Here is a 143,711-nt window from a genome sequence, read left to right as displayed (position 1 = left end):
GTGAGGGCGTCGGCAAACCAGTGATGACTGGGACGGTGACTTGAGAACAAGCTGATGGGTGATGGTGTCTTTTTGTATAGATGGTGAGTGAATCTATTTAGTTTAAATATGGATTATTTCATTAAGATGGATTCAGTGCTTAATAGCCCAGGGCAAAATGGCGGTATGCTCTGCGTACCGCAGATTTTGCTACAACAGGGTCATGGATTAGGTGTTGGTTGATGGTTGGCAGGAAGGTTGAGAATCAGGGTCATGGATTAGGTGTTGGTTGATGGTTGGCGGTAAGGTTGAGGGTTAGGGTCATGGATAAGGCGTTGGTTTGATGGTTGGCGGAAAGGTTGAGGGTCATGGATTAGGTGATGGTTGATGGTTGGCGGTAAAAATTAGGGTTAGAACTCTGGGTTAGCATTCGGCATTTGTTGATGTTGATGCTGGGTGATGGTTAGCGGTTAGAGTTATGGTTTTGGGTTAGGGTTATGGGTTAGGTGCTGGGTGATGGTTAGGGGTTAGAGTTATGATTTTGGGTTAGGTGCTGGGTGATGGTTAGGGGTTAGAGTTATGGTTCCGGGTTAGGTGCTGGGTGATGGTTAGGGGTTAGAGTTATGGTTTTGGGTTAGGTGCTGGGTGATGGTTAGGGGTTAGAGTTATGGTTCCGGGTTAGGTGCTGGGTGATGGTTAGGGGTTAGAGTTATGGTTTTGGGTTAGGTGCTGGGTGATGGTTAGGGGTTAAAGTTATGGTTTTGGGTTAGGCGCTGGGTGATGGTTAGAGTTATGGTTTTGGGTTAGGTGCTAGGTGATGGTTATGGGTTAGAGTTATGGTTTTGGGTTAGGCGCTGGGTGATGGTTAGGGGTTAGGGTTTGGGTTAGGTGCTGGTTAGGGGGGTTAGAGTTATGGTTTTGGGTTAGGGTTATGGGTTAGGTGCTGGGTGATGGTTAGGGGTTAGAGTTATGGTTTTGGGTTAGGCGCTGGGTGATGGTTAGGGGTTAGAGTTATGGTTTTGGGTTAGGTGATGGGTGATGGTTAGGGGTTAGAGTTATTGTTTTGGGTTAGGTGCTGGGTGATGGTTAGGGGTTAGAGTTATGGTTTTGGGTTAGGTGCTGGGTGATGGTTAGCGGTTAGAGTTATGGTTTTGGGTTAGGTGCTGGGTGATGGTTAGGGGTTAGAGTTATGGTTTTGGGTTAGGCGCTGGGTGATGGTTAGGGGTTAGAGTTATGGTTTTGGGTTAGGCGCTGGGTGATGGTTAGGGGTTAGAGTTATGGTTTTGGGTTAGGTGCTGGGTGATGGTTAGGGGTTAGAGTTATGGTTTTGGGTTAGGGTGATGGTTAGGGGTTAGAGTTATGGTTTTGGGTTAGGGTTATGGGTTAGGTGCTGGGTGATGGTTAGGGGTTAGAGTTATGGTTTTGGGTTAGGCGCTGGGTGATGGTTAGGGGTTAGAGTTATGGTTTTGGGTTAGGCGCTGGGTGATGGTTAGGGGTTAGAGTTATGGTTTTGGGTTAGGCGCTGGGTGATGGTTAGGGGTTAGAGTTATGGTTTTGGGTTAGGCGCTGGGTGATGGTTAGGGGTTAGAGTTATGGTTTTGGGTTAGGTGCTGGGTGATGGTTAGGGGTTAGAGTTATGGTTTTGGGTTAGGTGATGGGTGATGGTTAGGGGTTAGAGTTATTGTTTTGGGTTAGGTGCTGGGTGATGGTTAGGGGTTAGAGTTATGGTTTTGGGTTAGGTGCTGGGTGATGGTTAGCGGTTAGAGTTATGGTTTTGGGTTAGGTGCTGGGTGATGGTTAGGGGTTAGAGTTATGGTTTTGGGTTAGGCGCTGGGTGATGGTTAGGGGTTAGAGTTATGGTTTTGGGTTAGGCGCTGGGTGATGGTTAGGGGTTAGAGTTATGGTTTTGGGTTAGGTGCTGGGTGATGGTTAGGGGTTAGAGTTATGGTTTTGGGTTAGGGTGATGGTTAGGGGTTAGAGTTATGGTTTTGGGTTAGGGTTATGGGTTAGGTGCTGGGTGATGGTTAGGGGTTAGAGTTATGGTTTTGGGTTAGGCGCTGGGTGATGGTTAGGGGTTAGAGTTATGGTTTTGGGTTAGGCGCTGGGTGATGGTTAGGGGTTAGAGTTATGGTTTTGGGTTAGGCGCTGGGTGATGGTTAGGGGTTAGAGTTATGGTTTTGGGTTAGGCGCTGGGTGATGGTTAGGGGTTAGAGTTATGGTTTTGGGTTAGGCGCTGGGTGATGGTTAGGGGTTAGAGTTATGGTTTTGGGTTAGGCGCTGGGTGATGGTTAGGGGTTAGAGTTATGGTTCCGGGTTAGGTGCTGGGTGATGGTTAGGGGTTAGAGTTATGGTTTTGGGTTAGGCGCTGGGTGATGGTTAGGGGTTAGAGTTATGGTTCCGGGTTAGGTGCTGGGTAATGGTTAGGGGTTAGAGTTATGGTTTTGGGTTAGGCGCTGGGTGATGGTTAGGGGTTAGAGTTATGCTTTTGGGTTAGGCGCTGGGTGATGGTTAGGGGTTAGAGTTATGGTTTTGGGTTAGGTGCTGGGTGATGGTTAGGGGTTAGAGTTATGGTTCCGGGTTAGGTGCTGGGTGACGGTTAGGGGTTAGAGTTATGGTTTTGGGTTAGGTGCTGGGTGATGGTTAGGGGTTAAAGTTATGGTTTTGGGTTAGGCGCTGGGTGATGGTTAGAGTTATGGTTTTGGGTTAGGTGCTAGGTGATGGTTAGGGGTTAGAGTTATGGTTTTGGGTTAGGCGCTGGGTGATGGTTAGGGGTTAGGGTTTGGGATTTGGGTTAGGTGCTGGGTGATGGTTAGGGTTTAGAGTTATGGGCTAGGTGCTGGGTGATGGTTAGGGGTTAGAGTTATGGTTTTGGGTTAGGCGCTGGGTGATGGTTAGGGGTTAGGGTTTGGGTTAGGTGCTGGGTGATGGTTAGGGATTAGGGTTTGGGTTAGGTGCTGGTTAGGGGGTTAGAGTTATGGTTTTGGATTAGGTGCTGGGTGATGGTTAGGGGTTAGAGTTATGGTTTTGGGTTAGGGTTATGGGTTAGGTGCTGGGTGATGGTTAGGGGTTAGAGTTATGGTTTTGGGTTAGGTGATGGGTGATGGTTAGGGGTTAGAGTTATTGTTTAGGGTTAGGTGCTGGGTGATGGTTAGGGGTTAGAGTTATGGTTTTGGGTTAGGTGCTGGGTGATGGTTAGGGGTTAGAGTTATGGTTTTGGGTTAGGCGCTGGGTGATGGTTAGGGGTTAGAGTTATGGTTTTGGGTTAGGCGCTGGGTGATGGTTAGGGGTTAGAGTTATGGTTTTGGGTTAGGTGCTGGGTGATGGTTAAGGGTTAGAGTTATGGTTTTGGGTGATGGTTAGGGGTTAGAGTTATGGTTTTGGGTTAGGGTTATGGGTTGGGTGCTGGGTGATGGTTAGGGGTTAGAGTTATGGTTTTGGGTTAGGCGCTGGGTGATGGTTAGGGGTTAGAGTTATGGTTTTGGGTTAGGCGCTGGGTGATGGTTAGGGGTTAGAGTTATGGTTTTGGGTTAGGCGCTGGGTGATGGTTAGGGGTTAGAGTTATGGTTTTGGGTTAGGCACTGGGTGATGGTTAGGGGTTAGAGTTATGGTTTTGGGTTAGGCGCTGGGTGATGGTTAGGGGTTAGAGTTATGGTTTTGGGTTAGGCGCTGGGTGATGGTTAGGGCTTAGGCCCCATACTCACGACCAAACATGTCTGCTGAAACTGGCCCGCAGGCCAGTTTCAGCAGACATGTTTGGTCGTGTGTGGGCGCGAGCGGGCCGAATTCCAGCAAACATTTGCCCGCCGGGCCTTTTCCCAGCGGGCAAATATTCCTGGACTTGTTTTAAAACAGCCCGCTGGAATTCAGCCCGCTCGGACATGTACGGTCGTCAGTACAGACCTACCGTACATGTCCAGGCGCCCGCCGTCCCTCGCATGCGTCGAATGACTTCGACGCATGCGTGGAAGCATTTTAAAGGCGGGCCGCCCACGTCGCCGCGTCATTGTCGCGGCGACACCGCGGACACGCCCCGCGTATTCTTTACGCGCGGACTTCTGTACGATGGTGTGTACAACCATCGTACAGAAGCCCTCTGGCAGACATGTATGGTGAAAACGGTCCGACGGACCGCTTTCACCATACATGTTTGTCCGTGTGTACCCGGCCTTAGAGTTATGGTTTTGGGTTAGGCGCTGGGTGATGGTTAGGGGTTAGAGTTATGGTTTTGGGTTAGGCGCTGGGTGAGGGTTAGGGGTTAGAGTTATGGTTTTGGGTTAGGTGCTGGGTGATGGTTAGGGGTTAGAGTTATGCATTTGGGTTAGGGTTATGGGTTAGGTGCTGGGTGATGGTTAGGGGTTAGAGTTATGGTTTTGGGTTAGGCGCTGGGTGATGGTTAGGGGTTAGAGTTATGGTTTTGGGTTAGGCGCTGGGTGATGGTTAGGGGTTAGAGTTATGGTTTTGGGTTAGGCGCTGGGTGATGGTTAGGGCTTAGAGTTATGGTTTTGGGTTAGGCGCTGGGTGATGGTTAGGGGTTAGAGTTATGGTTTTGGGTTAGGCGCTGGGTGAGGGTTAGGGGTTAGAGTTATGGTTTTGGGTTAGGTGCTGGGTGATGGTTAGGGGTTAGAGTTATGCATTTGGGTTAGGGTTATGGGTTAGGTGCTGGGTGATGGTTAGGGGTTAGAGTTATGGTTTTGGGTTAGGCGCTGGGTGATGGTTAGGGGTTAGAGTTATGGTTTTGGGTTAGGCGCTGGGTGATGGTTAGGGGTTAGAGTTATGGTTTTGGGTTAGGCGCTGTGTGATGGTTAGGGGTCAGAGTTATGGTTTTGGGTTAGGCGCTGGGTGATGGTTAGGGGTTAGAGTTATGGTTTTGGGTTAGGTGCTGGGTGATGGTTAGGGGTTAGAGTTATGGTTTTGGGTTAGGTGCTGGGTGATGGTTAGGTGCTGGGTGATGGTTAGGGGTTAGGTGCTGGGTGATGGTTAGGGATTAGGGTTTGGCTTAGGCGCTGGGTGATGGTTAGGTGCTGGGTGATGGTTAGGTGCTGGGTGATGGTTAGGGATTAGGGTTTGGGTTAGGTGCTGGGTGATGGTTAGGGTGGGTTAGAGTTATGGTTTTGGGTTAAATGCTGGGTGATGGTTAGGGGTTATTCTGCTGTCCTTCACTTCCTGTCCAGGTGACGAGTGTCAGGCAAACCAGGAAGGGATGAAACATTTCCTCTTTGGCCACGTGTCCCGGATTGCCCCCCAAAAAAGGCCGCCACATCACAGCTTTACTCACTGACAGTACTTGTCCTGGCAGACAAGTACTGGAGGAGCACAGTCACTGCCCCCTGCTTGTGATTGGAGAAATCATACATCCAACCTCTTGTGTCCAATCACTGTGCTGTGATTCGTTACAGCACAAGCTGGTTTTTGGGAAGGGGAGTGTCCCTGAAAGGTAGGTTGGAAATGTGATCACCCTAGACTCCAAACTGCAGCCTGGGGGCCAGATGTGGTCTTTTGCTTGCCTTTATCTGGTCCTTGGGGGAAACTATTCCACCAACTGACAGCAATGGTGGGGCACCATTCCCCCTGCTGACACCATCAATGGGGCACTATTCTTCTAATTGATGCCAACAATGGGGAACTATTCCTCCCAATAAAACCAATGATGTGGCACTGATTCTGGGGCATTTTCTACTCCCACAGTCCACAAACCCCCCCAAATCCCTTTGCTTAGAAAGTTTGGGGACCCCTGCTCTATGGGAAAACAACGAAGCTCCAATCCTTCTTCAGTCTAACTAAACCTTGTGGTTGGAGTTGGGCCTTAAAGGGTTACTAAAGGTTAGAATAATAAAAAATAAGAAATAAAATAAATAACAAACTTATACCCTGGAGTCCGGTATTCGGCGTCCATAAGCCCCCAACTACAGGACTCGCCCCCCCCCTCTCGTCATTGGAGTTGATTGACAGCACCGTGAGCCAATGAATTGCAGAGAAGCCCGGGCTAAGAAGCCAGCACGTTTTCGACGCAGGACTTTCGAGGGCTCAGGTAAGTAAACGGGGGAGGAGGGGCTGTAAGCATTGGATGTTTTTTCACCTTAAGCTTTACAACCCCTTTAAGAACCCTGTACAGTACATTGCATTATTTGTCTTGCTTCCCAAGCCTTCCACATTTTCCCCAGTGATTGGATTTCTCGTATTTTTGGTGGTCTGTGACACCCCCCAAGTATGGCGGCCAATGTCCAGGGCACTGCTCTATGACACCCCCCAAGTATGGCGGCGAATGTCCAGGGCGCTGGTCTATGACACCCCCCAAGTATGGCGGCGAATGTCAAGGGCGCTGGTCTATGACACCCCCAAGTATGGCGGCCAATGTCCAGGGCAGTGCTCTATGACACCCCCCAAGTATGGCGGCGAATGTCCAGGGCGCTGGTCTATGACACCCCCAAGTATGGCGGCGAATGTCCAGGGCGCTGGTCTATGATACCCCCAAGTATGGCGGCGAATGTCCAGGGCGCTGGTCTGTGACACTCCCCAAGTATGGCGGTGAATGTCCAGGGCGCTGGTCTATGACACCCCCAAAGTATGGCGGCGAATGTCCAGGACGATGGTCTGTGACACTCCCCAAGTATGGCGGCGAATGTCCAGGGCGCTGGTCTATGACACCCCCCAAGTATGGCGGCGAATGTTCAGGGCGCTGATCTATGACACCCCTTAAGTATGGCGGCGAATGTCCAGGGCGCTGATCTATGACACCCCTTAAGTATGGCGGCGAATATCCAGGGCGCTGGTCTATGACACCCCCCAAGTATGGCAGTGAATGTCCAGTGCGCTGGTCTATGACACCCCCCAAGTATGGCGGCGAATGTCCAGGGCGCTGGTCTATGACACCCCAAGTATGGCGGCGAATGTTCAGGGCGCTGGTCTATGACACCCCCAAGTATGGCAACGAATGTCCGGGGTGCTGGTCTATGACACCCCCAAGTATGGCGGCGAATATCCAGGGCGCTGGTCTATGACACCCCAAGTATGGCGGCGAATGTTCAGGGCGCTGATCTATGACACCCCCCAAGTATGGGGGGCGAATATCCACGGCGCTGATCTATGACACCCCCCAAGTATGGCGGCGAATGTCCAGGGCACTGATCTATGACACCCCCCAAGTATGGCGGTGAATGTCCAGGGCGCTGGTCTATGACACCCCCCAAGTATGGCGGCGAATGTCCAGGGCGCTGGTCTATGACACCCCCAAGTATGGCCGCGAATGTCCAGGGCGCTGGTCTATGACACCCCCCAAGTATGGCGGCGAATGTCCAGGGTGCTGGTTTATGACACCCCCCAAGTATGGCGGCGAATGTCCAGGGCGCTGGTCTGTGATACCCCCCAAGTATGGCGGCGAATGTCCAGGGCGCTGATCTATGACACCCCCTAAGTATGGCGGCGAATGTCCAGGGCGCTGGTCTATGACACCCCCCAAGTATGGCAACGAATGTTTCCGGGGTGCTGGTCTATGACACCCCCCAAGTATGGCGGCGAATGTCCAGGGCGCTGGTCTATGACACCCCCCAAGTATGGCGGCGAATGTCTAGGGCGCTGGTCTATGACACCCCCCAAGTATGGCGGTGAATGTCCGGGGCGCCGGGACCTAAAAGTTTCTACTTTCCACTGAATGTCACCCGCCAAAAGAATTACCTTAATGGGGTCGGCGGTCCAGGAGAACTTCGGCAGTCGGAGTGTCTCTTCTCATCGCTCTGCGCTGTAATATGCGGAACTATCTTCTGCACTCCGGATTTATTGCTTTATAAAAAACAGTTACTGATTAAGTGTCGCTGTGAGCCATTATCTGCCCCATAACCCTTATTACCCTCCCGATGGCACCCATACAAGTGGAGTTTGGATTATCACATATCGTATCAGTAAAATACTGACAGACTCCACCGCCTAATCACCTTCCCTAATCACCAGGGATCAGCGTCTAAGTTAAACATTTCTTGGGAGGGGGCCTAGAGTGTCGGGAAATCAGCGATCTTATCAGTTCTGTAATGTCACGGCTAGAGTAGCCGGATTACACCTGATGGAGGCGCAAAAAATTGGCACACGCCATCATACTCCTCAGGTCATAGGTGAGCAGGGTAGGGTGACCACGTGTCCCCGGATTGCCCGGGACAGTCCCGCATTTTGCAGGTCTGTCCCAGGTACATTCATTCCAGGACAATACAGTGTCCCGGAATGAAACTGACACAGCCACCCCCCCCCCGGCCAATCTAATGCCCCCCAAAAAAGGCCGCCACATCCCCACTTTACTCACTGACAGTACTTGTCCTGGCCGGGAATGCCTGGAGGAGCACAATCCCCGCCCCCTGCTTGTGATTGGGGAAATCATAAATCCCGCCTCTTGTGTCCAATCACTGTGCTGTGATTCGTTACAGCACAAGCTGATTTTTGGGAAGGGAGAGTGTCCCTGAATGGTAATTTGGAAATGTGGTCACCCTAGAGCAGGGCCGCCATCAGGAAGTATGGGGCCCCTTACACAGCTTCAGGCATGGGGGTGCTGCTGCCTCAAATTGAGAAGCGGGGGGAGCCACTGCTTATTGAGAAGCGGGGGGGTGGTTGCCCTGGGGGCCTTTGGGACCCTTACAATAAAAAAAAAAGAAGTAATAAAAAAATATATAAATGAAAAACATTATAAAAAAGGGGGGTTGCCATCCCGGGGGCCCTGGGGACCTCTGGGCCCTTTAATAAAAAGAAGAAAGAAATGAAAAAAATATATAAAGAAAATAAAATTAAAAAAAATGTTTTATAAAAAAAAAAAGGAGGGGGTTGCCCCTTAGGCCCCGTACACACGACCGAACATGTCTGCTGAAACTGGTCCGCGGACAGGTTTCCAGCGGACATTTGTCCAGCCGACCGTTTTCCAGTGGACAAATGTTTTCATAGCATGCTAAGAAACATGTCCGCTGGAAGCCTGTCCGTCGGACATGTTCGGTCATCTGTACAGACTCACCGTACATGTCCGAGCGGCTGCCATCCCTCTCGCATGCGTCAAAGTGATTTGACGCATGCGTGGAAGTATTTACCTTCCAGGGCCGCGCACGGCGCGGCACGTCACCGCGTATCGTGTCTGGCCGGATTTCTGTATGATGGTGTGTACAGCCATCATACAGAAATCTCCGAGCGGACATGTCCGTTTTCAGCGGACTGTTCGGTTGTCTGTACGCCGCCTTACATGTGTACTGCCTGTACCCCCCTGATGGCGGCCCTGTCTGTGAGTACTTTTAGGCATGACCAACAATCTTTTAGTAACCCAAGTTTTCTATGGTGGTCGATACAATAGACTATAATGGCCGTCTATCTTTTCCTTTTTTTTAGAATGTGGATGCATGGCTCCTGACGAGTGGTTACAGTCCACGAAACGCGCCGAGCCCTCCACGTTGCATCCATTCTATATCGATATTTGTACGGTTTTATCAATTTTTATGTATCCATCAGACTACATTTTGCCTAATATCCAGTATGCATATCTCTCATTGTCATGTGTCATGTGACCAACAATTATTTCGATGTAATTTGACAACCGTACTATGCATGTCATGTTGTAGTATACATATACATGTTTTCACTTCCATGATATGCTTGGTGTAACGGTCACCACCGTTTACGATCTTCCATTCCACCAAGCCACGACAGCTTATCCGACAATCCAGCCGACAGGACCCATTTCATTACCCAGAATAACGAGACTTCGCACACAGCTCTGTTTCTGGTTCCAAAATGAATGACTTCTTTAATGGTACACTCAGCTTGTTATATACAGTTTTAGAAACCAAGTGAACAATCAATCAACTCCACCCACAAGGGACTTCAATACACACTCTCTTAGACAATGGCATTCAGTTGAGTTAAATATTAGTCACCCCCCAGACGTCCCGACTCCGCAATAATCTATTCACTGCTACATAATGCACATTCCTTTGTAGACGTAATTGACAAGCTAATCCATTACACCTGAAAAGAGACGTCTGACCTTTAGACTGCTAACTCACAACACCTCTATCATCAATAGACTTTTCACACAAAACAGTGTAATTAGCATCCACAATGAAAGGTCTTTCAGAAGCCAGACCCAATTAACACCTCAAAGTTAGACATCTGACCTTTACAGACTGAGGGGTAGATTCAGGTAGAGTTAGGCCCACTTATCAGTAGATAAGCCGGCCTAACTCAGAATCTACGCCGCCGTATGTTTAAGCGTAGGCTCAAACAGAGATACGCTTAAACATATCTGAGATAGGACGGCTTGCGCGGTCCTATCTTAGATTGCAATTTTTCTGATGCCCGCTAGGTGGCGCTTCCATTGCGGCTGGCGTAGATTATGTAAATGAGGGGATACGCCGATTCACGAACGTACGCCCGGCCGACGCAGTACTTTTACGCCGTTTACGTAAAAGATAGTGTAACAGACCTATGGAACTATGTATTCTGTGTGGACATCGATGATAATCCTACAGTGAGGCCTACAAAGGGTTAATTGTAGAATGACTCTTTAACTGCTAAAATTCTAATGTCCCTTCTTAGTTTATTGACTCTTTTGTGTATTGTTCAAGATAGCAGTCTTCTGTCAGGTGTATGTTGATGGGATGATCTGTGAGTGTTTAATTGTTTTAAAGGTTAATTTAATTCTATTGTCTGATCAAGTCATGTTAAATAAGATTGGAGCCAAATGGTCTAGAGACTGATCGATTCAAGGGAATGTCATTATTTCAAAGTATGTGTGTGAAGGGGGGGGCGGAGAGTGTCATTGTTCATGTAAGCTTGTAACCATATAAAAAGTGAGGTGAAATGTGCAATAAAAGTCAGTCTTGTTTGACCCTTCAACGTAGCCTTGTCTCGTTCGTGAAGGGGAATTCTCTTGATCTATTGGACGGGGATACCGGCGGTACTTGCATATCGCAGCTTGCCAGGGAAAAGGACTTCTCCAACGGCTGAGACCCTCTCCCTAGCTGGGTGGCCGTTACATTGGTTGGCAGCACTGGGATGGTCCTTTTATCCAAAGAGCAAGTTCTGAATGGAGTCGCAGCTTGCCAGGGAAAAGGACGTCTCAAACGGCTGAGACCCTCACACCAGTGGGTAGCTGTTACATTGGTGGCAGCGGTGGGATGATCCTTTTATCCAAAGAGCAAGTGCTGAATGGAGTCGCAGTACGCCAGGCTGAAAAGATCCACACTAAAAGATCTATTGGAGAGTCGTGGTAGGAGCGCCAGTAACAGACCACGGAGGGAGCTGATAGCTGACCTGCTGGAGCTGGACGAAATGGATGGATCCATGGAAGGAACGGAGCCCCTTGCACCGGTCAGCGAAGAAGATGTAATTACTGGGATTGTACAGCGGAGATTATCCTTGTATCCAGAAACGTCTGTGGAACTAATCAACCAGCTGTTCCGGGAAGCAAGGGAAGAGATACAAACGAAGAGCGGACAAGAACTGGAACTGGTAAGAGCGAGACAGCCCATTACACATGCAGTTCCTACCCCCCCACCCGCGGCTACAGGAAAGAAAATACCGTTCACTGCATTTAAAGCTTTTGTAGAAAGTGAGGAGGAAATCGATGGATATTTGGCGGACTTTGAGAGGCAGTGCTCACTACACCAGGTACCACCAGACCAATGGGTCACTATTTTGTCGGGGAAATTGTCGGGCAAAGCCAATGAAGCCTTTCGGGCTCTCGCTCCAGAGGATATTTTACAATACCAGCAAGTTAAGAAGGCGCTGCTAACCCTATATGCCGTAATGCCAGAAGCCTACCGCCGGCGCTTCCGGGAGTCCAAGAAGAAGGCTGTGGACTCCCACATGGAATGGGCCAACCAGTTACAAAGGGTGGCATCCCTTTGGGTCCAAGGGTGCAAGGCCAACACCGGGGAGGAAGTATTGCAGCTGTTCCTAATGGAACATTTCTTCCAAGACCTGGCCGCAGACATACAAGACTGGGTACGAGATCGCCGTCCCGCTAACTTAAACGAGGCGGCTCGGCTAGCAGATGAGTACGCGGAGACGAGGAAAGTAAGCTAGGGTGCTACGCGGCTGGCGCAGAATGGAGAACCGCGTACTCCAACCGTCACCCCACGCCCAGAGTTTCGGGCTCCAGTCCCACCACGTCCTCAGGGGCCTAGCAACTACCCCCGGGATTCGCCTAGGGTGACGTGCCATCACTGCACCAACACGGGACATATTGCTCGTTATTGCCCTTTGAGAGCTACAAATAACAACTGGAGACGCACAACACCCAACACAGAGGTCACTCCATCACGTCCCTCTGCGGCCCACTGCCTGGAGACCGAGGGGGGCCCTGAGGAATGTCTGGGAATTTGGTATGAGGCAGACCCAATACAAGCGGCCTCTCCGGATAACCGTCAGCATCACCGTCAGGAGGTACGGGTGAATGGACAAGTAGCACAAGGCCTAAGAGATTCCGGGACTACTATCACTTTGATTCAAAAACATCTGGTAAAGCCAGAGAACATGTCCACTCGCACAGTTGCCGTCCGGGTCGCAGGGGGTGCTGTATTTCGCGTACCCGCCGCCCGGGTGCACTTAGACTGGGGAGCCGGGTCAGGAAAGACCACAGTTGGTATCATGGACAACCTACCTGCCGAGGTTGTGCTGGGCAACGACATTGGCCCTCTGACTTCGGCTTATTTACCTACACCTGCTGCTGCTTGTCCCGTGACCACCCGCGTTGCTGGAATCAACCCGCTTGCTGCTGAGAACCGGGTAAGACCACCTTCCCCGACATGTACTGTAGATCCGGCACAATATCACAGTCTAAAATGGGAATGTGACAAGTTGGCCAGTGAGAAATCAGAGATGCAACGACACTACGTCATGTATTATGAGATGTCCCGTGGCTTGAACATTGAAATGCACAAACAGGCGGAAATTGTCAAAAGATTAAATGGGATTTGCATCCAGGTGGTGCCGTATCTCTCCCAAGAGCATCAGCAACAGGTTTTGGGAGCCATTGAGAGAGCAAAGCAAGTGACTGTTCTAGAATTGAATTCTATTATTCACCGTCACCATCAGCTACCGACCTGGTAAGCCAATAGGAAGGCCGACGGACTGTCCAGGCAAACGGAACTTTTACCCTAACAGCAGACCGGACATCCCCAAGTTGATCCGGAAAGGATCAATCCGGGTCTGCCGGAGTGTTCCACAAAAGGGGAGTAGTGTAACAGACCTATGGAACTATGTATTCTGTGTGGACATCGATGATAATCCTACAGTGAGGCCTACAAAGGGTTAATTGTAGAATGACTCTTTAACTGCTAAAATTCTAATGTCCCTTCTTAGTTAATTGACTCTTTTGTGTATTGTTCAAGATAGGAGTCTTCTGTCAGGTGTATGTTGATGGGATGATCTGTGAGTGTTTAATTGTTTTAAAGGTTAATTGAATTCTATTGTCTGATCAAGTCATGTTAAATAAGATTGGAGCCAAATGGTCTAGAGACTGATTGATTCAAGGGAATGTCATTATTTCAAAGTATGTGTGTGAGGGGGGGGGGACGGGGGGCGGAGAGTGTCATTGTTCATGTAAGCTTGTAACCATATAAAAAGTGAGGTGAAATGTGCAATAAAAGTCAGTCTTGTTTGACCCTTCAACGTAGCCTTGTCTCGTTCGGGAAGGGGAATTCTCTCTCTCTCTCTGGATCTATTGGACGGGGATACCGGCGGTACTTGCATATCGCAGCTTGCCAGGGAAAAGGATTTCTCCAACGGCTGAGACCCTCTTCCTAGCTGGGTAGCCGTTACAGATAGGCCGCGTAAAGTTAGAGCTAGGCCCTAGTTGGAATAGTAATGTCAAGTATGGCCGCCGTTCCCGCCACGAAATTCGAATTTTTTATTACGTCGTTTGCGTTAGTCGACCGTGAATCGGCATTTACGTCGTTTACGTCCACGTCGAAATCAATAGGCCCGTGCGGCGTACTTAGCCGCAATGCACACTGGGAGATGTAGGCGCCCGGCGCATGCGCAGTTAAAGGAAAACGTAAAAAACGTGAGGTCAACATAAAACACGCCCCCCTCAAACACATTTGAATTAGGCGCCCTTACGCCCGCCGCATTTACACTACGCCGCCCTAAGTAAGGAGGTAAGTGCTTTGAGAATACAGTACTTGCCTCTCTTACTTAAGGCGGCGTAGTGTAAACACGCTAGGCTACGCCGCCTTATAGTTGCGCGCCCCTACCTGAATTTACCTACAAGTGAACAATGAATCAACTCCACCCACAAGGCACTTCAATGCACACTCTCTTAGACAATGACATTCAGTTGAGTTAATTATTATTATTTTTTTGTCCAAAAAAACAAGTTTATTGATCAAAAATTTGACACATGCAGTCCAAAGTACCACAATCTTATCCAATATAGCAGACACAGACATGGCCATAAACAGAACAGTAGTATATGTAAACAAAAATCAACATACTGAAAGGTCATATAGACCGCAACCAACCACCACACCACCCCCCCGTCCTGCTAGCCCAAGAGTCTGTCCATGACTAGGTCATTCGGGGCTAGCCCCGGCGTTCCCAGCCACAAGTCCCATAACAAGTCCTTCTCCATCCTCAACGCATTACCAAGTGCAGTGATCTACTCCCTGACTGTGGGGGGGCACCTCAGATTTCCAATGCTGTACGATCAATTTTCTGGCCATAAAAAGGGCCCTAGTAAGGGCCTCCCTAATATGGGGTTCCCATTCCAGCTCGTCTAAAAGATTCAGGAGACACTGCTTAGGATCTAACGGGATCGAAACCTGGAATACTGCGTTTAGTGTGTCACCCCCTTCCAATAGGCGTGCAACTTGGGGCAGCGCCAAAGCATGTGTATCGAATTCCCATGGTCCCTTTTACATCTCGCACAAGTCGGTGTGGGCCGCAATCCCATAGCATGCAATCTGTGGGGCGTATAGTATACTCTTAGCCCCCATTCACACCTAGGCGTTTTGTCACCTGTAGTGTGACGCCGCAGCAGCCCCGAGGCACCAGAGGGATGAAAACACATTGCCCTCTATGGAGATGGTTCACATCTCCACGCCGAACGCCTGCTGCCTGAAAAAAAGTCCCGGACCTTTTTTTCAGGCGGCTTTCGGCGTTCGGCATAGGAGATGTGAACCATCTCCATAGAGGGGGTAAGGCTGCATTCACAATCGCTGTGTTTTGTCGCCGCAAATCGCGGTATATATTATATATACAATATATTCGATACGCTACGCCAGCATAACTATGCACCGCTCTACGAGAATCCGGGCCTATTAGCATTGAAGGAGACACTCTTATTGACCTGTTGGGGTCAGAATGAAATCACCTGTAATATGTCCAGATCTACTGCAATACATGAATTATCTGTAGCGCTACCCCCGGAGGAGCCGCTGGTTGAATTTGGGATCGGCGTGTTTAAGTTACCCCTGTGATGTGTCTAGGGATGATGACAGGAATGAGAGCAGTGACGGAATGTCCAGACTGTTGGTTGACGTTTTCAATGCTTTATTTTCTGGTCAACACGACCAACATGTCAACTTGAGGTAGACAGCATAGATTGGTGAAAGAAGAATGAACTTCGCAGAATCAGGCTATGGATAAGTAAAGGCAGTCCTGCTTTCAATAGTAAGTCTTTCCTCGTCGCCACTTCAGCCGAAGTGCCCCTGGACAGGTCCCCCTCACGAACCTGGCAGCCGGAGCGCCACTTAGAACTTCTGGGAAGGAACAAGTCTCTGCCACCGACTTGGCTCTGATTAAATTTGGGTTTAAAGATGAGGGGCCAGATCCACGAAGCGCGGCGCTTCTTTACGGCCGGCGTAGTGTATCTCCGATACACTACGCCGCCGTAACTTACATCTTATTTCCCGTATTCTCAAAGAATTTGCGCCGTAAGTTACGGCGGCGTAGTGTATCTGTGTCGACGTAAGGGCGCGCAATTCAAATGGGTGAGATGGGGGCGTGTTTTATGTTAATACGCTGGTCTCTGGACCGGTTCAGCCACGGGGGTCTCTGGATTGGCTCAGCCACAGGGGTCTCTGGACCGGTTCAGCCACAGGGATCTCTGGACCGGCTCAGCAGCCACAGGGATCTCTGGACCGGTTCAGCCAAGGGGGGCCTCTGGACCGGGGCTCAGCCACAGGGGTCTCTGGACCGGAGCTCAGCCACAGGGGTCTCTGGACCGGCTCAGCCACAGGGATCTCTGGACCGGCTCAGCAGCCACAGGGATCTCTGGACCGGCTCAGCAGCCACAGGGATCTCTGGACCGGCTCAGCAGCCACAGGGATCTCTGGACCGGATTAGCCACAGGGATCTCTGGACCGGCTCAGCCACAGGGATCTCTGGACCGGATTAGCCACAGGGGTCTCTGGTCTGGCTCAGTCACGGCTGTCTCTGGACCGGCTTAGGCACAGGGATCTCTGAACCGGCTCAGCAGCCACAGGGATCTCTGTACCGGCTCAGCAGCCACAGGGATCTCTGGACCGGCTCAGCAGCCACAGGGATCTCTGTACCGGCTCAGCAGCCACAGGGATCTCTGTACCGGCTCAGCAGCCACAGGGATCTCTGGACCGGCTCAGCCACAGGGATCTCTGGACCGGCTCAGCCACAGGGATCTCTGGACCGGATTAGCCACAGGGATCTCTGGACCGGTTCAGCCAAGGGGGGTCTCTGGACCGGCTCAGTCACAGGGATCTCTGGACCGGCTCAGCAGCCACAGGGGTCTCTGTACCGGCTCAGCAGCCACAGGGGTCTCTGTACCGGCTCAGCAGCCACAGGGATCTCTGGACCGGCTCAGCCACAGGGATCTCTGGACCGGCTCAGCAGCCACAGGGATCTCTGGACCGGATTAGCCACAGGGGTCTCTGGTCCGGCTCAGTCACGGCTGTCTCTGGACTGGCTTAGCCACAGGGGTCTCTGAACCGGCTCAGAAGCCACGGGGGAACTCTGGACTGTTCAATTTTTTTAAGGGTAAAAGTTTGACGCCATTCCACGAGCGGGCACAATTTTGAAGCGTGACATGTTGGGTATCAATTTACTCGGCGTAACATTATCTTTCACAATATATATATATATAAAAAAATAAATTAGCTAACTTCACTGCTGTCTTATTTTTTAAACTCAAAAAAGTGTATTTTTTTTTTCCAAAAAAAGTGCACTTTTAAGACCGCTGTGCAAATACGGTGTGACAGAAAATATTGCAACGGCCGCCATTTTATTCTTTAGGGTGTTAGAAAAAAAAAGTATAATGTTGGGGGGTTCTAAGTAATTTTCTAGCAAAAAATAATGTTTTTAACATTTAAACAACAAATCTCAGAAAGAGGCTCGGTCCTTGAGTGGAAGGGAAGAGGTTGATCTAGACCAGTGATGGAGAACCTTCGGCACCCCGGATGTTTTGGAACTACATTTCCCATGATGCTCAACTACACTGCAGAGTGCCTGAGCATCATGGGAAATGTAGTTCCAAAACATCCGGGGTGCCGAGGTTCTCCATCACTGACCCCTGGGATAAGGTGACCACATTTCCAAACTGCCATTCAGGGACCCCCCCCCCCACCTCACGAACGCCCTCGCGCCAGCCCCATTTTTTTATTTGCCCCCCACTTTTCAGTCTCATTTTTTTATTGCCCCCCCCTCACTTTTCAGTCTCATTTTTTTATTGCCCCCCCCCCTCACTTTTCAGCCTCATTTTTTACTGTCCCCAGCGCCCCGACTTGTCACCTGACCTGCTCCAATCAGGTTCCATTTGCTCACCTTCTAATCTGGCCTTGTGGTGTGGTGAGCAGTTGAGCTCCGGTCTTTGTTCCCTTGTCCAGGGTAAGGGGGCCGGGTGGGGGGGTCCAGGGTAAGGGGACCGGGTGGGGGGGCCCCCCTCAGGCAGTCGAGCGGCTCGGGCCGAGGGGCGGGAGGTGGAGAGAAGTCGGGCAATGCGCTGAGGGACTCGGGACGGGCAGCCGAGCCGTGGATCTAAGCCAGCCAGCACTGCAGAAATCTCGCCGCCCGCCTGGAGGTCACTGAAGCTCTGGTTGCTCTCTCTGGGTGCTGAGAGAGAGAGAGGAGGTTTGTTGGACTCGGAGCGCAGGGCAGCACTGGGTAAAGGCCTTGCTCCTCTCGGCCTCACTCTGACACTCTGAGAATGTGACGTCACTGGTTGCTAGACGCCAGGCGGGGCGGCCCTAGCAACCAGTTTGGCAATCGTCTATTAGGGTGGCTGTGTGTCCTCATTTCATTCCGGGACACTGTATCGTCCCGGAATGAAGTTGCCCGGGACACAGGACACAAAGGCAAATTGCGGGACAATCCCGGGCAATCTAGGACACGTGGGCACCACCCTACTCGGGCCACAGGCGGGAGGTGGAGAAGTCGAGCAATGCGCTGAGGGAGTCGGGACGTGCCGCCGAGCCGGGAGGTCACTGAAGACTGGAGGAGTCAGGAGGAGACACAGTGAAGACGCTCTGGCTGCACTCTCTGGGTGCTGCTGCCGCAGCCAGAGAAGGAGAGGAGGTGGGTGGATTCGAAGTGCAGGGCAGCACTGGGTAAAGGCCTCGCTCCTCTCAGCCTCACTCTGACACTCTGCGAATGTGACGTCACTGGTTGCTAGATGACAGGTGGGGCGATCCAGTTTGGTAATCGTGTATTAGGGTGGCTGTGTGTCCTCATTTCATTCCGGGACACTGTATCGTCCCTGAAAGAAGGTGCCCGGGACACGGGACACAAATGTGAATTAAGGGACAATCTGGGACACGTGGGCACCCTACCCTGAGATTGTGTGGCCCCCCTTTGAAACGCATTGGATGTCTTTTGCCCTGGTTGTAACCAGTTCAACAATGGGCTCCTAAGGTTTTTTTTATTTTATTTGGCGCTGTCTTTGGCCTATTACACCTGTACATGTATTTTGCTATGGGGCCCCTTACAGGTGTACTGCCTGTACCCCCCCCGATGGCAGCCCTGCCTGTATTTTGCTATGGAGCCCCTCGGTCCGTAGTTATCTTCCTGGTGAAGACAGTTCATTCTTGTTTTCTGTATCACATCTAGATAAGACTATACTGCACATCGGTGACACATTACACGGGTCACATATTAACCACCAGAATGTAAACACGGCTCGGGCCCCGCAGAGAGACACACACACGGCTCGGGCCCCGCAGAGACACACACACGGCTCGGGCCCCGCAGAGACACACACACGGCTCGGGCCCCGCAGAGAGACACACACACGGCTTGGGCCCCGCAGAGACACACACACGGCTCGGGCCCCGCAGAGACACACACACGGCTCGGGCCCCGCAGAGAGACACACACGGCTCGGGCCCCGCAGAGACACACACACGGCTCGGGCCCCGCAGAGACACACACACGGCTCGGGCCCCGCAGAGAGACACACACACGGCTCGGGCCCCGCAGAGAGACACACACGGCTCGGGCCCCGCAGAGACACACACACGGCTCGGGCCCCGCAGAGACACACACACGGCTCGGGCCCCGCAGAGACACACACACGGCTCGGGCCCCGCAGAGAGACACACACACGGCTTGGGCCCCGCAGAGACACACACACGGCTCGGGCCCCGCAGAGACACACACACACGGCTCGGGCCCCGCAGAGAGACACACACACGGCTCGGGCCCCGCAGAGAGACACACACACACGGCTCGGGCCCCGCAGAGAGACACACACACGGCTCGGGCCCCGCAGAGACACACACACGGCTCGGGCCCCGCAGAGAGACACACACACACGGCTCGGGCCCCGCAGAGAGACACACACACGGCTCGGGCCCCGCAGAGAGACACACACACACGGCTCGGGCCCCGCAGAGAGACACACACACACGGCTCGGGCCCCGCAGAGAGACACACACACACGGCTCGGGCCCCGCAGAGACACACACACGGCTCGGGCCCCGCAGAGACACACACACACGGCTCGGGCCCCGCAGAGAGACACACACACGGCTCGGGCCCCGCAGAGAGACACACACACACGGCTCGGGCCCCGCAGAGACACACACACGGCTCGGGCCCCGCAGAGACACACACACACGGCTCGGGCCCCGCAGAGAGACACACACACGGCTCGGGCCCCGCAGAGAGACACACACACGGCTCGGGCCCCGCAGAGACACACACACACGGCTCGGGCCCCGCAGAGAGACACACACACGCTGGCAGGGTTCCAGATTACGGGTCAGACATGGAGACTCATGGAGATAAGCAAATCCGCTGCATATTGACCCAGATAGGGGCTCAGCGTTAACCATTTGCCGCCCAGAGGCCGTCATATGGCGTCCTGGGCTTTGTGGGGGGGGGTGGGATATCTAAATGATGGGTGGAGCTTCACCATAAAAATGATCATAGGGGCTGTTCTGCTGCTTGATCGTTCTTACGGGCAGCGAAAGTGGACGTCTCACCCGCCGCCCTCCGGTGCTTCTCCCCCGACTCACCGATGCGATCGGTGAGTCGGAGAACGGATCCGCCAGCCCCCGGGATGCTGACCATAGAGATTTCCGGTGGACCAGATGGTCGCCGGAGTCTCTATGATCGTCGGAGGCCGGGCGTGATGGTATGACGTCACGCCCAGCCTCTGCGTTCTAAAAAAACGACGCCTCCTCGGCTGGGAAGCGGTGATCGATTTTCTTTTTATTTATTTTTTTATTTCAGGCTTTTCATGTCTAGAGGTGAGATGTGGGGTCTTATCAGGGGCGGACTGACCATTCGGGCACTGCCTGAGGGCCCCATGCCACTAGGGGGCCCCATCAGGGTTGCCAGCCTCAGTAAGACCAGGGACAGTATGTAACAATCTGTGTTTTAAAAAAAAAATCCCAAGATTATAGCTGCCCCGCCTCTCCGGTACCCTTTCAGTGTTTTTATTCTGTGTTGCCCTATAATCTATTGCCTGGGGCCCCATAATCTCCTATTGCCCGGGGCCCCATAATCTCTGTCATAGAAATATTAATAACGCACGTACATAATTGAAAATCACCGATTCATAGAAATATTAATATATCAATAATTAAAATAAGCTATAAAAACCTTTTTGTCTATATAAAAATTAAAAACAAAGAATAGCGCTGCGAAAAAGAGAAAAATGATTACATTTATTGATACAGAGAAGACACTTATATTAATCCCATATTTACAACCATAACATCACCGATACCACCTTCAAAACCAAGATGATATCCCAGGCACACAATTATGCAAACAGTAAGATGGCTAAAATGGATACATCAGTATCTCAAGACAATTCATAGGAAAGGAAAAGTTACAGAGATTAAGTTTAGGAAGATAGAGAGAGAGAGAGAGAGAGAGAGAGAGAGAGGGGGAGAGGATGAAGGAGAGAGAGAGAGAGAGAGAGAGAGAGAGAGAGAGAGAGAGAGAGAGAGAGAGAGAGAGAGAGGGAGAGAGAGAGAGGGGGAGAGGATGAAGGAGAGAGAGAGAGAGAGAGAGAGAGAGAGAGGGGGAGAGGATGAAGGAGAGAGAGAGAGAGAGGGGGAGAGGATGAAGGAGAGAGAGAGAGAGAGAGAGAGAGAGGGGGAGAGGATGAAGGAGAGAGAGAGAGAGAGAGAGGGGGAGAGGATGAAGGAGAGAGAGAGAGAGAGAGAGAGAGAGAGAGAGAGAGAGAGAGAGAGAGGGGGGGAGAGGATGAAGGAGAGAGAGAGAGAGAGAGAGAGAGAGAGGGGGAGAGGATGAAGGAGAGAGAGAGAGAGAGAGAGAGGGGGAGAGAGAGAGAGGATGAAGGAGAGAGAGAGAGAGAGAGAGAGAGAGAGGGGGAGAGAGAGAGAGAGAGAGAGGGGGAGAGGATGAAGGAGAGAGAGAGAGAGAGAGAGAGAGGGGGAGAGAGAGAGAGGATGAAGGAGAGAGAGAGAGAGAGAGAGAGAGAGGGGGAGAGAGAGAGAGAGAGAGAGGGGGAGAGGATGAAGGAGAGAGAGAGAGAGAGAGAGGGGGAGAGGGGGAGAGGATGAAGGAGAGAGAGAGAGAGAGAGAGGGAGAGGGGGAGAGGATGAAGGAGAGAGGATACGTCACCATTCTGTTAGGTCCACATGTTCAGGGCAAGAGAGCTCTGAGAGCTTCCTCTCTGACCTTTAAGGTCCCCTGGCCTGTTTTACCCCCCCCCCCTCCTCCAGGCTTCAAAATCCTTAGGATGCTATTGGTGTAAAATTGCCTTACAACCAGATTGGTTGAATCTCAAGCCTAGATATTCATTGGTCTGGAGTACCAATCAGTATCTGATTGGTCACATTTTCAAGCCTTAACCACTTGGGATCCGCCTGCCGTCAATTGACGGCTACAGCGCGGATCCCAAAAGCCAACACGACGTCAATTGACGTCCGCCCCTTTGGGCGGTCCCCGCGCGCGCTCCAGAGCGCGCAGCGGGGAAAATCTGTGTTGGCCGTGTCCCTCGGACACAGCCAATTACAGATCGCCGCGAACGGCCAATCAGAGTGGCCGTTCGCGAGGCGATCTGTGCGGCCAATGAGAGAGGATCTCATATGTAAACATATGAGATCATCTCTCATTGCCGTTTTACACAGAGACAGCGGTGCTGTCTCTGGAGAGGAGACCGATCTGTGTCCCTTGTACATAGAGACACAGATCGGTCACCCCCCCCAGTCACCCCCCCTCCCCCACACAGTTAGAACACTATATAGGAAACATATTTAACCCCTTCCTCACCCCCTAGTGTTAACCCCTTCAATGCCAGTCACATTTATACTGTAATTAGTGCATATTTATAGCACTGATCGCAGTATAAATGTGAATGGCGCCAAAAATGTGTCCGATGTGTCCGCCATAACGTCGCAGTCCATTAAAAATCGCAGATCGCCGCCATTTCTAGTAAAAAAATAAATAATAAAAAATAATAATTCTGTCCCCTATTTTGTAAGCGCTATAACTTTTGCGCAAACCAGTCGCTTATTGCGATTTTTTTTTTTTTTTTACCAAAAATATGTTGAAGAATACGTATCGCCCTAAACTGAGAAAAAAAATGTGTTTTTTTTTTTTAAATTGGGATATTTATTATAGCAAGAAGTAAAAAATATTGTATTTTTTCCAAAATTGTCGCACTTTTTTGTTTATAGCGCAAAAAAATAAAAACCGCACAGGCGATCAAATACCACCAAATGAAAGCTCTACTTGTGGGGAAAAAAGGACGTCAATTTTGTTTGGGAGCCACGTCGCACGACCGCGCAATTGTTAGTTAAAGCGACGCAGTGCCGAAAGTTGAAATTTCACCTGGGCAGGAGGGGGGTATATGTGCCCAGTAAGCAATCTCCTATTGCCCAGGGCCCCAATAATCTCCTATTGCCCAGGGCCCCATAATCTCCTACTGTCCAGGGCCCCATAATCTCCTATTGTCCAGGGCCCCATAATCTCCTACTGTCCAGGGCCCCAATAATCTCCTATTGCCCAGGGCCCAATAATCTCCTACTGTCCAGGGCCCCAATAATCTCCTATTGCCCAGGGCCCAATAATCTCCTACTGTCCAGGGCCCCAATAATCTCCTATTGCCCAGGGCCCAATAATCTCCTACTGTCCAGGGCCCCATAATCTCCTATTGCCCGGGGCCCCATAATCTCCTACTGTCCAGGGCCCAATAATCTCCTACTGTCCAGGGCCCCATAATCTCCTACTGTCCAGGGCCCCATAATCTCCTACTGTCCAGGGGCCCAATAATCTCCTACTGTCCAGGGGCCCAATAATCTCCTATTGTCCAGGGCCCCATAATCTCCTACTGTCCAGGGCCCCATAATCTCCTATTGCCCAGGGCCCCATAATCTCCTACTGTCCAGGGCCCAATAATCTCCTACTGTCCAGGGGCCCCATAATCTCCTATTGTCCAGGGCCCAATAATCTCCTACTGTCCAGGGCCCAATAATCTCCTACTGTCCAGGGCCCCATAATCTCCTACTGTCCAGGGCCCAATAATCTCCTACTGTCCAGGGCCCCATAATCTCCTACTGTCCAGGGCCCCATAATCTCCTACTGTCCAGGGCCCCATAATCTCCTACTGTCCAGGGCCCAATAATCTCCTACTGTCCAGGGCCCCATAATCTCCTATTGCCCGGGGCCCAATAATCTCCTACTGTCCAGGGCCCAATAATCTCCTATTGCCCAGGGCCCCATAATCTCCTACTGTCCAGGGCCCAATAATCTCCTACTGTCCAGGGCCCAATAATCTCCTACTGTCCAGGGCCCCAATAATCTCCTATTGCCCAGGGCCCAATAATCTCCTATTGTCCAGGGCCCAATAATCTCCTACTGTCCAGGGCCCAATAATCTCCTATTGCCCAGGGCCCCATAATCTCCTATTGTCCAGGGCCCAATAATCTCCTACTGTCCAGGGCCCCAATAATCTCCTATTGCCCAGGGCCCAATAATCTCCTATTGTCCAGGGCCCAATAATCTCCTACTGTCCAGGGCCCAATAATCTCCTATTGCCCAGGGCCCAATAATCTCCTACTGTCCAGGGCCCAATAATCTCCTACTGTCCAGGGCCCCAATAATCTCCTATTGCCCAGGGCCCAATAATCTCCTATTGTCCAGGGCCCAATAATCTCCTACTGTCCAGGGCCCAATAATCTCCTATTGCCCAGGGCCCCATAATCTCCTACTGTCCAGGGCCCAATAATCTCCTATTGTCCAGGGCCCAATAATCTCCTATTGCCCGGGGCCCCATAATCTCCTCTTGTCCAGGGGCCCAATAATCTCCTATTGCCCAGAGGCCCAATAATCTCCTATTGCCCGGGGCCCCATAATCTCCTATTGCCCAGGGGCCTAATAATCTCCTATTGCCTGGGGGCCCCATGAGTTGTCAGTCCGCCCCCGGGTCTTATTGACCCCCCCCCCATATCTCACTGTAAAGAGGACCTGTCATGTTATATTCCTATTACAAGGGATGTTTACATTGTAATAGGAATAAAAGTCATCACATTTTTATTTTTAAAGTGTAAAAAAAAACAAAAAAAAAAAAAGTAAAATTAACAATAACATTTTTTTTTTAAAAGCGCCCCTGTCGCCGTGAGCTCGAACGCAGAAGCGAACGCATACGTAAGTCCCGCCCACATATGAAAACGGTGTTCAAACCACACATGTGAGGTGTCGCCGCGTGCGTTAGAGCGAGAGCGATAATTCTAGCCCCAGACCTCCTCTGTAACTCAAAACATGCAACCAGTAAAAAAAATGTAAAGGGGATTTTAAAGTACCACTTAAGGACCGCCTAACGCCGATATACGTCGGCAGAATTGCACGGCTGGGCACAGGTACGACCCGGTCCGAAGCTCCGTGACCGCGCCCCCGCGGGACCCGATCGCCGCCGATGTCCCGCAATCGGTCACAGGAGCTGAAGAACGGGGAGAGGTGAGTGTAAGCACACCTTCCCCGTTCTTCATTGTGGTGCTGTCACTGATCGTCTGTTCCCTGATATAGGGAACGACAATCACTGACGTCACACGTCCAGCCCCGCCCCCCCTACAGTTAGAAACACATATGAGGTCACACTTAACCCCTACAGCGCCCCCTAGTGGTTAACTCCTAAACTGCAACTGTAATTTTCACAGTAATCAGTGCATTTTTATAGCACTTTTTGCTGTAAGTATTCACAAAGCAAAGTTGCGGCGGCGTAGCGTAAATAGGCCGGCGTAAGCCCACCTAATTCAAATGTGGAAGATGTGGGCGTGTGTTATGTACATTTATTGTGACCCCACGTAAATGACACTTTTTACGAACGGCGCATGCGCCGTCCGTGAAAGTATTACAGTGCGCATGCTCCAAATTAACCCACAAAAAGCCAATGCTTTCGACGTGAACGTAAATGACGCCCAGCCCTATTCGCGAACGACTTACGCAAACAACGTAAAACGTGAAAAATTCGACGCTGTTCCGACGTCCATACCTAACATTGGCTGCGCCTCATATAGCAGGGGTAACTTTACGCCGGGAAAAGCCTAACGTAAACGGCGTATCTGTACTGCGACTACCGGGCGTACGTTTGTGAATTGGCGTATCTAGCTGATTTACATATTTCTAGGCGTAAATCAGCGTACACGCCCCTAGCGGCCAGCGTGAATATGCAGTTAAGATACGACGGCGTAGGAGACTTACGCCGGTCGTATCTTAGAGAAATTCTGGCGTATCTGATTCTTTGAATCAGGCGCCAAGATACGACGGCGTATCTCCTACATGAATCTGGGCCTATAAATTTTGCGCAAACCAATCGATAAACGCTTATTGCGAAAAAAAATTTACCAAAAATAGGTAGAAGATTACGTATCGGCCTAAACTGAGGAAAAAAAAGTTTTTTGTATATATTTTTGGGGGATATTTATTGTAGCAAAAAGTAAAAAATATATATTTTTTTTTCAAAATTGTCGCTGTATTTTTGTTTATAGCGCAAAAAATAATAACCGCAGAGGCGATCAAATACCACCGAAAGAAATCTCTATTTGTGGGGGGAAAAAAGGACGCCAATTTTGTTCGGGATCCACGTCGCACGACCGCGCAATTGTCAGTTAAAGCGGCGCAGCGCCGAATCGCAAAAACTGGCCGGGTCCTTTACCTGCATAATGTCTTAAGCAAGTTAAAGCATGAAACAGATTTTTTTTCCCCCCGAAAAATTGCTGCGCAAATACCGTGCGATATAAAAAGTTGCAATGACCGCCATTGAATTCTCTGGGGTCTCTGCTAAAAAAAAAACATCTATAATATTTGGGGGTTCTGTGTAATTTTCTAGCAAAAAAATGATTATTTTTTTTACATGTAGGAGGGAAGTGTCAGAATTGGGCTCTGGGCGCCAAGTGGTTAATTGAAGGGAGGCTCAACAAGCAGAAGTTCACAAAGTACCATCCCTGTAATTACTAACAGGCACTAAACTTTGCTCCACAAGCAACCAACGGGCAATAAACTTTTATTTCATGTTTTGAAAATGAAAAATTATTTGCTGACTGAACACAAAGGCCTGGATTCAAGAAGCAATTGCGCCTGTGTAACCATAGGTTACACAGCGCAATTGCTTACTTGCCCCGGCGTTGCGAATGCTCCTGATTCAGGAACATCGTAACGCCGACTGCAGCCTAAAATCTGCGTGGAATAAGGCTCTTATGCCCGCATATCTTAGGCTGCATTCTTGCGGTGGCCGCTAGGGGGCGCTCCCATTGTGCTCAGTGTATAGTATGCAAATTGCATACTAACACCGATTCACAATGTTACGCGAGCCCTGCGTACGCAATTTACGTTGTTTCCGTACGGCGTGTTTAGCATAAGGCTGCCCCTTCTAATAGCAGGGGCAGCCAATGCTAAAGTATACCCGTCGTTCCCGCGTCGCGACGTTCGAATTTTACGTAATTTGCGTGAGTGATTCGTGAATGGCGCTGGACTTTGAAGCAAATGACGTCCTTGCGACGTCATTTGCCGCAATGCACGTCGGGAAAGTTTCCCAACGGAGCATGCGCTCTACGCTCGGCGCGGGAGCGCGCCTAATTTAAATGATTCCCGCCCCCTACGGGATCATTTAAATTGCGCGCGCTTACGCAGGGCAAGTTTACACAGCGCACACGAAATTTACGGAGCTACTGCTCCGCGAATCGCGGATAGCGCAGGAAATTTGCGGGGGCGCAGGGCAAAAATGCTGCCCTGCGCCTCCGTAACTAAGGGGCAAATCTACCTGAATCCGGGCCAAAGATAGTATTGTACCAAGCCTCCTCTGTATAAAAGCCTCCTCCGTATAAAAGCCTCCTCTGTATAAAAGCCTCCTCCGTATAAAAGCCTCCTCTGTATAAAAGCCTCCTCTTCTGTTACATTGGAGGTCCTCCTACATACAAACCCATAACCTAGAAACAGGGCCGCTGATAAGCCAGTACAACTGGCCCTGTTGTACCGGGCCCGGCCAGCAGGGGGGGGGGGGCACGGACAATCTAGGATGAAAGAATACAGAAAAAGAATACTAATAAAAAAAATTCACCAACAAGCAATCGCAACTGTAACGGAATGGCCCGTGATACCCAGAGACTTTTGAAGGATGGGGGGTACTCCTGTGCCAGCTTCACCAATGACTCTTGGGTCTAGGGTCATCCTATGTCCAATAGGGGCATAGGATGACTGAGAACTGATATCTCGGATTTCATGAGATGGGACAGTAATGATAATTCATGTATTGCAGGAGATCTTGGAATATTACAGGTGGTTAATTCTGACCCCAACAGGTCAATAGGGGTGATTCGTTCATGTGGGGACACAGGCTGTTGAGGTGTTAATTGAGTCTGGCTCCTAAGATATTTCATTGGCCCGGATTCACAGACATCGGCGCATATTTATGCCGCCGTAGCCTATCTAATATACGCTATGGCGAAGCAGCGCACAGAGGCAAGCACTGGATTCACAAAGCACTCGCCTCCAAATCTACGCTGGGTTTCTTAGTCGTAACTCGTCGTAAGTGGAAGTGGGCGTGAGCCATGCAAATGAGGCGTGACCCCATGTAAATGATGGATTGAGCGTCATAAAGATACGAATAACGTACGGCGCATGCGCTGTCCCGTGGACGCATCCCAATGCGCATGCTCAGAATCACGTCGAAACAACTGCCTAAGATACGTCGAATCACTGCCTACGACGTGAGCGTAACCTACGTAAACAACGTAAAATACGACGGCTGTGTTCCCTGGTCCATAACTTTGCATGAGTTGCGCCTCCTATATGGGGAATAACTTTACGCCGGACGTACGACTTACGCAAACCGCGTATATTATGCGCCGGGCGCAACTATGTTTGTGAATCGGCGTATCTCCCTCATTTGCATATGTGCATAGAAAATCTATGGGAGCGGCAAATGCGCCCAGCTTAACTATGCGCCCACGATACGACGGCGTAGGCAAGTTACGTCGGTCGTAGGAAGCCTATTTTCAGGCATATCTAGTTTTGTGGGCACGGCGCACAGATACGACGGCGCATAGTTACACATACGCGGCGTATCTCGAGATACGTCGGCGTAGGTGCTTTGTGAATCCAGGCCATTGTGTGAAAGTCTATTGATGATAGATGTGTTGGGGGTTGACAGTGTGAAAGGTCAGATGGCTGACTTTTCAGCTGTAGTGGATTAGCATGTCAATTACGTCTACAAAGCAATGTGTATTGTGTATTGTGTATCAGGTGAGAATACAGACAGGTGAGAATAGCTTATCGCAGAGTCAGAACGTCTGGGTAAATGACGAGTAATTAGTTCATGTAGATTATCTGAATGTCATTATCTAAAGGAATGTGTATTGTGTATCAGGTGAGAATAGCTTATCGCAGAGTCAGAACGTCTGGGTAAATGACTAGTAATTAGTTCATGTAGATTATCTGAATGTCATTATCTAAAGGAATGTGTATTGTGTATCAGGTGAGAATAGCTTATCGCAGAGTCAGAACGTCTGGGTAAATGACTAGTAATTAGTTCATGTAGATTATCTGAATGTCATTATCTAAAGGAATGTGTATTGTGTATCAGGTGAGAATAGCTTATCGTGGAGTCAGAACGTCTGGGTAAATGACGAGTAATTAGTTCAGGTAGATTATCTGAATGTCATTATCTAAAGGAATGTGTATTGAGCACCCATTGTGTCATGTTGTGGGTGGAGTTGAGTCATTGTCCATATTTGGTTGCTAACTGTATAAGAAGAGCTGAGTTTACCATTAAAGGATCCTGTCTGTTTGGAACCAGAGAACAGAGCTGTGTGTCTCGTTATTCTGGGGGGGGGGGGGAATCTGATGGGTCCTGTCTGCTGGATTGTGGAGTGTCAATAAGCTCTCTTGGGTTGGTGGAATGGAATATCGTAACGGCGTTAACCCCTGACCGTTACAGCAACATTTCGCATTGCCAATTCAATAACGCATGCGCTGCCTGCAGTGACAAAAGTGCCACCCATGCTGCCAACGCCATAATGGAATTGGCAGCTTGGGTGGCACTGTCTCTGTAGGCAGCGCATGCGTTATGGCATTGGCAGCATGGGTGGCACTTTTGTCACATGCGTTATGGCATTGGCAGCATGGGTGGCACTTTTGTCACTGTAGGCAGCACATGCGCTATGGAATCGGAACTGTCTGCATCACATAATGGCGTTGGCATGTCCCACTGTCAAGTCGTTGATCGCCACCATTACCTGCACTTTGTTTCAAGCTGGGGTCTGGGGGGGAGGGGCAGGGGTGTTGCTGAAGGGGGAGCCAGGGGTGTGGCCGAAGGGGGAGCCAGGGGTGGGGCTGAAGGGGGCCCCAGGATTTCTATCAGCGGCCCTGCCTATAAATAGTGCAAACTAGGGGGGGGGATCAAGTAAAGGATGACCGTATTGGGAGAGGAGGCTGTTCCCTCATGAATATTCCGCAAAAATGTTGGGACACAATATAACGGCTTGTAGGCAGTTAGAGTTTTATGCTGCCCCAGTCGGGAGGGTTAGTGGCAGGGCTTTCTTTTCAGGGGGAACGTGGCGGAGTGCAGTTCCGGCATCTCCAGCACTGAATATATGTAATGGAAAGGGCTGCTGGAGGATCTATGATGCTGGATGCTGGTAGGGTATAATGTTGTGTGAGGGATCTATTGTTGTTGGGGGCTTGTGTTGTAACGAATCACAGCACAACCGGCCAGGTGAGCGCTCTACCCAGAAGCACTGATCACGCCCCCAAAAAATGCAGCCACATCGCCATTTTACTCACTGACGGTACGGCCGAGACCCGTTTTGTTCCAACGCTGGCTCTACGCTGCCCTTCAGTGATTGGACACAAGTAGGTAGATTCAGGTAGGGTTAGGCCGGCGTATCAGTAGATAAGTCGACCTAACTCAGAATCTACGCCGACTTATGTTTAAGCGTATGCTCAAACAGAGATACGCTTAAACATATCTAAGATACAACGGCTTTTGCCATCCTATCTTAGATTGCAATATTTCGGACGGCCGCTAGGTGGCGCTTCCATTGCGGTCGGCGTAGAATATGTAAATGAGGAGATATGCCGATTCACGAACGTACGCCCGGCTGCCGCAGTACATTTACGCCGTTTACGTAAGAGATAGGCCGCCTAAAGTTATTCCATCAAATAGATGGAATAGTAATGTTAAGTATGGGCGCCGTTCCCGCTTCGAGATTCAAAATTTTTACATTGTTTGCGTAAGTCGTCCGCGAATAGCGATTTACGTCCACGTCGAAATCAATAGGCCGTGCGGCGGACTTAGCCGCAAAGCACACTGGGAAATGTAGGCGCCCAGCGCATGCGCAGTTACAAAGAAACGTGAAAAACATAAGGTCAAGCACAATTAGCATACAACACGCCCCCCTAACACACATTTGAATTAGGCGCCCTTACGCCCGCCGATTTAGGCTACGCCGCCGTAACTTAGCAGGCAAGTACATTGTGAATCATGTACTTGCCTCGCAAACTTACGGCGGCGTAGCTTAAATTCCTTAAGCTACGCCGACACAAATCTACCTGAATCTACTTAAAGGGATTTATGATTTATTCCAATCAAAAGCAGGGGGTGGGGATTGTGCCTCTCCAGACATTCACAGCCAGGGCATGTACTGTAAGTAAAGCAGCAATGTGGCGCCCTTTTTTGGGGGCATCAGATCACCCGGGGGGGGGGTGTCAGTTTAATTCCAGGACACTGTATTGTCCTGGAATGAAGGTGCCCGGGACTCGGGACAGACCTTCAAAATGCGGGACTGTCCCGAGCAATTCGGGACATGTGGTCACCCTAGGGGGGGGATCTAATATTGCTGGGGGGATATATTGTTGCTGGGGTGGGGTCTATTATTGCTGGGTGGATCTGTTACTGCTGAGGGGTCTAGTTTGTCTGGGATGGGGTTCTATTATTGCTAGGGGGATCTATTGCAGCTGAGATGGGGGTTGGGGTCTATTATTGTTGGCTGCAGGGGATCTATTTTCATGTTTTTTTTGTTATCATTAACAAATGCATGTTATGCATACAAATTACTTAACACCAGAAAATAATACTTGGTTCTGCATTCTGTAAAAGGGGTGTTACTGGTAGGTGGATAGTGGGTGGAACCAAGAGACAGTAATACTCAGAGGTGGGTAAGGGGCGGAGACAGGGGGTGGCTTACAAGAGGGGGGTTCCTGCATCTATGCGCTTAAAAAAATAGCCCTGGTTAGTGGTAATTATGTTCCCGGAACTTTCTTTGTGAGCTTTTCTGGGTCTTACGCACTGGTCCTGTGTATTATAAAAAGGACAGGGGTCTGGACATGAGGCGGGGCTCGAGAACAAGAGAAAAGCGGTCTCTGCTGTTACCATTGCCGGAGTCCATCTGGCTGGCCTGCTGAATATGCAGAGATTGTAGTGAACATCTGGCTTTAGGATCCTTCTACAGCCATGGGGCAGTGGGGGAACTACCAGGGTCACAGCCTTAGCGTTCCACCACTGTCGGGGGAGCCCCAGCAGGGTTTCTGGTGGCAGGGCTCTGAGCTCAGCACGTCTCTCTCATACAGCCCAGACCCTGCACTGACAGTTCCCTCCTCCCTTGCACGGATGGGAGAGTAGAGATTTGATCTGCCTCTTCTCCTCCTGATCTACTGTTGGTGGACCAATGATGGGGCTGACAGATTCATAAATGATAACAAAGAGGAATTTATTATAGAAACAAAGTTGCTGACAAATTTATCTTATAAAAAAAAAGGTCTTCTCAGGGTACAGAAAATGTCCTCATCATCGTACAGAGTAGAAGATTGTCTCCATTGTAGAAGATTGTCTCCATTGGATTGTCTCCGTTGTAGAAGATTGTCTCCATTGGATTGTCTCCGTTGTAGAAGATTGTCTCCGTTGTAGAAGATTGTCCCCGTTGTAGAAGATTGTCCCCGTTGTAGAAGATTGTCTCCGTTGTGGAAGATTGTCTCCGTTGTAGGAGGTCCATATGATGGATTTGTAGCCAATTACAGTAAATGACAAATTTGCCGTTTCTCATGTGACAGCTGAAGATCAGATGAATGTCAGGCGAGTCTATGGTTGTCATTGTGGTTCCAGACGGACCTGACAAGGAGGAAGTGGTTTGACTGCAATCTTCTCATCTTCTGTTCCTGCTGAGATATCAGTTCTGAAGGTCCAACAAAACCATCACAGCTGCTCAGTTTAAGCGTTGTCAAGCCCCACCCATCATACCTAATCATCACTAATAAAAGCCAGATTATGGCTGCCGCGATTGAAGCTTGGGACTGAAGTTCTGGAAACACTTCCAAAGGTCCTCATTTGGATATCTGATGGTTCAGAGTTTTGGTTCTATCAAAGAGAAGGGAAAAGATTATCGGCTTTATACCGTTGCAGTCCATACATGAGTCTATAATAGTGTTGAGCAGAATATGCCATATTCGATTTCGCGATATATCTCGAATATATATTCGAATATTCGAGATATATTCGCTAAATTCGAATATTCGTGATATTTTATCGAAAGTAAATGATTGCGATTTTTCGCTATTGCGAATGCGAAAATAATTGCGATTTTTTGATAACTGCGGTAGGAGCACTCTGGCTCAGAATATTCGTGATATTTTATCGAAATATCGCAACATGCGAATGCGATATTTATTGCGCAATTTCGAGAAATGCTGGAGGAGCGCTCTGATTGGCTCAGAATATTCGTGATATTTTATCGAAATATCGCAACATGCGAATGCAATATTTATTGCGCAATTTCGAGAAATGCTGTAGGAGCACTCTGATTGGCTCAGAATATTCGTGATATTTTACAATACAAAATAATTGCGAATATTCGGCAAATGCAGAAGGAGCACTCTGATTGGCTCAGAATATTCTTGATATTTTACAATACAAAATAATTGCGAATATTCGGCAAATGCAGAAGGAGCACTCTGATTGGCTCAGAATATTCTTGATATTTTACAATACAAAATAATTGCAAATATTCGGCAAATGCGTAAGGAGCACTCTGATTGGCTCAGAATATTCTTGATATTTTACAATACAAAATAATTGCGAATATTCGGCAAATGCAGAAGGAGCACTCTGATTGGCTCAGAATATTCGTGATATTTTACAATAGAAAATAAAAAGTGTTTTGCATTGGTGGTGATTCTTTACTCTATCCATCTGTCACAGCCGTTTGTCAATCAAACACCTTAAAGATTGAACACGTTCATGCTGCATGCTTTGGACTTTTTTTCACTTCACATATCAAAGACATTTTTATGAAAGATTATTTTTCTATTATTGGGACTATATTTCTTTATATATTTGTTTCACTGTGTATTTCACAAGTTATTTGCGCTTGCTTATTTTATAATTTGCCCACATGTCTTGTCACTAGACATATTTTTTATTCTTGTAGAGCGACTCCATTTTCTGTCTTGTATTAATTTATGTTGTATAACATTTTTGAGTTGCTGCTGTATTCTCCCCTTTTTTAAGGTATGCGCAATTTTTTCCTTCTTACAAAAAAAAATAATATCAAACATACAAATATTCATAACAGAAACATACACAAAGCCCCCCCCCCTTTTGCATCAGAGACAATCAGAGTTCTCCTACCACAGTTATCGAAAATTCGCAATCATTTTCGCATTCGCAATAGCGAAAAATCGCAATTTTTTTTTTTTCAATTTGGCAACATAAAAGGATCGCCTCAGCTTAGCTACTCGGCCCAGGGTCTCTAATCATACCAGCAATGCTTTTAGACGTCGATAGGATGTGATCTGTTTTAAAAATCAAATTGAAAAAATGCGAATATTCGGAATTGCGAATATTCACCGCGAAATTCGAAATATAGCGCGATTTCTCGAATATGCCATATTCGAGCCGAATATTCGCAATACGAATATTCGTGAGCAACACTAGTCTATAAGTCTGCAGTCCATACATGAGCCTCTAAGTCTTCAGTCCATACCTGAATCTATAGGTCTGCAGTAGGGTTGTCCAGATACCGATACTAGTATCGGTATCGGGACCGATACTGAGTATTTGCGGGAGTACTCGTACTCGCGCAAATGCTCCCGATACCTAAATAGAATACTTTTTTTGTATTTATCAACATGTTCTATGAAAATTCTTTGAGTTTTTTACTACTGCGTGACAAGCAAATAAAACATTTTTATTCATTTTTACTCATTTTTATTCTTTTATAATGTCTTGAGTTAGAGTTCTTCATAATTCTAAAGAAAATATCCTTAGTCTGTATTGTGGTTGGAAAACTGTCACATGACATTTAAAATAAGTATCGGTATTCGGTATCGGCGACTACATGAAAAAAAGTATCGGTACTTGTACTCGGTCCTAAAAAAGTGGTATCGGGACAACCCTAGTCTGCAGTCCATACATGGGGTGGCCAATGCAAGAGAAAGACAATGGCAGGAAGGATAGGTACAGGACAATAGCAAGAGGAAAACAATGGCAGTAGGGGTATGTGTAGGACAATAGCAGAAGGAGGACAATGGCAGTAGGGGTAGGTATAGGACATTAGCAAGAGGAGGAAAATGGCAGTAGGGGTAGGTATAGGACAATAGCAAAAGGAGGACTATGGGAGTAGGGGTAGGTATAGGACATTAGCAAGAGGAGGAAAATGGCAGTAGGGGTAGGTATATGGCAATAGCAAGAGGAGGACTATGGGAGTAGGGGTAGGTATATGGCAATAGCAAGAGGAGGACTATGGGAGTAGGGGTATGTATAGGACAATAGCAATAGGAGGACAATGGCAGTTGGGATAGGTACAGGATAATAGCAAGAGGAAAACAATGGCAGGAGGGGTAGGTATAGGACAATAGCAAAAAAAGAACAATGGCAGGAGGATTAGGTATAGGACAATAGCAATAGACGGCCAATAGCAGTGGGGGTAGATGAGTAGGTATAAGGACAATGAAAAGAGGAGGACACTAGCAGGAGGGGTAGGTATAGGACAATGGAAAGAGGAGGACAATGGCAGTGGGAGTAGATGGGTAGGTATAGGGACAATGGAAAGAGGAGAACAATGGCAGTGGGAGTAGGTATAGGACAATGAAAAGAGGAGGACGCTAGCAGGAGGGGTAGGACAATGAAAAGAGGAGGACACTGGCAGGAGGGGTAGGTATAGGACAATGGAAAGAGGAGGTGGTAAAGGAACGTGACTGGAGCGGTAAGTAAAGGGCAGACACAAGAGGGGTAGATAATGGGCAATGACAGGAGGGGTAGATAAAGGACAATAACAGATGGGTATGTAAAATAAATGAGATTTCGGAGACCCCCTTAGAGAAGACATGTGACCCCTGGTGAACAGGCCCATACACGGTCAGAATTAGGATGGCACAGCATAGTAATAAAGGAAATGTTTGCACTCAAGGAAGACTTTGTATTTTCAGACGTGTTCTTGAGTTGTTAGATATTCAATGACGTAACATTTTAAAATAAAGAGTATTACCCAAGAACTGATCAATATCCCAGTGATGACCCCCCTCTACCCACTGGCCCTGAAGAAGGAGTCGTACCGGCACCGTCCCCTCCCGGTGGAGATCCTCCAGGATTTTCCCGGGTTGGTCAGTCCATTCCCACTCTCTTCTCCAGGAGAACTGGGCTCTTGGCAGTCTCAGCACCGGTTGGTCGGTGGCGGCCCCCAGGACAAGGCTGTCCATGAAGGTGGGTTTTGGTTTTTTCTTTCTCCTGGAAATGAACCAATAAAGAATAAAAGGAAACATATATTAGACATTAGCATAATGTAATGATAATTCCTGATTTGATCCTAAACCAAGCCTGGTCAACCAATGACTATGTCTGCATCCTTAGACAACATGGTGGTGGACTATCTCGATGGTCTTCATGCTGTCTGTGGGGTATGAAAATCTTTCTGAACTGAGAAATTCAACAGATACTTTGGGATTTCAGCACTTTGACAGCTGGAATGAAGGGTTCCATCATCTCCGAGCTTGGCCTTCCTCCTTGTAGGAGACCAGTTATGATCAGAAGTGAAGGAACCAATGTGTCTAGATGGGGTCTCCTATTCTTCTGATGGCTGACGCGTCTCGCTCATAAACACCAGAACACATCATCGGGGCCGGTCTGAGGTAATATGGGCCCCCAAACTAATATTAGAATACCCCACATAAGCAAGATCGTCCTTCTCATCCTTCTCACTCTCTCTGTGAACAATGAAGCCACTGAAGACGGCACTGAGACCACTGGACTGACGTCCTTCCTGACCTCCCCTGATACAACTTCTCACCCGTAACCATGTGGCCATAGGCAGTGGATTCAGATTGGTACCAGATTGGAGTCCAAGGAATCCTTCATTGTAATAAATGGTTAAAGGAGGTGATGTCACCCCGTGACGTCCCCTCACTTGGGGCAGTTCCTGATCACACAGGTGACACCCAAGGCCAGCTGGTCATTCGTTGTGTGTTCCACACAGGATGTCACAAGATTGTAGTCCTGTGTGTGCGACCTTATCTGGTGTCCTCACGGCCCATGTACCAAGATATGTAACCCGCCGCGATAACCTCCTGCGTCCATTTTCTGTCACCCCGCTGGGGAGCCTGATGGGCAAACACAAAAGGGTTCATTCATCCCAAACCGACACCTCCCGCCGGGCCCTTCACACCCTCAGAACACAGCTAGAGCTGCCAGAAATTGTGCAAGAGACGGGTCACACCGCCAGAACCTGCCAAATCATTTAACCGGACAAAGTGCAGAGATAACGGCGGCACAAACACCGCCTGTCCAAAACAGATAGAGGTAGAGGAGAGCAAAACAGAATAAATCACTAATAAATAAATACGTACTGGCTACTACCTTACCAGAGGAGCTTATGTTCTAATGTTCCCCTGCAAGTCACCCACTATTATTATACATTTATATAGGTCTGACATCAGTCTCTGTACAGAGGAGCTTACACTCTAATGTCCCCTCCCCCCCACAGTCACATCAGTCTCTGTACAGAGGAGCTTACACTCTAATGTCCCCTCCCCCACAGTCACATCAGTCTCTGTACAGAGGAGCTTACACTCTAATGTCCCCTCCCCCCCACATCACATCAGTCTCTGTACAGAGGAGCTTACACTCTAATGTCCCCTCCCCCCACAGTCACATCAGTCTCTGTACAGAGGAGCTTACACTCTAATGTCCCCTCCCCCCACAGTCACATCAGTCTCTGTACAGAGGAGCTTACACTCTAATGTCCCCCCCACAGTCACTCGCGGTGGGGTCAAATTGGTGAGAGGCTGACCCCAGCACTAAAGGACTACGATGCCAACCAGTGATCCACCACACTGCCCTTCCTGAGTTATTAATTAATTACAAAACAAAAACAAAAAAACAATCTAAACTTCCCCTCCTGGTAGCTCTGGGGGGTAACACAAGACAGCAATTGCCCCATTTCTCCAGGATACAGAGGTAAGGCACTTACCGGAAGTAATAGAAGAGAACAGTGACCAGCGACACCAGAAGGACGCCGACAACGCAGGACTCCGCAATCACCACCAGCAGGAAGGCTGCGGGAGACAGAATGTTATATATCTCTATAACACCCCAATACACATCATTCTGACCCATCACTTCCCATACTGAGCAATTACACCCCAAAACACCCCGTCCTGAGCCATCACACCCCAATACACCCCGTCCTGAGCCGTCACACCCCAATACACCCCGTCCTGAGCCGTCACACCCCAATACACTCCGTCCTGAGCCGTCACACCCCAATACACTCCGTCCTGAGCCGTCACACCCCAATACACAACATTCTGACCCATCACTTCCCATTATCACCCATACTGAGCAATTACACCCCAATACACCCTGTCCTGAGCCATCCTACCCCTATACACCCCGTCCTGAGCCGTCATACCCCTATACACCCCGTCCTGAGCCGTCCTACCCCTATACACCCCGTCCTGAGCCGTCACACCCCAATACACAACATTCTGACCCATCACTTCCCATTATCACCCATACTGAGCAATTACACCCCAATACACCCTGTCCTGAGCCATCCTACCCCTATACACCCCGTCCTGAGCCATCATACCCCTATACACCCCGCCCTGAGCCGTCCTACCCCTATACACCCCGTCCTGAGCCGTCACACCTCAATACACCCCGTCCTGAGCCATCATACCCCTATACACCCCGTCCTGAGCCGTCATACCCCTATACACCCCGTCCTGTGCCGTCATACCCCTATACACCCCGTCCTGAGCCGTCACACCCCAATGCACCCCGATGTGAGCCGTCATACCCCTATACACCCCGTCCTGAGCCGTCACACCCCTATACACCCCGTCCTGAGCCGTCACACCCCAATACACCCCGTCCTGAGCCGTCACACCCCAATGCACCCCGATGTGAGCCGTCACACCCCAAAACACCACGTCCTGAGCTGTCACACCCCAAAACACCCCGTCCTGAGCCGTCATACCCCTATACACCCCATCCCGAGCCGTCATACCCCTATACACCCCGTCCTGAGCCATCACACCCCAATACACAACATTCTGACCCATCACTTCCCATACTGATCAATCACACCCCAATACACCCCGTCCTGAGCCGTCACACCCCAATACACCCCGTCCTAAGCCGTCACACCCCAATACACAACATTCTGACCCATCACTTCCCATACTGAGCAATCACACCCCAATACACCCCGTCCTGAGCCGTCATACCCCTATACACCCTGTCCTGAGCCGTCATACCCCTATACACCCCGTCCTGAGCCATCACAATCCATTAAAACCTATCCTGAGCCACCAGACCCCAATACATCCTACGGTGAGTGAACAAATCCCCATTATAACCCATCCTGAGCCATAAAACCCAATATACGCTCGCCTAAGCCATCACATTCTATTACAAGCCACTCTGAGCAATCACACCCCAATACAGATACCACATCCTAAACCATCACAGCCAAATACATTCAATCCTAAGTCATCACATCCCTATACACCCTATTCTAAGTCATCACACCCCATTATAACCCATCCAGAGCCAAAAAAAACCTTATTAAACCCCATCATGGGCCGTCACATACAATTAATATCCACCGGAATCATCACATCCCAATACACTCTATGCAGAGCCACCATACCCCATTAAAACCCATCCTGGGCCATAAAACCCCAAAATACTCCAGGTTTACCCATCGCATTTCATTAAAAGTGATCCTGGGCATTCACACCCCAATACAACCCGATTCTGGGCCATCACACCCCATTAAAACTCATCCAGAGCCACTACACCCCAATACATCACATCTCCAACCATTATGCCACAATACACCCCACCCCATCCTGAGCCATCACACCCCGATATACACCATCCTGAGCCATTGCACCCCCCCTACACCCCCTCCTGCGCCATCACATCCAAATACACCCCATCCTGAGCCATAACAGTCCAATACACCCCATCCTGAGCCATAACAGTCCAATGCACCCCATTCTGAGCCATCGCACCCCATTCTGAGCCATCACACCCCTGTTGTCTGGCCACCATGGGAGAAACCTGTCAAAGTGGGCCAGTCTGGATGAAGTCCAGGGCCAAATTTTTGTCCCAGTCCAGGCCTGGATACACCCCATCCTGAGCCATTGCACCCCCTACTCTCATCCTGCGCCATCACACCCCCCTACACCCCATCCTGCGCCATCACATCCAAATACACCCCATCCTTAGCCATCACACCATTACTATAACCTATCCTAAGCCATTGCACTCCAATACACCCCATCTTGAGCATCACACACCATTATAACCTATCTTGAGGCATTACACCCCAAAACACCCCACCCTGCACTACCACATCCCAATACACCACACAATATTATATATATATATATATACCCAATACATGAGAATGGGAACCTCTCTGCGCACCCATACACCTAACTTCCTTTTCTGTAGGTATGGTGGGGTGGGGGGGGGGGGGGGTATCAGTGTACCAATCGGTACCCTTTAGATGGGCAGTTGGATGGCACTCACCCTCTTGGCAGTTGAAGCCGCCATATCCCAGGGGGCATCTGGAAAACAATAGAGGGAGATACAGGAGATGGTCAGTTGATGGTGGGGGAGGTCCAGTTTGCCCGAATGTATGATGAGATCAGTTCATTCATAATGATGTCATAGAACGTCCAGCCCTCCACACATTGCATGCAGCATTCTCATCGCCGGGGTTGGCGGTGCTCCTCACAGTGACTGGATCAGGAAATAGTCACACTGATGTGCAAGACGCCAATATAAACATTTCTTGGAGTCCATCAAGAGGCACAGGAATTCAGATACAGTTGGGTTATATGGCCACCTATAGGTGGATTGGACACTGAAAAACAAAAAACTGTAACCCCCCCCGTATAAACCCCTCCTCTACCCAGCATGCCTCAGTTTTGTGGTAAAACAGTAACAAGGGCATGAATGGAATCCCGGAAGAATCAACGTCTTGTTCTCCTTCATTAAAGGATACAGTCTGGAGATCCAAAAATGAATCCAACTGAGAGGTTGGTGACAGCAAAAACCCTGAGGGCCGCCCTAGAAGGACTGGGGACCACATACAGCAGTGGTGCCCAACCTTTTGAAGGCCGAGGGCCACTTAAGCGACTTGGTAGCCAGTCTCGGGCCACAATGAGTGGAGTGAACAGATGACAGGTCTGTGTCCAGTCTGCATATGCAAAGTAGACAATCTACTCTATGGGCCCTCCGATCCAATCAGATAGAAGGGGGCAGATCCACTTGTTTTTTTTCAGCAGATCGGATTGGAGGTAGGCGGGTGTAAACGGACAAAAGTCTATTTAGATCTGCAGCTCCATAGAGGTGAATGGAGAATCCGATTGGGTCAGATTGATCATGTGAAAGGGGCCTAAGGCTGCTTTTACACTGATGGTCTGTGGTCTATTGTGGCGCAGTGTGTGGTTTTCCCGCCGGTTAACTGCACTTTGCCATAGACGTCTATTATATTCTGCAGGCGTGGTGCACTTCCTGAAAATCTGCTTTCTTCCTCTACTGCCGGCTTCATTTACAACACTGATGCTCTTGGATGGCAGGTCGGCAATCGCGGCTTGCAAACCAGCCATCCCAGGGCAAGAGGTCGCGGGCCACATCAGAGGGCTCCGCGGGCCACGTGTGGCCCCCGGGCCACTGGTTGGGCACCCCTGACTTACAGCATAGGAACCGTCTGGAGGACTAACAGTCAAATCTGAATGGATGAGGTGGGACCCCCTACCAGATACGGTAGGTAAACCTGTCAACACGACTAAAAGGGAGAGCACTGAGGGTCAACAGGACCAGGATGGAGGAGGACACTAGCAAAAAATGGGTAGAGGTGGGGTTATCCCGGGGCTGGCTTACAATTTGCCTGTTTTCCGGTGTCCAATCCCCCCGTAGGCTGCAGTATAACCCGACTGACTGTATCTAAATTCCAGTGTCTGTCAAAAAAGTGGAGAATTATGCTCACAGCAGCACTCACCTCTGGCACTGACCCTCCGTCCACCTGAATCCGCTCTCACATGCTGCAAGATGAAATCGGCACAATAAGAAAGGGTCAGATTTCTATGAACCCCCCCCTTCCCCCCCTCCCTGGTCAGTTCTGTTGGCCCTCTCCGCATACGAATCTGCCATTCTATGTGTAATGAAGAGTCGGAGAATCTCTTTATCCTGAGACTTAGGAGGACGTGAGCCAATCCAGCAAGCCAGTTGACCTCAATAATCTTACTGCCATAGGCCTCCACCAAGTAATAAAGACATTGGATGGACGGCTGCACTTCTTGATGGTTGTCTTTATTGTAAAACAAATAAAAAGTAGCACTACAAAACACAGCAAAAGATGGGGATAGCAACCTACGCGTTTCACACTATCAATTAGTGCTTAATCATGGCCTCCACCAGTGTCACCCCCAGATGAGCCTCCACTCTATTCATATACAGTACAACTCTCCTCCGTGTGCCTCTCTGGATTCATTTCACTTGGCGACTGGGGCCTGACCCACCCTGATTTCATAGTTAAGTTCAGCCTCCTCCCCAATGGGAAGGCCTTATTGGCCGAAAAGGTCACCCTCATTAGAAAAAGATGTGCCAGTGGGCAGGGCTGAGCCAGAAAGTCAGAGAAAGTCATCAGGATCAAGTAACAACGTGAAACTAAATCAGAGAGGCACAAGGAGGAGGCATTGTGGGTAATAGCAGTGAGAGATACTATAATTTGGAGTCGAGGTTTACTCCTCAGCTGTGGCTCCTAAATGGGTCCCTATAGTGTAAATGCTGCCTGCTAGTGTCCCTGTAGTGAAGACATGTAGGTAGGTACTGTGCCTAAGTGGCCCTGAAATGATAACAAGTAGGTATGTACTGCCTTTAAATGTCCCTGTAGTGGTAATATGTAGGTAGGTGTTGCCTGTTAGTGTCTCTGCAGTGATGATATGTAGGTAGGTACTCATGTTAGTGTCCCTGTAGCTATGGCTTGTAGGTGGGTAGGTACTGCCTGTAAGTGTCCATCACTCACCTCTACACGAGCGGTCACTGGGGTCGAATTTATAATATCCATTCTGGCACTTGCAGGTCACGAGCCCCGCGTGGCTCTGACAGTCGCTGGAGGAGGAGTCACATAATGCAAAATCACACAGACTGAGACCTGCGGGAGAGGGACAGAGAGATGAGACAGAGGAGGGTGACACCTGATTTGGGGGGGCAGGGGGACAACCATGAAGGTTGGGAGATACATGGCTGTGTCTGAGGGACCTAACATGAGAGAGGGGAGATCCTAAACTGTGTCTGAGGGGCCAACCATGAGAGAGAGGAGATACTGGGCTGTGTCTGAGTGGCCAACCATGAGAGAGAGGAGATACTGGGCTGTGTCTGAGGGGCCAACCATGAGATAGAGGAGATCCTGAACTGTGTCTGAGGGACTAACCATGAGAGAGAGGAGATCCTGAACTGTGTCTGAGGGACCTAACATGAGAGAGGGGAGATCCTGAACTGTGTCTGAGGGACCAACCATGAGATAGAGGAGATCCTGAACTGTGTCTGAGGGGCCAACCATGAGATAGAGGAGATCCTGAACTGTGTCTGAGGGGCCAACCATGAGAGAGGGGAGATCCTGAACTGTGTCTGAGGGACCTAACATGAGATAGAGGAGATCCTGAACTGTGTCTGAGGGACTAACCATGAGATAGAGGAGATCCTGAACTGTGTCTGAGGGGCCAACCATGAGATAGAGGAGATCCTGAACTGTGTCTGAGGGGCCAACCATGAGAGAGGGGAGATCCTGAACTGTGTCTGAGGGACCTAACATGAGAGAGGGGAGATCCTGAACTGTGTCTGAGGGACCAACCATGAGATAGATGAGATCCTGAACTGTGTCTGAGGGGCCAACCATGAGATAGAGGAGATCCTGAACTGTGTCTGAGGGGCCAACCATGAGAGAGGGGAGATCCTGAACTGTGTCTGAGGGACCTAACATGAGATAGAGGAGATCCTGAACTGTGTCTGAGGGACCTAACATGAGATAGAGGAGATCCTGAACTGTGTCTGAGGGACTAACCATGAGATAGAGGAGATCCTGAACTGTGTCTGAGGGGCCAACCATGAGAGAGGGGAGATCCTGAACTGTGTCTGAGGGACCTAACATGAGATAGAGGAGATCCTGAACTGTGTCTGAGGGACTAACCATGAGATAGAGGAGATCCTGAACTGTGTCTGAGGGGCCAACCATGAGATAGAGGAGATCCTGAACTGTGTCTGAGGGGCCAACCATGAGAGAGGGGAGATCCTGAACTGTGTCTGAGGGACCTAACATGAGAGAGGGGAGATCCTGAACTGTGTCTGAGGGACTAACCATGAGATAGAGGAGATCCTGAACTGTGTCTGAGGGGCCAACCATGAGAGAGGGAAGATCCTGAACTGTGTCTGAGGGACCAACCATGAGAGAGGGGAGATCCTGAACTGTGTCTGAGGGACCAACCATGAGATACAGGAGACCCTGAACTGTGTCTGAGGGACCAGCCATGAGATATGGGAGATACTGAACTGTGTCTGAGGGGCCAACCATGAGATAGAGGAGATCCTGAACTGTGTCTGAGGGACTAACCATGAGATAGTGGAGATCCTGAACTGTGTCTGAGGGGCCAACCATGAGATAGTGGAGATCCTGAACTGTGTCTGAGGGACCAACCATGAGATAGAGGAGATCCTGAACTGTGTCTGAAGGACCTAACATGAGAGAGGGGAGATCCTGAACTGTGTCTGAGGGACCAACCATGAGATAGAGGAGATCCTTAACTGTGTCTGAGGGGCCAACCATGAGATAGAGGAGACCCTGAACTGTGTCTAAAGGACCTAACATGAGAGAGGGGAGATCCTGAACTGTGTCTGAGGGGCCAACCACGAGATATGGGAGATACTGAACTGTGTCTAAGGGGCCAACCATGAGATATGGGAGATACGGAACTGTGTCTGAGGGGCCAACCATGAGATAGAGGAGATCCTGAACTGTGTCTGAGGGACCAACCATGAGAGAGGGGAGATACTAGGCTGTGTCTGAGGGGCCAACCATGAGGGTTAGGAATACTAGGCTGTGTTTGAGGGGCCATTCATGAGAGGGGGAGATACTGGGCTGGGACTGAAGGGCCTACTGTAAGAAAGGGGAGATACTGGGCTGTGTTTGAGGGGCCAACCATGAGAGAGGGAAAATTCTAGGCTGTGTTTGAGGGGCCAACCATGAGAGAGGGGAGATATTGGGTTGTGTCTGAAGGGCCAACTATGAAGGATGGGAGATACTGGGCTGTGTCTAAGGGGCCAACCATGAGATAGCGGAAATACTGGGCTGTGCATGAAAGACCAACAATGAAAGGGGAGGGGGAGATACTAGGCTGTGTCTAGAGGACCAACCATGAGATTGGGGATTATACTGGGCTATGTCTGAAGGACCTACCATAAGGGATGGGAGACACTGGGCTGTATATGAAGGACCAACCATAAGATAGGGGAGATACTGGGCCATGTCTGAGGGACCTACCAGGAAAGAGAGGAGATACTGGGCCGTGTCTGAAGGACCTACCATAAGACAGGGGAGATACTGGGCTGTGTCTGAAGAACCTACCATGAGAGAGGGAAGATACTGGGGCTGTCAGAATGGCAACTGGGCCGTGTCTAAGGAGTCAGTCATTTCAGAGAGATACTGGACTGTACCTGAGGGGCCAACCATAAGATCTACCATGAGAGATGGAAGATACTGGGCTGTGTCTGCTGAGGGTAGAAACAAGTTCTCTATAACCGCACTACAACTTTAAATCCATTTCGACTTTCTACTGCCATGGGGTAGACCCCGTCCTTCAGCTTTAATCCCCCAGAGTCTGGAAATCTCAGCCATTTCTTCTTTAGTTTGTACATTTTATTTGCATATCTCTTGGAAATACATTTAGAATGGATCTGTGATGAGATCCATAAGAGTTGAAGATTTGCAAAGGCTCCGATAGAAGCTTTTCACTCTACTGGACTTTACCTACATTGGGTGCCTGCGATTGTTCATTAGGCTCCATCTCTTAGTATCAAGTAAAATGAATCTCCAGCTAAAACTTGGTTTTCAGTGTTAGATGGAGTGTAGAAGGATCGGTCCTTCTCTCCGAATATTCAAAAGTATATTTGTGGGGTCTTCGAAACGCGTCAACCGACTGAGTTCATGGGAGGTCTACCTAGGCATCACTACCTGCCTTGATCTCTGACTCCACCACATCCCATTCCTCACTGACCCCCCCACAATAGGCACCACCTATACCGGAGTGGCCGGAGAGCCCCAACATGTTCCACAGACCCCCCACAATAGGCACCACCTATACTGGAGTGGCCGGAGAGCCCCAACATGTTACACAGACCCCTCCACAATGGGCACCACCTATACCGGAGTGGCCGGAGAGCCCCAACATGTTACACAGACCCCCTCCCCACAATAGGCACCACCTATACAGGAGTGGCCAGAGAGCCCCAACATGTTACACAGACCCTCCCACAATAGGCACCACCTATACAGGAGTGGCCGGAGAGCCCCAATATGTTACACAGACCCCCCCACAATAGGCACCACCTATACCAGAGTGGCCGAAGAGCCCCAACATGTTACACAGACCCCCCCACAATAGGCACCACCTATACCGGAGTGGCCGGAGAGCCCCAACATGTTACACAGACCCCCCCACAATAGGCACCACCTATACCGGAGTGGCCGGAGAGCCCCAACATGTTACACAGACCCCCCACAATAGGCACCACCTATACTGGAGTGGCCGGAGAGCCCCAACATGTTACACAGACCCCTCCACAATGGGCACCACCTATACCGGAGTGGCCGGAGAGCCCCAACATGTTACACAGACCCCCCCACATCTTACTCTGGTAGACGTCTGCTGCAAGAAGGGAGATACAGGAGCCATTTCCCTCCTGACACCGAAGGGCCGAGACGGTCAGTTCTTCCCGCAGAACCTCCTCGGTGATCTCATGTAGCATGGAGAAGGAGTGGACGACGGTCACGTGTCCTTCGCTGGGTCTAGCAGAAGAACAAAGCGGAATATCAGGTGACATAGAAGAAGGGAAAGGACAGGTCCACACATGATTACAGGAAATGTACATCCCATGACTTGAAGACAGGCAAATATGACACATGATGGGTGTCAGGACACGTATGGAATCCACACGCAACATATAGATGCACCACTAATCACATACTGACACATACTGACACATACCGACACATACCGACACATACAGACACATACAGACACATACTGACACATACTGACACATATTGACACATACCGACACATACCGACACATACCGACACATACCGACACATACAGACACATACTGACACATACCGACACATACCGACACATACCGACACATACTAACACATACTGACACATACTGACACATACTGACACATATTGACACATACCGACACATACCGACACATACCGACACATACCGACACATACAGACACATACCGACACATACCGACACATACCGACACATACCGACACATACAGACACATACTGACACATACTGACACATACTGACACATACCGACACATACCGACACATACCGACACATACCGACACATACAGACACATACTGACACATACTGACGACACATACCGACACATACTGACACATACCGACACATACCGACACATACCGACACATACCGACACATACCGACACATACCGACACATACTGACACATACCGACACATACCGACACATACCGACACATACCGACACATACCGACACATACTGACACATACCGACACATACCGACACATACCGACACATACCGACACATACCGACACATACCGACACATACCGACACATACCGACACATACTGACACATACCAACACATACCGACACATACTGACACATACCGACACATACTGACACATACCGACACATACCGACACATACTATAATGGGACTTCTGTGGTATCCATCACACCAACAACGTACTGTTAACCACTTTAAGACTAAGGCCTCGTACACACGACCAAGTTTCTCGGCAAAAACCAGCAAGAAACTTGCTGTTTTTTTTTTTGCCGAGTAAACCGGTCGTGTGTACACTTTTCGACGAGCAAACTGTCGAGGATCTCGTAGAGCCAAAAAGAGAGCATGTCTTCTTTTTCCTCAACGGCAATGGGGAAATTTGGCTCGCCGAGATCCTCAACAGCCTAACAAGGAACTCGACGAGCAAAACGATGTGTTTCGCCCGTCGAGTTTCTCGGTCGTGTGCACGAGGCCTGAGGCTGTGTACACACGATCGGTCATAACCGATGAAAACTGACTGCAGGACCGTTTCATCGGTTAACCGATGAAGCTGACTGATGGTCTGATGTGCCTACACACCATCGGTTAAAACGCGTCAGAACGCGGTGAGGTAAAACACATGAAAAAAACGAAGTTCAATGCTTCCAAGCATGCGTCAACTTGATTTTGAGCATGTGCGGCCTTTTGACCGAAGCCTATTTTTCAGACTCTGGCCCGGATTCAGAAAGGAGTTACGTCGGCGTATCTCCAGACTCCGAGTGTGAGGCGTCGTATCTCTGCGACTGATTCATAGAATCAGATACACCTCACTGTTGCCTAGATACAAGCGGCGTAAGTCTCCTACGCCATATATAGATTTACGCGGATAATATGCAAATGAGCTGGATACGCCGATTCAGAAACGTATGTGCGTCCAGGGCATTGATTTACGACGTTTACGTTAGGCTTTTTCCGGCGTAAAGTTACCCCTGCTATATGAGGCGTAGCCAATGTTAAGTATGGCCGTCGGGACAGCCTAGAATTTTGCGTCGTTTACGTTGTTTGCGTAAGTCGTTCGCGAATAGGACTGTGCGTAAGTTACGTTCACGTCTAAAGCATTGACTATTTACGGCGTAATTTGGAGCATGCGCACTGGGATACTTTCACGGACGGCGCATGCGCCGTTCGTTAGGAGCGTCAATTACGTGGGGTCACGATTAATTAGCATACAACACGCCCCCTACCAGCCTATTTTGAATTAGGTGGGCTTACGCCGGCCCATATAAGCTACGCCGCCGTAACTTCGGGCGCAAGTTTTTTCTGAATACGGGACTTGTCTCTCAAAGTTACGGCGGCGTAGTGTATATGAGATACACTACGCCTGCCTAAAGATAGGCATTTCTTTCTGAATCCCGGCCTCGGGGTTTACAAGTTAAAAACAATTTTTTTTGCTAGAAAATTACTTAGAACCCCCAAACATCATACATTTTTTTTTCTAACACCCTAGAGAATAAAATGACGGTCATTGCAATACTTTTTGTCACGCCGTATTTGCGCAGCGGTCTTACAAGCACACTTTTTTTTGGAAAAGATTCACTTTTTGAATTAAAAAATAAGACAACAGTAAAGTAACCCCAATTTTTTTTATATTGTGAAAGATGAAGTTACGTCGAGTAAATTGATACCCAACACGTCACGCTTCAAAATTGCGCCCGCTCGTGGAATGGCGTCAAACTTTTACCCTTAAAAATTTCCATAGGCGACATTTAACTATTTTTTACAGGTTGCATGTTTTGAGTTACAGAGGAGGTCTAGGGCTAGAATTATTGCTCTCGCTCTAATGATCGCGGTGACACCTCACATGTGCGGTTTGAACACTGTTTTCATATGCGGGCGCCGCTCACGTATGCGTTCGCTTCTGCGCGTGACCTCGGCGGGATGGGGCGCTTTAAAAATATATATATATATATATATATATATATCATATTTGTTTTACTTTATTTTTTTGATTTAAAAATAATAAAATAAAAATTGGGTCACTTTTATTCCTATTACAAGGAATGTATTGGAATAAATCATGACAGGTCCTCTTCTATATGAGATCCGGGGGTCAAAAAGACGTCACAAAAAAAATTGTCATTTGAAAAAAATGACAACCAAAAAAATGTCCTTTTAAGACGTATGGGCGGAGGTGACCTTTTGACGTTGCTTCCGCCCGGACACAGGTGGGGGGCCATCTTCCCCCTCACTCGTTTCCATACACAGCAGGGGACGGGTCCGGATCGCCTCCGCCGATACCGACGGCTCCGGTAAGTGGGCGGAGTGCACTGGAGAGAGGCGGGAGGGGACGGATCTTGCAGCCGATCCTGACGAAGCTTAATGGCGAAACGCGTTGATACGCTTGGGCTCACATCATATACTGCGTATTTCTATGTATATGTTTTTTTAAACCTTTCTTTGTGTCCCTTTGCACACCATGTATGTGTCCATGTTTTAATAAAGACTATTTTCCTATATCCTTGTTGTTTACTGCGCCGTCAAAGTCCGACCCGGGGTTACCCGTTGGGTCCCAGCTTTTTGTATTTCCATAAATATTTCCGGGTGAGGCGATGTGAGTGCTTTCCTTCTTATTCTCATATCCAGGGCAGCCATCAGGAATTTTGGGGCCCTTTACACAGCTTCAGGCATGGGCCCCCTGGAGCAGAGAACCGGGGGGGGGGGGGGGGTGCTGAAATTAAGAAAGCGGAGGGGCTGCCGCAAATTGAGAAGCGGGGGGGGGGGGCCTTTACAAAAAAAAGAAGAAAAAAAATTAAATATATATATAAAAAAGGGGGTTGCCACATGGGGCCCTGGGAACCTCTGGGCCCTTTAATAAAAAAAAATAAACATTTATAAAAAAAATACATAAAAAAAGGGAGGTTACCATCCGGGGCCCTGGGGACCTCTGGGCCTTTTAATAATAAAAAAATAAATATAAAAAAAATAAAAATAAACATTTATAAAAGAAAAAAAAGGGGGGGTTGTCACATGGGGCCCTGGGGACCTCTGAGCCCTTTAATTAAAAATATATATATATAAAAAAAAGATATATATAAAAAGAAAAAATGATTTTTTTTTATAAAAAATAAAAAAAAGGGGGGTTGCCATCCGGGGGCCCTGGGGATCTCTGGGCCCTTTAATAATAATAATAAATATATATATATATAAAAATAAAGAATATATAATTTTTTTTTTTTTTATAAAAAATAAATAAAAAAAGGGGGGGGGGTTGCCATCCGGGCCCCTGGGGACCTCCGGACCCCTTACAGGTGTACTGCCTGTACCCCCCTGATGGCGGCGCTGCTCATATCCCATACAGTTATTGGGTTGGAAAGGTCACCCGCGTCAACAACTATCTATATAAAACATCAAAAGAGAAACAATGGCGATCTATTAGTGGTGGGAGGAGCGCTATTTCTTGACGCGTTTCGTAGCCCACACGTCCTCTTCCTCAGGGGATGAATGGTCTTGGTACGACGTACGAAGCTCAGTCCAAACCGGTTAGAAATTGAATTGATATCACACTGCGGAGACGCCAATCCAGTTCCTAAAGCTGAGGGCCACATGAGGCATAACGCATGCCGATCTCCATTCCTACAATCAATTCCGCACAGAGCCGGGCAGATCAGATTGATAAATATTAGGATAACTTCCAGGCTGTTGGCCAACAAGAGGAACATCTTTGTGTGGAGATACTGGGCCACCTACCATGAGAGAGGGGAGATACTGGACCACCTACCACGAGAGAGGGTAGATACTGGGCCACCTACCATGAGAGAGAGGCGACACTGGGCCACCTACCATGAGAGAGGGGAGATACTGGGCCACCTACCATGAGAGAGGGGAGATACTGGGCCACCTACCATGAGAGAGGGGAGATACTGGGCCACATACCATGAGAGACGGGAGATACTGGGCCACCTACCATGAGAGAGGGGAGATACTGGGCCACCTACCATGAGAGAGAGGCGACACTGGGCCACCTACCATGAGAGAGGAGAGATACTGGGCCACCTACCATGAGAGAGGGGAGATACTGGGCCACCTACCATGAGAGAGGGCAGATACTGGGCCACCTACCATGAGAGAGGGGAGATACTGGGCCACCTACCATGAGAGAGGGGAGATACTGGGCCACCTACCATGAGAGAGGGGAGATACTGGGCCACCTACCATGAGAGAGGGGAGATACTGGGCCACCTACCATGAGAAAGGGGAGATACTGGGCCACCTACCATGAGAGAGGGGAGATACTGGGCCACCTACCATGAGAGAGGGGAGATACTGGGCCACCTACCATGAGAGAGGTGAGATACTGGGCCACCTACCATGAGAGAGGGGAGATACTGGGCCACCTACCATGAGAGAGGGGAGATACTGGGCCACCTACCATGAGAGAGGGGAGATACTGGGCCACCTACCATGAGAGAGGGGAGATACTGGGCCACCTACCATGAGAGAGGGTAGATACTGGGCCACCTACCATGAGAGAGAGGCGACACTGGGCCACCTACCATGAGAGAGGGGAGATACTGGGCCACCTACCATGAGAGAGGGGAGATACTGGGCCACCTACCATGAGAGAGGGGAGATACTGGGCCACCTACCATGAGAGAGGGGAGATACTGGGCCACCTACCATGAGAGAGGAGAGATACTGGGCCACCTACCATGAGAGAGGGGAGATACTGGGCCACCTACCATGAGAGAGGAGAGATACTGGGCCACCTACCATGAGAGAGGGGAGATACTGGGCCACCTACCATGAGAGAGGGCAGATACTGGGCCACCTACCATGAGAGAGGGGAGATACTGGGCCACCTACCATGAGAGAGGGGAGATACTGGGTCACCTACCATGAGAGAGGGGAGATACTGGGCCACCTACCATGAGAAAGGGGAGATACTGGGCCACCTACCATGAGAGAGGGGAGATACTGGGCCACCTACCATGAGAGAGGTGAGATACTGGGCCACCTACCATGAGAGAGGGGAGATACTGGGCCACCTACCATGAGAGAGGGGAGATACTGGGCCACCTACCATGAGAGAGGGGAGATACTGGGCCACCTACCATGAGAGAGGGGAGATACTGGGCCACCTACCATGAGAGAGGGGAGATACTGGGCCACCTACCATGAGAGAGGGCAGATACTGGGCCACCTACCATGAGAGAGGGGAGATACTGGGCCACCTACCATGAGAGAGGGGAGATACTGGGCCACCTACCATGAGAGAGGGGAGATACTGGGCCACCTACCATGAGAAAGGGGAGATACTGGGCCACCTACCATGAGAGAGGGGAGATACTGGGCCACCTACCATGAGAGAGGGGAGATACTGGGCCACCTACCATGAGAGAGGTGAGATACTGGGCCACCTACCATGAGAGAGGGGAGATACTGGGCCACCTACCATGAGAGAGGGGAGATACTGGGCCACCTACCATGAGAGAGGGGAGATACCGGGCCACCTACCATGAGAGAGGGGAGATACTGGGCCACCTACCATGAGAGAGGGGAGATACTGGGCCACCTACCATGAGAGAGGGGAGATACTGGGCCACCTACCATGAGAGAGGGGAGATACTGGGCCACCTACCATGAGAGAGGGGAGATACTGGGCCACCTACCATGAGAGAGGGGAGATACTGGGCCACCTACCATGAGAGAGGGGAGATACTGGACCACCTACCATTTTTAAGATGATCGCTTGGCGTTTTATATACAACCCATGTGATGTCCCTTGTGGTCCTCCCCTTCTTCTAGAACTGGATTGTTTTTCTCTGCGGAACGATAGGATTGATATTTTACCCGGTTTGGACTGAGCTTTGTACAATATACTAAGACCTCCAATCATGTCCTGAGGAAGTGACACTCGGCCTACGAAACGTGTTTTATACTCATCAGCAGTAGGTGATAGAAGTTTGGTGGGGCGAGGAAAGAAGGATGAATATATAGTACGGTATTGTTGTGAGACTGTGTCCTGTCCCTCGTGTCCTGTCCCTCGTGTCCCTCATGTCCTGTCCCTCATGTCCTGTCCCTCATGTCCTGTCCCTCATGTCCTGTCCCTCGTGTCCTGTCCCTCGTGTCCTGTCCCTCGTGTCCTGTCCCTCATGTCCTGTCCCTCATGTCCTATCCCTCATGTCCTGTCCCTCATGTCCTGTCCCTCGTGTCCTGTCCCTCGTGTCCTGTCCCTCGTGTCCCTCATGTCCTGTCCCTCATGTCCTGTCCCTCATGCCCTGTCCCTCATATCCTGTCCCTCATGTCCTGTCCCTCATATCCTGTCCCTCATGTCCTGTCCCTCATGTCCTGTCCCTCATGTCCTGTCCCTCATGTCCTGTCCCTCATGTCCTATCCCTCATGTCCTGTCCCTCATGTCCTGTCCCTCATATCCTGTCCCTCATGTCCTGTCCCTCATGTCCTGTCCCTCATATCCTGTCACCTTGTCCCCCATATTCTGTCCTGTCCCTCCGGATCCTGACCCTCATGTCCATTCCCCCCGCCCCTCATGTACTTGTCCCCCGTATCTTGTCCCTTATGTCTAGTCCCTTAGCATTCTGTCCCTCATGACTAGTCTCCTGTCCCCCCCGTATCCTTATCCTCATGTCCATTCCCCCGTCTATCATCCTGTATCACATGTCCGGTCCCCCCCAGTCCCTCATGTCCCACTTACTGGAATTCCTTATGGGTGAAACGCGTTGGGCGAGTGTTGCGGGGACACGGAATGTGGACATTATTCCCTTTGTATTTCATGGAATAAAACAATATGAAGAAGATGAGATGGAGGGAAACTCGCACCTTCTTTTTTTTTACAATTTATTTTTGTATTTTAAAAAAGTAAATTAAAAAATAAACAAATAAAAAAGTTACAAATTCCGAATCACAGAACTTCCAGACCCAATCACAGGCTGAGCTCCCATCCCCCGCACACACCATACTCACCGCAGGGCGCTCACCGACGTGGACAGATATCCCCGAACATTGCCGAAAACTCCACCGAACTGCGAGAGAAATACACCGTTACATTGTATACACCGGACCCCCCCCCCCCCCCGGGGTCACACCCCCTCAGGGTCACCTCCCCCCCGGGGTCACACCCCCTCAGGGTCACCTCCCCCCGGGGTCACCCCCCCCGGGGTCACCATCCCAGGGTCACCCCCCCGGGGTCACCATCCCAGGGTCACCTCCCCCCCCCGGGGTTACTCCCCCCCAGGGTCACACCCCCCCGGGTCACACCCCCTTGGGGTCACCTCCCCCCCCCCCCCGGGTCACCCCCCCAGGTCACCCCCCCCCCCGGGGTCACGTCACCCCCCCCCCCGGGGTCACCTCCATATAATATATACAGTGGCCCAGATTCTCGTAGAATGGCGTAAAACTGGGCGAGCGTAACGTATCTGATTTACGTTACGCCGTCGCAAGTTTTACAGGCAAGTGCTTTATTCATAAAGAACTTGCCTGTAAAGTTGCGGCGGCGTAACGTAAATCACCCGGCGCAAGCCCGCCTAATTCAAATTAGGCGGGTAGGGGGCGTGGATCATTTAAATTAGGCGCGTTCCCGCACCGAACGTACTGCGCATGCGCCGTCCGAAGAATATCCCAGGGTGCATTGCTCCAAATGACGTCGCAAGGACGTCATTGGTTTCGACGTGAACGTAAACGGCGTCCAGCCCCATTCACGGACGACTTACGCAAACGACGTAAATTTTCAAATTTCGACGCGGGAACGACGGCCATACTTAACATTGGTTGCCCCTCATATAGCAGGGGCAACTTTACGCCGGGACAAGCCTAACGTAAACGTCGTAACTTTACTGCGTCGGCCGCGCATACGTTCGGGAACTCGCGTATCTAGCTATTTTGCATACACGACGGGGAAAACGACGGAGGCGACACCTAGCGGGCAAAAAAAAAATAAATGCATTTAAGATCCGACGGCGTAAGAGCCTTACGCCTGTCGGATCTAATGGATATCAATGCGTAACTGATTGTAAGAATCCGGCGCATAGATACGACGGCGCGACTCAGAGATACGACGGCGTATCTCTTTTCAGAATCTGGGCCAGTGATGGGAGAGGAGCAGCGTGACAACCCTGCAGTCATCACTCTCCTCCTACAGCGCCGGAGTCCAGGGTTCAAATCCCTTCCTGTGTGTGAACTACCCGAGCGTGTGCGCTGCTACGGTATATGTCAGAGCTATATACATGCAATGAGCGTCCAATGATATCTTCTCCCTGTAGCTCCTCCTCCTGACATCCACATATCTGTACAAAAATCCTCAACAGACACAGAAAAAAGGGTTCGATCCCATCCACCCCGCCGATCACCGCTTCTATTACCGGGCCGACACTGCCATCTAGTGGTGGAGGGAAGGTAGTGCAGCCCAAACTTAACTGGGTGGCTCAGTGATCTCTGTACAGCACTGCGGTATATGTCAGAGCTATATACATGTCTAATAATAATAATAGTGTGTAGGGATGAGCCGGACACCCCACCCCCCCCCCCCCCCCCGGCAAAAAATCTGTTGGAACATACGGACACGAAAATGAAAAATCTAAAGAGCTAATTTTAAAGGCTAATATGCAAGTTATTGTCATAAAAAAGTGTTTGGGGACCCGGGTCCTGCCTCAGGGGACATGTATCAATGCAAAAAATTTAGTGAAACATGTGCTACTTTACTGACATACTATAGACAACCCCCAGGCACGAAATTTAAAGGAATATTTCACTTTATTGTTTCACTTTAAGCATTATTAAATTCACTAAATTTTTTGCATTGATACATGTCCCCTGGGGCAGGACCCGGGTCCCCAAACACTCCCCTGAGGCAGGACCCGGGTCCCCAAACACTCCCCTGAGGCAGGACCCGGGTCCCCAAACACTCCCCTGGGGCAGGACCCGGGTCCCCAAACACTCCCCCGGGGAAGGACCCGGGTCCCCAAACACTCCCCTGAGGCAGGACCCGAATCCCCAAACACTCCCCTGGGGCAGGACCCGGGTCCCCAAACACTCCCCTGGGGCAGGACCCGGGTCCCCAAACACTCCCCTGAGGCAGGACCCGGGTCCCCAAACACTCCCCTGGGGCAGGACCCGGGTCCCCAAACACTCCCCCGGGGAAGGACCCGGGTCCCCAAACACTCCCCTGAGGCAGGACCCGAATCCCCAAACACTCCCCTGGGGCAGGACCCGGGTCCCCAAACACTCCCCTGGGGCAGGACCCGGGTCCCCAAACACTCCCCTGGGGCAGGACCCGGGTCCCCAAACACTCCCCTGGGGGAGGACCCGGGTCCCCAAACACTCCCCTGGGGCAGGACCCGGGTCACCAAACACTCCCCTGGGGCAGGACCCGGGTCCCCAAACACTCCCCTGGGGAAGGACCCGGGTCACCAAACACTCCCCTGGGGCAGGACCCGGGTCCCCAAACACTCCCCTGGGGCAGGACCCGGGTCCCCAAACACTCCCCTGAGGCAGGACCCGAATCCCCAAACACTCCCCTGGGGCAGGACCCGGGTCCCCAAACACTCCCCTGGGGCAGGACCCGGGTCCCCAAACACTCCCCTGGGGCAGGACCCGGGTCCCCAAACACTCCCCTGGGGGAGGACCCGGGTCCCCAAACACTCCCCTGGGGCAGGACCCGGGTCACCAAACACTCCCCTGGGGCAGGACCCGGGTCCCCAAACACTCCCCTGGGGCAGGACCCGGGTCACCAAACACTCCTCTGGGGCAGGACCCGGGTCCCCAAACACTCCTCTGGGGCAGGACCCGGGTCCCCAAACACTCCCCTGGGGCAGGACCCGGGTCCCCAAACACTCCCCTGGGGCAGGACCCGGGTCCCCAAACACTCCCCTGGGGCAGGACCCGGGTCCCCAAACACTCCCCTGGGGATTTCGAATTTGCCGCGAACACCCCAAATTGTACGCTATTCGGCGAATGTTCCACCCAAACATAAACCTCATCCCTAATAGTGTGCGACTGTGGGGGGGAGGGGACATTAGAGTGTAAGCTGTGACACCCACCAGCTCGGTCACCTCTCGGGACATCGGGGTCTCCTCCGGTTGGCCGTCTCCTCGGATTCTCCCGTCTGTGGAGCGGAGGGCGGAGATGGCGAGTCGGGCCGGGAATGTTCTGGCTTTCAGGAAACACAGAAAGGTCACATTTTATGGGTGGAACGCGCTGAAAGAACTGAAATCCAATGAATGAAAAGGGGCGGGGACAGTCAGGCTGGGGGAGGAAAGAGCTAGGAAATGGGGCGGGGCTCTACCTGACTTGCACATGGTGAGAAGCTTACAGAGTGCAGTGATATCAGGGGGAGGAGCCGTTTCAGTCCAGGGGGAGGAGCCGGTAACATCTGAGGTCGGATTTAAAGGGACATTTCACCCAAAACTGGTAATTAAGTTGTGACGACACTTCGGGGTCTATTTATAGAACCTTCGTTGGACGAATGTCACGCCCACCTTCCTACCGGCTCGATGAACGTTCCCCATATTCTCCGCAATAGATCCTCGGCTCCATCTAGTGGCCAGAATATGGTATAGCTTTCTGAGACGCACCAATCAGAGAGTCTCCTGCATTCTGGCCACTAGATGGAGCCGAGGATCTAATATGGAGAATACGGGGAACGTTCATCCAAGAAAGATGACTCCGCCCCACAATGAACAGCTTTGTCAGTCCGTCCCTCAGAGGAGGCGCCCAACGGACAACGGACAAAACTCGGGGGCGGGCTTAGGGTCTGAATATAGTATACATTGCTCAGTCTGTGCTCCTCAGTCTTGTATATACATCATCGGGCCCCATGGATCATTATGTGCACCGGAGGAAAGCTCTGCAGAGCTCCCTACAAACCCCTCTGCCTGATGATAGATGGACATGGCTGAGAGGCACTGAATCTGGTTTGATACATTACTGATTGACAAATAATAAACAATCAATGATCAATCATCTCATGGGGTTACCTGTGACACAGCCGAGGTGCGGGTGGAAGTAGAGGCCGAGGTGACAGTGACAGGTGCGGGGCCCGGGGCCCGATGTACAGGAGCTGAGCGGGGGGCAGTCTGTGTCCAGGAGACAGGAGATCAGATCTGCAATCAGAGAGATAATTCTTACTATATACTGTATACAGCAATGTGTCCCCCCTCCCCCTCACTATATACAGCAATGTATCCCCCTCCCCCTTTACTATATACTGTATACAGCAATGTATCCCCCCTCCCCCTTTACTATATACTGTATACAGCAATGTATCCCCCCTCCCCCTTTACTATATACTGTATACAGCAATGTATCCCCCCTCCCGCTTTACTATATACTGTATACAGAAATGTGTCCCCCCTCCCCCTTTACTATATACTGTATACAGCAATGTATCCCCACTCCCCCCTTTACTATATACAGAAATGTGTCCCCCCTCCCCGTTTACTATATACTGTATACAGAAATGTGTCCCCCCTCCCCCCCACTATATACTGTATACAGCAATGTGCACCCCGTGGCCAAACATGATGAGAGCAGAACACATAGTGCTCTCCTTAGCCACATGTGATGAGAGCAGCACACACAGTGCTCTCCTTAGTCAAACATAATGAGAGCAGCACACATAGTGCTCCCCTTAGCCACACGTGATGAGAGCAGCACACATAGTGCTCCCCTTAGCCACACGTGATGAGAGCAGCACACATAGTGCTCCCCATAGCCACACAGAATGAGAGCAGCACACATAGTGCTCTCCTTAGTCAAACATGATGAGAGCAGCACACATAGTGCTCTCCTTAGTCAAACATGATGAGAGCAGCACACATAGTGCTCCCCTCAGCCACACAGAATGAGAGCAGCACACATAGTGCTCTCCTTAGTCAAACATGATGAGAGCAGCACACAAAGTGCTCCCCATAGCCACACAGAATGAGAGCAGCACACATAGTGCTCTCCATAGCCACACATGATGAGAGCAGCACACATAGTGCTCCCCATAGCCACACATGATGAGAGCAGCACACATAGTGCTCTCCTTAGCCACACATGATGAGAGAAGCACACATAGTGCTCTCCATAGCCAAACATGATGAGAGCAGCACACATAGTGCTCCCCATAGCCAAACATGATGAGAGCAGCACACATAGTGCTCTCCATAGCCAAACATGATGAGAGCAGCACACATAGTGCTCCCCAGTCGAACATGATGAGAGCAGCACACATAGTGCTCCCCAGTCGAACATGATGAGAGCAGCACACATAGTGCTCCGCATAGCCAAATATGATGAGAGCAGCACACATAGTGCTCTCCATAGCCAAACATGATGAGAGCAGCACACATAGTGCTCCCCAGTCGAACATGATGAGAGCAGCACACATAGTGCTCCCCAGTCGAACATGATGAGAGCAGCACACATAGTGCTCCGCATAGCCAAATATGATGAGAGCAGCACACATAGTGCTCTCCATAGCCAAACATGATGAGAGCAGCACACATAGTGCTCCCCAGTCGAACATGATGAGAGCAGCACACATAGTGCTCCCCAGTCGAACATGATGAGAGCAGCACACATAGTGCTCCGCATAGCCACACATGATGAGAGCAGCACACATAGTGCTCTCCATAGCCAAACATGATGAGAGCAGCACACATAGTGCTCTCCATAGCCAAACATGATGAGAGCAGCACACATAGTGCTCTCCTTAGCCACACATGATGAGAGCAGCACACATAGTGCTCTCCTTAGCCAAACATGATGAGAGCAGCACACATAGTGCTCTCCTTAGCCACACATGATGGGAGCAGCACACATAGTGCTCTCCATAGCCACACATGATGAGAGCAGCACACATAGTGCTCCCCATAGCCACACATGATGAGAGCAGCACACATAGTGCTCTCCTTAGCCACACATGATGAGAGAAGCACACATAGTGCTCTCCATAGCCAAACATGATGAGAGCAGCACACATAGTGCTCCCCATAGCCAAACATGATGAGAGCAGCACACATAGTGCTCTCCATAGCCAAACATGATGAGAGCAGCACACATAGTGCTCCCCAGTCGAACATGATGAGAGCAGCACACATAGTGCTCCCCAGTCGAACATGATGAGAGCAGCACACATAGTGCTCCCCAGTCGAACATGATGAGAGCAGCACACATAGTGCTCCGCATAGCCAAATATGATGAGAGCAGCACACATAGTGCTCTCCATAGCCAAACATGATGAGAGCAGCACACATAGTGCTCCCCAGTCGAACATGATGAGAGCAGCACACATAGTGCTCCCCAGTCGAACATGATGAGAGCAGCACACATAGTGCTCCGCATAGCCAAATATGATGAGAGCAGCACACATAGTGCTCTCCATAGCCAAACATGATGAGAGCAGCACACATAGTGCTCCCCAGTCGAACATGATGAGAGCAGCACACATAGTGCTCCCCAGTCGAACATGATGAGAGCAGCACACATAGTGCTCCGCATAGCCACACATGATGAGAGCAGCACACATAGTGCTCCGCATAGCCAAACATGATGAGAGCAGCACACATAGTGCTCTCCATAGCCAAACATGATGAGAGCAGCACACATAGTGCTCTCCATAGCCACACTTGATGAGAGCAGCACACATAGTGCTCCCCATAGCCACACATGATGAGAGCAGCACACATAGTGCTCTCCTTAGCCACACATGATGAGAGCAGCACACATAGTGCTCTCCTTAGCCACACATGATGAGAGCAGCACACATAGTGCTCTCCTTAGCCATACATGATGAGAGCAGCACACATAGTGATCTCCTTAGCTACACATGATGAGAGCAGCACACATAGTGCTCCCCATAGCCAAAAATTAAAAGAGAGAAGCACACATAGTGCTCCCCATAGCCAAACATGGGGATAACAAAGGAATGTTTCTCCCACTGACACCAATGATGGGGGGAATGAAACCGACGCCAGGACATTTTCTACTCCTACTGGCCACAGTCGGGCCCCTCTAATGTCTGAAGGATAATAAACTGGCCCTTTGTTTAGAAAGTTTGGAGACCCCTGGTCTAGGAGGATGGAGGACACATTGGACCAGAACTTTTCTCAGCGCCGTCCTGTCTGTATATAGTATCAGAAGCATATGAGCTTCTCCCAGCTTCCTCCAGACAGATGTCTACCATGTACAGATATCAGATGCCACACCTGGGTGAGGGGCTCCTCCTGTCACTTCCATAGTGCTCCCCTTAGCCACACATGATGAGAGCAGCACACATAGTGCTCCCCTTAGACACACATGATGAGAGCAGCACACATAGTGCTCTCCTTAGCCACACATGATGAGAGCAGCACACATAGTGCTCCCCTTAGCCACACATGATGAGAGCAGCACACATAGTGCTCTCCTTAGCCATACATGATGAGAGCAGCACACATAGTGCTCTCCTTAGCCAAAAATGATGAGAGCAGCACACATAGTGCTCTCCTTAGCCATACATGATGAGAGCAGCACACATAGTGCTCTCCTTAGCCACACATGATGAGAGCAGCACACATAGTGCTCTCCTTAGCCACACATGATGAGAGCAGCACACATAGTGCTCTCCATAGCCAAACATGATGAGAGCAGCACACATAGTGCTCTCCTTAGCCACACATGATGAGAGCAGCACACATAGTGCTCTCCTTAGCCACACTTGATGAGAGCAGCACACATAGTGGTCCCCGTAGCCACACATGATGAGAGCAGAACACATAGTGCTCACCATAGCCACACTTATGAGAGCAGCACACATAGTGCTCCCCATAGCCACACATGATGAGAGCAGCACACATAGTGCTCCCCATAGACACATGTGATGAGAGCAGCACACATAGGCCCAGATTCTCGTAGAATCGCGCAAAACTGTGCGGGCGTAACGTATCTCATTTACGTTACGCCGCCGCAAGTTTTACAGGCAAGTGCTTTATTCACAAAGAACTTGCCTGTAAAGTTGCGGCGGCGTAGTGTAAATCCCCCAGCGCAAGCCCGCCTAATTCAAATTCGGCGGGTAGGTGGCGTGTATATTTAAATTAAGCGCGTTCCCGCGCCGAACGTACTGCGCATGCGCCGTCCGTAAAATATCCCAGGGTGCATTGCTCCAAATAACGTCACAAGGACGTCATTGGTTTCGACGTGAACGTAAATGGCGTCCAGCCCCATTCACGGACGACTTACGCAAACAACGTAAATTTTAAAATTTCGACGCGGGAACAACGGCCATACTTAACATTGGTTGCCCCTCATATAGCAGGGGCAACTTTACCCCGGGCAAACCTAACGTAAACGTCGTAACTTCACTGCGTCGACCGCGCGTACGTTCGGGAATTCGCGTATCTAGCTAATTTGCATACTCGACGGGGAAAACGACGGAGGCGACACCTAGCGGCTGAAAAAAAAAAATGCATTCAAGATCCGACAGCGTAAGAGACTTACACCTGTCGGATCGAATGGATATCTATGTGTAACTGATTCTAAGAACCAGGCGCATAGATACGCCGGCTCGAATTAGGACTTAAGACGGCGTACATGGCGCTGCGCCGTCGTAAGCCCTTTGAGAATCTGGGCCATAGTGCTCCTGATAGCCAAACATGGGGATAACAAACACGTATGATTTTTTACAACCCGAAAAACGAAATTTTTTAAAACGACGTTAAAAAATGCAGTATGCTTTAACCACTTAAGGACCGCCTCCTGCACATTTACGTCGGCAGAATGGCACAGCTGGGCACATGTACGTATAGGTATGTCTTGTGCTAGTACCCAGCCGTGGGTCCCGGGCACGCACTGCCGGTCCGAAGCTCCGTGACCAGGACCGCCGGACCCGATCGCCGCTGGAGTCCCGCGATCGGTCCCCGGAGCTGAAGAACGGGGAGAGCTGTGTGTAAACACCGCTTCCCCGTTCTTCACTGTGTCGGCGTCATCGATCGTGTGTTCCCTTTTATAGGGAAACACGATCAATGACGTCACACCTACAGCCACACCCCCCTACAGTTAGAAACACATATGAGGTCACACATAACCCCTTCAGCGCCCCCTTGTGGTTAACTCCCAAACTGCAATTGTCATTTTCACAGTAATCAGTGCAATTTAAATGCATTTTTTGCTGTGAGAATGACAATGGTCCCAAAAATGTGTCAAAATTGTCCGATGTGTCCGTCATAATGTCGCAGTAACGAAAAAAAAACGCTGATCGCGTTAGTAGTAAAAAAATGTTTTTTTATAAAAATGCAATAAAACTATCCCCTATTTTGTAAACGCTATAAATTTGGCGCAAGCCAACCGATAAACGCTTATTGCGATTTTTTTACCAAAAATAGGTAGAAGAATACGTATCGGCCTAAACTGAGGAAAAAAATCGTTTTTTATATATTTTGGGGGATATTTATTATAGAAAAAAGTAAAAAATATTGGATTTTTTTTCTAAATTGTCGCTCTATTTTTGTTTATAGCGCAAAAAATAAAAACCGCAGAGGTGATCCAATACCACCAAAAGAAAGCTCTATTTGTGGGGGAAAAAGGACGCCAATTTTGTTTGGAAGTCACGTCGCACGACCGCGCAATTGTCTGTTAAAGCGACGCAGTGCCGAATGGCAAAACCTGGCCGGGTCCTTTAGCTGCCTAAAGGTCCGGGTCTTAAGTGGTTAAAAACTTTGTTTTTTTTCATGCCGAAAAATGATCGTGTGTACGCGGCATTAGTCGTAGCTCTCCATCTAGAGACTCTCCAAAAGAATCTTTGGGCCCAAAAAGCTCCATAGACCAAAAAAGTCTTAAGCCTCGTACACACGATCAGTCCATCCGATGGGAACGGTCTGAAGGACAGTTTTCCTAGGTTAACCGATGAAGCTGACTGATGGTCCGTCGTGCGTACACACCATCAGTTAAAAAAACGATCGTGTCAGAACGCGGTGACGTAAAACACAACGACGTGCTGAAAAAAATGAAGTTCAATGCTTCCAAGCATGCGTCGACTTGATTCTGAGCATGCGTGGGTTTTTAACTACTTGGTAACCGCCCTATAGCCGAAATACGGCTACAAGGCGGTTACCTAACTCTAGGAGGGCGTCAATATACGTCCTCCCAGAGAGTCACAATTGCGCGCCCGAGCGGGCGCGCACACGCGATCACCGGCGCTCGGCGGGTCCACGGGACCCGCAGCAACACGGATCGCGGTAAGGAGCCAATGGAAGCGGCTCCTTACCACGTGATCGCGCCGTCCAATGACGGCGCGATCACTTGTAAACAAACCGGCGTCATGTAATGACGCCGGTTCCTCCCTCTCCTCTCTGTACCGTTCGGTACAGTGTGAGAGGAGAGGGAGGGGGGGGGGATCGGGCGGCAGCAGCAGCCGCCGCACTGTGGGCTGGATCTGTGACAATTGCAGTCACAGATCCAGCCATCCCTGCGCAATACTCTGCAAAATAAAAATAATGATGAGTGCAATACTCTGCAATACCCCACCCCATACTCTGCAATACCCCACCCCATACTCTGCAATACCCACCCTGGGGGGGTGGGTATTGCAGAGTATGGGGTGGGGTATTGCAGAGTATGGGGTGGGGTATTGCAGAGTATTGCACTCATCATTTTTTTTATTTTACTCTGCAATACCCACCCCCCCATACTCTGCAATACCCACCCATACTCTGCAATACCCCCCCCCCATACTCTGCAATACCCCCCCCATACTCTGCAATACCCCCCCCCATACTCTGCAATACCCCCCCCCCCATACTCTGCAATACCACCAATACTCTGCAATACCCCCCCCCATACTCTGCAATACCCCCCCCATACTCTGCAATACCCCCCCCATACTCTGCAATACCCCCCCCCATACTCTGCAATACCCCCCCCCATACTCTGCAATCCCCCCCCATACTCTGCAATACCCCCCCCATACTCTGCAATACCCCCCATACTCTGCAATACCCACCCACCCATACTCTGCAATACCCACCCCCCCATACTCTGCAATACCCACCCATACTCTGCAATACCCCCCCCCATACTCTGCAATACCCCCCCCATACTCTGCAATACCCCCCCCCATACTCTGCAATACCCCCCCCCATACTCTGCAATACCCACCCATACTCTGCAATACCCCCCCCATACTCTGCAATACCCACCCATACTCTGCAATACCCCCCCCCCATACTCTGCAATACCCCCCCCATACTCTGCAATACCCCCCCCATACTCTGCAATACCCCCCCCCATACTCTGCAATACCCACCCATACTCTGCAATACCCCCCCCCATACTCTGCAATACCCCCCCCATACTCTGCAATACCCCCCCCCATACTCTGCAATACCCCCCCCATACTCTGCAATCCCCCCCCATACTCTGCAATACCCCCCCCATACTCTGCAATCCCCCCCCATACTCTGCAATACCCCCCCCCATACTCTGCAATACCCCCCCCATACTCTGCAATACCCCCCCCCATACTCTGCAATACCCCCCCCATACTCTGCAATACCCCCCCCATACTCTGCAATACCCCCCCCATACTCTGCAATCCCCCCCCATACTCTGCAATACCCCCCCCCATACTCTGCAATACCCCCCCCATACTCTGCAATACCCCCCCCCATACTCTGCAATACCCCCCCCATACTCTGCAATACCCCCCCCCATACTCTGCAATACCCCCCCCCATACTCTGCAATCCCCCCCCATACTCTGCAATCCCCCCCCATACTCTGCAATACCCCCCCCCATACTCTGCAATACCCCCCCCCCATACTCTGCAATACCCCCCCCCCATACTCTGCAATACCCCCCCCCATACTCTGCAATACCCCCCCCCCATACTCTGCAATACCCCCCCATACTCTGCAATACCCCCCCAATACTCCGCAATACCCTCAATACTCCAATACCTTGCAATACGTCGCCTATGGGGATTTTTAAGTAGCAACGTTTGGCGCAATTTCACGAGCGTGTGCAATTTTGAAGGGTGACATGTTGGGTATCTATTTACTCGGCGTAACTTCATCTTTCATATTATGCAAAAACATTGGGCTAACTTTACTGTTTTTTTTTTTTTTTAAGCACAAAACTGTTTTTTTTTTAAAAACACGCGTTCAAAAAATTGCTGCGAAAATACCGTGCAAGATAAAAAGTTGCAACAACCGCCATTGTATTCTCTAGGGTCTTTGAAAAAAAAGCATATATAATGTTTTGGGTTTCTATGTAATTTTTTTAGCAAATAAATGATGATTTTTACATGTAGGAGAGAAATGTCAGAATTGGCCTGGGTGCTCCAGAACGCCTGATGGTGCTCCCTGCATGTTGGGCCTCTCTATGTGGCCACGCTGTGTAAAAGTCGCACACATGTGGTATCGCTATACTCGGGAGGAATAGCAGAATGTGTTTTGGGGTGTAATTTGTAGTATGCATATGCTGTGTGTGAGAAATAACCTGCTAATATGACAGAAACTAGATTTTTTTTTTTTTTTTACAGAATTTTCAGTCTTTTTTCTTTTATAGCGCAAAAAATAAAAACCGCAGAGGTGATCAAATACCACCAAAAGAAAGCTCTATTTGTGGGAAAAAAAGGACAAAAATTTCAGATGGGTACAATGTTGTATGACTGAGTAATTGTCATTCAAATTGTGAGAGCACCGAAAGCTGAAAATTGGTCTGGTGATTAAGGGGGTTTTCGTGCCCAGTGGTCAAGTGGTTAACCGATGGTCGTGCCTACAAACGATCGGTTTTGACCTAACGGTTAACAAGCCATCGGTTAAATTTTAAAGCAAGTTGCCATTTTTTTATCCGAAGGTTAAATAATCTATGGGGCCCACACATGATCGGTTTTGACCGATGGAAATGGTCCTTCAGACCGTTGTCCTCTGGTTAACCGATCGTGTGTAGGAGGCCTAAGAGACTTCACCCGCCAACTCTCGGGTTTAGGAGAATTGAGGCCCTCAGTGATAACTCTGATCGACGGTCCACTCGGTTCATATGACCATAATATCCATGTTCTCCACATAGAAATCCCCCCCCCCCCACGGGACACGGTGCGGATACCAGATGCCATACCCGGGTGGGAGACTCCTCCTGTCTCGGTTGTAGGGTTGGTGGTCATTGGGTTCTTCTCTTCAGTGGGGAAGGAAAGGTCTGGGCCTGCACTGGCATTGCTCATCGATGGATCTGTAATAGAAATACTGGAATTATTTCTGTCTTCTCTGCAGGTTCTCCACACAGAAGTTTCCACCATGGAGCCACTATAGAGACTTGGGATGCCATACCTGGGTGGGGGCCCTCAACTGTCTCTGCTGTAAGGTTGGTGGTGACGGGGATCACCTCTTTGGTGGGGAGGGCCAAGTCTGGGTCTGTACTGACATTGTACATCGATGGATCTGCAATATAAGTTCTGCAATTATTAGTGTCTTCTCAGCCTAAGTCACAGCCAGGGCCGGTGCTAGACTATTTTGCGCCCTAGGCGAGACCAGCTACTTGCGCCCCCCCCAAAAAAAAATATTAAAATGAATTAAATTTTAGCACCAGAACTGGTCCAGGTGGAGAAGGGGTTCAGCCAGGTGAAGGGATAGAGCCAGGTGGACAGGAGGGGGGGGGTGCAGGTAGGTGGAGGGATAGAGCCAGGTGGAGAGGAGAGGTGCAGCCAGGTGGAGAGGAGAGGTGCAGCCAGGTGGAGAGGAGAGGTGCAGCCAGGTGGAGTGGAGAGGAGAGGTGCAGCCAGGTGGAGTGGAGAGGAGAGGTGCAGCCAGGTGGAGTGGAGAGGAGAGGTGCAGCCAGGTGGAGTGGAGAGGAGAGGTGCAGCCAGGTGGAGAGGAGAGGTGCAGCCACGTGGAGTGGAGAGGAGAGGTGCAGCCAGGTGGGGTGGAGTGGAGAGGTGCAGCCAGGTGGAGTGGAGAGGAGAGGTGCAGCCAGGTGGGGTGGAGTGGAGAGGAGAGGTGCAGCCAGGTGGAGTGGAGAGGAGAGGTGCAGCCAGGTGGGGTGGAGTGGAGAGGAGAGGTGCAGCCAGGTGGAGTGGAGAGGAGAGGTGCAGCCAGGTGGGGTGGAGTGGAGAGGAGAGGTGCAGCCAGGTGGACAGGAGAGGTGCAGCCATGTGGAGAGGAGAGGTGCAGCCAAGTGGAGAGGAGAGGTGCAGCCAGGTGGAGAGGAGAGGTGCAGCCAGGTGGAGAGGAGAGAAGAGGTGCAGCCAGGTGGAGAGGAGAGAAGAGGTGCAGCCAGGTGGAGAGAGGTGCAGCCAGGTGAAGAGGAGGAGGGGGGTTCAGTCAGGTGGACAGCAGAGGGGGGGTGCAGCCAGGTGGACAGCAGAGGGGGGGTGCAGCCAGGTGGACAGCAGAGGGGGGGGTGCAGCCAGGTGGACAGCAGAGGGGGGGTGCAGCCAGGTGGACAGGAGAGGGGGGTGCAGCCAGGTGGACAGCAGAGGGAAAGTGCAGCCAGGTGGACAGCAGAGGGGAAGTGCAGCCAGGTGGACAGCAGAGAAGGGGTGCAGCCAGGTGGACAGCAGAGGGGAAGCGTAGCCAGGTGGACAGCAGAGGAGGGGGTGCAGCCAGGTGGACAGAAGAGGGGAAGGGCAGCCAGGTGGACAGCAGAGGGGAAGGGCAGCCAGGTGGACAGCAGAGGGGAAGTGCAGCCAGGTGGACAGCAGAGGAGGGGGTGCAGCCAGGTGGACAGCAGAGGAGGGGGTGCAGCCAGGTGGACAGCAGAGGAGGGGGTGAAGCCAGGTGGACAGCAGAGGGGAAGTGCAGCCAGGTGGAGAGCAGAGGGGGGGGTGCAGCCAGGTGGAGAGCAGAGGGAGGGGGGGGGTGGAGAGCAGGGGGGGGGGGCAGCGTGGTGGAGAGCAGAGGGAGGGGGGGTGCAGCGTGGTGGAGAGCAGAGGGAGGGGGGGTGCAGCGTGGTGGAGAGCAGAGGGGGGGGTGCAGCCAGGTGGAGAGCAGAGGGAGGGGGGGGTGGAGAGCAGGGGGGGGGGGGTGCAGCGTGGTGGAGAGCAGAGGGAGGGGGGGTGCAGCGTGGTGTAGAGCAGAGGGAGGGGGGGGTGCAGCTTGGTGGAGAGCAGAGGGAGGGGGGGGGTGCAGCGTGGTGGAGAGCAGAGGGAGGGGGGGGGGTGCAGCGTGGTGGAGAGCAGAGGGAGGGGGGGGTGCAGCGTGGTGGAGAGCAGAGGGAGGGGGGGTGCAGCGTGGTGGAGAGCAGAGGGGGGGGGTGCAGCCAGGTGGAGAGCAGAGGGAGGGGGGGGGGTGGAGAGCAGGGGGGGGGTGCAGCGTGGTGGAGAGCAGAGGGAGGGGGGGTGCAGCGTGGTGGAGAGCAGAGGGAGGGGGGGGTGCAGCGTGGTGGAGAGCAGAGGGAGGGGGGGGGGGCAGCGTGGTGGAGAGCAGAGGGAGGGGGGGGTGCAGCGTGGTGGAGAGCAGAGGGAGGGGGGGGGTGCAGCGTGGTGGAGAGCAGAGGGAGGGGGGGGTGCAGCGTGGTGGAGAGCAGAGGGAGGGGGGGTGCAGCGTGGTGGAGAGCAGAGGGGGGGGTGCAGCGTGGTGGAGAGCAGAGGGAGGGGGGGTGCAGCGTGGTGGAGAGCAGAGGGGGGGGGTGCAGCGTGGTGGAGAGCAGAGGGAGGGGGGGGTGCAGCGTGGTGGAGAGCAGAGGGGGGGGGTGCAGCGTGGTGGAGAGCAGAGGGAGGGGGGGGTGCAGCGTGGTGGAGAGCAGAGGGAGGGGGGGTGCAGCGTGGTGGAGAGCAGAGGGGGGGGGGGTGCAGCGTGGTGGAGAGCAGAGGGAGGGGGGGGGTGCAGCGTGGTGGAGAGCAGAGGGGGGGGTGCAGCGTGGTGGAGAGCAGAGGGAGGGGGGGGTGCAGCGTGGTGGAGAGCAGAGGGAGGGGGGGTGCAGCGTGGTGGAGGGAGAATATAGCAAAGTGGACAGCTAGGTGGATGGGTGCAGCCAAGTGGAGGGGGGGTCACACACCAGTGATAAGATCATCCCCAGCGCTTCCCCCACCACCTGACAAGTTCCTACCTTGGAGCACTTCTTTCCATCTCCCTCCACATGTCACAGGCTGGGTAAGCTGCAGGATCAGCTTTGGGCTCCACACTCCTCCAGGACAAGTGGCTTCGGCCCAGCGTGTGGCCAGTCTAGGCCTGGGTGGATCCATTCTGGGTGTCTATGCCCTGCTCCTCCAATGGTTGCACATCACCCAGAGAGGGAGGCGGGGCGGGCAGAGAGCTGACACCCACGGCTGCTGCTGCCTGCTGGACATCAGCATGGTCACCTCTGGCTTAGTGCAGCGAAGGGGACGATCTGTCTGCTTCTTCTCCCTGCCTAGTCACTCTGCAGCCAGCCATATAGAGCCCTTCCGCTACACTCCGCATCAGTCACCATCGGCTGAGGAGGAACCGATCTTCTGTAGAAGACCCAGCAGCTGTGGCAGCGCTCCCTGGCGGCAGTGCGCTCTAGGCGGCTGCCTAGTTCGCCTAGTGGGAGCGCCGGCCCTGGTCACAGCTGTCCAACTAGAGGCTTGTAGGTAAGTGGCCTTCTGTATGTGTGTAGATAGCTCCTGGCTGTCCGGCTCAGGGGGAAAGGCTTAATGTTTTGCTGCCTTTTCCCCGGGGTGTGCGCAGGCTTTATCTGGGGTCCAGTCTCCCTCTTATGTTCTATAAAAGGGAAGTGGTCCGGATCCTAGGGGAGTCCAGGGAACGCTGGGGAAATGCATGGAGGATTTACAATAAAGGCTTGCTGGGACCTATGGTCCACTATGGAATGCAAATTTGCTGGAAGAAACCTGGAACATGGACTTCCCTCTGTTGGAGCAGCGCCAAGCTTGGACTTTCCTCTGAAGCCTCGTACACGCAATCAGTCCATCCGATGAGAACGGTCTGATGGACCGTTGTCATAGGTTAACCGATGAAGCTGACTGATGGTCCGTCACGCCTACACACCATCGGTTAAATAACCGATCGTGTCAGAGCGCGGTGACGTAAAACACAACGACGTGCTGAAAAAAAAACGAAGTTCAATGCTTCCAAGCATGCGTCGACTTGATTCTGAGCATGCGTAGATTTTTAACCGATGGTCGTGCCTACTAACGATCGGTTTTGACCTATCGGTTGGGAATCCATCGGTTAAATTTAAAGCAAGTTGGCTTTTTTTTAACCGATGGTTAAATAACCTATGGGGCCCACACACGATCGGTTTTGACCGATGAAAACGGTCCATCAGACCGTTGTCCTCTGGTTAACCGATCGTGTGTAGGAGGCCTTAGAGACTTCACCTGTGCAGCGAATTTGCATTTCACAGCGGACCATAGATTCCAGCAAGCCTTTATTGTAGGTTCTGTCGTGGAAATTTTATGAAGATGTATTTAATATGTATTGTCATGTCAGTGTTGGTTCTCCCGCAACCTGCTCTAAAGAGCTGACTGACGCTGGTTGAGTCCCGTCTGGTAGTGGAAAACGTCTTTTGGTTGGGGAGAGATGTTTGAAGAGTGGGGATATGTCCACCGACGAAGGGCCCCTGTGCATTAGCACAGACGATCGTCAAGGGGGATATGTTCGCTCTGCAAGGACATTATTGGTTATAGGTGGATGTGCGCTCTTGTCTCTGCTGCGTCTGATCAGCACAGGTCGAGATTCGTAGCGTACACCTGCAGATAGCCTCACATCCCCAAGGAACGGTAGTATAATCCGGGTATGCGTTGTTCTCTCGAACAAAGCAGAATAAGGATTCCTATCAGCGGTAGAATGGGAGCTTTGGGTTGTCTGTTTACTTGGATGGGTGGGCCTACATACAGCCTAATTCCAGCGTTCCCTGGGGAAAGGGGAACTGGGCCCAGCTAAAGCCTGAGCACCCACCGAGGAAAAGGCAGCAAAACATTAATCCTTTCCCCCTGACCTGGGCTGAGCAGCCTTCAACAACATTATAGATTGATGGATCCCCAATATAAAACCTGCAATCGTTATTCTCTTGTTGGCTTAAATCATAGCTCCGTCCAACGAATGGCTCTCCACAAAATGTTATTGTCCTGAAAACTCCTTGGACACTACTAATCCCCAAAAAGATTTAAAACAATTTCACCCATTAGTTCTTAGTTACTTATAAGGCCTTCAAAGATAACTCTTCTGATTCTAATTAGTAAGTATCAGGTTCATATTAGCATATCCAGGCTCTCCTTATAGAAATTCCCCCCCACGGGGCCACTACTGGGTGGTTATCAGATGCCATACCTGGGTAGGAGGCTCCTTCGGTGTCTGCAGTAGTATTGGTGATGACCTGGTTCTCCTCTGCGGTAGTGTTGGTGATGACCGGGTTCTCCTCTCCGGTGTCTGCGGTAGTGTTGGTGGTGACAGGGTTCTCACCTCCGGTGTCTGCGTTAGTGTTGGTGGTGACCGGGTTCTCCCCTCCGGTGTCTGCAGTAGTGTTGGTGGTGACCGGGTTCTCCTCTCCGGTGTCTGCGTTAGTGTTGGTGATGACCTGGTTCTCCTCTGCGGTAGTGTTGGTGGTGACTGGGTTCTCCCCTCCGGTGTCTGCGTTAGTGTTGGTGGTGACTGGATTCTCCTCTCCGCTGTCTGCGTTAGTGTTGGTGGTGACCGGGTTCTCCTCTCCGCTGTCTGCGTTAGTGTTGGTGGTGACCGGGTTCTCCCCTCCGGTGTCTGCGTTAGTGTTGGTGATGACCAGGTTCTCCTCTCCGCTGTCTGCGTTAGTGTTGGTGGTGACTGGGTTCTCACCTCCGGTGTCTGCGTTAGTGTTGGTGGTGACTGGATTCTCCTCTCCGCTGTCTGCGTTAGTGTTGGTGGTGACCGGGTTCTCACCTCCGGTGTCTGCGTTAGTGTTGGTGGTGACCGAGTTCTCCCCTCCGGTGTCTGCGTTAGTGTTGGTGGTGACCGGGTTCTCCCCTCCGGTGTCTGCGGTAGTGTTGGTGGTGACCGGGTTCTCACCTCCGGTGTCTGCGTTAGTGTTGGTGGTGACCGGGTTCTCCTCTCCGCTGTCTGCGTTAGTGTTGGTGGTGACCGGGTTCTCACCTCCGGTGTCTGCGTTAGTGTTGGTGGTGACCGGGTTCTCCTCTCCGCTGTCTGCGTTAGTGTTGGTGGTGACCGGGTTCTCCCCTCCGGTGTCTGCGTTAGTGTTGGTGGTGACCGGGTTCTCCCCTCCCGTGTCTGCGGTAGTGTTGGTGGTGACCGGGTTCTCACCTCCGGTGTCTGCGTTAGTGTTGGTGGTGACCGGGTTCTCCTCTCCGCTGTCTGCGTTAGTGTTGGTGGTGACCGGGTTCTCACCTCCGGTGTCTGCGTTAGTGTTGGTGGTGACCGGGTTCTCCTCTCCGCTGTCTGCGTTAGTGTTGGTGGTGACCGGGTTCTCCCCTCCGGTGTCTGCGTTAGTGTTGGTGGTGACCGGGTTCTCCTCTCCGGTGTCTGCGTTAGTGTTGGTGGTGACCGGGTTCTCACCTCCGGTGTCTGCGTTAGTGTTGGTGGTGACCGGGTTCTCCTCTCCGGTGTCTGCGTTAGTGTTGGTGGTGACCGGGTTCTCACCTCCGGTGTCTGCGTTAGTGTTGGTGGTGACCGGGTTCTCACCTCCGGTGTCTGCGGTAGTGTTGGTGGTGACCGGGTTCTCACCTCCGGTGTCTGCGTTAGTGTTGGTGATGACCAGGTTCTCCTCTCCGCTGTCTGCGTTAGTGTTGGTGGTGACTGGGTTCTCACCTCCGGTGTCTGCGTTAGTGTTGGTGGTGACCGGGTTCTCATCTCTGGTGTCTGCGTTAGTGTTGGTGGTGACCGGGTTCTCCCCTCCGGTGTCTGCGTTAGTGTTGGTGGTGACCGGGTTCTCACCTCCGGTGTCTGCGTTAGTGTTGGTGGTGACCGGGTTCTCCTCTCCGGTGTCTGCGTTAGTGTTGGTGGTGACCGGGTTCTCACCTCCGGTGTCTGCGTTAGTGTTGGTGGTGACCGGGTTCTCACCTCCGGTGTCTGCGGTAGTGTTGGTGGTGACCGGGTTCTCACCTCCGGTGTCTGCGTTAGTGTTGGTGATGACCAGGTTCTCCTCTCCGCTGTCTGCGTTAGTGTTGGTGGTGACTGGGTTCTCACCTCCGGTGTCTGCGTTAGTGTTGGTGGTGACCGGGTTCTCACCTCCGGTGTCTGCGGTAGTGTTGGTGGTGACCGGGTTCTCACCTCCGGTGTCTGCGTTAGTGTTGGTGGTGACCAGGTTCTCCTCTCCGCTGTCTGCGTTAGTGTTGGTGGTGACTGGGTTCTCACCTCCGGTGTCTGCGTTAGTGTTGGTGGTGACCGGGTTCTCATCTCTGGTGTCTGCGTTAGTGTTGGTGGTGACCGGGTTCTCCCCTCCGGTGTCTGCGTTAGTGTTGTTGGTGACCGGGTTCTCCCCTCCGGTGTCTGCGTTAGTGTTGGTGGTGACCGGGTTCTCCTCTCCGGTGTCTGCGTTAGTGTTGGTGGTGACCTGGTTCTCCTCTCCGGTGTCTGCGTTAGTGTTGGTGGTGACCGGGTTCTCCTCTCCAGGGGAAAAGGTCAAGTCTGGGTCGGCACTGGCATTGTACACCGATGGCTCTGCAATATAAATACTCATTATTGTCTTCTCATCCACCTCTCCAAAACTTTTTGTGTCCCGAAAACTCCATGAACTAAAACTCAGCAGATCTTAGTTATAAGTAGGGTTGCCACCTCATCCCTTTAAACCCGAACACATATTAATTACACAGGTTCTGTGGCTGATTAAGGTGGTAATTAAACTAACTTGTTGCCTTTCCTGCATTAAATTAGCCCCATATGTGTTCGGGTTTAAAGGGATGAGGTGGCAACCCTAGTTATAAGAGGAATGAAGCCCTCAATCATAACTCTGATCGACATCTTCATAAGTAGTATCAGGTTCATATAAGGTTCTGAACATGGGGCCACGGGGGGACATCAGATGCCGTACCTGGGTAGGGGGCTCCTCCTGTCAATGCCGTGGTGTTGATGGTGAAAGGTGTCACCTCTGTGGTGCCGTGGAATGAGACTTCTTCAGTATTGTTGATATTTGTAGATGTCCCTGAAAGATATAATATTCGGATCGGTGAGGGGGATCTAGATCTAGATAAGAAAAGCTTAGGTTGGCTCTTTCACTATAAAGTTGTGGCAACCGTGGCCAAGTCCTGGCATCTGCATCTGTCTTAGCCTTGAAGGTCGGGTCCTTCAGAATTCTTGGAGTTGCTCCAGGAGACCCGCCCAAGATGGCAGCTCAGTTCCCTCCCCCACATTATGGTGATTGGCTTTATTCATAACCCTAATGCCTCGTACACACGACCAGTTTTCAAATCGGGAAAACTGCGGTGACAGCTTTTGGGTGGGAAAACTGGCCGTGTGTATGCTCCATCACAGTTTTCCCGACAGGAATACCGACGGGAATCCCGGTGGGAAAAATGAGAACATGTTCTTTTTCCTGCCGCATTTCCCGGCGTTCTTTTTCCCGGGAGCTTTCCTATGGGGAAACTCTGCGGTGGAGCATACACACAGCCAGGATTCCCGGCGTTCTTTTTTTCCGGGAGCTTTCGTATGGGGAAACTCTGCGGTGGAGCATACATACGGCCGGGATTCCCAGCCAAAGCTCTCATGGCAGTTTTCCTGCCGGGAAAACCAGCCCTGTGTAGGGGGAAAAAGCTGCAGGGTAAAAACCGCCGGGAAACCCGTACGTGTGTACTGGTGTTAGATTTTGAATTTATTATTATTTTATGTGATAAAAGTTTCTGAGAATCAGTAGTTTTGAGGTTTGTTTAGGACAAACGAAGGTCAGTTGCTGTGTAGGTTCCATGTATTTTTGGAGATCTACGTCAAGACAGTGGGTGGAGATGTGTTACTTAAATATACTCAAGTGGGTGTTACGTTTGTGACAGGAGCTCACCAACCTTTCTTGGAGCTATTCTAAAAGTAAATATGCTTAGCTTGGCTTTAAAAACAGTATAAGAATCCATGTGGTGTGAGTAGCTAGTAAGGACCTCAGGGTCACCCGACCCTACAGGGAGATGGGGATAGGAAGCCCACCCTGCTGGAAGGGACCCTATCCAGCAGAGAGATGTATCATCTAATTCCTTCTTCTGAATTACCATCTTGCCATGTGTTATCAGCTGTCATTATGTAAGCATTGACTGTTTGCTTGTCCTGTCTTGAAGAATAAACCTTTGTACTTTTGAAGGAGACCTGAGTCTTGAATATTGGGAACGAAGCGCCTGGGAAGGAGACACTACTTGACATAACATATGACACGTGTCAAAAATGTCCCCCCTCTCCCACATTCAACAACTGGGCACTAGCCAACCAAATCCCAGTACTAGTCCCAACACCAACTGTAACCAAAAAGTCAGGTCTCTGCACAGAGGAGCTTACACTCAATGGGGTGGATTCAGGTAGGGGCGCTCACTACTACGGAGGCGCAGCGTACCGTTTTTACGCTACGTCTCCGTAAATTACTTGAGCTACGCTTCATTCACGAAGCATTTGCGTAAAAGTGGCCAGCGCCGTACGCAAACGACGTAAAACTCGAATGCCGGGCGCGCGTACGTTTGTGAATCAGAGTGAGTATGCAATTTGCATACTCTACGCTGACCACTACGGGAACGCCACCTAGCGGCCACCGTCAGAATGCAGCCTACGATACGACGGCATAAGAGCCTTATGCCAGTCATATCTTAGGCTGCAGTCGGTGTATCGAGCTTTCTGAATACAGAAAGTCGATACGCCGGTGCTACTTAGCAATTACGCTGTGTATCTATGGATACGCAGGCGTAATTGCTACCTGAATCTACCCCAATGTTATTTTTATTATTACACATTTACAGTGGGGATGGAAAGTTTGGGCACCCCAGGTAAAAATTTGTATTAATGTGCATAACGAAGCCAAGGAAAGATAGAAAAATCTCCAAAAGGCAACAAATTACAGATTAGGCCCTTTTCACACTACAAAATAAATCCGTTTTAATAATCCGTTTTAAAATCCGTCAGATAATGTTAAAAAACTGAAGTTATACGTCCTTTATAAAATATCATTAAAGTCTATGGGATTTTTTTATGTTCCGTAAAGATCCGTAATAGTCCGTTATAACATACGGACGTTAGTTATAACGGAATATGTGACGGGTCTTGCACTATTTTTTGTAAATTTTTTGTCCGTTGCAAGTAACGGATATATTAACGTCCGAAGGTCTTTCCTCTTCTTGGTCTTCCCCAGTGATGTAGCAGAGGGTACCTCAGAGGGGGCGGGGTCACGTGACGGGTGGCCCTGCCTCCTCTATATAAGAAATGTCACTGCTTCAGCCGCTCATTCGCTGGGCTGTGCCCAGCGGTGAGAGGAGGTCCGGGATGCTGCTGCGCCGGATGGATGGATCTTCACATCGCCGGAGCGGAGATCACCCGACGCTGGATCTTCTCATTGCGGGAGATCACCCGCACCCGTCGCTGGATCAGGACAACGCAGGAAGCCGGGAACGAGTGGATTTTTCAGCGCTGGAGTTTTTTTTTTTTTTTTTTTAATAAAGGACTTTATTCTTTTGTGTCAGTGTGTTTTTTTACAATACTTTTTACTTCCTTCGTGAAATGGTAGAGGTACAGTGTACCCCATTACCATTTCACACAGGGGGGGGGTCAGGATCTGGGGGTCCCCTTTGTTAAAGGGGTCTTCCAGATTCTGATAAACCTCCCGCCCGCATACCCCCACAACCACCGGGCAAGGGTTGTGGGGATGAGACCCTTGTCCCCATCAACATGGGGACATCCTCCCCATGTTGAGGGCATGTGGCCTGGTGCGGTTCAGGAGAGAGGGGGGGGCCGCACTCTGTCCCCCCCTCTTTTCTGCGGCCGGCCAGGTCAACGTGCTCGGATAAGGGGTCTGGTTATGGATATTTAGGGGGAACCGCACGTCATTTTTGTTTTAAATTGACGGCGGGGTTCCCCTGAATATCCATACGACTTCTGGAGCTGGACTTCAAGAAAGGGTGAAATGTTTTTTATTAACGGACGTTAGAAAGGAATGATATAACGGATGTATACGGATATATACGGATAAACATTATCCGTTTTCAATAAAGGAAGAATGGTAAAATATTTATCCGTATGTATCCGTTATTAAATCCGTTAATAAACGTCCGTTAATAGGTGTAAAACGGATATTATAAAACGGACATACAATCCATAGTGTGAAAGAAGCCTTAGACATTCTTATAATATGTCAAAAAAGTTAGATTTTATTTCCATCATTTACACTTTCAAAATTACAGAAAACAAAAAAATGGCGTGTGAAAAAGTTTGAGCACCCTGCAGAGTTAATATCTTGTACTGCCCCCTTTGGCGAGTATCACGGCTTGTAAACGCTTTTTGTAGCCGGCCAAGAGTCTTTCCGTTCTTGTTTGAGGGATCTTTCCCATTCTTCCTTACACAAGTCTTCCAGTTCTCTGAGATTTCTGGGCTGTCTGTCACGCACGGCTCTGTAAGGTCTATCCATAGATTTTCAATGATGTTGAGGTCAGGAGATTGTGAAGGCCATGGCACAACCTTCAGTTTACACCTCTTGATGTAATCCCTCCCCCGTGGATTTTGAGGTGTGTTTAGGATCGTTATCCATTTGTAGAAGCCATCCTCTCTTTAACTTCAGCTTTTTCATCAAGTTACCACCCAAAATTTGCTGAAATTTTATTGAATCCATTTTTCCTTCTACTCGTGAAATGTTCCCTGTGCCACTGGCTGCAATACAACCCCGAAGCATGATTGATCCACCCCCATGCTTCACAGTTGGGACAGAGGTTCTTTTCATTAAATTCTGTGCCCTTTCTTCTCCAAACGTACCTTTGCTCATTCCGGCCAAAAAGTTCTATTTTACCCTCATCGGTCCACAGAACTTGTTTCCAAAATGCGTCAGGCTTGTCTATATGTTCATTTGCAAAGTTAGAACGCTGATTTTTGTGGTGAGGACGTGGAAGAGGTTTTCTTCTGATGACTCTTCCATGAAGACAATGGGCCAGATTCACAAAGAGATACGACGGTGTATTATCTACAGATACGCCATTGTATCTCTGACTTACACTGGTCCTATCTATGCGCCTGGTTCATAGAATCACATACACATAGATAGGGCTAAGATCTGACAGTGTTACACTGTGTTAAACTGTCAGGTCTTTTTTTCAATTAAAAAATGGCGCCGGGGGCGTTCCCGCTGATTTACGATAAATAATATGTAAATCAGCGAGATACGCAAATTCACGAACGTACGCGGACCCGTCGCAGTGTTCTTACGTCGTTTCCGTAGCGGTTTTCCGTCGTATACTTACCCCTTCTTTTATCAGGCGCAGCCAATGTTAAGTATAGCCGGCGTTCCCGCGTCGAATTTGAATTTTCCTACGTCGTTTGCGTACGCCGATTCACGAACACGCGCGTCGCAAGTCCCGCTCACGTCGCAACCACTGACGTCACTAGGACGTCAGTGGGAGCAATGCACGCCGGGAAATTCCCCGGACGACGCATGCGCATTTAAATCGGCGCGGGAACGCGCCTGATTTAAATATGACACTCCCCCTAGCCGCGGAATTTGAATTCCGCCGGGGGATATAGGATCCGCCGTCGCAAGTTTGGAGGTAAGTGGTTTGTGAATTAGCCACTTGCCTCCTAAACTTGTGGGAGCGGATCTTAATTCACGTAGATCGAGCGGATCTATAGATCCGCTGCGCTACGTGAATCTGGCCCCATATTTGTACAAGTATCTCTTTATAGTGGAATAGTGTACCACAACTCCAGTGTCTGCCAGATCTTTCTGGAGGGATCGCGCCGTCACACGTGGGTTTTGCTTTTCTCACAATCCTGCGAGCCGTTCTGTCTGATATTTTTCTTGGTCTTCCAGATCTCGCTTTACCTTCCCCTGTTCCTGATGACTGCCATTTCTTAATTACATTCCGAGGAACAGAGGATATTGACATCTGAAAACGCTTTGCTATCTTCTTATAGCTTCTCCAGCTTTGTGAGCGACAACTATTTTCACTTTCACTTTTCTAGACAACTGCTTAGAAGAAGCCATGGTGCTGATTGTTGGGGGAGGGTCAGATGAGTGACATCACCGGGTCTTCCCAGACGATGATTGAGAACAATCCATGACACTGGCAGCTCTCAGCTTTGCAAAGGGGGCGGGGCATGCTAGAAATTCTGCAGGGTGCCCAAACTTTTGCAGACGCCATTTTTTTGTTTTCTGTCATTTTGAAAGTGTAAATGATGGAAATAAAATGTAACTTTTTCTGACATATTATAAGAATGTCTAATCTGTAATTTGATGCCTTTTGGAGATTTTTCCATCTTTCCTTGGCTTGGTTATGCACATTAATACAAATTTTTACCTGGGGCGCCCAAACTTTCCATCCCCACTGTATATGGCTTTGAAGGCCCGGAAGCCGTCGGAGAGGTAAGTACCAATTTAAAATAATTTTGATCGATCAAAAAAAATTAAAGAATAATCGAGGAATTAATAGTGAATTTCCACAGCCCTATTTTTAACCTTTTAAAATCTGCAGCTTTCATTAAAATATTCCCATGATCCTGCCATGGGGGTCCTTGTTCAGGAACTTCCTGCTATAGGGTGACAACACTCTGATCCTATCCGGCATTGTACCTGTCCCCCTTGTTTCTGATTCGAGTCCTGCCCCCCCCCCCTTTTCTTGTATCTCCAGTCTCCAGCACTGTCCATAAAGACATGGAGGAGTGAGTTTAGGGTATAGGAACTTGACCGGCCTGCACAGAGTCCTGACCTCAACCCGATAGAAGAACACCTTTGGGATGAATTAGAGCGGAGACTACACACCAGACCTTCTTGGCCAACATCAGTGCCTGACCTCACAAATGCTCTTCTGGAAGAATGGTCAAACATTCCCATAGACACCCTCCTAAACCTTGTGGACGGCCTTCCCATAGACACACCCCCTAAACCTTGTGGACGGCCTCCCCAGAAGAGGTGAAGCTGTTATAGCTGCAAAGGGCGGAGCCAACTCAATATTGAACCCTACGGACTAAGACTGGGAGGCCATTAAAGTTCATGTGTGTGCTGTGCCGGCCCAAGACATTGTGCTGCCTGGGACCAAGAATGAAATGCTGCCCCCCCCCCAAAAAAAATAATAACGCCAACCAAAATGCCCCCACATTCATTATTTTATATCATGATAACCAGGGGTGTATTTAGGTTTTGTGCTGCCCTAGGCCTGGTGAAACTCGCGCACCCCCTACTTTATATATGACGCACCCTTTCCTTTTTAAGACTCGTCCTGTCATTTTCATGGGATGAGGACAGAGGGACAGGGTGAGATGAGGACAGGGTGGCATGAGCACAGGGGGACAGGGTGGCATGAGTACAGGGGCACAGGGTGGCATGAGCACAGGGTGGCAGGGGGACATGATGGCATGAGCACAGGGTGGCAGGGGGACAGGGTGGCATGAGGACAGGGTGGCATGAGCACAGGGGGACAGGGTGGGATGAGCACAGGGTGGGATGGGATGAGCACAGGGTGGGATGAGCACAGGGTGGGATGGGATGAGCACAGGATGGGATGAGCACAGGGTGGGATGGGATGAGCACAGGGTGGCATGAGCACAGGGGGACAGGGTGGCATGAGCACAGGGGACAGGGTGGGATGAGCACAGGGTGGGATGAGCACAGGGTGGGATGGGATGAGCACAGGATGGGATGAGCACAGGGTGGGATGGGATGAGCACAGGGTGGCATGAGCACAGGGGGACAGGGTGGCATGAGCACAGGGGGACAGGGTGGCATGAGCACAGGGGGACAGGGTGGGATGAGCACAGGGTGGGATGGGATGAGCACAGGGTGGGATGAGCACAGGGTGGGATGGGATGAGCACAGGGTGGGATGGGATGAGCACAGGGTGGCATGAGCACAGGGGGACAGGGTGGCATGAGCACAGGGGACAGGGTGGGATGAGCACAGGGTGGGATGAGCACAGGGTGGGATGGGATGAGCACAGGATGGGATGAGCACAGGGTGGGATGGGATGAGCACAGGGTGGCATGAGCACAGGGGGACAGGGTGGCATGAGCACAGGGGGACAGGGTGGCATGAGCACAGGGGGACAGGGTGGGATGAGCACAGGGTGGGATGGGATGAGCACAGGGTGGGATGAGCACAGGGTGGGATGGGATGAGCACAGGATGGGATGAGCACAGGGTGGGATGGGATGAGCACAGGGTGGCATGAGCACAGGGGGACAGGGTGGCATGAGCACAGGGGGACAGGGTGGCATGAGCACAGGGGGACAGGGTGGGATGAGCACAGGGTGAGATAAGATGAGCACAGGGTGGGATGAGCACAGGGTGGGATGGGATGAGCACAGGGTGGGATGAGCACAGGGTGGGATGAGATGAGCACAGGGTGGGATGAGATGAGCACAGGGTGGGATGAGATGAGCACAGGGTGGGATGGGATGAGCACAGGGTGGGATGAGCACAGGGGGACAGGGTGGCATGAGCACAGGGGGACAGGGTGGGATGAGCACAGGGTGGGATGGGATGAGCACAGGGTGGGATGAGCACAGGGTGGGATGGGATGAGCACAGGATGGGATGAGCACAGGGTGGGATGGGATGAGCACAGGGTGGCATGAGCACAGGGGGACAGGGTGGCATGAGCACAGGGGGACAGGGTGGCATGAGCACAGGGGGACAGGGTGGGATGAGCACAGGGTGAGATAAGATGAGCACAGGGTGGGATGAGCACAGGGTGGGATGGGATGAGCACAGGGTGGGATGAGCACAGGGTGGGATGAGCACAGGGTGGGATGAGATGAGCACAGGGTGGGATGAGCACAGGGGGACAGGGTGGCATGAGCACAAGGGGACAGGGTGGCATGAGCACAGGGGGACAGGGTGGCATGAGCACAGGGGGACAGGGTGGCATGAGCACAGGGTGAGATGAGATGAGCACAGGGTGGGATGAGATGAGCACAGGGTGGGAAGAGCACAGGGTGGGAAGAGCACAGGGTGGGATGAGCACAGGGTGGGAAGAGCACAGGGTGGGAAGAGCACAGGGTGGGAAGAGCACAGGGTGGGATGAGATGAGCACAGGGTGGGATGGGATGAGCACAGGGTGGGATGAGCACAGGGGGACAGGGTGGCATGAGCACAAGGGGACAGGGTGGCATGAGCACAGGGGGACAGGGTGGGAAGAGCACAGGGTGGGAAGAGCACAGGGTGGGAAGAGCACAGGGTGGGATGGGATGAGCACAGGGGAACAGGGTGGCATGAGCACAGGGGGACAGGATGGCATGAGCACAGGGTGGCAGGGGGACAGGGTGGCATGAGGACAGGGTGGGATGGGATGAGCACAGGGTGGGATGAGCACAGGGGGACAGGGTGGCATGAGCACAAGGGGACAGGGTGGCATGAGCACAGGGGGACAGGGTGGGAAGAGCACAGGGTGGGATGAGATGAGCACAGGGTGGGAAGAGCACAGGGTGGGATGAGCACAGGGGGACAGGGTGGCATGAGCACAAGGGGACAGGGTGGCATGAGCACAGGGGGACAGGGTGGGAAGAGCACAGGGTGGGATGAGATGAGCACAGGGTGGGAAGAGCACAGGGTGGGATGAGCACAAGGGGACAGGGTGGCATGAGCACAAGGGGACAGGGTGGCATGAGCACAGGGGGACAGGGTGGCATGAGCACAGGGGGACAGGGTGGGAAGAGCACAGGGTGGGAAGAGCACAGGGTGGGAAGAGCACAGGGTGGGAAGAGCACAGGGTGGGAAGAGCACAGGGGGACAGAGCATCTTTTAATTTGGGGGGGAGAGGGTGGTATGGGGATATGTGCTGGGGAGTGATTTGAGAGGGAAGATGATATGTGCTAGTGGGGAGGGGGGGAAACGGACCCCCCATATCATCTTTCCTCTCAAATCACTCCCCAGCACATATCCCCATACCACCCTCTGCTCTCCCATCACTTCATTCGTTCACCTCGTATCTGCCCCCCCCCCCCCCCCCTTGCCTCCTGGTTACTGTGCAACACGGCTCTCTCAGGCCCCGTACACACGACCGAGTTTCTCGGCAGAATTCAGCCAGAAACTCGATGGGAGACATATTGTGCCGAGGAAACCGGCCGCGTGTACACTTTCGGCCGAGGAAACTGACGAGTAACTCGTCGGGCCAAATAGAGAACTTGGCCCAGATTCAAGACGCTATTGCGCCCGCGCAACCATAGGTTGCGCGGCGCAATAGCTGTTTTGCTCCCGCGTAGCGAATGCCCCTGATTCAGGAACATCGCTAAGCGGACTGCAGCCTAGGATATGACAGACATAAGCCTCCTTATGCCTTCATATCTCAGGCTGCATTCTTGCGTTGTCCGCTAGGGGGCGCGGCCATTGTGATCGGCGTATAGTATGCAAATTGCATACTACCACCGATTCACAAAAGTTGCGCGGGCCCTGTGCACGCAAGGTACGGAGTTTCCGTACGGCGACTTTAGCGCAAGGTTGCTCCTGCTATAGCAGGGGCAGCCAATGCTAAAGTATAGCCGCCCTTCCCGCTCGTGAAATTTAAATTTCACGTCGTTTACGTAAGCTGTTCGCTCGGCATGGGAGCGCGCCTAATTTAAATGATTCCCGCCCCCGGCGGGATCATTTACATTAGGCGCCCTTACGCCGGGCTATTTAGCATAGCGCCCGCGCAATTTACGGAGCTACTGCTCCGTGAATCGCGGGCAAAGCGCAATATTTGCGTGGGCGCAGAGCAAAAATCGTTGCCCTTTGCCCACGCAAATATTGCGCGGATCTACCTGAATCTGGGCCCATGTTCTCTATTTCCTCGTTAGTCAATGGGGAAACTTGTCTCGCCGAGACCCTCGGCGGCTTCACAAGGAAACGATGTGTTTTGCTCGTCGAGTTTCTCGGCCGTGTGTACGGGGCCTAAGTCGTGTCTCTCCTCGGCTCCTCCTCCTGGCTGTGTACACATTGAGCCAAAAGGGGGGGAGGAGCCGAAGTGTGACTGTGTATTGCAGTCAGTGGAGAGAGAGGGACGGCTGCACCGTAGCCGAATGACGCTGCGGGATCCCGGGCGCCAGATGTCCCGGGTGACCGCGCCACTTTGCGGGGAGCGGCGGAAAAATGCCCCCCCGCGAACCCCCCTCCTCCTGCACGGAGAGCCGCACAGCTGAATCCTGGAGTTCAGTGCAACTGCACGCTTCGGCACTGAACTCCAGGATTCAGCTGTGCGGCTCTCCGTGCGGGAGGACGGGGGCTCGCCTTTTTGCCGCCCCCCGCAAAGTGCCGCCCTAGGCCTGGGCCTTGTCGGCCTAGGCCATAATACATCTCTGATGATAACTAAAGAGGACCTGTCATGGCTCTATACATGTATATAGAAGTATAAAGAGGACCTGTCATGGCTCTATACATGTATATAGGAGTATAAAGAGGACCTGTCATGGCTCTATACATGTATATAGAAGTATAAAGAGGACCTGTCATGGCTCTATACATGTATATATTAGTATAAAGAGGACCTGTCATGGCTCTATACATGTATATATTAGTATAAAGAGGACCTGTCATGGCTCTATACATGTATAGGAGTATAAAGAGGACCTGTCATGGCTCTATACATGTATATAGGAGTATAAAGAGGACCTGTCATGGCTCTATACATGTATATAGGAGTATAAAGAGGACCTGTCATAGCTCTATACATGTATATAGGAGTATAAAGAGGACCTGTCATGGCTCTATACATGTATATAGGAGTATAAAGAGGACCTGTCATGGCTCTATACATGTATATAGGAGTATAAAGAGGACCTGTCATGGCTCTATACATGTATATAGGAGTATAAAGAGGACCTGTCATGGCTCTATACATGTATATAGAAGTATAAAGAGGACCTGTCATGGCTCTATACATGTATATATTAGTATAAAGAGGACCTGTCATGGCTCTATACATGTATATATTAGTATAAAGAGGACCTGTCATGGCTCTATACATGTATAGGAGTATAAAGAGGACCTGTCATGGCTCTATACATGTATATAGGAATATAAAGAGGACCTGTCATGGCTCTATACATGTATAAAGGAGTATAAAGAGGACCTGTCATGGCTCTATACATGTATATAGGAGTATAAAGAGGACCTGTCATGGCTCTATACATGTATATAGGAGTATAAAGGGGACCTGTCATGGCTCTATACATGTATGTAGGAGTATAAAGAGGACCTGCCATGTCTCTATACATGTATATAGGAGTATAAAGAGGACCTATCATGGCTCTATACATGTATATAGGAGTATAAAGAGGACCTGTCATGTCTCTATACATGTATATAGGAGTATAAAGAGGACCTGTCATGTCTCTATACATGTATATAGGAGTATAAAGAGGGCCTGTCATGGCTCTATACATGTATATAGGAGTATAAAGAGGACCTGTCATGTCTCTATACATGTATATAGGAGTATAAAGAGGGCCTGTCATGGCTCTATACATGTATATAGGAGTATAAAGAGGACCTGTCATGGCTCTATACATGTATATAGGAGTATAAAGAGGACCTGTCATGGCTCTATACATGTATAGGAGTATAAAGAGGACCTGTCATGGCTCTATACATGTATAGGAGTATAAAGAGGACCTGTCATGGCTCTATACATGTATAGGAGTATAAAGAGGACCTGTCATGGCTCTATACATGTATATAGGAGTATAAAGAGGACCTGTCATGGCTCTATACATGTATATAGGAGTATAAAGAGGACCTGTCATGGCTCTATACATGTATATAGGAGTATAAAGGGGACCTGTCATGGCTCTATACATGTATATAGGAGTATAAAGAGGACCTGTCATGTCTCTATACATGTATATAGGAGTATAAAGAGGACCTGTCATGGCTCTATACATGTATATAGGAGTATATAGAGGACCTGTCATGGCTCTATACATGTATATAGGAGTATAAAGAGGACCTGTCATGGCTCTATACATGTATATAGGAGTATAAAGAGGACCTGTCATGGCTCTATACATGTATATAGGAGTATAAAGAGGACCTGTCATGGCTCTATACATGTATAGGAGTATAAAGAGGACCTGTCATGGCTCTATACATGTATGTAGGAGTATAAAGAGGACCCGTCATGGCTCTATACATGTATATAGGAGTATAAAGAGAACCTGTCATGGCTCTATAGATGTATATAGGAGTATAAAGAGGACCTGTCATGGCTCTATACATGTATATAGGAGTATAAAGAGGACCTGTCATGGCTCTATACATGTATATAGGAGTATAAAGAGGACCTGTCATGGCTCTATACATGTATCCAGGAGTATAAAGAGGACCTGTCATGGCTCTATACATGTATATAGGAGTATAAAGAGGACCTGTCATGGCTCTATACATGTATGTAGGAGTATAAAGAGGACCCGTCATGGCTCTATACATGTATATAGGAGTATAAAGAGAACCTGTCATGGCTCTATAGATGTATATAGGAGTATATAGAGGACCTGTCATGGCTCTATACATGTATATAGGAGTATAAAGAGGACCTGTCATGACTCTATACATGTATATAGGAGTATAAAGAGGACCTGTCATGGCTCTATACATGTATAGGAGTATAAAGAGGACCTGTCATGGCTCTATACATGTATATAGGAGTATAAAGAGGACCTGTCATGGCTCTATACATGTATATAGGAGTATAAAGAGGACCTGTCATGGCTCTATACATGTATATAGGAGTATAAAGAGGACCTGTCATGGCTCTATACATGTATATAGGAGTATAAAGAGGACCTGTCATGGCTCTATACATGTATATAGGAGTATAAAGAGGACCTGTCATGGCTCTATACATGTATATAGGAGTATAAAGAGGACCTGTCATGTCTCTATACATGTATATAGGAGTATAAAGAGGACCTGTCATGGCTCTATACATGTATATAGGAGTATATAGAGGACCTGTCATGGCTCTATACATGTATATAGGAGTATAAAGAGGACCTGTCATGGCTCTATACATGTATATAGGAGTATAAAGAGGACCTGTCATGGCTCTATACATGTATATAGGAGTATAAAGAGGACCTATCATGGCTCTATACATGTATATAGGAGTATAAAGAGGGCCTGTCATGGCTCTATACATGTATATAGGAGTATAAAGAGGACCTGTCATGGCTCTATACATGTATAGGAGTATAAAGAGGACCTGTCATGGCTCTATACATGTATGTAGGAGTATAAAGAGGACCCGTCATGGCTCTATACATGTATATAGGAGTATAAAGAGAACCTGTCATGGCTCTATAGATGTATATAGGAGTATAAAGAGGACCTGTCATGGCTCTATACATGTATATAGGAGTATAAAGAGGACCTGTCATGGCTCTATACATGTATATAGGAGTATAAAGAGGACCTGTCATGGCTCTATACATGTATCCAGGAGTATAAAGAGGACCTGTCATGGCTCTATACATGTATATAGGAGTATAAAGAGGACCTGTCATGGCTCTATACATGTATATAGGAGTATAAAGAGGACCTGTCATGGCTCTATACATGTATGTAGGAGTATAAAGAGGACCCGTCATGGCTCTATACATGTATATAGGAGTATAAAGAGAACCTGTCATGGCTCTATAGATGTATATAGGAGTATATAGAGGACCTGTCATGGCTCTATACATGTATATAGGAGTATAAAGAGGACCTGTCATGTCTCTATACATGTATATAGGAGTATAAAGAGGACCTGTCATGGCTCTATACATGTATAGGAGTATAAAGAGGACCTGTCATGGCTCTATACATGTATATAGGAGTATAAAGAGGACCTGTCATGGCTCTATACATGTATATAGGAGTATAAAGAGGACCTGTCATGGCTCTATACATGTATATAGGAGTATAAAGAGGACCTGTCATGGCTCTATACATGTATATAGGAGTATAAAGAGGACCTGTCATGGCTCTATACATGTATATAGGAGTATAAAGAGGACCTGTCATGGCTCTATACATGTATATAGGAGTATAAAGAGGACCTGTCATGGCTCTATACATGTATATAGGAGTATAAAGAGGACCTGTCATGGCTCTATACATGTATATAGGAGTATAAAGGGGACCTGTCATGGCTCTATACATGTATATAGGAGTATAAAGAGGACCTATCATGGCTCTATACATGTATATAGGAGTATAAAGAGGACCTGTCATGGCTCTATACATGTATAGGAGTATAAAGAGGACCTGTCATGGCTCTATACATGTATATAGGAGTATAAAGAGGACCTGTCATGGCTCTATACATGTATGTAGAAGTATAAAGAGGACCTGTCATGGCTCTATACATGTATAGGAGTATAAAGAGGACCTGTCATGGCTCTATACATGTATATAGGAGTATAAAGAGGACCTGTCATGGCTCTATACATGTATATATTAGTATAAAGAGGACCTGTCATGGCTCTATACATGTATATAGGAGTATAAAGAGGACCTGTCATGGCTCTATACATGTATATAGGAGTATAAAGAGGACCTGTCATGGCTCTATACATGTATCCAGGAGTATAAAGAGGACCTGTCATGGCTCTATACATGTATATAGGAGTATAAAGAGGACCTGTCATGGCTCTATACATGTATGTAGGAGTATAAAGAGGACCCGTCATGGCTCTATACATGTATATAGGAGTATAAAGAGAACCTGTCATGGCTCTATAGATGTATATAGGAGTATATAGAGGACCTGTCATGGCTCTATACATGTATATAGGAGTATAAAGAGGACCTGTCATGACTCTATACATGTATATAGGAGTATAAAGAGGACCTGTCATGGCTCTATACATGTATAGGAGTATAAAGAGGACCTGTCATGGCTCTATACATGTATATAGGAGTATAAAGAGGACCTGTCATGGCTCTATACATGTATGTAGAAGTATACAGAGGACCTGTCATGGCTCTATACATGTATATAGGAGTATATAGAGGACCTGTCATGGCTCTATACATGTATATAGGAGTATAAAGAGGACCTGTCATGGCTCTATACATGTATGTAGAAGTATAAAGTGGACCTGTCATGGCTCTATACATGTATATAGGAGTATAAAGAGGACCTGTCATGGCTCTATACATGTATATAGGAGTATAAAGAGGACCTGTCATGGCTCTATACATGTATATAGGAGTATAAAGAGGACCTGTCATGGCTCTATACATGTATATAGGAGTATAAAGAGGACCTGTCATGGCTCTATACATGTATATAGGAGTATATAGAGGACCTGTCCACACATCTGTTCCTTCCCACAACCTCCATCCTGGCGCTCCCACTCTTGACTCATTTCTAGGATCCCCTTTAGAGCACATCAGTCTCTGTCCCTCCCCTGCATGCCATGGCCACTTCAGTGCAGTCCTCCTCTCACTTCATATCCCCCCCCCCCAGTTTTACTCCCCCCTCTTCCTCCTCCTCCTCCCTGCTCGGCCGAGTCCTACAATGGCGATGCACTGCACGAGCCACTGTAGCGACCGCACTCCCGTCCCGATCGTCTACCCGGCCGAACGGCGCATGCGCAGTTGCATGGTCGGTTCGCGGCCATCTTTTTTACGAGCACCCGTGCCCATAACGGATTTCCACAAGCACCAAGTACGGTTGGCAAGGATGCAATTTGCCTCAGTATGGCGGGCGGAGCGGTGATGGCGGGCAGGCGGGCGGCAATTTGCCGCCCCCCCCGAAAGTGCCGCCTGGTACATTGGTACCATCTGGTCCCATGGTAGGGCCGGCCCTGTGTGTGTGTAATGGCAGACGTCCTAATACTTTGACAATCTAGTGTAGGTACTCCCAGCACTCTGCGGTCTCTATCCTGCCCCAGCCGGGGGTTCTCCCTCTTTATCCCAATATGGAAGAGACAATATGAAGGGGTCATCAGTAAATATCCCCGCCCCTCCAATGGGCACCTACCTTGTCTTCTCTCTGCCATCAGATGCTCCCTTCATGACGCAATACATAATATTTACGTCTGTGCCCAGGTACTAGAGTCCCCCCCCCCCCCCCCAGTATGCTGAATTCTGCCCCCCTGTGCCCAGGTACTATAGTTCCCCCCAGCATGCTGAATTCTGCCCTCCTGTGCCCGGTACTAGAGTTCCCCCCAGTATGCTGAACTCTGCCCTCCTGTGCCCAGGTACTAGAGTTCCCCCCAGTATGCTGAACTCTGCCCCCCTGTGCCCAGGTACTAGAGTTCCCCCCAGTATGCTAAACTCTGCCCCCCTGTGCCCAGGTACTAGAGTTCCCCCCCCCCCAGTATACTGAACTCTGCCCCCCTGTGCCCGGTACTAGAGTTCCCCCCAGTATGCTGAACTCTGCCCCCCTGTGCCCAGGTACTATAGTTCCCCCCAGTATGCTGAACTCTGCCCCCCTGTGCACAGGTACTATAGTTCCCCCCAGTATGCTGAATTCTGCCCTTCTGTGCCCAGGTACTAGAGTTCCCCCCAGCATGCTGAATTCTGCCCCCCTGTGCCCAGGTACTATAGTTCCCCCCAGCATGCTGAATTCTGCCCTCCTGTGCCCGGGTACTAGAGTTCCCCCCAGAATACTGAACTCTGCCCCCCTGTGCACAGGTACTATAGTTCCCCCCAGCATGCTGAATTCTGCCCCCCTGTGCCCGGATACTAGTGTTCCCCCCAGTATGCTGAACTCTGCCCCCCTGTGCCCAGGTACTAGAGTTCCCCCCCAGCATGCTGAATTCTGCCCCCCTGTGCCCAGGTACTAGAGTTCCCCCCAGTATGCTGAACTCTGCCCCCCTGTGCCCGGGTACTAGAGTTCCCCCCAGCATGCTAAATTCTGCCCACCTGTGCCCAGGTACTATAGTTCCCCCCAGCATGCTGAATTCTGCCCCCCTGTGCCCAGGTACTATAGTTCCCCCCAGCATGCTGAATTCTGCCCCCCTGTGCCCAGGTACTATAGTTCCCCCCAGCATGCTGAATTTTGCCCTCCTGTGCCCAGGTACTATAGTTTCCCCCAGCATGCTGAATTCTGCCCCCCTGTGCCCAGGTACTATAGTTCCCCCCAGCATGCTGAACTCTGCCCCCCTGTGCCCAGGTACTATAGTTCCCCCCAGCATGCTGAATTCTGCCCTTCTGTGCCCAGGTACTAGAGTTCCCCCCAGCATGCTGAATTCTGCCCCCCTGTGCCCAGGTACTATAGTTCCCCCCAGCATGCTGAACTCTGCCCCCCTGTGCCCGGTACTAGTGTTCCCCCCAGTATGCTGAACTCTGCCCCCCTGTGCCCAGGTACTATAGTTCCCCCCAGCATGCTGAATTCTGCCCTCCTGTGCCCAGGTACTATAGTTCCCCCCAGCATACTGAATTCTGCCCCCCTGTTCCCAGGTACTAGAGTTCCCCCCAGCATGCTGAATTCTGCCCCCCTGTGCCCGGATACTAGAGTCCCCCCCAGTATGCTGAACTCTGCCCCCCTGTGCCCAGGTACTATAGTTCCCCCCAGTATGCTGAGCTCTGCCCCCCTGTTCCCAGGTACTATAGTTCCCCCCCCAGTATGCTGAACTCTGCCCCCCTGTTCCCAGGTACTATAGTTCCCCCCAGCATGCTGAACTCTGCCCCCCTGTGCCCGGGTACTATAGTTCCCCCCAGTATGTCACCCCAAGGTATGACCCCAGAGGACTCACCATTAGTGAAGGTCTCCTCCAGGCTGCTCTGCACCTGATAGAGAATGAGGAGGACATGGAGAAGATAAGGGGTCCCGGACACCATGATGGACGGAAGGGTCACAAGGCTCCACATCAGAGGGTCCCCGGGGACTTCCGCATGGCTGGGGGTTATGAGAATGTGAGTCCTGGAAGTGCCGGAACACCAAGGGAACTCTCAGCGTGTCCTCCACCCGGGAATGACCCCAAGTTCATTGGCTTTTATTTGACCAATGAGAACAGAGTCCATTATCTGTGTACCTGTGGGGGGGGCCAGAGGTTTGTCCTTCTCGGAGAGAAGAGGTCCGGTATTGATCTGGAGAGTCAATGTTTAGGAATTCCGAGGTGACCGTGTCATCAGCTGTCAATCAATGTGATTGGGGAACGCGAGGCCAGAAAGAGAAAGTTCTTCAAAAAATACGAAATTTATTTATTTATTTAGGTAAAGTGATTATTCCAAAAGTACATCAAACTTGGGGACCCGGGTCCTGCCCCAGGGGAGTGTTTGGGGACCCGGGGCCTGCGTCAGGGGAGTGTTTGGGGACCCGGGTCCTGCCCCAGGGGAATGTTTGGGGACCCGGGTCCTGTCCCAGGGGAGTGTTTGGGGACCCGGGTCCTGCCCCAGGAGGAGTGTTTGGGGACCCGTTTCCTGCCCCAGGGGAGTGTTTGGGGACCCGGGTCCTGCCCCAGGGGAATGTTTGGGGACCCGGGTCCTGCCCCAGGGGAGTGTTTGGGGACCCGGGTCCTGCCCCAGGGGAGTGTTTGGGGACCCGGGTCCTGCCCCAGGGGAGTGTTTGGGGATCCGGGTCCTGCCCCAGGGGACATGTATCAATGCAAAAAAAGTTTTAAAAACTGCATTTTTTTTCGGGAGCAGTGAATTTAATAATGCTTAAAGTGAAACAATAAAAGTGAAATATTCCTTAAAATGTTGTACCTGGGGGGTGTCTGTAGTATGTCTGTGAAGTAGTGCAAGTTTCCCGTGTTTAGAACTGTCCCTGCACAAAGTGTAATTTTTAAAGGAAAAAAAAATATTTAAAACTACTCGCGGCTTTAATGAATTGTCGGGTCCCCAAACACTCCCCTGGGACAGGACCCGGGTCCCCAAACACTCCCCTGGGACAGGACCCGGGTCCCCAAACACTCCCCTGGGACAGGACCCGGGTCCCCAAACACTCCCCTGGGACAGGACCCGGGTCCCCAAACACTCCCCTGGGGCAGGACCCGGGTCCCCAAACACTCTCCTGGGGCAGGACCCGGGTCCCCAAACACTCTCCTGGGGCAGGACCCGGGTCCCCAAACACTCTCCTGGGGCAGGACCCGGGTCCCCAAACACTCCCCTGGGGCAGGACCCGGGTCCCCAAACACTCCCCTGGGGCAGGACTGGGTCCCCAAACACTCCCCTGGGGCAGGACCGGGTCCCACAAACACTTCCCTGGGGCAGGACCGGGTCCCCAAACACTCCCCTGGGGCAGGACCGGGTCCCCAAACACTCTCCTGTGGCAGGACCCGGGTCCCCAAACACTCTCCTGGGGCAGGACCCGGGTCCTCAAACACTCCCCTGGGGCAGGACCCGGGTCCCCAAACACTCCCCTGGGGCAGGACCCGGGTCCCCAAACACTTTTTATTACAATAACTTGCATTTTAATCTTTAAAATTACCACTTTTGATTTCTCCCATAGACTTTTAAAGGCTTTCGAATTTGCCGCGAACACCCCAAATTGTCCGCTATTCGGCGAATGGGCGAACAGCCAATGTTCGAGCCGAACATAAAGCTCATCCCTACCAGTGAACATAAAAGAAAAGTGTTTCGCAGACCTCAGTTCACCCCAATTCCTACATCTTCACCCCTCAGATCTCCCCAATTACTGCATTTAGGATGTATCCCGTATATAAACCAGAGGCTCTGGATGGACAGTTGGATAAGTGGCTCTATATTTAGGATGTATCCGGTCTATAAACCAGAGGCTCTGGAGGGACAGTTGGATAAATGGCTCTATATTTAGGATGTATCCGGTCTATAAACCAGAGGCTCTGGAGGGACAGTTGGATAAGTGGTTCTATATTTAGGATGTATCTGGTCTCAAAACCAGAGGCTCTGGAGGGACAGTTGGATAAATGGCTCTATATTTAGGATGTATCCGGTCTATAAACCAGAGGCTCTGGAGGGACAGTTGGATAAATGGCTCTATATTTAGTATGTATCCCGTCTATAAACCAGAGGCTCTGGAGGGACAGTTGGATAAATGGCTCTATATTTAGGATGTATCCGGTCTATAAACCAGAGGCTCTGGAGGGACAGTTGGATAAATGGCTCTATATTTAGGATGTATCTTTCTATAAACCAGAGGCTCTGGATGGACAGTTGGATAAATGGTTCTATATTTAGGATGTATCCGGTCTATAAACCAGAGGCTCTGGATGGACAGTTGGATAAGTGGCTCTATATTTAGGATGTATCCGGTCTATAAACCAGAGGCTCTGGATGGACAGTTGGATAAATGGCTCTATATTTAGGATGTATCCGGTCTATAAACCAGAGGCTCTGGAGGGACAGTTGGATAAATGGCTCTATATTTAGGATGTATCCGGTCTATAAACCAGAGGCTCTGGAGGGACAGTTGGATAAATGGCTCTATATTTAGGATGTATCCGGTCTATAAACCAGAGGCTCTTGATGGACAGTTGGATAAATGGCTCTATATTTAGGATGTATCCGGTCTATAAACCAGAGGCTCTGGATGGACAGTTGGATAAGTGGCTCTATATTTAGGATGTATCCGGTCTATAAACCAGAGGCTCTGGAGGGACAGTTGGATAAATGGCTCTATATTTAGGATGTATCTTTCTATAAACCAGAGGCTCTGGATGGACAGTTGGATAAGTGGCTCTATATTTAGGATGTATCCGGTCTATAAACCAGAGGCTCTGGATGGACAGTTGGATAAGTGGCTCTATATTTAGGATGTATCCGGTCTATAAACCAGAGGCTCTGGAGGGACAGTTGGATAAATGGCTCTATATTTAGGATGTATCCGGTCTATAAACCAGAGGCTCTTGATGGACAGTTGGATAAATGGCTCTATATTTAGGATGTATCCGGTCTATAAACCAGAGGCTCTGGATGGACAGTTGGATAAGTGGCTCTATAATTAGGATGTATCGGGTCTATAAGCCAGAGGCTCTGGATGGACAGTTGGATAAATGGCTCTATAATTAGGATGTATCGGGTCTATAAGCCAGAGGTTCTGGAGGGACAGTTGGATAAATGGCTCTATATTTAGGATGTATCCGGTCTATAAACCAGAGGCTCTGGATGGACAGTTGGATAAATGGTTCTATAGTTAGGATGTATCCGGTCTATAAACCAGAGGCTCTGGATGGACAGTTGGATAAGTGGCTCTATATTTAGGGGGCTAGATTCAGATACATTGGCGCATATTTCCGCTGGCGTAGCGCATCTTATTTCCGCTACGCCGGACCAGCGCGGAGAGGCATGTACAGTATTCATAAAGATATTACTCGCCAAGATGAGCCAGCGGAACGTATTTTCGATGGCGTAAGGCGGCGTAAGTGTAAGTGGGCGTCACCCCATGCAAATGATGGTCCGACCGTGTCGCAAAGAGATAAGTCGGACGTACCTTGGACGGCGCATGCGCTGTGACGACGTGGGATTGTTAGGACCCTCTGCGCATGCGCACAACTGCGCCAGGCGTAACCCCCTAAGATACGCCGGCCCACTGCCTACGCCCAGTGCATAAATACGCCCAGACATGCGCCCGTCAAGTGCAAAAGTACCCAAGCATTTTTACTTCCTGCTAGGACTTTTGTTTTGTGTTTGTGCCATGTCTGCACCAGGTGAGGAGAAAAAGAGGAAGCTGAATTTCTCCCCTGCTGAGAAGGCTGTCATAATAGAGGGCCTGGAGAAATATGGGGCACAGGCTGGCACTACCAGCAAGGTGGAGCGGGATCGCATTGTCCGTGAAATCACAGCCCGGGTCAATGCCCTTGGTGTTACGGCTCGGAGCACCAAGGATATCACAAAGAAATGTAATGACTTACGGCGGCTTGTGAAGGGGAGAAGCTGGGCAAGGTGCATCGACATGCCAGTGGCACAGGCGGAGGACCAGCCACCCACCTGACCCTCACTGCTGACGAGATCATCATTTCCAGGGGCCATATTCTCATAGAAGTTATGATGGAGTATCTCAGGATACTCCATCGTATCTCCCTTTTTTGGCCCGCGTATCTATGCGACTGATTCTTAGAATCATTTTCGCATAGATACACTTAAGATCCGCCATCTGTAAGTCACTTACACTGGCGGATCTTAAATGTAATGACGCCGGCCGCCGCTAGATGGCATTTACGTGAAGGACTCATTTGCGTATGCAAATGATCGATCTACGCCGATTCCCGAACGAGTTTGCGTCGCGTAACCGTCGCTAACGTCGTTTGCGTAAGCGGAAACTTACTCCTGCTATATGAGGAGTAAATTTCCGCCAGTCCCGCGTAGGCCATGTTACGGATGGCGTCGGGTCCGCGTCGTGTTTTTTCGTCGGGTACGTCGTTTCCGTAAGTCGTTCTTGAATACGACTTTACGTCAATGACGCACACGTCGGCTGACCTGCGCAAGTCTGGTGCAAAGTTACACCTGCTTTATGAGGGGTAGCTTTGCGCCGGACTTTTCACTTACGCGCACCGTGCGTAGCCTGCGCCGGCCAAACGTACGTTTCTGAATCGGCGTATCTCCCTCATTTGCATAATTTAAATACGAAAACAATGGAAGCGGGGAGATGCGCCCAGCGTAACTATGCGCCCACGATACGCCGGAGTAAAAAAGTTGCGTCGGTCGGAGGAAGCCTATTTTAAGGCGTATCTGGCTTTCTGGGTACGGCGCAGAGATACGACGGCGCATATTTACACTTACGCCGCGCATCTCGAGATACGCCGGCGTAAGTGCTATCTGAATCCGGCCCACGATGTATAGAGGATATTCGGAGCGAGGGTGAGAATTGTGGAGTGACGGAGAAGTCCTGTCTGGTGATGAAGGGGTTAATGTCGGAGGCGGGGTCACAGGGAGGTCCCTGACCCTGTAGACAGGTAAAGGTGAGATGACAGGTCATTCCCCTCCTGACTTATCACAGAGACATGCACTGAACATGAAGTCATTCTACAGTCTCCCTTCATTGTGTTCTCTGCATTTCCTGCTTGTAAAGCCCCGGGAACCATTTGGCTGCCCAAAGACCAGAGCCTTTTTTGCGATTCTGCGCTCCGTCGCTTTAACAGACAATTGCGCGGTCGTGCGACGTGGCTCGCAAACAAAATTTACGTCCTTTTTTTCTCCACAAATAGAGATTTCTTTTGGTGGTATTTGATCACCTCTGCGGTTTTTTTTTTTTGCGCTATAAACAAAAATAGAGCGACAATTTCAAGAAAAAAAAATGCAATATTTTTTACTTTTTGCTATAATAAATATCCCCAAAAATATATAAAAAACGATTTTTCCTCAGTTTAGGCCGAAACGTATTCTTCTACATATTTTTGGTAAAAAAAAATCGCAATAAGCGTTTATCGATTGCTTTGCGCAAAAGTTATAGCGTTTACAAAATGGCATTTTTTTTATTTTTTTTACTAGTAATGACGGCGATCTGCGATTTTTATTGCGACTGCGACATTATGGCGGAAACTTTTGGCGTCATTTTGGGACCGTTGTCATTTATACAGCTATAAAAATGCATGGATTACTGTGTAAATGTGACTAGCAGGGAAGGGGTTAAGTGTGTCCTAGGGATGTGTTCTAACTGTAGGGGGGAAGGGGATAAGTGTGTCCTGGGGATGTGTTCTAACTGTAGGGGGGAAGGGGTTAAGTGTGTCCTAGGGATGTGTTCTAACTGTAAGGGGGAAGGGGTTAAGTGTGTCCTGGGGTTGTGTTCTAACTGTAGGGGGGAAGGGGTTAAGTGTGTCCTAGGGATGTGTTCTAACTGTAGGGGGGAAGGGGTTAAGTGTGTCCTAGGGAGTGCTTCTAACTGTAGGGGGAAGGGGTTAAGTGTGTCCTAGGGATGTGTTCTAACTGTAAGGGGGAAGGGGTTAAGTGTGTCCTAGGGATGTGTTCTAACTCTAGGGGGGAAGGGGTTAAGTGTGTCCTAGGGATGTGTTCTAACTCTAGGGGGAAGGGGTTAAGTGTGTCCTAGGGATGTGTTCTAACTGTAGGGGGAAGGGGTTAAGTGTGTCCTAGGGATGTGCTCTAACTGTAGGGGGGAGGGGATAAGTGTGTCCTAGGGATGTGTTCTAACTCTAGGGGGAAGGGGTTAAGTGTGTCCTAGGGATGTGTTCTAACTGTAGGGGGGAAGGGGTTAAGTGTGTCCTAGGGATGTGCTCTAACTGTAGGGGGGAAGGGGTTAAGTGTGTCCTAGGGATGTGTTCTAACTGTAGGGGGGAAGGGGTTAAGTGTGTCCTAGGGATGTGTTCTAACTGTAGGGGGAAGGGGTTAAGTGTGTCCTAGGGATGTGTTCTAACTGTAGGGGGATGGGCTATGTGTGACAAGACACTGATCGCTGCTCCCGATTACAGGGAGCTGTGATCAGTGTCCTGTCACTAGGAAGAACGGGGAGATGCCTCGTTTACATCAGCATTTCCCCATTCTTCCTCTCCGTGAGACGATCGCGGGACTCCCGGCAGACATCGAATCCGCGGGACCAGAGGCGGGTCTAGGCTTTGTGAGGCCTTAAGCAAAACTCGGGACACGGGGGCCCCATTCATGCCCAAAAAATCAAGCAACTAAAAATGGCCGCAGGAAGTTGCCCGGATCTAGAACTCAGTGGGGTAGATTCAGGTAGATGGGCGCATCCTTATTCCGGCGTAGCGTATCTCATATGTGCTACGCCGGCGTAATCGTGTGAGGTTAGCATAGTATTCAGCAGGCATTTGCGCGTAACTTTGCGGCGGCGTACTTGAAATGTGAAGGCGCAAGCCTGCGTAAGTGTAAGTGGGTGTGCCCTTATGCAAATGATGGGCTGACCGTTGAGCAGTGGATTACGCCCGGCGTATCGTCGACGGAGCATGCGCAGTCTCGTGGATGTTCGATCGCTTCCCTGTGTGCATGCTCACAACTACGCCCGTCCTACTTCCTGGGATACGCCGGCCCACCGGCTTACGACGAGCGCATAAATACGCCCAGACATGCGCCCGTCCTGCGCAAAATTACATCCGGCTTTTCTCCCCCCCTGAGCAAGGTAATTTTGCTTGAACGTGACATGGCACCTCCTCAGAAGGAAAAAAAGAGGAAACGCAATTTCAATGCAGCGGAGATGGAGGTCATGTTGGCGGCACTGACCAAATATGACGCCGCCCTGCATGGTGCCCAGCGGAAAAATACGAGTACGGCCCAGAAGAAGGGCAATTTATGAGACTATCACCCTGGACATTATTGCCATTGGCAATGAAAGGCGGAGTTGGGATGATATCCAAAAAAAGCTCAACGATATGCGGCGTCGGGTCCGGGACAAATTGGTCCTTATTCGCAAGCATGCCAGTGGCACGGGAGGAGGACCAGCCTGTCCATTGCGCTTAACACCGGAGGAGGAGATTATTGCTCGGTGTTTGTCGCAGGAGCAGGTGGAGGGCGTCCCAGGATACGACTCCACTGTTGGGGACAGGTAAGTGTGTTTTATCTCCTATATGGTGTGTAGCATGTGTGGGGGTGGAAGGGAACATGTGACAAGTGTGTGGGTCCACCAACATGTGTTTTTTTTGTGTCATCCACAGATGTTGAGGATGAAGCTGGGCCGTCGTCGGCTGCAGGGCGACCCACGCCATCCCCACAACATCATGTGGTCCAGTCGGCCCCCCTGGAAATCCTGGGCATGTTGGTGGAGGGGAGCGCCCATAGGACATCTATGGAGGTTGTTGTGGAGGAGTCCATTGACCTCCACCAGGAGGACTCCATATACATTGAGGAGGATTCCACCATCCCTCAACTCCCTACCACCTCCCCGACCATCAGGTCAACCCCCTCCAGGGCAAGCCCCTCCCCGTCTTCTCCATCAGCACGGGCCCCAGCCTCTCCTCCCAGGAAGGCTCTTCATAAGACGAGGGGTGTACCTGGAGGCCTCCAAGAAGGGCTGCAGGAGGAGCAGGGCCGGCAGACCTGCCATATCGGGGCTATGGTGGGAGATTTGCGGCGGATGGCGGACAGCCTTGCCTCCTCTGCCAAGTGTCAGGCTGCATGCGCAGCGTCAGTGCAGCAGGCCCTCACCCTGCAGGCTGATCTGGGCAGCAAAAATACCGAGAGCCTGCAGGAAGTCAGCTCTAATAGTGTGGCGATGGTCACCTGCATGGTGGAGCAGCAGGCCGCCACAGCAGTGCTCACAGCGGAGGTGAGCAGGTTGGCAGGGGCTGTAGAGGCCAACACTGCTGCTGTGCGTGAGGAGGGGAGACAAACCCGGCGGCACCAGCACACCACCCGCCAGCTTCGGATGCTGGCACAGACCAACTCTGTGCTCACCCGCCTGGCCAACGCAATGGAGGGCAGGCAGTCACCACCTGCCAGGAGTGAGCAAGTAGGGGATGATGCTCCTCCCCCCTACCCCACCCCAAGCTCCATCACGCCAACTGAGAAGCCAGAGCCGTGGCACCAGCGTGGGCAAAAGGAAGAGGAAATGATTGTTTAATTTTTGCCACACTTATGTTTTTTTTTGTTTGTTTGTGATATTTTTGCTCAGAATATGAGCTGGATGATTGTTTATTTTAATGCTCAAAGTTTGAGTATTATTGTTTAAGTTGTAGTCCCTACACACGGTGAGGAGTGTAAACTACAGTGTGACTGGTGTGTGAATGGGGGGGGGGGGGGTGTCACTCCTGCTGGCAAAGGGGTGTCACCCTCTGCCGTGTGAAAGGTGTATGAATGTACAGCGACATAATTGGAGCCTTGGCGTGGCGTTGCTGCTCCCAAGTACCGTGCGGTGTACTTTGGTCTAATCCAATTTGATGAGGATGTGATTTGTCTGTGCTAGGGACCACAGTGGTGTGCATGCGTGCATTCTCCTTGTGCCATGATTAATGTGTGTGTTTAACATGCAAAGATGCCTACTGTGAGGTATCTCCTGACTGCTCTTTCCTCAGCAGACCAGGTAGAGTTGGTTAGGGGGGGACTGTGTGGTTCGGGGGGCAGGTCATCACGTAGGTCAATCTGCAGGCCCTTCTCACTGCGAAGTTGTGTAGAATGCAACATGCACTGATGATCTGGCACACAAAGTTTGGGGAATACAACAGGGTACCCCCAGACTTATCCAGGCATCGGAAACGGGACTTCAGGAGGCCAAAGGTGCGCTCCACCACTCCACGGGTACGTGTGTGTGCCTCATTATATCTTTCCTCTCCTGGGGTTTGGGGGTTCCGGAATGGAGTCATGAGATGGGGTCCCAGTGCATATGCCGCGTCACCTGGAAGGGAAAAGACAGGAGGATGTTAGTCGTGCATGTGCCCCTCGTGATGTCTGCATCATGGGGGGGGGGCAGTCATACCTGACACCCATGTCACTCACCAACCAGCCAGCTGTCCCCATACACGTTCTGTTCAAATTCCGTTGGGATGTTGCTCTGACGGTATATGCAGCTGTCGTGGCTGGACCCTGGGGTGTTTGGCACGGATGTGCCATATGAGGCATTGGGCATCGGCTATCACCTGTACGTTGATGGAATGCCAGTGCTTCCGATTGCAGTATATGTGCTCTGCGTCACGGGGGGGGGGGCCGTAGTGCCACATGTGTGCAATCAATGGCCCCCACGGTGCGTGGGAATCTGGCAATTCTGTAGAAATCCCACATTGCCTTCTGCCGCAGGTCCTCCTGGGTGGGTCTGATGAAGTGGTGGGACATGCGTGTGAGGATTGCGGGGACAACCTGGTGCACACATCTGCTCATGCTGGATTGTGACATCCCAGCCACACCTCCACTTGTACGCTGAAAAGATCCACTGGCGAGGAAATGGAGTGGTACCAGGACCTTGACCAGTGGCTGCACTGCATGTGAGCGGCGTGTCTGGCTGGTGATGTCATCATGCAGGGTTGTGGCGATTTCCAGGATGGCATCAGTGTTGAATCTGAAGATGCGATACACCTCTGATTCCCCCATGGCAAAGATGTTCCTGCGCACTCGGTATATCCTCTCCCGTGCCCTCCTACGAGTCGGTTCACACAGTAGTAGTGCTAGGACCATGGCTGCCCCTGGCATGTTGGCACACAGATGTGAGGTCCTGCAAGTGTGTGTGCTCTGCTTGCTCAGCTCGTCCGTATTGGTGCTACTGTAGCTGCTCTCCAGCTGACCTGTGTCCGTCTGTTGCTAAGTTGCCCCTGCTTTTATGAGGAGCAAGTTTGCGCTGGCCGTACAACTTGCGCGTACTGCGCCTTACAGGCGCATGTTTGTGAATCGGCGTATCTCCCTCATTTGCATAGGAAAACAATGGGAGCGCAAGATGCGCCCAGCGTAAAAATGCTCCTAAAATACGCCGGCGGATGGAAGTTACGTCGGTCGGAAGAAGCCTAATTTCAGGCGTATCTATTTTTGTGAGAACAGAGCATAGTTATGGCGGCGCATATTTTGACTTGCACGGCGCAAAACGAGATACGTCAGCGTAAGTCCTACTTGAATCCACCCCAGTGATTAAGCAGAGGCAATTTAGGCAGCCGCGAGGTCCCTGCGAGGCCATAGGCGACCGCCTAATTTGCCTACTTAAAGAGCCGCCTCTGCGCGGGACCCGCAGTCGAACTCACGTAGGGCGCGTGCACGCCCACAATGCCGTGTCTTAAATGGGACGTGTATATCTATATAAAATAAAATTGTTCCCCCCGCCCCCACCCCAAAAAAAAATTGGGGGAGGGATTATTATTGCTAGGAGGGGGAAGGAAATAGGAGAGCTTTGTGCTTGTGGGGACGTTTGGGGGGAGAATTTGTGCTAGGATGGGGGATTTGTGTTTGAAGGGGAAATTTGAGGGGTAGACGGAGGGGGCAAATGTTTTTGTGGTGGGGGGTGGGGGAGATTTTGCACAGGGTAGTTGGGAAATTTTTGTTTGGGGAGAACTTTGGCCTGCGTAAGGAATACATGCTTAGGATGCAGTTTCGGGCTTGATTTTTAGGGGTGGGATTTTGGCAGACACATGTCCCTCATACAGTATCTGACAAAAGTAAGTACACCCCTCCGTCACATTGGTGTGAATCTTTTCATGTGACAACACTGAAGAAATGACACTTTGGCCCGGATTCACAGAGAGCAGGGCGCACATTACGCCGCCGTAGGGCAAACACTGTACGCCACGCCAACGCAGCGCAGAGAGGCAAGCATTGCATTCAGCAAGCCAGTGCTCCCAACGCTGCGCCAGTGTGGCGTGGGTTTCTTAGTGGCACGCCGGCGTAGGTTGAAGTGGGCCTGAACCCATGCAAATGATGGGCCGAGCGCCAGACAGGTACCTATTACGAACTGCGCATGCACCGTGACGTAACCCTATGCGCCTGCTCACAACCACGCCGGTAAAACTGCCTAAGCTACGCCAGATCAATGCGTACGCCATGAACATAAAGTACGCCCAGCCAGACACACGTCCAACGTACAATACGCCGGCTTGTGTTCCCTGGTGCAGACCTGTGCATGTCTGTTGCTGGGTTGCACCTCCTTTATGGGGAATAACTTTACGCCGGACGTACAACTTACACGCATCTCGCGTAGCCTGGGCTGGGCACACACACTTTCGTGAATCGCCGTATTTCCCTCATTTGCATACTTGAATGGCTAATCAATGGGAGCGGCGCCAGCCTAAATGTGCGCTCACCCTACGCCAGCGTGAGCAAGCTACTTTGGCGGGGTGTAGCCTGGTTTTAGGCGCATGTCTGTTTGTGGGTCTGGTGCACAGATACGACGGCGCACATTTGCACTTACGTTGGCGTAACTTGTTATACGCCGGCGTAAGTGCTTTGTGAATCCGGGCCTTTGTATCTACAATGTTGTGTAGTGAGTGTACAGCTTGTATAACAGTGTAAATTTGCCGTCCCCTCAAAATAACTCAACACACAGCCATTAATGTCTAAACCGCTGGCAACAAAAGTGAGGACACCCCTGAGTAAAAAATATCCAAATTGGGCCCGAAGTGTCAATATTTTGTGTGGCCGCCATTATTTTTAACCCTCTTGGGCGTGGAGGTCACCAGAGCTTCACAGGTTGCCACTGGAGTCCTCTTCCACGATGACATTACGGAGCTGGTGGATGTTAGAGACCTCGTCATGGAGGACTTTCCCAAAACGGTGTTCTGACTGAATGGTGTCTTGGAGGATAGATGGCGTGTGCACGTGCAATACGGTCTCAAAACAGTCCTGTGCAGCAAAAGTCATACAGGCGAAACGGTGCCAAATTCAAACACAAAGGACATGGTCCACGGCCACTGAAGGAAGTCCACGGCCAGCTAACACCATTCCGCGGTCACCATCCCCCACTGCCAGAAGGCAACACAGACACTTACCATTACCTGGTGCAGAGCCGCCCTTCCTAGTGACCCAGCTCAATCCACCGCCATTCTTGTCTGGCTTACGTCCCACAAGAGGTCTTCAGGATCTGGACCCATTGGTCTAAGAATAACCAATCCTGTGTTCTGCGATGTTGTGTAGAGTTGTATTTAGTGCATCTCTGCATTACATGTACATTCCCCTCTGCATGCGATCACATGTGGGAACCACATTGAGGGTTACCGGGCAATTAGGTTCAGGGGGCGGCCTCACTGCAATCAATAGGGAGGCCAACAGCTCCCGTGGCTAATCACGGCTGCTTGCATGTTAATTTCCCACAGAGAAATTTTACCTGAGAGTGATCGGCCCATGACGTGGACCGTCTGCATCCAGGGCCGATCGCTCCATGAGCAATTACATGTAAGTGGCTGCAATTAGCTGCTGGAGAGGTCAGCCTCCTGCACCTCATAAGCCATATCTACTGGCTAAAAGAACTCCACAATCTTTGCCTATATCTGCCAAATGTCATGTGTATTTATTTATTTCCCAGCAAAACAATGCTGCTGCTTTGCCCGCATGGTGTGTGTATGAAAAGGGCTCTTTGGAGATGTAGTTCTGGGGGCATTTCTACGTCAACAGGAACTGAGCTCCAGCAGCTGCCCCTGAAAGGCTTTTATAGGCTTTCTACATGCTGATGCGTGCTCTAAAGGGCGAGTGAGAGGTTTGGGTGTATATCTGGGCATGCCTGCACAAATTCCTTAGGGCCCCTTTGCCGTGACTTGAAGCAATGACCGTGTAATCTTGAGATCCATGGACCTCAAGTTGCTTCAAAGTAGGACCAAGTTAGTGCAGGGACTACTTTGAAGACGCACAGATATGAATGGTACTCATTGGAAATCATGGGGTATGACTTGTCATGCAACTTTGCAGTCCCAAGTCGCAGAAGTGTGAAAGGGGTGCCTGTTACTCAGCTCTACTGGGTGTCCTTATTTGCACTGAGGCTTGTGGCTGCTACTCAGCTCTGCTGGGTGTCCTCACTTGCACTGAGGGATGTGGCTGTTACTCAGCTCTGCTGGCTGTCCTAACTTGCACTGAGGGGTGTGGCTGTTACTCAGCTCTGCTGGCTGTCCTCACAATGAGGGGTGTGGCTGTTACTCAGCTCTGATGGGTGTCCTAACTTGCACTGAGGGGTGTAGCCGTTACTCAGCTCTGATGGGTGTCCTTACTTGCACTGAGGGGTGTGGCCATTACTCAGCTCTGATGGGTGTCCTTATTTGCACTGAGGGGTGTGGCCGTTACTCAGCTCTGATGGGTGTCCTAACTTGCACTGAGGGGTGTGGCTGTTACTCAGCTCTGCTGGCTGTCCTCACTTGCACTGAGGGGTGTGGCTGTTACTCAGCTCTGATGGGTGTCCTAACTTGCACTGAGGGGTGTAGCCGTTACTCAGCTCTGATGGGTGTCCTAACTTGCACTGAGGGGTGTAGCCGTTACTCAGCTCTGATGGGTGTCCTTACTTGCACTGAGGGGTGTGGCCATTACTCAGCTCTGATGGGTGTCCTTATTTGCACTGAGGGGTGTGGCTGTTACTCAGCTCTGCTGGCTGTACTCCCAATGAGAGGTGTGGCTGTTACTCAGCTCTGCTGGCTGTCCTCACTTGTACTGAGGGGTGTGTCTGTTACTCAGCTCTGCTGGCTGTCTTCACTTGCACTGAGGGGTGTGGCTGTTACTCAGCTCTGCTGGCTGTACTCCCAATGAGGGGTGTGGCTGTTACTCAGCTCTGATGGCTGTCCTCACAATGAGGGGTGTGGCTGTCCTCACTTGCTCTGAGGGGTGTGGCTGTTACTCAGCTCTGCTGGCTGTACTCCCAATGAGGGGTGTGGCTGTTACTCAGCTCTGCTGGCTGTACTCCCAATGAGGGGTGTGGCTGTTACTCAGCTCTGCTGGCTGTCCTCACTTGTACTGAGGGGTGTGTCTGTTACTCAGCTCTGCTGGCTGTCTTCACTTGCACTGAGGGGTGTGGCTGTTACTCAGCTCTGCTGGCTGTACTCCCAATGAGGGGTGTGGCTGTTACTCAGCTCTGATGGCTGTCCTCACAATGAGGGGTGTGGCTGTCCTCACTTGCTCTGAGGGGTGTGGCTGTTACTCAGCTCTGCTGGCTGTACTCCCAATGAGGGGTGTGGCTGTTACTCAGCTCTGCTGGCTGTACTCCCAATGAGGGGTGTGGCTGTTACTCAGCTATACTGGCTGTACTCACGAGGGGTGTGGCTGTTACTCAGCTCTGCTGGCTGTCCTCGCAATGAGGGGTGTGGCTGTTACTCAGCTCTGCTGGCTGTACTCCCAATGAGGGGTGTGGCTGTTACTCAGCTCTGCTGGCTGTACTCCCAATGAGGGGTGTGGCTGTTACTCAGCTATACTGGCTGTACTCACGAGGGGTGTGGCTGTTACTCAGCTCTGCTGGCTGTCCTCGCAATGAGGGGTGTGGCTGTTACTCAGCTCTGCTGGCTGTACTCCCAATGAGAGGTGTGGCTGTTACTCAGCATGGTGGTCAGAAGAAAGCACTTATACTAAGAGTATTTTAAAGCCCTTCCAAGCTAGCCAAGGTCATCACCAGGGCTCTGCTGCTTTAAGACCAGTCAGCCAGGTGGCTTATCTCCCAAGTAACAAAATATACGCAGACCTTTGTACTAGCAGTCTCACTGGCTGCCTCGAAAAATCAACCTTGACCCCAGGCCGGATTTTAGAACTTGCTCCAACCAGTATATTGCTTAGCAATACCAAAATAAGTTGAGGTTAGAGAACAGTAAACAGCAAGACGCCAACGTTCCACCACCAACAGTATAATAGGATATTTATATACAAAGAATTTACATTAGGTTTACTTATAGTGGAAGAAGCGTCACTCTCCAACATAGAGATATCACACTGGACTTTAGGTGTCTTCATGACCATTGTAAGGAGAGGCCCTAAATGTCCAATGTTCTCCTTAGTCACCCTGTTTGCTATCAGTATATAGAACTATTCAAGTTGTATCACTTCGATTTCACTTCCAACTTGTGTATTAATTGTATCTGCTATGGGGGTTACGTGTGGAAAGGCCTGTTGACCAACCACCACCTTGCCTCCATACCCGCTCATGGTAAAATCATTGACACTGTTCGAGTTTGTAGCTGTGATAAGGGCCAAGTTTTTTAGTACAAGGTCCCGGCACATGCTGCTGGGCTCGCTCGGTTTCTCGGCCATAGGAACCGGCAATGGCGACGGGACATTAAAGTTGGACAGTCTCGTCTTCTTAATTCTATGGATGCGCCTGTGTTTTATGAACTGCGACAGCGACTGACAGACCAGGCCGCAGTCTAAGCACTTCAACCGGTATTCATTCTGAGTTTCCGTCTGCGATCGTTTCAACATGTGTTCGTTCAAGGTTTCCACTCGCTGGTTGTCGACAGTCCACTTCAGTACCTGATCGTTACGTGGTTCTGGAGGTTTATCCGAATATTTCAACGTGGGTTCCCCCTGAACTCCCACCTGTAGGTTGTTGACTGTCCACGTTTGGGGCTCTACGTGTTGAATGGGTACCGGACATTCCAGCATAAGTTTCTTCTCGTTTTCCACTTTTTGGCTATTGACCGACCACTTCAAGACTTCCTCCATTGGCTGGGTGTTCATGCGAAGGCTTCTTCCCGGGTATTTAATCACAATTTCATCTTCAGTCTCAAAGCATTGGAAGCCACCTGGAGAATTCAGTAGGTGTTCCTGCCGTGACGTCATGTGTTTGTCGTATACCGGTACCTCTTTATTCTCAGTTTTTATTTGTGGAGCAAGGTCTGAAAATTTCAACTTTTTATTCTGGGGTTCTCGATGTTGAAGGAGGTCTGAACGTTTCACTGGCTGTTCCTTAGGGGGTTCCGGACGTGGCTGTGATTTCAGGTGTTTGTCGTAGACCGGTACCTCTTCATTCTCAGTTTTTATTTGTGGAGCGAGGTCGGAGAATTTCAGCGGGTGCTCATTATGAGGTTCTCGATGTTGGAGGAGGTCTGAACGTTTCACTGGCTGTTCCTTACGGGGTTCCGCACGTGGCTGTGATTTCAGGCGTTGGTCGTAGACTAATACCTCTTCATTCTCAGTTTTTATTTGTGGAGCGAGGTCAGAGAATTTCAGCGGGTGCTCATTATGAGGTTCTCGATGTTGGAGGAGGTCTGATTGTTTCACTGGCTGTTCCTTAGGGGGTTCCGGACGTGGCTGTGATTTCAGGTGTTGGTCGTAGACTAATACCTCTTCATTCTCAGTTTTTATTTGTGGAGCGAGGTTGGAGAATTTCAGCTGGTGCTCATTATGAGGTTCTCGAGGTTGGAGGAGGTCTGAATGTTTCACTGGCTGTTCCTTACGGGGATCCGGACGTGGCTGTGAATTTAGTTGTTCATTCTGGTGCTTCAGAGGTTGACGGAGGTCTGAAAGTTTCACTTGCTGATTATGGGGTTCTGGATGTTGCTGTGAATTCACATGTTTGTCATAGACTAATGCCTCTTCATTCTCAGTTTTAATGTGTGGAGAAAAGTCTGAAACTTTCAAATGGTGTTTATTCTGGGGTTCCGGATTTGCAAAGAAGACAGAATATGGCACCTTTTTTTCATTTTGGGGTTCCAGATGTTGACAGGGATCTGGATGTTTCACCTGACGTTCATTTTGGGGTTCCGGATGTTGCTGTGATTCCACTTGTTTGTCGTGGGCCAATACCTTTTTGTTCTGAGTTTTTACGTGTGGAGCGAATTCAGAAAATTTCCGTTGGTTTTCATTTTGGGGTTCTTGATGTTGAAGGAGGTCTGAAAATTTCACAGGCTGTTCCTTACAGGGTCCTAGAGGTGGCTGTGATTTCAGGTGTTTGTCGTAGACTAATACCTCTTCATTCTCAGTTTTTATTTGTAGACCGATGTCTGGAAACTTCAGCTGGTGTTCATTCTGGTGCTTCAAAGATTGATGGAGGTCTGAGAACTTCACTTGTTGATTATGGGGTTCCGGATGTTGCTGTGATTTTAGGTGTTTGTTATAGACCAATACCTCTTCATTCTCAGTTTTTATGTGTGGGCCGAGGTCTGGAAACTTCAGCTGGTGTTCATTCTGGTGCTTCAAGGATTGTGGACCGAGGTCTGGAAATTTCAGCTGGTGTTCATTCTGGTGCTTCAAGGATTGTGGACCGAGGTCTGGAAATTTCAGCTGGTGTTCATTCTGGTGCTTCAAGGATTGTGGACCGAGGTCTGGAAATTTCAGTTGATGTTCATTCTGGGGTTCTGGGTTTTGACAGAATACTGAATGTTTCACCTGATGTTCATTTTGAGGTTTCGGATGATGGAGATCTGAATGCTTCACCTGCTGTTCATTTCGGGGTTCCAGACGTTGCTGCGATCTCACCTGTTTGTCGTAGACCAATACCTCTTCGTTCTTAGTTTTTATGTGTGGACCAAGGTCTGAAAATTTCAAATGGCGTTTATTCTGGAGTTCCGGATGTTGAAAGAGAACAGAATGTTGCACATATTTTTCATTTGGGGGTCCCAGTCGTTGACTGGGATCTGAATGTTTTATCTGTCGTTCATGTTGAGGTTCTAGATATTGACCAAGGCCTGAATGTTTCGCCTGATGTTCATTTTGAGGTTCCAGACGTTGCTGCGATTTTCCATGTTTTTCGTAGACCAGTACCTCTTCATTCTCAGTTTTTATGTGTCGAGGGAGGTCTGAAAATTTCAGGTGTTTGTTCTGGGGTTCCAGTTGTTGAAATGGAACAGAATGTGGAATATTTTGTTCATTTTGGGGTTCCAGACGTTGACGAGGATCTGAATGTTTATTCTGTTGTTCGTGACGGGGTTCTGGGTGTTGCTGTGATTTCACACATTTGTCATAAACCACAACCTTTTCATTCTCAGTTTTTATGTGTGGACTGAGGTCTGAAAATTTCAGCTGGTGTTCTTTCTGGGGTTCCAGATGTTGATGGAGATTTGAATGTTTTACCTGTTGTTCATTTCGGGGTTCTGGATGTTCCTGTGATTTCATGTGTTTATCATAGACTAATCCCCCTTCATTCTCAGTTTTTATGTGAGGAGCCAAGTCTGGAAATGTCAAATGGTGTTTATTCTGGGGTTGTGGATGTTGAAAGAGGACAGAGTGTGGCACATTGTTTTCATTTTGGGGTTCCAGCTGTTGATGGGGATCTGAATGTTTTGTTTGTCGTTCAAGTTGAAGTTCCAAATGTTGATGGAGGTCTGAATGTTTCACCTGTTTTTCATTTCTGGGTTCTGGATGTTGCTGTGACTTTATAGGTTTGTCGTAGACCAATACCTCTTTGTTCTCAGATTTTACATGTGGACCAAGGTCTGAAAATGTTAGCTGGTGTTCTTTCTGGGGTTCCAGGTGTTGAAGGAGGTCTGAATGCTTCCACTGTTGTTCATTTCGGGTTTCCGGATGTTTCTGTGATTGTAGGTGTTTGTCATAGATTAATACCTCCTCATTCTCTTTTTTTATGTGTGGACCAAGGTCGGGAAACTTCAGCCGGGGTTCTGGATGTTGATGAAGGTCTGAATGTCTCATCTGTTTTTCATGTCGGGGTTCCAGATGTTGACGGAGGTCTGAAAGTTTCACCTGCTGTTCATTTATGGGTTCCAGATGTTGCACTGATTTCAGGTGTTTCTGGTAGACTAATACCTCTTCGTTTTCAGTTTTTATGTGAGGACCGAGGTCTGAAAATTTTAGCTGCCATTTATTCTGAAGCTCCGGATATGGACAAAGATCTGACCGTTTTACCTGTGGTTCATTTCGGGGTTCTGGTTGTTGACGGAGGTCTGAACGTGTCACCTGTGGTTGATTTCGGGGTTCTAGTTGTTGACGGAGGTCTGAACGAGTCACCTGTGGTTCATTAAGGGGTTTTGGATGTTGCGACGATTTCACGTGTTTATCATAGATGTTCTTAGTGTTTGTGTATGGACCAAGGTCTGAAAATCTTAGCGGGTGCTCATTTTGGGGTTCCGGATGTTGACGGAGGTCTGAATGTTTCACCTGTTGTTCTATTCGAGGTTCTGGATATTGCGATGATTTCACATATTTGTCAAAGACGAATGCTCCTTTATTTTCAGTAATTATGTGTGGACCATAGTCTGAAAATCTTAGTGAGTGCTTATTTTGGGGTTCCAGATGTTGATGGAAGACTGAATGTCCCACCTGTCGTTCTATTTGGGGTTCCAAGTGTTGCGATGATTTCATGCGTTCGTCATAGACGAATACTCTTTCATTCTCACTTTTTGTGTGTGAAAATCTTAGCGGGTGTTCATTTTGGGGTTCCAGATATTGATGGAGGTCCACCTGTCGTTTATTTCGGGATTCCAGGTGTTGCCAGGGTTCTGAATGTTCCATCTGTCGTTTATTTTGAGGTTCCAGATCTTGACGAAGGTCTGAATAATCCCCATGTCTTTTATTTTGGGATTCCGGGTATTGCCAGGGTTCGGAATATTTCTGATGGTGTTCGTTCCGGGGCTCCGGATGTTGGCACAGCTCTAAACTGTGTAGTTGGCGCCCCATGTGAGGTTCCTGCCATGAACTAATGTCCATCAAGTCTTCAGGCTCAGATTTTATCGGTTGAGCAATATGTGAATATGTCAACCTTGGTTCACCCAGAGGTTCCATGTGTTGGGTGGTGTCCAAAGAACCGAGCTGACCATAATTGTCCCTGTATTGACTAGCTGGATCTATAATGTTCTGTTTGTTATCCGCCAATGGAAAGTGCATCCGCTTGTGACGCTTCAGAGTAGAAGAGTCATTGAACCTCTTGTCGCAGACGGAGCACTGGAAAGGTTTCTCTCCGGTATGAACTCTGATGTGCCTCCTCAGCTTGGCATGTTCAACAAAACCCCTACTGCAAATGTGACATTGGTAGGGGCGTTCTCCGGTGTGCCTCCGCATGTGAATAATCAGAGAGGATTTCCGAGGGAAGCGTTTTTCGCACACCGAGCACTGGAACGGTTTCTGGCCATTGTGAGATTCCTGGTGCGAGAGGAGCATGCACCGGTAGATGAAGCTTTTACCGCAGTCGGTGCAATGGTGAGGTTTATTTCCAGAATGTGTTTTCTGGTGAGTGAGTAGCTTAGAGGGGTACATGAAGGACTTTCCACAGTCCTGGCAGACGTGTGGCTTCTGTCCACAGTGAGTCTTCTGGTGGATGAGAAGGTTGGATTGGTGAGTGAAGTGCTTGTTGCAGTTGGGGCACGAGTAAGACTTGGGCTTGGTGTGGGTTTTCCGGTGGGTGACCAGCTTGGACGGGTAAGTAAAGGATTTGTCACAGTCTGGGCACTTGTAAGGTTTCATCCCGCCATGAATGATGAAATGGCGAACCAGAAATTTCCACACGTCAAAAGTTTCACCACAACTGGCGCAGATATAGAGTTTTTCTCCGGAGTCTGGTTCCTCTGTGATGGGTTTGTCGGCCTCTTTAGTTTCGGGGGAGTCTTTTGGCTCTGGGCTCTTCTCTAACTCATGGTGCCCATCCAATTCAGGATGTTCTGGTGGTGGGCATTCAGCTTGATTGTTGACCTTGGCTAGCTCACTACTTTCCATTGGCTTGTGGAGCTCCTCTCCCTTACTGGTCTCAGCTGGCGTGGGGCATACAGCTGGCGTGGGGCACACCACTGTATCTGCCTCACTGCACTCCACTGGCTGAGGGCACACAGTCTGCTCAATTAACACCGCTGGCTGAAGGCAGGGACTTATTCCTTCGGTTGGCTTACTTGGCACCACTGGCTGAAGGCAGGGACTTATAGGCGGCTCACTGCACTCCATTGGCTGAGGGCGCACAGACGACTCAATTAGTGCCACTGGCTGAGGGCAGGGACTTATTCTTTCAGTTGGCTTACTTAGCATCGCTGTCTGTGGGCAGGAACTTACAGGACATTCACTGCACTCCATTGGCTCACAGCATGGGCTTACAGGTGGCTCACTGCCCCCCATTGGCTGAGGGCACACCACTGGTTGAGGGTTGATAGTTACTTCACTGCACTCCATTGGCTGAGGGCACACCACTGGTTGAGGGTTGATAGTTACTTTACTGCACTCCATTGGCTGAGGGCACACCACTGGTTGAGAGTTGATAGTTACTTCACTGCCCCCCATTAACTGAGGGCACACCACTGATTTAGGGTTGATAGTTACTTCACTGCCCCCCATTAGCTGAGGGCACACCACTGATTGAGGGTTGACCATTAGTTCGCTGCACGCCACTGGCTTACGCTTAACAGCTGGGCCAGCGCGCCTCATGGTCTTACAGGACTTAGTTGGTTCATGGCACGCCTCCGAGACATTCTGCGCAGTATTGCTCCGCTTACAAGACTCTCCCGTTTTTAGACCGTGAAGCTGTAAGGTGAAATCGGTGAGGATTTCCAGGGTGGACTTGGATTGGATTTGCATATTTTGAATCCTAACTTCTTTGGGTTTCTCGGTAGCGTTTTGTGCCGCACGAGTCCCGATGCCGACCAGAGATGGCAGGGAAGTTTTTTCTGCGAAAACCAAGAAAAAAAATATATAGTTAGATTATTAGTATGGAAAGTGACCCTAACAATCTGCATGACTTAAAATATAAGTTTAGGCCCCCAAAAAGTTTTAAAACCCCCCAAAAAATTTCAAATACCTGCCCCACCTCAGTACGCCCCCCCCCCATGCAGACCTCAGATGAAGTAGGGACCCCTTCCCCCACAATACTCAGCTCTCTATCATTCCAGTCAATGTTTACATTTATTTCTCAGCAGGATGCCTGTGCTGCAGTGCAATGGCGCCACAATAGACTCATATATATATAGATATAGAGAGAGAGAGAGAGAGAGAGAGAGAGAGAGAGAGACACATTACAAGCTTTGGATGCCTGCCAACTATAATTGGCGACATTCATGCTTTCCTTCTTGAAGTGCGGGGCAGGAGAGGTGGAGAGAGCGGCTCGCTTTAAGTTCACACCAAGAATTGGAGCTTTCAGTCAGGCAGCTGCATTGATCCTGACATTATGGAGGAAGACGAAGAGAGAAGAGAAGAGAGACAAGAGGAGAGAAGAGAAGAGAAGAGAGACAAGAGGAGAGAAGAGAAGAGAAGGGAGACAAGAGGAGAGAAGAGAAGAGAAGAGAAGGGAGACAAGAGGAGAGAAGAGAAGAGAAGAGAAGGGAGACAAGAGGAGAGAAGAGAAGAGAAGAGAGACAAGAGGAGAGAAGAGAAGAGAAGGGAGACAAGAGGAGGAGAGAAGAGAAGAGAAGGGAGACGAGAGAAGAGAAGAGAAGGGAGACGAGAGAAGAGAAGAGAAGGGAGACAAGAGGAGAGAAGAGAAGAGAAGGGAGACGAGAAAAGAGAAGGGAGACAAGAGGAGAGAAGAAAAGAGAAGGGAGACAAGAGGAGAGAAGAAAAGAGAAGGGAGACAAGAGGAGAGAAGAAAAGAGAAGGGAGACAAGAGGAGAGAAGAGAAGAGAAGGGAGACAAGAGGAGAGAAGAAAAGAGAAGGGAGACAAGAGGAGAGAAGAAAAGAGAAGGGAGACAAGAGGAGAGAAGAAAAGAGAAGGGAGACAAGAGGAGAGAAGAAAAGAGAAGGGAGACAAGAGGAGAGAAGAAAAGAGAAGGGAGACAAGAGGAGAGAAGAAAAGAGAAGGGAGACAAGAGGAGAGAAGAAAAGAGAAGGGAGACAAGAGGAGAGAAGAAAAGAGAAGGGAGACAAGAGGAGAGAAGAAAAGAGAAGGGAGACAAGAGGAGAGAAGAAAAGAGAAGGGAGACAAGAGGAGAGAAGAAAAGAGAAGGGAGACAAGAGGAGAGAAGAAAAGAGAAGGGAGACAAGAGGAGAGAAGAAAAGAGAAGGGAGACAAGAAAAGAGAAGGGAGACAAGAGGAGAGAAGAGAAGAGAAGGGAGACAAGAGGAGAGAAGAGAAGAGAAGGGAGACAAGAGGAGAGAAGAGAAGAGAGGAGAGAAGGGAGACAAGGAGAAGAGAAGGGAGACAAGGAGAAGAGAAGGGAGACAATAGTTGAGAAGAGAAGGGAGGAGAGAAGGGAGACAAGGAGAAGAGAAGGGAGACAAGGAGAAGAGAAGGGAGACAAGGAGAAGAGAAGGGAGACAATAGTTGAGAAGAGAAGGGAGGAGAGAAGGGAGACAAGGAGAAGAGAAGGGAGACAATAGTTGAGAAGAGAAGGGAGGAGAGAAGGGAGACAAGGAGAAGAGAAGGTAGACAATAGTTGAGAAGAGAAGGGAGGAGAGAAGGGAGACAAGGAGAAGAGAAGGGAGACAAGGAGAAGAGAAGGGAGACAATAGTTGAGAAGAGAAGGGAGGAGAGAAGGGAGACAAGGAGAAGAGAAGGGAGACAAGAGGAGAGAAAAGAAGTGAGACAAGGAGAAGAGAAGGGAGACAAGAGGAGAGAAGAGAAGTGAGACAAGGAGAAGAGAAGTGAGACAAGGAGAAGAGAAGTGAGACAAGGAGAAGAGAAGTGAGACAAGGAGAAGAGAAGGGAGGAGAGAAGGGAGACAATAGTTGAGAAGAGAAGGGAGGAGAGAAGGGAGACAAGGAGAAGAGAAGGGAGACAAGGAGAAGAGAAGGGAGACAAGGAGAAGAGAAGGGAGACAATAGTTGAGAAGAGAAGGGAGGAGAGAAGGGAGACAAGGAGAAGAGAAGGGAGACAAGAGGAGAGAAAAGAAGTGAGACAAGGAGAAGAGAAGGGAGACAAGGAGAAGAGAAGTGAGACAAGAGGAGAGAAAAGAAGTGAGACAAGGAGAAGAGAAGGGAGACAAGAGGAGAGAAGAGAAGTGAGACAAGGAGAAGAGAAGGGAGACAAGGAGAAGAGAAGTGAGACAAGAGGAGAGAAAAGAAGTGAGACAAGGAGAAGAGAAGGGAGACAAGAGGAGAGAAGAGAAGTGAGACAAGGAGAAGAGAAGGGAGACAAGGAGAAGAGAAGGGAGACAATAGTTGAGAAGAGAAGGGAGGACAGAAGGAAAACAAGGAGAAGAGAAGAAAGACAGGGAGAAGAGAAGGAAAAGGGGAGGAGAGAAGGAAAAGGGGAGGAGAGAAGGAAAAGGGGAGGAGAGAAGGAAGAAGGGAGGAGAGAAGGAAGAAGGGAGGAGAGAAGGAAGAAGGGAGGAGAGAAGAAAGACAAGGAGAAGAGAAGGAAAAGGGGAGGAGAGAAGAAAGATAAGGAGAAGAGAAGGAAAGGGGAGGAGAGAAGAAAGATAAGGAGAAGAGAAGGAAAGGGGAGGAGAGGAGGTAGACAGGAGGAGAGAAGGAAGATAAGGAGAAGAGAATGAAGACATGGAGAAGAGATGAAAAACAAGGAGAAGAGAATGAAGAAGGGAGGAGAGAAGGCAGACAGGAGGATATAAGGAAGAAGAGAAGGAAGACAAGGAGAAGAGAAGGAAGACAAGGAGGAGATAATGAAGAGAAGAGAAGGAAGACAAGTGGAGAGAAGGAAGACATGGAGAAGAGAATGGAGACAAGAGAGGTGAAGGAAGACAAGAAGGAGAAAAGGAAGACATGGAGAAGAGATGGAAGAGAAGGAAGACAAGAGAAGAGAAGGAAGACAAGGAGAAGAGAAGGAAGACAAGGAGAAGAGAAGGAAGACAAGGAAAAGAGAAGGAAGACAAGGAAAAGAGAAGGAAGACAAGGAAAAGAGAAGGAAGACAAGGAAAAGAGAAGGAAGACAAGAGAAGAGAAGGAAGACAAGGAGGAGAGAAGGAAGACAAGGAGGAGAGAAGGAAGACAAGGAGAAGAGAAGGAAGACAAGGAGGAGAGAATGAAGACAAGGAGAAGAGAAGTGAGACAAGAGAAGAGAAGGAAGACAAGGAAAAGAGAAGGAAGACAAGGAGAAGAGAAGGAAGACAAGAGGAGAGAAGGAAGACAAGGAAAAGAGAAGGAAGACAAGAGAAGAGAAGGAAGAAGGGAGGAGAGAAGGAAGAAGGGAGGAGAGAAGGAAGACAAGGAGGAGAGAATGAAGAGAAAAGAAGAGAAACAAGAGAAGAGAAGGAAGACAAGGAGAAGAGGAGGAAGACAAGGAAAAGAGAAGGAAGACAAGGAAAAGAGAAGGAAGACAAGGAAAAGAGAAGGAAGACAAGGAAAAGAGAAGGAAGACAAGGAAAAGAGAAGGAAGACAAGAGAAGGAAGAAGGGAGGAGAGAAGGAAGACAAGGAGGAGAGAATGAAGAGAAAAGAAGAGAAACAAGAGAAGGAAGACAAGGAGAAGAGGAGGAAGAATAGAAGAAAAGGAAGACAAGGAGAAAAGAAGGAAGAAGGGAGGAGAGAAGGATGAAGGGAGGAGAGAAGGACAAGGAGGAGAGGACGAAGGGAGGAGAGGAGGATGAAGAGAGGAGAGAAGGAAGACTAGGAGAGAAGGACGAAGAGAGGAGAGGAGAAGGAGGAGAGAAGGAAGAAGGATGAAGGGAGGAAAGAAGGATGAAGGGAGGAGAGAAGGAAGACGGGAGGAGAGGAGGATGAAGGGAGGAGAGAAGGAAGACAAGGAGAAGAGAAGGAAGACAATGAGAAGAGAAGGAAGATAAGGAGAAGAAAAGGAAGAAGGGAGGAGAGAAGAACGAAGAGGGGAGAGGAGGAAGAGGAGAGAAGGACGAAGAGAGGAGAGAAGGACGAAGAGAGGAGAGAAGGACGAAGGGAGGAGAGAAGGATGAAGGGAGGAGAGAAGGATGAAGGGAGGAGAGAAGGATGACGGGAGGAGAGAAGGAAGAAGGGAGGAGAGAAGGAAGACTAGGAGGAGAGAAGGACGAAGGGAGGAGAGAAGGAAGGAGAGGAGGAGAGAAGGATGAAGGGAGGAGAGAAGGAAGAATAGAAGGATGAAGGGAGGAGAGAAGGACTAAGAGAGGAGAGAAGGAAGAAGGGAGGAGAGAAGGATGAAGGGAGGAGAGAAGGAAGACTAGGAGAAAAGAAGGACGAAGGGAGGAGAGAAGGAAGGAGAGTAGGAGAGAATTATGAAGGGAGGAGAGAAGGATGAAGGGAGGAGAGAAGGAAGAATAGAAGGATGAAGGGAGGAGAGAAGGATGAAGGGAGGAGAGGAGGAGGAGGAGAGAAGGATGAAGGGAGGAGAGAAGGATGAAGGGAGGAGAGCACATTACACCAGCCACATACTTGGGTGAGTTGGGATCATTTTTATACAAAATGAAGATTATAAAGAAGAGCGGATCGCCCCCCCCCCCCTCGGTCTCCCCTCACACTGGATCTGCCGGTTTCTGGCGGCCTCTAAAGGCCAAGCAGAGTGACCAATAATGGACATAGAGGAGGACGGTTCCTCAGTCCCTACTGAGATCCCACCAGACCAATGGAGGACGATGAGGAGTCTTCATACCGGCGGTGGGTCCTCGGAGGTCGTGTTCCCGGAGGTTGGGTTCCCGGAGGTCGTGTTCCCGGAGGTCGGGTTCCCGGAGGTCGTGTTCCCGGAGGTCGTGTTCCCGGGGGTCATGTTCCCGGAGGTCGGGTTCCCGGGGGTCGTGTTCCCGGGGGTCGGGTTCCCGGAGGTCGTGTTCTCGGGGGTCGGGCTCCCGGAGGTCGGGTTCCCGGGGGTCATGTTCCCGAGGGTCGGGTTCCCGGGGGTCGTGTTCCCGGAGGTCGGGTTCCCGGGGGTCGGGTTCCTGGGGGTCAGGTTCCCGGGGGTCATGTTCCCGGAGGTCGGGTTCCCGGGGGTCGTGTTCCCGGGGGTCGGGTTCCCGGAGGTTGTGTTCCCGGAGGTCGGGTTCCCGGGGGTCGGGTTCCCGGGGGTCGGTTTGGACACGTACTCCCCATCAGGATCTTCAGGATGAATTCCGGTCTCACTGCAGTCGGCTCTACAGGAGGATTATAAGGGGCGGAGCTGTAGACGGTGTGTCCCTTCATAGATAAGAACGATCCCCATGTACCCCCAAACCAGCCAATCCCTATACAGAATATTGATTGACACATTTTATAGGGAAAGCTCTTCAATGAGCCATGGAGCCTTCTATTGGTCCATGCAGTATCCACACCCCATGACATCACACCTGGATCTGTCTGGTCAGTATCAAGCCCTCCCTCCTCGATGTGTGTTCTCATTGGTCAGCTGTGAGCCCGCCCTCCTCAATGTGTGTTCTCATTGGCCCGGCTGTGAGTCCTCCCCCCTCAACGCATATTACTATTGGTCACCTGTGAGTCCTCCCCCCTCATTGTGTTCTCATTGGTCAGCTGAGTCCGTCCTCCTCAATGTGTGTTCTCATTGGTTAGTTGTGAGCCCTCCCTCCTCAACGTGTGTTCTCATTGGTCAGCTGTGAGACCTCCCTCCTCCATGTGTGTTCTCATTGGTCAGCTGTGAGACCTCCCTCCTCCATGTGTGTTCTCATTGGTCAGTTGTGAGACCTCCCTCCTCCATGTGTGTTCTCATTGGTCAGTTGTGAGACCTCCCTCCTCCATGTGTGTTCTCATTGGTCAGTTGTGAGACCTCCCTCCTCCATGTGTGTTCTCATTGGTCAGTTGTGAGCCCTCCCTCCCCAATGTGTGTTCTCATTGGTCAGTTGTGAGCCCGCCCTCCTCAATGTGTGTTCTCATTGGTCAGTTGTGAGCCCTCCCTCCCCAATGTGTGTTCTCATTGGTCAGTTGTGAGTCCTTCCTCCTCAATGTGTGTTCTCATTGGTCAGCTGTGAGTCCATCCTCCTCAATGTGTGTTCCTATTGGTCACCTGTGAGGCCTTCTTCCTCAATGTGTGTTCTTATTGATCAGTTGTGATTCCGTCCTCCTCAACGCATATTCCTATTGGTCAATTGGTCCTTCTTCCTTAACCACTTAAGCCCCGAGCCTGTTTTTCAGATTCGGTGTTTACAAGACTAAAACATTTTTTTTTGCTAGAAAATTGCTTAAAACCCCCAAACATTATATATATATATTTCTAACACCCTAGAGAATAAAATGACGGTCATCGCAATACTTTTTGTCACACCGTATTTGCGCAGCGGTCATACAAGCGCACTTTTTTTGGAAAAAATAAACTTTTTTGAATTAATAAATAAGACAACAATAAATTTGGCCCAATTGTTTTATATATTGTGAAAGACAATGTTACGCCGAGTAAAATGATACCCAACATGTCACGCTTAAAAATTGCGCCCGCTCGTGGCATGGCGTCAAACTTTTACCCTTAAAAATCTCAATAGGCGACGTTTAAAAAATTCTATAGGTTGCATTTTTTGAGCTACAGAGTAGGTCCAGGGCTAGAATTATTGCTCTCGCTCTAACAATCGCAGCGATACCTCACATGTGTGGTTTGAACACCGTTTTCATATGCGGGCGCTACTCGCGTATGTGTTCACTTCTGCGCGCGAGCTCGTCGGGACGGGGCGCTTTAAATTTTTTCTTTTTTTTTCTTATTTATTTTTATTGATTTTATATTTTTTTACACTGAAATTAAAAAAAAAAAATGTATCACTTTTATTCCTATTACAAGGAATGTAAACATCCCTTGTAATAGAAAAAAGCATGACAGGTCCTCTTATATATGAGATCTGGGGGAGGGGTCAAAAAGACGTCACATCTCTTATTTACACTTCAATGCAAGAAAAAAAAAAAAATGGAAATTTTGTCATTAAAAAAAATGACAACAAAAAAAATGTCTCTTTAAGAGGCTGGGCGGGACTGACGTTTTGACATCACTTCCACCCAGCAGAGCTATTAGGACGGGTGGGGGCCATCTTGCCCTCACACACTAGGCAGCAGCACCCGATCTCCTCCGCTGCTAGCGACGGCTACGGTAAGCGGCGGAGGGCGCGGGAGGGGGGCCCCCTCTCCCGCCACCGATAACGGCGATCTCGCGGCGAATCCGCCTCGGAGACCGCTGTTATCGTATACACGCCCGCCCACTGAAGAGATGGATACCTCGGTTGTGGCAGCAGCTGCTTCCGTTACCGAGATATCAATCTTTAAAAAGAGGACGTATATATACAGGGGGCGGGCGTTAACCGGTTAATGTGTTCTCATTGGTCAGCTGAGTCCTCCCCCCTCAATGTGTGTTCTCATTGGTCAGCTGAGTCCTCCCCCCTCAATGTGTGTTCTCATTGGTCAGCTGAGTCCGTCCTCAATGTGTGTTTTTAGTGGTCAGCTGTGAGCCCTCCCTCCTCGATGTGTGTTCTCATTGGTCAGTTGTGAGCCCTCCCTCCTCAATGTGTGTTCTCATTGGTCAGTTGTGAGCCCTCCCTCCTCAATGTGTGTTCTCATTGGTCAGTATCGAGTCCTCCCCCCTCAATGTGTGTTCTCATTGGTCAGTATCGAGTCCTCCCCCCTCAATGTGTGTTCTCATTGGTCAGTATCGAGTCCTCCCCCCTCAATGTGTGTTCTCATTGGTCAGTATCGAGTCCTCCCCCCTCAATGTGTGTTCTCATTGGTCAGTATCGAGTCCTCCCCCCTCAATGTGTGTTCTCATTGGTCAGTATCGAGTCCTCCCTCCTCAATGTGTGTTCTCATTGGTCAGCTGAGTCCTCCCCCCTCAATGTGTGTTCTCATTGGTCAGCTGAGTCCTCCCCCCTCAATGTGTGTTCTCATTGGTCAGCGGAGTCCTCCCTCCTCAATGTGTGTTCTTATTGGTCAGCTGCGAGTCCTTCTTCCTCAATGTGTGTTTTCATTGGTCAGCTGAGTCCTCCCTCCTCAATGTGTGTTCTCATTGGTCAGCTGAGTCCTCCCTCCTCAATGTGTGTTCTCATTGGTCAGCTGAGTCCTCCCTCCTCAATGTGTGTTCTCATTGGTCAGCTGAGTCCTCCCCCCTCAATGTGTGTTCTCATTGGTCAGCTGAGTCCTCCCTCCTCAATGTGTGTTCTCATTGGTCAGCTGCGAGTCTGTCCTCCTGAATGTGTGTTCTCATTGGTCAGCTGCGAGTCTGTCCTCCTCAATGTGTGTTCTCATTGGTCAGCTGCGAGTCTGTCCTCCTCAATGTGTGTTTTCATTGGTCAGCTGCGAGTCTGTCCTCCTGAATGTGTGTTCTCATTGGTCAGCTGCGAGTCTGTCCTCCTCAATGTGTGTTCTCATTGGTCAGCTGCGAGTCTGTCCTCCTCAATGTGTGTTTTCATTGGTCAGCTGCGAGTCTGTCCTCCTCAATGTGTGTTTTCATTGGTCAGCTGCGAGTCTGTCCTCCTCAATGTGTGTTTTCATTGGTCAGCTGCGAGTCTGTCCTCCTCAATGTGTGTTCCTATTGGTCCATGTCTTAGTTGCTTATCTCCTACCTGCACTGACCATGCCATTTATGTTCTTCTGAGCTCTGTAGTTCCTCTGCAGTAGTTTGCGGATCTTGCTGAAAAAACTTTATTGCCTTGTGGTTTCCTGTTTGTAAGACCTCTGGCTGCTCTTCCTCCGGTATCCTCAGCCAGCGAGCAGGGACTTGTATTTCCACCCTGCTCGCTGTATAGGGCGGAGGGGGACTCACAACCCCCGCTCTGTGCTGCCCTCCTCCGCTCCCTACCAGCCCCCCATCTCTCTCCAGTGCAGAGCGGGGATCGTTAGCAGAGATCATCCGGATGACAGAGCGGATTTTGGGCTGACAGGTGTTGTATGTGAGAACGCCGCTCGCCGCTCAGCCCCGCCTCCCTGTACTGGCATTGTAACACTGCGCTGTCTATCACAATGCCGGAACAGGGAGGAGGGGCTGTACGGCGAGCGGTGTTCTCACATACAACACCTGCCAGCCCCCCATCTCTCTCCGGTGCAGAGCGGGGACGGTTAGCAGAGATCATCCGGATGACAGAGCAGGTTTTGGGCTGACAGGTGTTGTATGTGAGAACGCCGCTCAGCCCCGCCTCCCTGTAACACTGCACTCAGCGCTGCCTATCACAATGCCGGAACAGGGAGGCGGGGCTGTGCGGCAAGCGGCGTTCTCACATTACAACACCTGTCAGCCCGAGATCCACTGCGGATGATCTCCCCCGCTCTGCACCGATAAGCTGCACTGCACTACAGTGGACCCTCGGATTACGAGGATAATCCGTTTCAGGAGAATGCTTGTAATCCAAAGCACTCGCATATCAAAGCAAGTTTCCCCATAGAAGTCAATGGAAACAAAAATAATTTGTTCCGCATTGACTTCTATGGCATGCAATACCGCATGCGGCCAGAGGTGAGGAGGGCGCTGGAGAGCTTCGGAAATACTCGGGGACGGCTCGGCTGATCTCGGGAATGGAGTATTTCCAAACGGCTCCGCCCGGCACCTCTGGCCGAATGCGGTACTGCACACCGCGGAGGCTGGAATCATGCACCTTTCGCGAGAAAACCAAGTCAGGATTAAAAAAAATATATAAAGATCGTATTGCGAAACGCTCGTTAACCGCACTCCGAGGTTCCACTGTAATGGGTACTGAGAAGCTGCACTGGTGAGACCTCATTGATGGACACCAATAAGCTGCACTGGTGGGTACAGATGAGGCTGCACTGGTGAGACCGCACTGATAAGCTGCACTGATGAGGCAACGCGTATGGGCACTGATGAGGCAACGCGTATGGGCACTGATGAGGCAACGCGTATGGGAACACCGATGAGGCTAGACATATGGGCATTGATGAGACTCCACCGACGAGGCAACGCGTATGGGCACCGACGAGGCTACGCGTATGGGCACCGACGAGGCTACGCGTATGGGCACCGACGAGGCTACGCACATGGGCACCGACGAGGCTACGCACATGGGCACCGACGAGGCTACGCACATGGGCACCGACGAGGCTACGCACATGGGCACCGACGAGGCTACGCACATGGGCACCGACGAGGCTACGCACATGGGCACCGACGAGGCTACGCACACGGGCACCGACGAGGCTACGCACACGGGCACCGACGAGGCTACGCACACGGGCACCGACGAGGCTACGCACACGGGCACCGACGAGGCTACGCACACGGGCACCGACGAGGCTACGCACACGGGCACCGACGAGGCTACGCACACGGGCACCGACGAGGCTACGCACACGGGCACCGACGAGGCTACGCACACGGGCACCGACGAGGCTACGCACACGGGCACCGACGAGGCTACGCACACGGGCACCGACGAGGCTACGCACACGGGCACCGACGAGGCTACGCACACGGGCACCGACGAGGCTACGCACACGGGCACCGACGAGGCTACGCACACGGGCACCGACGAGGCTACACACACGGGCACCGACGAGGCTACACACATGGGCACTGACGAGGCTACACACACGGGCACTGATGAGGCTGCACACATGGGCACTGACGAGGCTACACTCACGGGCACTGATGAGGCTGCACACATGGGCACTGATGAGGCTGCACACATGGGCACTGATGAGGCTACACACATGGGCACTGACGAGGCTACACACACGGGCACTGATGAGGCTGCACACATGGGCACTGATGAGGCTGCACAAATGGGCACTGATGAGCAGTGGACACTGTCCATTGCTTTACTGACAGTATCCACTCTCACATATCTGTAGGAGGGTTTCCACCATCCCTACACAGTTTGCAGTCCTTTCTTTATGTCTTCTTATCAGTGTGATGTATTAGAGGTCACATGACACACCACAGAGAGCGCTATTGTGGCGATATTTCCAGACATTGGAGGGTCCCACCATTATTGGCACTTCTTTGCTTTCATCACACGGGGACACTCCCTTGTGGGGACACCCCCTTGTGGGGACACTCCCTTGTGGGGACACTCCCTTGTGGGGACACTCCCTTGTGGGGACACCCCCTTGTGGGGACACTTCCTTGTGGGGACACCCCCTTGTGGGGACACCCCCTTGTGGGGACACCCCCTTGTGGGGACACTCCCTTGTGGGGACACCTCCTTGTGGGGACACCTCCTTGTGGGGACACCTCCTTGTGGGGACACCTCCTTGTGGGGACACCCCCTTGTGGGGACACTCCCTTGTGGGGACACTTCCTTGTGGGGACACCCCCTTGTGGGGACACCCCCTTGTGGGGACACCCCCTTGTGGGGACACTCCCTTGTGGGGACACTTCCTTGTGGGGACACTCCCTTGTGGGGACACTCCCTTGTGGGGACACCTCCTTGTGGGGACACCTCCTTGTGGGGACACCCCCTTGTGGGGACACTCCCTTGTGGGGACACTCCCTTGTGGGGACACTTCCTTGTGGGGACACCCCCTTGTGGGGACACCCCCTTGTGGGGACACCCCCTTGTGGGGACACTCCCTTGTGGGGACACCCCCTTGTGGGGACACTTCCTTGTGGGGACACCCCCTTGTGGGGACACCCCCTTGTGGGGACACTCCCTTGTGGGGACACTTCCTTGTGGGGACACCTCCTTGTGGGGACACTCCCTTGCGGGGACACCCCCTTGCGGGGACACTCCCTTGTGGGGACACTCCCTTGTGGGGACACCCCCTTGTGGGGACACTCCCTTGTGGGGACACTTCCTTGTGGGGACACCTCCTTGTGGGGACACTCCCTTGCGGGGACACCCCCTTGCGGGGACACCCCCTTGCGGGGACACTCCCTTGTGGGGACACTCCCTTGTGTCACACTCTGATGTAAAGCAGCATGTCCCGGCTCTCTCTCTCTCTGTGGTGCGGATAGGGAGGCGCCCCTATACACCGTACAATCACTGATTACTGGAGGAGGAATATTCCTAATACCGAGTTCCAGCACAGAGTACGGAGTGTACAATATATTATTATGGGATGTGTGTACAGTAATACATGTACAGGCCCCTAGTGTCCCCTCCCACATTCACTGCAAAGCATGATGGGAAGTGTAGTTTGAGGATTGTGTAAAGAGAAGACAGGATGTGATGTCATCACTGCTCTCTCTCTTCTCCTCCTTGATGCATTTTTTCAATTACAGAGCCGACTTCCTGAGAATCCAATTTCACAAATGTAATAATCGTTTAGTGTGTCCGGGGGGGGGGGGGGGGCTACTAATGGGGTATTTTTTTGAACCCCAGTCAGTGAGAAAGCAATCGCAATGCCTCCTCGCCATCTGTCAAACACCCTCTGAAGAGCGATCTAGTACAAATCACACTTCAGACGGCAAAGACAAGTGTAGACAAGGATCATTCCCGTTCTTTGGCATGCAGGGGGGGGGGGGCCATGGGAAAGAAATATAAATCTCAGGGTTGGGGGGGGGTGTCTCACCGATGGAGCTCAGGTTGCGGATATTGTCCATCATGACCTCCTTGTAGAGTTCCTTCTGCCACGCCTCCAGACTCCACCACTCCTCCTCCGAGAAATACACCGCCACGTCCTCCAAGGTCACCTGACCCTGCAACACACAATACATCATCATCATCATCATCATCATCATCATCATCATCATCATCATCATCCTCATCATCATCATCCTCATCATCATCATGGGTCACTTTACGGAGACTGTCTTCTCTGAACCTGAAACACTGTGGGTGGGGCCAAGAACACTGCCGGGGGGCTGCCAGGCAATGTAGGGGGCTTTGGGTGGGCCAAGGGCACCGTCTTTTCTGAACCTGAAACACTGTGGGTGGAGCTGAGAGTACTGCAGAGGGCTGTGGGTGGGGCCAGAGAGTCCTGCCAGGGGGCTGTGGGGGGGGGGGCCGAGAGCCCTGCCAGGTGGCTGTGGGGGGGGGGGGGCCGAGAGCCCTGTCAGGGGGCTGGGGGGGGGGGGGCGGAGAGCCCTGTCAGGGGGGTGGGGGGGGGGGGGCCGAGAGCCCGGTCAGGGGGCTGTGGGGGGGGGGGCCGAGAGCCCTGTCAGGGGGCTGTGGGGGGGGGGGCCGAGAGCCCTGTCAGGGGGCTGTGGGGGGGGGGGCCGAGAGCCCTGTCAGGGGGCTGTGGGGAGGGGGGGCCGAGAGCCCTGCCAGGTGGCTGTGGGGAGGGGGGGCCGAGAGCCCTGCCAGGTGGCTGTGGGGGGGGGGCCGAGAGCCCTGTCAGGGGGCTGTGGGGGGGGGCCGAGAGCCCTGTCAGGGGGCTGTGGGGGGGGGGGCCGAGAGCCCTGTCAGGGGGCTGTGGGGGGGGGGGGGCCGAGAGCCCTGTCAGGGGGCTGTGGGGGTGGGGCCGAGAGCCCTGCCAGGGGGCTGTGGGGGGGGGCCGAGAGCCCTGCCAGGGGGCTGTGGGGGGGGGGGCCGAGAGCCCTGCCAGGGGGCTGTGGGGGGGGCCGAGAGCCCTGCCAGGGGGCTGTGGGGGGGGCCGAGAGCCCTGCCAGGGGGCTGTGGGGGGCCGAGAGCCCTGTCTTGGCGCTGTGGGGGGGGGGCCGAGAGCCCTGTCAGGGGGCTGTGGGGGGGGGGGCGCCGAGAGCCCTGTCAGGGGGCTGTGGGGGGGGGGGGGGGGGCGAGAGCCCTGCCAGGGGGCTGTGGGGGGGGGGCCGAGAGCCCTGCCAGGGGGCTGTGGGGGGGGCCGAGAGCCCTGCCAGGGGGCTGTGGGGGGGGCCGAGAGCCCTGTCTTGGCGCTGTGGGGGGGGGCCGAGAGCCCTGTCAGGGGGCTGTGGGGGGGGGGGCGCCGAGAGCCCTGTCAGGGGGCTGTGGGGGGGGGCCGAGAGCCCTGCCAGGGGGCTGTGGGGGGGGCCGAGAGCCCTGCCAGGGGGCTGTGGGGGGGGCCGAGAGCCCTGCCAGGGGGCTGTGGGGGGGGCCGAGAGCCCTGCCAGGGGGCTGTGGGGGGGGCCGAGAGCCCTGCCAGGGGGCTGTGGGGGGGGGCCGAGAGCCCTGCCAGGGGGCTGTGGGGGGGGCCGAGAGCCCTGCCAGGGGGCTGTGGGGGGGGCCGAGAGCCCTGCCAGGGGGCTGTGGGGGGGCCGAGAGCCCTGCCAGGGGGCTGTGGGGGGGGGCCGAGAGCCCTGCCAGGGGGCTGTGGGGGGGGCCGAGAGCCCTGCCAGGGGGCTGTGGGGGGCCGAGAGCCCTGTCTTGGCGCTGTGGGGGGGGGGCCGAGAGCCCTGTCAGGGGGCTGTGGGGGGGGGGCGCCGAGAGCCCTGTCAGGGGGCTGTGGGGGGGGGCCGAGAGCCCTGCCAGGGGGCTGGGGGGGGGGGCCGAGGGCCCTGCCAGGGGGCGGTGGGGGGGGCCGAGAGCCCCGCCAGGGGGCGGTGGGGGGGGCCGAGAGCCCTGCCAGGGGGCTGTGGGGGGGGGCCGAGAGCCCTGCCAGGGGGCTGTGGGGGGGGCCGAGAGCCCTGCCAGGGGGCTGTGGGGGGGGGCCGAGAGCCCTGCCAGGGGGCTGTGGGGGGGGGCCGAGAGCCCTGCCAGGGGGCTGTGGGGGGGGCCGAGAGCCCTGCCAGGGGGCTGTGGGGGGGGCCGAGAGCCCTGCCAGGGGGCTGTGGGGGGGGCCGAGAGCCCTGTCAGGGGGCTGTGGGGGGCCGAGAGCCCTGTCTTGGCGCTGTGGGGGGGGGCCGAGAGCCCTGTCAGGGGGCTGTGGGGGGGGGGGGCGCCGAGAGCCCTGTCAGGGGGCTGTGGGGCGAGAGCCCTGTCAGGGGGCTGTGGGGGGGCCCCCGAGAGCCCTGTCGGGGGGCTGTGGGGGGGGCCGAGAGCCCTGCCAGGGGGCTGTGGGGGGGGGGGGGGGGGCCCCGAGAGCCCTGCCAGGGGGCTGTGGGGGGGGCCGAGAGCCCTGCCAGGGGGCTGTGGGGGGGGCCGAGAGCCCTGCCAGGGGGCCGAGAGCCCTGTCAGGGGGCTGTGGGGGGCCGAGAGCCCTGTCTTGGCGCTGTGGGGGGGGGGCCGAGAGCCCTGTCAGGGGGCTGTGGGGGGGGGCCGAGAGCCCTGTCAGGGGGCTGTGGGGGGGCGGGCGCCGAGAGCCCTGTCAGGGGGCTGTGGGGGGGCGGGCGCCGAGAGCCCTGTCAGGGGGCTGTGGGGGGGCGGGCGCCGAGAGCCCTGTCAGGGGGCTGTGGGGGGGGCCGAGAGCCCTGTCAGGGGGCTGTGGGGGGGGGGGGCCGAGAGCCCTGTCAGGGGGCTGTGGGGGGGGGGCCGAGAGCCCTGCCAGGGGGCTGTGGGGGGGGGGCCGAGAGCCCTGCCAGGGGGCTGTGGGGGCGAGAGCCCTGCCAGGGGGCTGTGGGGGCGAGAGCCCTGCCAGGGGGCTGTGGGGGGGGCCGAGGGCACGGCAGGGGGCAGAGAGCTCTGAAGGGGCTGTGGGTGGGGCCAAAGGCAATGTAGGGGGCTGTGGGTGGGTCTCAGTGTATGGATCGTGACCCCCCCCCTCCCCCACATATATGGGAGGGGCCCCGCTGGGAAATGCAACCAAACCTGTCCTGGTCTTTCCGGTCACACAAGTCACATGACTAAAGTGTAGCAAGGTGTTTCCCCCCCCGGGGGCCCCTCTGACACCCGGACTGCTTGAAGCTGCAGATCTCAGGATCGGGGGAGGGGCCGACTTCAGAGACCGCCCTATGATGTCACTTCAACAGTCCCCGCAGAGCATTCCACCACAGGGCAACCACTGCAACAGTACACCGTGTCCGCCATACAGGACTCTGCAGAGTATTACACCGTCTCTGTATACGGGGAGGGGACTCTGCAGAGTATTACACCGTCTGTATACGGGGAGAGGACTCTGCAGAGTATTACACCGTCTCTGTATACGGGGAGGGGACTCTGCAGAGTATTACACCGTCTGTATACGGGGAGGGGACTCTGCAGAGTATTACACCGTCTCTGTATACGGGGAGGGGACTCTGCAGAGTATTACACCGTCTCTGTATACGGGGAGAGGACTCTGCAGAGTATTACACAGTCTCTGTATACGGGGAGGGGACTCTGCAGAGTATTACACCGTCTCTGTATACGGGGAGGGGACCCTGCAGAGTATTACACCGTCTCTGTATACGGGGAGGGGACTCTGCAGAGTATTACACGTCTCTGTATACGGGGAGGGGACCCTGCAGAGTATTACACCGTCTCTGTATACAGGGAGAGGACTCTGCAGAGTATTACACCGTCTGTATACGGGGAGGGGACTCTGCAGAGTATTACACCGTCTCTGTATACGGGGAGGGGACCCTGCAGAGTATTACACCGTCTGTATACGGGGAGGGGACCCTGCAGAGTATTACACCGTCTCTGTATACGGGGAGGGGAGTCTGCAGAGTATTACACCGTCTGTATACGGGGAGGGGACCCTGCAGAGTATTACACCGTCTCTGTATACGGGGAGGGGACTCTGCAGAGTATTACACCGTCTCTGTATACGGGGAGGGGACTCTGCAGAGTATTACACCGTCTCTGTATACGGGGAGGGGACTCTGCAGAGTATTACACCGTCTCTGTATACGGGGAGGGGACTCTGCAGAGTATTACACCGTCTCTGTATACGGGGAGGGGACTCTGCAGAGTATTACACCGTCTGTATACGGGGAGAGGACTCTGCAGAGTATTACACCGTCTCTGTATACGGGGAGGGGACTCTGCAGAGTATTACACCGTCTCTGTATACGGGGGAGGGGACTCTGCAGAGTATTACACCGTCTCTGTATACGGGGAGGGGACTCTGCAGAGTATTACACCGTCTCTGTATACGGGGAGGGGACTCTGCAGAGTATTACACCGTCTGTATACGGGGAGGGGACTCTGCAGAGTATTACACCGTCTCTGTATACGGGGAGGGGAGTCTGCAGAGTATTACACCGTCTCTGTATACGGGGAGGGGACTCTGCAGAGTATTACACCGTCTCTGTATATGGGGAGGGGACCCTGCAGAGTATTACACCGTCTCTGTATACGGGGAGGGGACTCTGCAGAGTATTACACCGTCTCTGTATACGGGGAGGGGACTCTGCAGAGTATTACACCGTCTCTGTATACGGGGAGAGGACTCTGCAGAGTATTACACCGTCTCTGTATACGAGGAGGGGACTCTGCAGAGTATTACACCGTCTCTGTATACGGGGAGGGGACTCTGCAGAGTATTACACCGTCTCTGTATACAGGGAGGGGACTCTGCAGAGTATTACACCGTCTCTGTATACGGGGAGGGGACTCTGCAGAGTATTACACCGTCTCTGTATACGGGGGAGGGGACTCTGCAGAGTATTACACCGTCTCTGTATACGGGGAGGGGACTCTGCAGAGTATTACACCGTCTCTGTATACGGGGAGGGGACTCTGCAGAGTATTACACCGTCTCTGTATACGGGGAGGGGACTCTGCAGAGTATTACACCGTCTCTGTATACGGGGAGAGGACTCTGCAGAGTATTACACCGTCTCTGTATACGGGGAGGGGACTCTGCAGAGTATTACACCGTCTCTGTATACGGGGAGAGGACTCTGCAGAGTATTACACCGTCTCTGTATACGGGGAGAGGACTCTGCAGAGTATTACACCGTCTCTGTATACGGGGAGGGGACTCTGCAGAGTATTACACCGTCTCTGTATACGGGGAGGGGACTCTGCAGAGTATTACACCCTCTGTATACGGGGAGGGGACTCTGCAGAGTATTACACCGTCTCTGTATACGGGGAGGGGACTCTGCAGAGTATTACACCGTCTGTATACGGGGAGGGGACTCTGCAGAGTATTACACCCTCTGTATACGGGGAGAGGACTCTGCAGAGTATTACACCGTCTCTGTATACGGGGAGGGGACTCTGCAGAGTATTACACCGTCTCTGTATACGGGGAGGGGACCCTGCAGAGTATTACACCGTCTCTGTATACGGGGAGGGGACTCTGCAGAGTATTACACCGTCTCTGTATACGGGGAGGGGACTCTGCAGAGTATTACACCGTCTCTGTATACGGGGAGGGGACTCTGCAGAGTATTACACCGTCTCTGTATACGGGGAGGGGACTCTGCAGAGTATTACACCGTCTGTATACGGGGAGAGGACCCTGCAGAGTATTACACCGTCTCTGTATACGGGGAGGGGACTCTGCAGAGTATTACACCGTCTCTGTATACGGGGAGGGGACTCTGCAGAGTATTACACCGTCTCTGTATACGGGGAGGGGACCCTGCAGAGTATTACACCGTCTCTGTATACGGGGAGAGGACTCTGCAGAGTATTACACCGTCTGTATACGGGGAGGGGACCCTGCAGAGTATTACACCGTCTCTGTATACGGGGAGGGGACCCTGCAGAGTATTACACCGTCTCTGTATACGGGGAGGGGACTCTGCAGAGTATTACACCGTCTCTGTATACGGGGAGGGGACTCTGCAGAGTATTACACCGTCTCTGTATACGGGGAGGGGAGTCTGCAGAGTATTACACCGTCTCTGTATACGGGGAGAGGAGTCTGCAGAGTATTACACCGTCTGTATACGGGGAGGGGACCCTGCAGAGTATTACACCGTCTCTGTATACGGGGAGGGGACTCTGCAGAGTATTACACCGTCTCTGTATACGGGGAGGGGACTCTGCAGAGTATTACACCGTCTCTGTATACGGGGGAGGGGACTCTGCAGAGTATTACACCGTCTCTGTATACGGGGAGGGGACCCTGCAGAGTATTACACCGTCTCTGTATACGGGGAGGGGACTCTGCAGAGTATTACACCGTCTCTGTATACGGGGAGGGGACCCTGCAGAGTATTACACCGTCTCTGTATACGGGGAGGGGACTCTGCAGAGTATTACACCGTCTCTGTATACGGGGAGGGGACTGTGCAGAGTATTACACCCTCTGTATACGGGGAGGGGACTCTGCAGAGTATTACACCGTCTCTGTATACGGGGAGAGGACTCTGCAGAGTATGACACCGTCTCTGTATACGGGGGAGGGGACTCTGCAGAGTATTACACCGTCTCTGTATACGGGGAGGGGACTCTGCAGAGTATTACACCGTCTCTGTATACGGGGAGGGGACTCTGCAGAGTATTACACCGTCTCTGTATACGGGGGAGGGGACTCTGCAGAGTATTACACCGTCTCTGTATACGGGGGAGGGGACTCTGCAGAGTATTACACCGTCTCTGTATACAGGGAGGGGACTCTGCAGAGTATTACACCGTCTCTGTATACGGGGAGGGGAGTCTGCAGAGTATTACACCGTCTCTGTATACGGGGAGGGGAGTCTGCAGAGTATTACACCGTCTGTATACGGGGAGGGGACCCTGCAGAGTATTACACCGTCTCTGTATATGGGGAGGGGACTCTGCAGAGTATTACACCGTCTCTGTATACGGGGAGGGGACTCTGCAGAGTATTACACCGTCTCTGTATACGGGGAGAGGACCCTGCAGAGTATTACACCCTCTGTATACGGGGAGAGGACCCTGCAGAGTATTACACCGTCTCTGTATACGGGGAGAGGACTCTGCAGAGCATTACACCGTCTGTATACGGGGAGGGGACTCTGCAGAGTATTACACCGTCTCTGTATACGGGGAGAGGACTCTGCAGAGCATTACACCGTCTCTGTATACGGGGAGGGGACTCTGCAGAGTATTACACCGTCTCTGTATACGGGGAGGGGACTCTGCAGAGTATTACACCGTCTCTGTATACGGGGAGGGGACTCTGCAGAGTATTACACCGTCTCTGTATACGGGGAGGGGACTCTGCAGAGTATTACACCGTCTCTGTATACGGGGAGAGGACTCTGCAGAGTATTACACCGTCTCTGTATACGGGGAGAGGACCCTGCAGAGTATTACACCGTCTCTGTATACGGAGAGAGGACCCTGCAGAGTATTACACCGTCTCTGTATACGGAGAGAGGACCCTGCAGAGTATTACACCGTCTCTGTATACGGGGAGGGGACTCTGCAGAGTATTACACCGTCTCTGTATACGGGGAGGGGACTCTGCAGAGTATTACACCGTCTCTGTATACGGGGAGAGGACCCTGCAGAGTATTACACCCTCTGTATACGGGGAGAGGACCCTGCAGAGTATTACACCGTCTGTATACAGGGAGAGGACCCTGCAGAGTATTACACCCTCTGTATACGGGGAGGGGACTCTGCAGAGTATTACACCGTCTCTGTATACGGGGAGAGGACTCTGCAGAGTATTACACCGTCTCTGTATACGGGGAGAGGACCCTGCAGAGTATTACACCGTCTCTGTATACGGAGAGAGGACCCTGCAGAGTATTACACCGTCTCTGTATACGGAGAGAGGACCCTGCAGAGTATTACACCGTCTCTGTATACGGGGAGGGGACTCTGCAGAGTATTACACCGTCTCTGTATACGGGGAGGGGACTCTGCAGAGTATTACACCGTCTCTGTATACGGGGAGAGGACCCTGCAGAGTATTACACCCTCTGTATACGGGGAGAGGACCCTGCAGAGTATTACACCGTCTGTATACAGGGAGAGGACCCTGCAGAGTATTACACCCTCTGTATACGGGGAGGGGACTCTGCAGAGTATTACACCGTCTCTGTATACGGGGAGGGGACCCTGCAGAGTATTACACCGTCTCTGTATACGGGGAGGGGACTCTGCAGAGTATTACACCGTCTGTATACGGGGAGGGGACTCTGCAGAGTATTACACCGTCTCTGTATACGGGGAGGGGAGTCTGCAGAGTATTACACCGTCTGTATACGGGGAGGGGACTCTGCAGAGTATTACACCGTCTCTGTATACGGGGAGGGGACTCTGCAGAGCATTACACCGTCTCTGTATACGGGGAGGGGACTCTGCAGAGTATTACACCGTCTCTGTATACGGGGAGAGGACTCTGCAGAGTATTACACCCTCTGTATACGGGGAGGGGACTCTGCAGAGTATTACACCCTCTGTATACAGGGAGAGGACCCTGCAGAGTATTACACCGTCTGTATACGGGGAGGGGACTCTGCAGAGTATTACACCCTCTGTATACAGGGAGAGGACTCTGCAGAGTATTACACCGTCTCTGTATACGGGGAGGGGACTCTGCAGAGTATTACACCGTCTCTGTATACGGGGAGGGGACTCTGCAGAGTATTACACCGTCTCTGTATACGGGGAGGGGACTCTGCAGAGTATTACACCGTCTCTGTATACGGGGAGGGGACTCTGCAGAGTATTACACCGTCTCTGTATACGGGGAGGGGACTCTGCAGAGTATTACACCGTCTCTGTATATGGGGAGGGGACTCTGCAGAGTATTACACCGTCTCTGTATACGGGGAGGGGACTCTGCAGAGTATTACACCGTCTCTGTATACGGGGAGGGGACTCTGCAGAGTATTACACCGTCTCTGTATACGGGGAGGGGACTCTGCAGAGTATTACACCGTCTCTGTATACGGGGAGGGGACTCTGCAGAGTATTACACCGTCTCTGTATACGGGGAGGGGACTCTGCAGAGTATTACACCGTCTCTGTATACGGGGAGAGGACTCTGCAGAGTATTACACCGTCTCTGTATACGGGGAGGGGACTCTGCAGAGTATTACACCGTCTCTGTATACGGGGAGGGGACTCTGCAGAGTATTACACTTTCTGTATACGGGGAGGGGACTCTGCAGAGTATTACACCGTCTCTGTATACGGGGAGGGGACTCTGCAGAGTATTACACCGTCTCTGTATACGGGGAGGGGACTCTGCAGAGTATTACACCGTCTCTGTATACGGGGAGGGGACTCTGCAGAGTATTACACCGTCTCTGTATACGGGGAGGGGAGTCTGCAGAGTATTACACCGTCTCTGTATACGGGGAGGGGAGTCTGCAGAGTATTACACCGTCTCTGTATACGGGGAGAGGACCCTGCAGAGTATTACACCGTCTCTGTATACGGGGAGAGGACTCTGCAGAGTATTACACTTTCTGTATACGGGGAGGGGACCCTGCAGAGTATTACACCGTCTCTGTATACGGGGAGGGGACTCTGCAGAGTATTACACCGTCTCTGTATACGGGGAGGGGACTCTGCATAGAAGGTGTGAAGCTCTGCAGAGCATTGCACTGTGTATACAGAGGATGTAATGCTCTGCAGAGGACTGTACAGTGTATAAAGTTGTGCAGAGCACTATATACAGAAGGTGTAATGCTCTGCAGAGTGTTGTGTATGTGGAGGGGATGCTCTGCAGAGAATTGCAGCGTGTATGGGTGTGATGCTCTGCAGGGTGTTGCCATGCTCCCCTCCCCCCTCACTCACCCCGGGGGGCCCCTCCATCCTCCTTGATGTCTCCCGGATCCTCTGCTGTGGAGGAGGCCGCTGGTCACGTGACTGCAGGAGACCGGAAGTGGGGCGGGGTCACGTGACTGCCGGCTGACACTGACTCGGCAGCACTTCCGGTGCTGAGATCGGAGGATCCGCGGAGAGCGGAGGAGGGGAGCTCCGTGTATACATCGTACCCGCCCTCTATGGGAGGAGACTAGAATCAGCCAATCACATTCCATCTTCAGATTGTCAGTAAAACATTGAAAATGAAATCTAGAATCTGATTAGTTGCCGAGCAGAGCCGCTCCTCAGTCTGTCCTCCCCCCCCATCATCCCAGCAGTAGGGATCAGACCCCCCATCCTCCCAGCAGTAGGGATCATATCACAGCCTGGTAGAGTGTCAGCTCCTGGGGCCAGTCAGGGCTCTGAAGTTACCATGGCAACCAATCAGGGTGTTTACTTCCCAGAGAAGGAGAACGCTGACTGGTTGCTATGGAAGCAGAGAGCCAATGGCATTCTTCCCATGACACGCCCTGTTTCCCTCCCACCATTGGAGGAGGCGGCGGGGAAAGGTCACGTGACTCCACGGAAGGCGGAAGAGCGGCGCGCTCGGGCGTCACGTGACTCCGCGGTCAGCTGACTCGGAACCCGGAAGTGTTTGCGGGATGTTCGGCCCGGCGGCGGACAGTCTGCTCCGGCAGGCCCGGGAAGTGTCGGGGGACGAGCTGGACAAATTCTATAGCCGGTGTCGGAGCCTCCTGAGCAGCCCCGGTCCGGAGACGGCGGATATCCTGCGGAGGCTGCAGCTCATCACAGCCGCCAGCAGGGGGCGCCGCCGGCTGCCCTCCCCCCTGCTGGGGCAGTTAGTAGAGACTCTGTGGGGCCCCCAGCCTCAGCTCCAGGCCCTGAGTGCCGCCATCTTGGTCCAGCTATGCCCCTCCCCCGAGGTGAGCCTGCCCTGGGGCCCCAACCTGCAGCCCGGGGGCCCCTTCTTCTCCGCACTGCTGGCCCAGGCCACCCATAGCGACCTGACGGACCTGGGGCCCCGCCTGTGCCGGGCGCTGGAGTCCCGGGCCCCTGAGGGCCACGTCCTGCGGGCCGCCCTGCCGGCGCTGATGGGGGCGGTGGGGGCCCGCCCGGAGATCCTCCAGGAGGAGAACGTCAACGGCGTCAGCAAGAAGATGGCCGACTGGCTGCGCTACGCCTCCCACCACCAGGGGGGCCCCGCGGCCCCCGCCGCCGGCTTCTTCACCAGCCCCCGCCTCAAGCAGCCCGGCGCCGTCTGCGAGGTGGACGGCACCGCCTCCACCGACTTCTTCACCGTCCTCAGCGGGAGCCCCAACCTGGGCGAGGAGCAGTGGATGAACGTCCAAGGGTTCTCCGTCCTCCGCCGCTGGCTCCTCCTCTACGGCGCGGCGGGGGCGGGGCCAGAAGACAAGTCGGAGGTGGAGGGCTCCGTCATCTCCATGGTGTCCGCCTCGTCCACCTCCAGCCGCCTCCTCCCGCCCCGGGAGCGCCTGAGGGAGAAGAGCTTTGAGTATTGCCTCCGGGTCCTGGAGCAATGCAACCGCAAGCCGGCGAGGAGGGGCGACCTGGACCTCCAGAAGGCCTGCGTGGTGGAGGCCGTGGGCCTCATCGACCTCCTGTGCAAGCAAGACGTGTCCTTCCTCTACCGGACCCTCCCCCTCCTCAAGGTCCTCCACGCCCGCCTCTGCTCCGAGCCCTCCCTGGCGCCCGCCCTGCTGCCCGTGGCCCAGTTCTACCTCAACCACAGCGAGGCCGCCGCCGTGGAGTCGGAGGCCGTCTACCGCCACCTCTTCTCCAGGGTCCCCGCCGACTTCTACCACCGGCCCGCCCTGGCCTTCCAGTTCCTCCGCTTCTGCCGAGCCAACGGCGGCTTCCTGGCCGAGAACGTGGAGGCCTTCCGCTCCGGCTTCCCCAACCTCCTGAAGCTGCTGGCGTGGAACGCCCCGTCGCTGGGGGCGGAGTTCGCCCAGCTCCTCCCGCTCCTGCTGAAGGCGGACTCGGCCATCGAGATGCTCCACGCCTTGCTGGACCTGCCGTGCCTGACGGCCGCCATGATGCTCCAGCAGAACTTCGCCCTGTCGGTGGAGAAGGCGACGGCCCCCGAATCGTCCTCGCTCCCCGCCAGCTCCGCCGAGGCCTTCCGCCACCCCCAATACAAGAAGGCCTTCCAGTACCTGCTGCGCTGCGAGGCGTGGAACGGGCCGCCCCCCGAGGACTTCGCCCAGCTGCGGCAGCTGCTCTCGGACCTGAGCGCCTCCCCCCGCGTGGTCCAGTGCGCGCGGGTGGTCCCCGGCCTCCTCCAGCTCTACGTCCGCACCATCGCAACGTTCGCAGACGGCCCCCTGGTCAACCAAGTCCTGCTGACGGTCTTGGGGCGCAGCGGCCTCCTCTACGGCTCCTCCGCCTTCCAGGCTGAGGCGCACCGGGTGCTGAGCTCCCAGATCCCGCGCCTGTGCCGCCTCCACCCCTCCACGGTCATCGAGCTTTCCCGGGAGCTGCTGGACTTCGTCAGCACGGTGGGCAACATCCAGAACAAGGAGGCCTTCTTCACCCACGTGGTGTGGGCCATGGGGGAGTACCTGTCCGTGTCCCACGACAAGCGCTGCACCGTGGAGCAGGTCAACCGCTTCTTCGAGGTCCTGGAGGCCTTGTTGTTTGAGATCACGCAGCTGCGCGGCTCCTCCAGCGCCCCCGTCTCCTCCTCGCCGCGGGTGGTCACCACCCTGATGACCACTCTCACCAAGCTGGCCTCCCGCAGCCAGGACCTGATCCCCAGGGTGTCCCTCTACCTGTCCAAGATGAGGTCCTGCGTGCAGAGCTCCGCCATGGTGTCGGCGTACGGGGAGGAGGACAGCGAGCAGATCCTCATACGGGCCACCGAGCTCCTCAACCTCCTGAAGCTGCCCAGCGTGGCTCAGTTCGTGCTGACCCCGCCGGGCGAGGTGGGGAGGCCGTGCTTTCACCAGGACCGCTCCTCCTCCCTGCCGCTCGCCATCCGGACCTCCAGTTATCTGCTGCAGAGGGAGAGGATGACCCTGGGGTGACCACACCCCCCCCTAATAACGGGCGGTGACATCAGTGCCGGCCCCCTCGTATGTCTCAGCCAATCCCAATCTTTATATTTCCTGGAGAGATTCTATTTTCCTTACATTAAAGCACTCGAGCAACTGTGTCTTGTTGTGCGTTATTGTGTTTCCGGACGATGGAGGAGGAGTCTGCTGAGCAGGGACAGGAAGTGAAGGGAAATCTCCCCAATGGGGACGCTAGTTCTGGTGAACTTGGGGTCCCCCTTAATTTGTAGCGATTGCCCCGCACTTCCTGTTTGGCTATGGGACAGGAAGTGAAGGGAAATCTCCCCAATGGGGACACTAGTTCTGGTTACCTGGGGGTCCCCCTTCATTTACAGGGATTTCTTCACTTACTGTTTGTTATGGGACAGGAAATGAAGGGAAATCTAGGCTAGTTCTGGTGACCTAGGGGTTGGGATTTCCTCTCACTTCCTGTTTTATTATGGGACAGGAAGTGAAGTGGAATCTTCCCCCAATGGGGACACTAGTACTGGTTACCTGGGGGTCCCCCTTCATTTATAGAGATTTCCTCTTACTTCCTGTTTGGTTATGGGATAGGAAGTGAAAGGAAATTTCCACGTTAGGGACACTAGTTCTGGTGACCTAGGGGTCCCCCTTCATTTGTAGGTATTTCCTCTCACTTCCTGTTTGGCTATGGGACAGGAAGTAAATGGAAATCTCCCCAATGGGGACACTAGTTCTGGTGACCTAGGGGTTCCCCTTAATTTGCAGGGATTTCCTCTCACTTCCTGTTTGGCTATGGGACAGGAAGTGAAGGGGAATCTCTCCAATGGGGACACTAGTTCTGATGACCTGGGGGTCCTCCATTTGTAGGGATTTCCACTCACTTCCTGTTTTGTTATGGGACAGGAAGTAAATGGAAATCTCCCCAATGGGGACATTAGTTCTGGTGACCTAGGGGTCCTCAATTTGTAGTGGTTTCCTCTCACTTCCTGTTTGGTTATGGGATAGGAAGTGAAAGGAAATCTTCCCAATGGGGACACTAGTTCTGGTGAACTTGGGGTCCCCCTTAATTTGTAGGGATTGCCTCTCACTTCCTGTTTGGCTATGGGACAGGAAGTGAAAGGAAATCTCCCCCCCCTCCAATGGGTACACTAGTTCTGGTGACGTAGGTCCCCCTTCAGTTACAGGGATTTCTTCACTTACTGTTTGTTATGGGACAGGAAATGAAGGGAAATCTAGGCTAGTTCTGGTGAACTTGGGGTCCCCCTTAATTTGCAGGGATTTCCTCTCACTTCCTGTTATGGGACGGGAAGTGAAAGGAAATCTCCCCCAATGGGGAGGCTAGTTCTGGTGACCTAGTGGTCCCCCTTAATTTGCAGGGATTTCCTCTCCCTTTCTGCTATGGGACAGGAAGTAAATGGAAATCTCCCCAATGGGGTCACTATTTATGATGACCATGAGGTCCTCAATTTGTAGGGGTTTCCTCTCACTTCCTGTTTGGGGAATTTCCTTTCACTTCCTATCCCATAACCAGACAGGAAGTAAGAGGAAACCCCTACAAATTGAGGACCCCTAGGTCACCAGAACTAGTGTCCCCATTGGGGAATTTCCTTTCACTTCCTATCCCATAACCAATGGGGACACTAGTTCTGGTGACCTGAGGGTCCCCCTTAATTTGCAGGGATTTCCTCTCACTTCCTGTTTGGTTATGACATGGGAAGCGAAGGGAACTCTCCCCAATAGGAATAATAGTTGTGGTGACCTGGGGGTCCCCTTAATTTGAAGGGAAATCTTCCCAATGGGGACACTAGTTCTGATGACCTTGAGATCCCCTTCATTTGTAGGTATTTCCTCTCACTTCCTGTTTGGCTATGGGACAGGAAGTAAATGGAAATCTCTGTTTGGTTAAGAGATTGGAAGCGAAGGGAACTCTCCTCCAATGGGGACACTAGTTTTGGTGACCTGGGGGTCCCCCTTAATTTGTAGGGATTGCCTTTCACTTCCTGTTTTGTTATTGGACAGGAAGTGAAGTGGAATCTCCCCCAATGGGGACACTAGTACTGGTGACCTGGGGGTCCCCCTTCATTTATAGAGATTTCCTCTCACATCCTGTTTAGTTATGGGATAGGGACATTAGGGACACTAGTTCTGGTGACACAGGGTCCCTCTTAATTTGCAGGGATTTCCTCTCACTTTCTGCTATGGGACAGGAAGTGAAGGGAAATCTCCCCAATGGGGACATTAGTTCTGGTGACAGGGGGGGGGGGGGTCCCCTTAATTTGTAGAGATTTTCTC

The 143,711-nt window shown here is 51.4% G+C and overlaps 5 protein-coding genes across 7 annotated transcripts in view; 1 reads left to right on the top strand and 4 right to left on the bottom strand.

The window, feature by feature from the left end:
- Nucleotides 1–7,746, bottom strand: part of AOC1 (amine oxidase copper containing 1) — a 31,632-nt gene extending 23,886 nt beyond the window's left edge. The window contains exon 1 of the mRNA XM_040355383.1: nt 7,651–7,746. The gene's annotated coding sequence lies outside the window, so the exon portion shown is untranslated. The remainder of the gene's footprint in view (nt 1–7,650) is intronic.
- A 25,016-nt stretch (nt 7,747–32,762) lies between these two features.
- LOC120941748 (protein HEG-like) lies at nt 32,763–47,638 on the bottom strand. Its single transcript, XM_040355381.1, has 7 exons — nt 47,299–47,638; nt 43,419–43,547; nt 42,393–42,435; nt 40,916–40,953; nt 38,340–38,424; nt 36,430–36,601; nt 32,763–33,235 (listed from the first exon to the last, which is right to left on the bottom strand). The coding sequence occupies exons 1-7, from the start codon at nt 47,606–47,608 to the stop codon at nt 33,119–33,121; spliced, it is 894 nt and encodes a 297-aa protein (XP_040211315.1). The 5' UTR covers nt 47,609–47,638; the 3' UTR covers nt 32,763–33,118.
- A 7,549-nt stretch (nt 47,639–55,187) lies between these two features.
- Nucleotides 55,188–94,124, bottom strand: LOC120941391 (mucin-2-like). Its single transcript, XM_040354731.1, has 8 exons — nt 93,907–94,124; nt 76,120–76,230; nt 73,431–75,749; nt 68,511–68,621; nt 68,302–68,412; nt 59,199–59,324; nt 58,263–58,375; nt 55,188–55,250 (listed from the first exon to the last, which is right to left on the bottom strand). The coding sequence occupies exons 1-8, from the start codon at nt 94,019–94,021 to the stop codon at nt 55,188–55,190; spliced, it is 3,069 nt and encodes a 1,022-aa protein (XP_040210665.1). The 5' UTR covers nt 94,022–94,124.
- Nucleotides 94,125–109,232: 15,108 nt separating this feature from the next.
- Nucleotides 109,233–138,471, bottom strand: LOC120941747. Of its 3 annotated transcripts, none has more exons than XM_040355380.1 (4): nt 138,352–138,471; nt 128,507–128,633; nt 111,618–115,938; nt 109,233–111,509 (listed from the first exon to the last, which is right to left on the bottom strand). In XM_040355380.1, the coding sequence occupies exons 1-4, from the start codon at nt 138,367–138,369 to the stop codon at nt 109,427–109,429; spliced, it is 6,549 nt and encodes a 2,182-aa protein (XP_040211314.1). In that variant the 5' UTR covers nt 138,370–138,471; the 3' UTR covers nt 109,233–109,426. The 3 variants fall into 3 exon arrangements, with proteins under 3 accessions (XP_040211314.1, XP_040211313.1, XP_040211312.1); XM_040355379.1 differs by having other exon boundaries at nt 109,233–111,617; nt 111,672–115,938; XM_040355378.1 differs by having other exon boundaries at nt 109,233–115,938.
- A 496-nt stretch (nt 138,472–138,967) lies between these two features.
- AP5Z1 (adaptor related protein complex 5 subunit zeta 1) lies at nt 138,968–141,556 on the top strand. Its single transcript, XM_040355376.1, has one exon. The coding sequence runs from the start codon at nt 139,023–139,025 to the stop codon at nt 141,426–141,428; it is 2,406 nt and encodes an 801-aa protein (XP_040211310.1). The 5' UTR covers nt 138,968–139,022; the 3' UTR covers nt 141,429–141,556.
- Nucleotides 141,557–143,711: the final 2,155 nt, after the last annotated feature.

This window comes from Rana temporaria, chromosome 5 (assembly GCF_905171775.1).
Source record: "Rana temporaria chromosome 5, aRanTem1.1, whole genome shotgun sequence".
Taxonomy (NCBI): Eukaryota; Metazoa; Chordata; class Amphibia; order Anura; family Ranidae; genus Rana; species Rana temporaria.
This window is presented reverse-complemented; position numbering and strand designations above follow the sequence as displayed.

Bases quoted from the DNA above. Each gene is read 5' to 3' on its own strand.
- LOC120941391 (XM_040354731.1), bottom strand. From the start codon at position 94,021: ATGTGGAGCCTTGTGACCCTTCCGTCCATCATGGTGTCCGGGACCCCT. The intron at 58,376-59,198 runs GTAACCCCATGA...GTTTCCTGAAAG, and splicing joins GCACCTCGGCTGTGTCACAG to CCAGAACATTCCCGGCCCGA. The intron at 55,251-58,262 runs GTGGGTGTCACA...TTTCTCTCGCAG, and splicing joins CCCGAGAGGTGACCGAGCTG to TTCGGTGGAGTTTTCGGCAA.
- LOC120941747 (XM_040355378.1), bottom strand. The intron at 115,939-128,506 runs GTGAGACACCCC...TGGTTTTCGCAG, and splicing joins CCGCAACCTGAGCTCCATCG to AAAAAACTTCCCTGCCATCT.
- AP5Z1 (XM_040355376.1), top strand. From the start codon at position 139,023: ATGTTCGGCCCGGCGGCGGACAGTCTGCTCCGGCAGGCCCGGGAAGTG.
- LOC120941748 (XM_040355381.1), bottom strand. From the start codon at position 47,608: ATGTTGCGTGTGGATTCCATACGTGTCCTGACACCCATCATGTGTCAT. The intron at 40,954-42,392 runs GTGAGTGCTGCT...ATTGTTTTCCAG, and splicing joins ACGGAGGGTCAGTGCCAGAG to ATGCCCCCTGGGATATGGCG. The intron at 33,236-36,429 runs GTACGACTCCTT...TCTCTTTGATAG, and splicing joins ACCGGGAGGGGACGGTGCCG to AACCAAAACTCTGAACCATC.